The sequence below is a fragment of the Myodes glareolus genome, chromosome 26 (genome assembly GCF_982192425.1).
Source record: "Myodes glareolus chromosome 26, mMyoGla1.1, whole genome shotgun sequence".
NCBI classification, from domain to species: domain Eukaryota; kingdom Metazoa; phylum Chordata; class Mammalia; order Rodentia; family Cricetidae; genus Myodes; species Myodes glareolus.
The window spans coordinates 20918288-21062466 of NC_142051.1; the positions used below are offsets into that span (position 1 = coordinate 20918288).

The 144179-nt window shown below is 42.8% G+C and overlaps 1 protein-coding gene and 1 pseudogene across 1 annotated transcript; both read right to left on the reverse strand.

Moving 5' to 3' along the window:
• Positions 1-18678: 18678 nt before the first annotated feature.
• Positions 18679-61151, reverse strand: E2f7 (E2F transcription factor 7). The gene is made up of 13 exons (XM_048418413.3): positions 60899-61151; positions 60163-60255; positions 50779-51057; positions 44538-44706; positions 40411-40701; positions 38816-38974; positions 37324-37458; positions 29686-29871; positions 29124-29193; positions 27780-28254; positions 26331-26598; positions 23164-23588; positions 18679-21330 (listed from the first exon to the last, which is right to left on the reverse strand). Exons 2-13 carry the CDS (start codon positions 60253-60255, stop codon positions 21160-21162), a joined length of 2721 nt encoding a protein of 906 aa, XP_048274370.3. The 5' UTR covers positions 60899-61151; the 3' UTR covers positions 18679-21159.
• A 17105-nt stretch (positions 61152-78256) lies between these two features.
• LOC148117769 (BTB/POZ domain-containing protein KCTD6 pseudogene) lies at positions 78257-79015 on the reverse strand (annotated as a pseudogene).
• Between the last annotated feature and the right edge of the window lie 65164 nt (positions 79016-144179).

Below are 144179 nucleotides of genomic sequence, written 5' to 3' on the forward strand. Positions count from 1 at the left end.
AGCGCGGGGCAGGGGTGTTCCGACGGTTGCTGACCCCCGGGGCCCCTTCTTGTCCCTGCATCACCGCACTTACCCTTCCTCTTTGCAGAAAGGTTCTTCATTTACTACAGCAGCAGCATGCCCAGGGCACAGCATCCTTCCACAATGCATCTGAACTTGATTAGCCTTCCAGACCCCACCATTCTTCTTGACCTAGGACAGACACTTCTGGGTTTTAAATATTTTTTTTCTGTGTTTTCAATATTATGTTAACTTTACTGACTCAATCCTATAAAAGCAGCAGTCATTGGTTCCCCTTCCCATGTTTTAACACGCACTCCCAACTTCTGAAAAATCAAGTAGTGGAAATTCAACTCAAGATTTGAGCTACCCACTGATCAGGGGGAGGGCGCCCAGAGAAAGAATATTTCCGTCTTCTTGGGTATTGCATAGAGGGGGAGTAATTCTCAGATCCCGACACTAGATAATAGCCCCCATTTGAAGTTTTTCAATCATCTCCAGCAATGACAGCACTTCTATGGCTCTGGACTACTTCATAGCAGAAAATACGTGAAGCCGCAATCCACCATAATTATCTGAGGGACAGCAGAATCAGTCACAATCAGGAATAACCTCAAAGGGGCCTTTTTCCCCCTACCTAAGCTGCTGCCACCACGAGACTACCAAGTCCTAAATTCTGCTCTTTGTCCATTTCTTGGGCTTTTGCTTTTGTGTTGCAGGCCACAGCAGGCAGGGTGAGTTAAATACTTTATCTCCTTCCATTTTCCTGTGTGTCTCCCACCTGGGACAGCTGTGTGTCACCTTCCAAAGGTAAGAGCCCCCACTCTGTGAGGCCACACTCACGGCTAATGCTGTCCAAGCATCTCTACTGGGTTTTGTTTTAGTATCTTTTGTAATGGGCTTCATAGGGCAATTAATAGGAGTGTTGGTTCCTCGCTCAGGCAAACTTGCTCTTATTCCATATTTTTAAGTATCACGTGAAATCCCTTTGGCTCCTCTTGGGTCTAGTCAATCAAGTCAATATGGTTGTAATCTCACTTCCAAGTTCATGAAAATCTTCCATAACATTAAATGACACTCCAGTGCCCTGTTTTTTATTTGGCTAATTTGGCCCTGCTTGGATAGAACATGGAGCCTGTTGCGGTATTTCCTGCAGTAACCCCGCCATTCATTTTATTGTAAAATGCTATTGATCACATGGTATTCATGGTGACACTCAGCTAGGGTTTTATCTCCAATATGCCGGGCACACCTCAACTTTGTTCTCCCATTTTGACGTCTTCCAGTATCTGGTGTAGAAGAACGTATGGGAGTTATTCAAATCATGCTCATAATCCTGGGAAACGGTAGCGACTTAAATTTTCTTCTGAATTGCAAATAAACCCAAGTTTTACTGCGATTCTCTATCTAAGTTCAAAGAAATTTAGGTAGCAACCTCTTAAAAAGTCATCAGTATTTAGCAGTTTCTCAGTGTTGTAGCTTACTTAGGCTTCTGCAGAGTGTATCTAGAAGGTGGATGCAACCTGCAGTCTGTTTTTGGAAACAAAGACCATGGCATGATCTACCACGCCTGCTGTGTGTGTGTGTGTATGTGTGTGTGTGTGTGTGTGTGTGTGTGTGTGTGTGTGTTCTGGGGCTTTTTCACGCTATAGCAATGAAGCTAATACATAGGGAAGGAATTTATAAATTAATGTGGGTACACAGATCACGAAGGAAGTGTATTCATTCATAGCGTGCACACATCTGTTGGTACCAATTCAAAAAAGATTTTTACTACTGCTGACTCTAGAAGATAGGGAGCAATTCCTCCCTCTGCTGTGGGTGCCCCGTCCTGATACAGCACCATCACTCCTGCATGGACGCTTTCTCTTGTCACCTCATCACACACACAAACACACACCCCTTTGTTGGGTCCTGCCTTAGACTGTTGTGTTTTCTTCCTGAAAGGTTCATTTGCATTTTTCTACCTCCCTCCACAAAATACCGGTGCTTCACACCCAAGGTCATCTGCTTTCTCTACTTAGTTCTTTCCTGCACATCTGTGCTTGTAAAACAGAAGCATGGAGAGATGGTGGGATTGCCTTAGAGTCCCACTCTGAAACTAGGTGTGTGATCTTTGGTAAAGTTTGGTCTCCCTGAGCCCCAATAGTCTTACTTCTAAAGGAGAAAGCAACCCATGATAACATAGAACTGATACACCGTGGCATCAAATATAATTTTGCTGTAAATGTCAAGATATGAGGCATGTGATATGCCTGTAGATCTCTGTGAGTTCGAGGCCTGCTTGGTCTATGGAGCGAGTTCCAGGACAGGCTCCAAAGCTACAGAGAAACCCTGTCTCATAAAACAGACAAACAGGAGATACGAGCCTGTAAGACATAGTAACCCCAGCTGTCACTCTACAGCTTCCAGCGTGTATGAATGTCATCACGTAGTCGTGGCTTTACTATTATTAGGACATATGGAGCTGACCTCCAAAAATTGTTTCATATCCAGAAATATGCAGTGCGATTGAGCTGTCTCCATTAACACTCTTAAGAGTCTAGAGATGACTCACTTTGCTGTCTTTAAGAAGAAGATAAAGATCAAAGGACCCTGGGTGGTTTAGGAGAAAGGAGCTGTTTACCAATCAAATGCAAATGTGTTATCCTAGGTAAGGCAGTGTAGCCAGGGCTCTAAAGGGCCACATGAGAGCGAGAACAGTAAAGGCCCTCTCTCCGCTCTCTCTGCTTTTTCTCACTCTGTCCTCCTTTTTGCCTCCGCTGCTTCCTGCCCCATTTCCTCCCAGTTTAAGACTCACTTTTCTTGGCTTCTGCAAAAACTCACTGGTTGCTGGAAGATGACAGATTGTACGTGATCATTCAGATTAATCATTACGTAAGAAGCTAGCACCGTGTCTCAAAATGGGATCTGCCCAGTCTCTCCAGGAAGTACTTGTTGAAAATGGACAGAATCCCAACATGTGGAACCAGACTCTCCAACTACAAAAAATTATTTCATGATCCTTAACCTTGTAAAATTTAACAGATCACATAATACATAGCTAAAATTTATACTATAATCTAATGATGGGAAAGAGAAAGTGTGTGTGTGTGTGTGTGTGTTGTGTGTGTGTATGTATGTGTGTGTATGTGTGTGTGTGTGTGTAAGTGTGCATGTGTGTTTGTGTGTGTGTGTCAGGCCTTGGGGGAGAGGATGGAGACTCTGTCCTAGCTAAACATATGCTGTTCACCAAGGCCAAGAGAAGACAGTCGCAGAGTATACAGCACCACAGGGACCATGTCTAGAATAGAACACCATCCTTAGGAAGAGGAATAATAACCTTTGCCAAAGTTGTGACTGCTCTGACATATCTTGGATATTGCTACGAGGAAGGGTCACTTTTCCAGAACCTTGTAGCCAGCAGTGGCATCCTAGAGACACAGGAATATGAATCCTACTGCCTCCATCTTCCGCTTCTCTCTCGTCCATTAGTTGGCAGAACTGAAGTCACGGGGTATCTAGGAGATATGGTTACAGCATTTTAACCCTCTCCAGCTGGTGAGAAGGGGAAATGGAAGAGTCTGATTGATTTTATAGTATCTTCTACACAGTATTTTTAAAATGCAATATTTTATTAATTCTTTGAGAATTTCATATATGCATGCAGCGTATTTTGATTATATTTTCCCCAGTCCTCCCAGGTTCACCTGAAAAGTTTATGTGCCCCAATAATCCCCTCTGCTGATACAATAATTCAAATCAGACCAAATCAAACCAAATTAGAAAAGGCCCAGGTTTAGTGGATACAAATGCTCTCGGATGACTTTCCAGCCCCTTAAGAAGCAGCCGGGAAAGGAAGTCCAGAAAACCACGTGTTGTTCTCTGGGGGGCAGTTTAAGTACCCTGTGGGAGCGGTCTCGAGCATCTCTGGGGAGGGGTCATCATTTGGTGGGCTTTTTTGGGTGGAGTCTGGACTGAGGCAGCTCCCAGGGGAGGGCACTTGGGGTGGAACTTCCACCCAGACACCACCCTTCACCATTGTCCCCCAACTTCATTCTCTCTCTTTCTCCTCCAGTTCCCTTTTCCCTCTCTCCTTCCTTCCCTCCTTCCTCTTCTCCCTTTTCCTATTCCTCCCCCTCCCATCTCTTTTAGTAACCCACTTAGTCTAGTGTGTGCTGTCCATCTTTGGTGTGGAGCCGTCCATTTATGACCAACCTAACAAAGGTTGCATCCTTAAAGGAAATAGATTCATGCTCCCTTTCCATGCACAGCTCCTTAGTTGCAGGAGGGGCTCCTGAGCCCCACTTCATGTTGGAATGCTGATTGCCTCAGTCTTGGGCAGGTAGGTAATACACAGCCAGCCACAGTTGCAGCGAATTCAAGAGTTTATCAGTTCCATCACCTCCAGAAGAATCCCTGGTTCTCCCTGATCTCTGGCTCTTACGGTCTTTCCACCATCTCTTCCCTGAGCCTTTCAGGGAGGGGTACACACAGAACCCTTTATTAGTTCTCTACTTATGTAGCACAAGTGAAAAGAACCAACTTACTATTTAGTGTTAGGTTTCCCTCTCTTTAGGAAAGGGGAAAGAAGTCATCCTTAAAAGCACCCTGCTAGCTTAGTAGAAAGATACACCATTACAACTCTTTAGTTTGGCCAGTGTGCTACAGCATTGTTGGATTTAGGACACAATCTAAATATTATCCATAATCCTTACAACCCCAAATACCCAAGCATAATTGACTCAAATCTAGCCCTAGATTATGCAACCTAAGCAAGCCTTACTCCTGTCCCCAGCTTCTTATGAATTCTATGTGGATTTGCTGCCCTGTGGTCATGAAGTTTTGGTGGACTTATGTTCCTACAGTCATGAAGTCTATGTGGATTTACGTTCCTATGGTCATGAAGTCTATGTGGACTTATGTTTTTATGGTCATGAAGTCTATGTGGACTTGTGTTCCTATGATCATGAAGTCTATGGGGACTTGTGTTCCTATGGTCATGAAGTCTATGTGGACTTATGTTTTTATGGTCATGTAGTCTATGTGGACTTGTGTTCCTATGATCATGAAGTCTATGGGGACTTGTGTTCCTATGGTCATGAAGTCTGTGTGGACTTATGTTTTTATGGTCATGAAGTCTATGTGGACTTGTGTTCCTATGATCATGAAGTCTATGTGGACTTGTGTTCCTATGGTCATGAAGTCTATGGGGACTTATGTTCCTATGATTGGCTTGATGCTGGTCTTTCACTTCCCCACCTACTGCTAGACCTCTAACCTAGTTTCCACGCATCCCATTCATAAAACTCGGAGAGGCTGACAGACAGAAGGATAACAATCCTCCACTGTAAACAGCATCTAACCATAGACATACCATTCTCAAAAGATCCCCTGGTCATGCCACACCTATGAATTCTAATTTCCTGTTTTCTATTTTCCACCACCCTCTGTCCTGGAACAGGATGGGAGTCCTCTCTTATCTTACTTGGGATGGTTTTCATTTTCCTTAATTGATATGAATGTATTTGTCTATAAGCAGTAGAGATCAAGCTATGGCTGGAGGGGCAAATAAGGGATTGTTTTTCTGACATAGCAAGATGTAAGAAGGCAGCCCAGAGCTAATATAAATCTTCCATCAAGATTTTGGTCCTAGTGTCTTTCTGCCCCGCTCCTCCCTGACAAGCCCTTCCCTGTGATATTCTACATCTATTTTCATGGCCATGAGACACCAGGCCTACTTACGAGTGTAAGTCACATCCTAAGTGGGCCTACGGCCGAAAGTCAGCTAAGTGCTAACCGTAGCAGGCATCAAATATCTTTGAAGTACCTAACCCCAAATTACATGCAAAATTTCAGAAACAAAAAACAGACATTGTTTTCAAATATCAGGTAACTCCCTAAGCATATGCGAATTGGTATTCTACTGGTGGAAAACACACATCTAAGAAGGTGAAATGAATGTTGCTATGCCTCAAATCCAGGTTATGTGCCAGGACCTGGGGTTCATCGTGTGCAATAAAAACTGAGGCTCAGGAATGCTAACCCATGGGCAAAGGGCCACAGGGATCCTAACCCTGTGAATCTAATTCCCGATTTCATGTAGAGCCTTCAGGTTCAGAGCGTTCTTTTTTTTTTTTTTTTTTTTTTTTTTTTCTTCTTCAAAAATCTACATTCCTGACCTGGTGCACCTCTAGGGCATGTGTTGTGCTTTGAATCTCAGTGTTTTCTGAGGAAGGAGGTACCCTTCATGAATTTTCTCATCTTGCCTAGTGCAAAGGTTGTCACGTCAGCCTGGAACTATACTCACAATGTTTTGTTATGAGATAGGCTGTGTCTCTATCTTTAGATTTGCTTTTTATAGTTGAGACATCATACCACAGTATAACCATTGTGTCCATTACAAACCGAATGTAAGAAAAAAAATTAACTCAAGGAAAGCTCATTAGTAAGAAAAGAGCTGCCATGTTTGATTTGACAAAGTAGCTTTCTATAGAGCATCCGGGAGCAGCACCCCACACTACACATGGGGTAGTGTTTCCACTGGGCATGGGCAGTCGTTCCTCTGGGCACGGGTAGTGTTCCTTCATATATTCTTGCTGAAATATTTCATTGTTGGTGCTTTTCCTTCTCACCCTTGTAGACGTCCCTGTGTCAGCTGCTGTGAGATCTCCAGCTCCCTTGCTACTTCGCCTTATCAAAGCAAGAAAAGGCTCATGACATACACCCATGCGTTTGCAAAATGGCGGACGACACTTCGCTGAGACACACTCAAACTAAATATTGCCTCATCTAGTTATTCAGATTTGGGGTCTCTCATTGAACTATAAAGTTGAGAGATTTTCCGCAGTAAAGGAAATGACATCAGTGAGTAAGGAAATAGGCGGAAAGACCCAGCAGAGAGGCCCTTAAGACGGGAATCAGGCCTCTTCTGTTAAACTCTGACCGTGGAAAACCTGTTTGGTTTTTATAGGGATTTGCGGAGGAGAACGGTAGGAAATGTCGCTCCCCACTGTCTCCTCTTCCACAGGGCACAGTTTCCCAACAGCCCCAGGACACTGATCAGCTCTCTCCTTTGTTTCTGCAGACTGTGTTCCTTTATCTGCAGGATCAAGAGAGCCCTGAAATCCCCTCCTCTGACCCGGTGTGTATCAGCAACACTGAGAGAAACAAGAGGGGATGCCTAGACCTGGCAGTCCTGTGTCAAGGTGCACACCCAGGGTCACACGGGCGTGGAACACAGTTCAGTTTGCCAAAGGACAGATCCCGTCAGAGTGACTTGTGGTGCCGATTATCTGGGTTTGACAGTTCCAGCCTATAGGAATTTATGCACCCCCCATCTTTTCCAAGTACCTAATGTAACTGTCATCTCAAATTTACCAATGAAGTTATAATATTAAGACAGCTCTCCACAGTCTTCTGTGAGCTATGCAGCAAGGGCTGGCTCACAGCCTTTTCCTAAGCCTCTAGCCAGTCCTGTACTGCTTTACTGAGGGCCCCTACTGCTGTCGGTTCCTTGGGTGTGTATTCTTCTTCCCCACTTTGAAGGTCAAATCATACAGTGTGTATATATGAACATTTCTATCAGCCTGTGTTCAAACCTAGGTCCTGCTGCTTGAAGCTGGGCGGCCCTGGTTCTCCTGTCTACACTTGGAGATAATGGTAGGACCTTTATAGGGTCATTGTGAGGTTGGAATGAATTACTATGTGGAATTGCTTAGAGCAGATGCCTGGCTTATCTCAAGAAAACAGTGTACGCAGTGTTTAACCTGAGTCTAGCCAAACTTCCAAGGGCTTGAATCTTGAAGTCTTTTGCGCGTGGCTGTATTTATTAGCCTGAGCTTCTGGCTGATGAGCTGTAAATGAGAGCAAAGTGTCCTACGTCTAGGACTCCCTTTAACCAGCTCCCCGCTTCTCCTTCCCTTTCCTGCTTCTAGCTCACGTGGGTGAGGGTGAAGCCTCGGGTAACCCTGAAGGTAGCGTGTTGAAGATGATGACACCGCCACCAGCTTGTCACTCTGAAAGGGGTGCGCTGTCAGTAAGAAGAAAACCTAAGTTTTGAGCGATTATCCATGTGGGGCTCATTCAGCATAGGAAGAAAGCAAATTCTAATTGCCATACGATGCTATACTTCAAATCATGCCTACGAGGAAGACAGCGCTCCTTTTCACTCGGACAGAGGGAGAACCAAAGTCTGAATAAGGGGGGGGGGTCTACCTTCCCAGGTTGTACTACCTCAAACCCCAGCCGCTCAGTCCCTTCTTGCAGGGGCTGCAGATTTTCACACGGCTCCTCAGGGTGACCTGCCAGTTTCAGTGCAGAAATTCTCATCCCATTGTCCCATGCTGCACAATGGTCTAGAGCAATAGTAGCTCCTGAGACATTCCAAATCCAACATGAGCAAGAAGTCATGCGCTGTTTTATTCTGACTGCGGCAGGATACACCTTTGCCACTTTCTGGTTCTCTGAAGGACACATATTTTAACTTCCGTGGGTGCTGCATCTCCAGTCTCAAATATTAAAACAAAATAAGACAAAAAAACCTGACAAAAATAGGCCAGGCATGGTGGTGCCTTTAATCCCAGCGCATGGGAGGCAGAGTCAGGCAGATCTGTGAGTTTGGGGTTAATCTGGTCTACAGGGCAAGTTCCGAGACAGTCAGTGAAACACTGTTTTGAAAAACCGAAGATCCAAAAATAAAGTTTAAAAAATAAATAATAAATTTGCAGGCTGGAGACATGGCTTGGTAATTAAGAGTGCTGTCTGCAAATCAAAATAGTTCTGAGATTCCACCTTACACCTGTAAGATCGGCCAAGATCAAAAACACTGATGACAACCTATGCTAGAGAGGATGTGGGGTAAAGGGAACACTCCTGCATTGCTGGTGGGAATGCAAACTGGCACCATTTGGCAATATCAGTGTGGCAATTTCTCAGAAAATTAAGAAACAACCTTCCTCGAGACCCAGCAATATCTCTTTTGGTTATATACCCAAAGAATGCTCAACCGTGCCACAAGGACATGTGCTCAACTATGTTCATAACAGCATTGTTTGTCATAACCAGAAACTGGAAACAACCTAAATGCCCCTCAGTCGAAGAATGGATAAGGAAGATGTGGTACATTTACATCATGGAGTACTACACAAAGGAAAAAAAACAATGACATCTTGAAATTTGTGGGCAAATGGATGGATCTAGAAAACATCATATTGAGTGAGGTAACCAGATCCAGAAAGACAAATATCACATGTACTCACTCATAAGGTGCGTTTAGACATAAAGCAATAAAACAAACAAAACAAAACAAAACAAAAAAACCAGCTTACAATTTACAATCCCAGAGATCCTAGACAACAATAAGAACCCTAAGAGAGACATACATGACTCTATGTAAACTACATGGGATGTAGGAAAAAGACAAGAAAATTGTGAACATGGGGACCATGGGAGAAGGTAGAAGGAGTGGGGGGAGGAAGTGGGGAGCAGAGAAAAATATATAGCTCAGTAAATCAAGAAAAAATAAAACTGTAAAAAATAATTTAAAAAAGAAAGAAAGAAAGAAAGAAAGAAAGAAAGAAAGAAAGAAAGAAAGAAAAGAAAGGAGCTCTGGCTGCTCTTTGAGAGGACCAGAGTTCGATTCTGGCTTCCACATGGTGGCTCACAACCACCTGTAACTCCAGTCTTAGGGGATCTTTGCCTCATTCCGGTCTGCTTGAGCATCACACACATGATCCACAGGCAAACATGCAAACAAAACCCCACAGACATAAAGCAAAGATGAAAGCTACTTTAAAAACAATAAATTTACCTTCAGGCATTGCTACATGCACCTGTAACGTCAACACTTGGGAAGTAGAGGCAGGAGGACCAGAAACTCAATGCCAGCATGGGCTGCATAGTGAGACCCTGTTGTGAATAAATACGTGCATATGTTCCCAGTATGCCTAAGATGGCTGTATGGATGGTTATTTGAGTAGTGTTTTCATTTCCTGCTCTCAAAATGCAATGCCTTTCATACAGGGGTATAAAAACTTCCAGAAAGCAGAGTGGGGTGTTTTTTTTTTCCATTTACTATTAAAAGAAATATACATGTTGCAGAGTATCTTGTAATAAATGCTCAATGAAATTGTGATCTTGTTCAGTCAGAATGAGCCCGCAGTGAGTCCTGTGTGCGGAACGGAGCGGAGCATATGTTCTGAGTTTCCTCCTCCTGCCTTTACCCTTTGTGATGCGCTTTACCATGCTATTAACGTAAGTCATTAAGCATCCTGCCCTGGGACTTTAGAACGAGGCGGGAATCTGGTCTGCAGCCATGTTCTGGTTTAGAGAAAATGAGGGCAGTTCATGGCTAGTGTTTAAGAAAAACAAAGCCCTGTTAGTTGCTTAGCAACTGGAACGGGAGGAGTGAGTCGAGTGTGGAAGCACTGCGGAAGACAAAGACAGCAGCGAGGTATATATAAAAAACGAATTTAACATCCTGGTCTGTCCCAGGTGGAGCAGAAAAATCCCTGGTATAGTTTGTCACATGACAGGAAGATTTAATGAAATACTTTGAGATTCAGCCGTTATTCACCCTGGATATGTCATAGTTCAAGGGCGATGTAAAGTTTATTTAATTAATGTATTGGTAGCAAGGGAAATGGTTTGGAAACATCTGGTTATGGACCTGCCACGCTGTGCGGACACTACCGCCACCTCGTGGACAGTGCTGGGAACCCGCGGGGAGCGGGAGGCGGTGGCAGGGCTGTGCAGTTTGAAAGATCGCATGAAAGTTTCCTGGGGCTTGTGAATATTAATATTCACAAATATTAAGACAAAACTCATCACTCTGTTCGTATATACAGTACAGTGCAATACCAATAGAATGGCGACTTGTTGTACACCAGCTGTTTTAAAAGTGTTTTTAGATGAGTAATTTTCACATATTTCTCCTTCTTCCTTGAACTGATTGATCTGCAAATCTCAGTCCCCCAACAGACTTACCATTCTCGCGTTTTATACGGCAATGTTTCGAACGCCTTGTGTTGTACACATAATAGTGTGTTTGTAAAAATCCATGCATGCATTTCTCAAGCAAAATAAACGAACTAAATTTAAGTGTTACTTTTTTTGCTTGAATATGAGGCTTTAGCTATGTTCATTTTCGTTACTCATAAAAATGCAAACGTATTTAAAATGTTGATCGATAATTAAACATTCAAAACAAATGTTGCGTTTTGAGATTTGCCCATAATGCATACTTGTTATTGCCACATGACAGGGACCAGCTTCAATGATCATTCATATTTATTATATTTTCTACATATAAAGCCTCAAGAAGTATGAACCCCAGAAATATAGTGGGAATGGAAGAAATTTTATGAGGCAATGTTAATCCAGGTTGGAAAAATGATTTATAGTTCCTTAGCTTACTTTTTGTGTTTTCAAAAATTTTCTCTTTTCCATCAGTGGACAGCAGGCTGGGTCCTATTTCAGACACTGACGGCAAAATAATTGGAGACCCTGGGACCTGGAAATATATTTGATTCTCATTTGTTGATTGACAGACAGGTTCTCAGCACAGTGGCCCTGCTATCACCTCTATGACAGGGTCCCCACACTCAGGCAATATACACGTCACCTTCCAGTGCACTCGAGATGGTCTGTATTTTTATGGTGGGAGAAAGGACCAGAGACTACCTAGGCAAACAGATCTTAGAACGAAATACAAACGGAGTTTGAGGGCACAAAGAGAATGGTTGGTATATTACCAGTCCTTCCCAAAGTTGTGCTCACACCTGGCAAAGCCACTGGTTTGCCTGTAAAGGCTGTCTGCGCTGAAGCTCTCCAGAAGCAGTAGGGGCATAATGACAGTCCCAGTGCCAGGGCTGAGATAATGGTGCTGTAGTGCAAGTGTGAAGTCGCGAGTTCAAATCCCCAGCACTCGTGCTGTAGCCACTCATCCTGTAACTTCAGTGCTGTGGGAGATGGCGGCCAAGGGTTCCCTGGAGCTTGTTTCCCTAGCTTTGGCTCAGCGGGAAATCCCATCTCAAAGGAACGAGTTGGCGAGTGATACAGCAGGACCCAGACATCCTACTCCAACCTCGCGCATACACAGGCCTATGCAGGCAGAGATGTCTAACTACACCATGTATACCACGTTTTCGATATTGAATTTATTGAGTTCTTTAATGTCTTATGAATTAAAGAAAAAAAGATGTTGGGAGATTCATAGTCATTCTGAAAACTTTGACTCTTTCAAAGCAATTGTGCCCTATTGGATCCTGTGTTTCCTATGATACTCTGAAATTGTATCAGCCATAAATTAGACAGAGGTAGCAGGCAGCCCCAAACCTCCGAAGCTTGAAAACTGTTTTTTGTCTGCTCACGGGCATGCTCCCTATAGGGCTGGCTTGGCCATGCATCCGTTTCTTGTTTCAGGCCCTGTGTGGCCAAATGACCCTGGTCCGGGACAGCAGGTTTCCTGGCTAAGGGTAAAAAACAGACATAGAAAGCCACGAGCGCTATCTCAGAACTTCTGGCCCAAAGGCACACACATCGCTTCCTCCCATATTTCTGGGGAACAAGTAAATCGTGGCCTCTCAGAGCTCTGCGTGAGAGGATGTGCAAACTTCCCGCCGGAAGCTGCAGGAGATATTGGGGTTAACCCGATAACCCGTGGCTCCACACAAAGTCCAAGTATAGGAGCCCCACAGGCAAAAATGGACATAATTTTAATTAAATACTTAGTTCACCACACAGAGAAGTACAGACACAGATATTTGCTTATCCCGGGATGACGGCTGCCATTTGCCAAGGTGACCTCAGTTCCCTTTGCTTTAATGGAAACAGGATATTTCAGTTGAAGACCTCTCAGAAGCCCCTCCCTCTCCATGCTCTTCCAGTCTAGAACAACCTACTGTTGTCAGGGTTTGTGTGTGTGTGTGTGTGTGTGTGTGTGTGTGCATACGTGCACTTGTGTGTATGTGTGTGCACTTGTGCATTTTATCCTTGTATATATTTGCTGCAAACGTGCTTTAAATTTAAAATGTTGTAAAATCCAATCTTTGTATCATTTCCATTCCCACTCAACCATAGATGTTTTCAGATGTGTCCATATTGCTGTGTACAGCTCTAGATATTCCATTTATTCGGCAGTAGTGCATTGTGTGGTTAGATACAATTTATCTATGCCATTGAGGCCTTCAGTTTTTGTTTTCATGACTTTACAATAAGCATTACATTAGCTTGTATATGCTTCTCTGAGATGCATGCCCTTGAAATGAATGAATCACTTGACCAACAGGCTTCTGGGTTGAAAAAGCCCATAGCTTTGGCATGCCAAGTTGAAGTTTTATTGATGGCAGCCCCAAAGGGCAGACTTGGCAGAATGTGGGGTTGTGGATCTTCTCACCTAAAATAATTATTTCTTTTTTGTGGTTGAAAAACCCAGAGACAGATTTGCAAGTCGTGGATCCCTGGGCTGTGTGTAAAGCTGCAGTTTCTTCGTGGATGCCAGTGTTGGCAAACATGACGGGAAGGCAGAAAGCCTGGTTGAAGCTCTGGATCTGGATGAAGAAGGCCCAGCAGCATTTTATAGAGTTGGTCATGGTTGCCAAGGAACTCACAGTGATGTGAAAGGGATAACGGGGACCCAGGAGCAGAAGGGAGCACATATTTCGGTTGACGGAAGTTTATAAGGCAAGTTTATCAGACTGGCAATCTGATCATCACATCTTGCGGTTTGATGTTCTGCCACCTCAGGGAAGGGAGTACAGACAGAGTGAAATCACTGCTGTCAGCCAGCATCAAGTTGCTTCATCTTCCATTTTAACTGGGCTGAATTTTGTTCAGGGATCAATCTCCCTTTATAGAGCCCATACGCTTTTGTCCCATGAACAGTTTCATTCAATAAGAAAGATAATCTTGTCTGGACCTAACTGGTCCAAAGTGAGTGTTGTTTCAGCCAGCCATTCATTACTGTGATAAAGCACAGGTGTTAGCTAACTTATACATGCAAACCATTTATTGAGTTCACAGTTTTATAGATCCAAAGGCACGACACCTACATTGGCTCACTTTTGAGGGCAGTAGGTGATGACGGTAGGAATATGTGTCAGAGAAAAAGGTCACAGTGCAAGTGGTGGAGCGGAGGGAGAGAAGCGGTGACCAGGGGCTTATTCGTGTGTCAAGGACATGTGGTATATTCCTTTATAACATGTGAATATATGCTGTTGTGATTGGTTTAATAAAGAAACTGACTGGTCAATAGCTGGGCAGGATAAGGTTAGTTGGGGGAACCAGACTAAGAACACTGGGAAGAGGAGTCTCAAGCTAGACACAGAGGAAGCAGGATGTGCAGAAAATGAGGTAAAAAGCCATGAGCCACATGATAGATAAAAATATGGATTAATTTAAGATGTAAGAGCTAGGCAGTAATAAGCCTGAGCTATTGGCTAAACATAAATAATATTAAGTCTCTGAGTGATTATTTGGGAGTGGTTGCCAAGACACAGAGAAACCCTGCCTACAAGGATATATCTTCCAATGATGCAAGGATCTCCCACTAGGCCAGACCTTCCAAAGATGGCACCATGCACCCATGGTGCTGCCCTTGGCATCAAGGGGCTAACACATGGACCTTGGGGGAAAACTATGTATATCTTTAATGTCATTTTACTTTTGATTAGAATGTAACTGTACCATTGCCCCCTTCTTCCTCTAACTCCCCTCAAGCCCCCTCAACACTCTCCTCAAATTTATGAACTTTTAAAATTATTGTTATATAACAATATAATATATGTCTCAACACAACCATTTAACGTTGATCATGTGTATGGTATGTTTTAGGGCTGACTACTTGGTATTGGGTATATAATTAGGGGGCACCTGGGAGGACTCATTCTCTCTCTCTCTGCAGCTGTTGCTAGCTGCCTGTAGCTCTTCATCTAAGAGAGGGGCCCTGTGAAAATGCAACCTATATTTAAACTATAGAAGATGCCTATGCCAGTCAGGATTTCCGAGAACGGAGGAGAGACTTTCTGAGGAATCCTGAGGGGAAGAATTTCCAAACAGTTGCCTGCTCTCTACACTTGAACTCGGCTTGTGTGGGGCTGTACCTGCTGCAGCCTGGGAGAAAAAAAAATGGATGCAGGGAGCAAGGCAAGTCGGAAGGAGTCGTTGGAACAAGCTGGGAGGAACTGTTGGAGATTATCTGGCTTCTCCTATCTCAGGCCCTCACTGGGACTGCCATTGTCCAAGTCCTTTTAAGTTACGGTTAGGAACACTTGCAATGGGTGTACAGAGTAAGTAGCACACTGATTGAGATTCTCCACTAATCTCGAAATCTCCACTAAAGACTCTTGGAATAAAATGCGGGTTTAAAATGCAAAATTAATTCCAGTCACAGAATTTGTGATATACAGGTATACGGCAGTTAGACACCATCAACTTTTTGGGAATCTGGTTCAAATTTCAGTTACCATGATAAGGTATATTAAACTCTGATGAGGCCCGATTTTGCTGGCTTTGCCCACAGATTGCTACATCAAAGAAAATGTCCATGGTGATCATCAACCAATCACTTTGCTCCTTTTCAAAGTTTTTTGTTCACATGCGTCCCTGCAGCTTAGGCTGCTTCTACTGTGAGAACAGCCTCGGTGTCCCTCTGTCTCCCAGTCTTGTGTGATGAGTAGATATGTCAAGAACATTTCAGAGGTCTGGCAGCAGTGGTGTCTCGAAATCAGTCCCTGGGGTGAGAAACAGACAGGGAGTTGGGATGAGCGGTGGCCGTCAGTGGCGGGTGACTCGCACGGCAAGTTGGAAGCAGCGTGGGACTGGAAACCATGTGACAGCGAGTTCCAGAATGCTGTCCAGGATGTGTGAAAGTTAAAGGGAAGACCATCAGGACCAAATTCATCTTATAAGCATTGGTTATACTGTGGAGCCTGTTCTTCTGAATTAAAATGAAAACGCCTCGTGATAGTTTTAGGTAACTGTTGCTACTGAAGCTGTGTAATGAAATAGTCCTCTGAAGTTTTACTTTTTTTTTTTTTAGTATAACTTTTATGGCAACACCATTACTCCAGTGTTTTGGAGATATGCCTTTGAGGCGATCATAAGGCATAAAGATAAAAGTCATATATGACCTCTATCATATATTAAGGAATTAAGGATTAAGTTAGCTTTAGAGGGCTTGGGGAACCGATTCATTGCTTTTCTGAATAGCGTCTTATAAAACGCAAGGAGAACGTTTTCATATTCAAGCCGGATTTTAAGTCACTCACTAACTTAAGTCTGTAATCTTGCAGTGAACTGTGAAGCTAGGGAGGTGGCTCAGTGGGTAAAGTGCTTGGTGTACAAGCATGAGGACTGGAGTTCAAATCCACGGCACCCACATAGTGTACATCTGTAACTCCAGAGCCAGAGGCGGGATGGCAGAGACAGGTAGACTGATGTGGAATTTTCCTCTGGATGCTGTGAATGTGTTTTATTGCCATTGGTTAATAAAAAAAGCCGCTCTGGCCCGTGACAGGGCAAAATCGAGCTCAGCAGAGAAAGTAAACTAAATGCTAGAAGAAAGAAGACAGAGTCAGGAAGACATCATGTAGCCGCTGAAGGAGAGAGACGTCGGATAGAACCTTACCATAGGCCAAAGCCACGTGGCGATACATAGATGAATAGAAATGGGTTAATTAAGATGTGAGAGTTAAATAAAAAGCCTAAGGTATTGGACAAGTGGTGTTGTAATTAATACAGTTTCTGTGATTATTTTGGGTCTGGGTGGCCAGGAAACGAACAAGCGTCTCCGCCTACAGCGTATTGTGGAGGCTGAGAAGCACCTCCTCAAAAACACAGAAGTGATAAAGGACAGCAGATGTTGACACCTGTCCCCTCCCCCTATTTCTATGGGCACACATGAGGAGTGCACCCCCTCCCCCAGACACTGATTGATCGATGTTTTCCACTTTCTATTCGTAATACCCATTGACACTGAGCACTGGGTTCCAAGAGCCACTGAAATGAGGGGTTGCTAGTGAGCTGCATGGAGCCACGGACTTTGATGTGGGAGAATGGAAACCATTTTAGTTTTTGGTACGATTTGCTAAATTTGGAAGCGTTCAGGCCAGAAAAGACACAGAATCAATCTGACCTCAACGCCAACCAAATTACCTGCCAGAACCACTTTGTTAAGTATGAAATATTAAACCTCAGTGGCCATCGACCGACATGGACCTCCTGAACGACGGGAGGACATTGTGATAGACTATTAAATTGTAAATTGTAGCTAGAGCACCAACTACAGCAAATACTCTTTCAGCAGGTGCTGGGCTCCGCAGAACTGATGGAGGTTTTGCAAAAACAATAAATCTCACATCTATTGAATCCCCTCACCCTCAAGGTTGTGAAAAGCTTGAGGAAGCAGAATTGGAAATAGATTCGGTGAGGGCACCAGAGTCGCACAGGTCTGCTTGCCTACAGGGAATGAAGGGAGGTGTTCCCTGTTGTTGGCCTCCAGCCCTTCCTGAAGCAGGACTCAGATCCTGGTGACTCACTTGTCTGGGGAGATGGGTGGACCACGGTAGAGTTTGGTTGGGCCTTCTTCGTCAGGAGAAAGGACACTGGTGAAGGGGCTATGGTCAGCCCGGGGCTTGTTTATGTGGAAACCAGGGGCTGTGGGAGAAACAGTGGCTGGAGGAAAATGCATTGCCCGTGTTATAGATGTTTGGACACAAGCCCCCTCTGTGTAAACCAGCTGTCTTAGTTAGGATTTCTATTGCTTAGTTAGGACACACCATGACCATGGCAACTCTTATAAAGGAAAACATTTTGTTGGTGGCTTACAGTGTCAGAAGTTTAGCCCATTATCATCAGGGTGGGACATGGCGGCGAGCAGGCAGGCATGGTGCTGGAGAGGGAGCTGAGAGTCCTACATCTCAGCTTGCAGGCAACAGGAAGTAGAATGAGGCGCTGGTGGTATTTTGAGCATATGTGAGACCTCAAAACCCGCCTCCACAGTGACACTTTCTCCAAGAAGACCACACCGGACTCCAACAAGGCCTCACCTCCTAATAGCGCCACTCCTTTCGTGAGCCATTTTCTTCCAAACCATCACACCAGCTCCAGTATCTGCCTGCCCCACCTAACTACATGGCAGCAGAGGTGACACCCAGGCACCATGGACCACACCCTGTGAGTCTAGAGAGCCAAGCAGCATCCATGCGAATAACGGACATTGGGACAAATGAAAACAAGCATGAGTTAGACTGACAAGTCATTAACGTCATGGACATGAGGAGCTGGGAAGGTGGTCTCGTTTGTGGCTGCTGAGTCGAATGTCAGTCCAGTCTGGAAGCTCTAAACTTCCAGCTGGACACAGTGGACGCAAGGCCAGCAGCATGGTCCTAACCCTCCCAAGCTCTCAGGTCAGCCCGAGACAGCTATCTCTGGTGTGTGAGAGCCATAGGAAGCATCCATGTGGCTGTTATGGCCACTGTTAGCAATTTTACAATAAGCAGTAGCCGAGAAAACCCACCAGGAAATACACAGGGCCCATGGGGTGGCTCAGCAGGCAAAGGTGCTTGCCAGTGAGCCCAACCAGGACCCACAATTGAGGGGTTAATGGACTCCTACATCGCTCGACCGCCACCCACGTGCCATGGCATACTACCACCAACACACACACACAATAAATGAAAACGATTAAAAAATATAACATTTCTTACTAAATGCCTTTATTATCATTGCTACTTTATAAAGCTTAGTATTTTTTCTAAAAGGAAAGACTGGCTTACATGTCGGAAAGTTACAAGCACATGGCTACAGATAACATAGCCACTAGGAAGAGCAGAGCCAAAAATCATGAAAACCAGAGCGGCCAGCAGCAATAATATTAGCACCTACAAAAGCCTAGCAGTGCAAAGAGGTAAGCAGGAAGCAGCCTTATATTAACGTTATTTAAATACAGAAATAGCACCTTAGATTGAGCAATGTAAACTTGGTAGGTAGGTTCAAGTATAAAAGTTATACCCCCAACTCTTGTACCAGAATGCTAAGGGTTTCCGCACACCCTGGACAGCATCATTTGAGGCCGCGCACCCCCTCCGTGCCGACTCAGAGCTCACATCCTCTGCAGGATCGCTAACAGTTATTTCTTCTTGCCCTAAATGAGACTGCTTCTCTGCCCCAGGGACTCAAGGTCAGCCGGGCAGCCGCCAAGGGTACCAGTCCTTCTGGAAGAGTCAAAAGTCAGAGCATGCGGAACCCTACCACAGAAGTAACTTAGCCTTTCGCTGATGAAACTGCTTCTCAACGCCCTCTCAAGAATCACAAATTCTCTGAGGTTCATGTGGTCAATTCACAAACAGTAAAAGCTCAAATAGAAAAGAACAGCACACAGTTAAAATTAATGAACATTGTCCGGGAACAAGGGAAGAGGTTTGTGTTTCGACGGAAATGTGGACGTCTCGAAGAAAATGCTTTGTGGCAGTTCATAAGCACGACGGGTTTTACACGCCCGAGGCTTCAGCGGACCCTCTGGTTGCGTGTTCGATTATCTGCGAAAGGGTGATTTCCCCGTTCCGGAAAGGAACCAGCGGTGTGGGTTTGGAGTCATTGTCGCCATGCAATTTTCACCTAACTCAAGGAAAAACCAACTTTTGAAAAGGGGAGTAATGCCATTTTGCAACTTTAGAAGCTTAGTGTTGACCACAGATGTCCTGTACTTAATATAAAACTATGTTGTTCAGCCTCTCTTAAATTAATATTTTTTATACTTTTATATGGTATTTCACAGGGCACAAAAAAATACAGAGAAAAGGTAGCCTTACAGTAAGACTCTAAATCTAAGTTTAAAGAGAAGACCATAGGAAGAAAAGAGGGAAAAGGGAGTGGAAAAGAACAGGAGGTTTACTCCGAAGAGAGAAGACTGAGGTAAAAACACCAATCAATGTGGAACCCTAAAGCAACGTGGCTCACAAAGGGAGGCGCGCAACAGCTTCCAAGACTGTACCTGTTGGCACAGCCAACCCCTGTGCCCGCCATTCCTTTTCTGGGCCACAGAACTTACGGACACTCTTGGAAAGGGGCAGAATGTGCCCATTTTCCCTCTTCTCTTTCCAAATCCGAGGAAAATCGGTAAATGAAAAATACAAGACTTAGCTATTGCTCTGTATGTTTCTGTTATCAATATGCTTCATAATTCAACCAACACTCTCACCTGGTTCCAGTATCCTCCGTTCCTTCCTGATTCAGCTGACTACAAATGGCAACCGTGAGAAGGCACACACCTGACACTGGACAGTGAACGTTCAACTTAAAAACCACAGGGCATGGAATGGAGCAAAGGAAGCTGAGCACAGTAGGTTTGGTTTTGTTTTAAACAAACAGTAAAACCTCACTGTTCATGGTTACCGGGGAAACAGCCACAAGGCACCTAGACTTAAGTTTCTGCTCCTGTGTCCCCAGTCGGGTTGAGCACAGTTCACCCATCAATAGCTAGGTGGAGGAGCATTCACAGTTAATTTGGTCTTGACATCTGTCACGTATATACATTTATCCACATTATTAATAAGTTGTAGAATAAGTGCAGGGCAAATTATACAAAAAAAAAAGTCTTAAACATTCAAGTCGTGATACCCTGAAAAAAAAATACGTGTTAGACTGATGCTGTAAACTTTGTTCAGGAAGTCCCACTTCAGGAACAAAATAAATAACACCATAGGATTCGTCACTGAAGGTGGCTCTCCGGAGCCTGAGGATGCAGTAGTGTGTTTTAGGCTGCAGAGAAAGTTCTCACTACAGACTCACTCAGGGCAGTGAGACGCACATCGCCAACGCTTGCCCCGCTTAAGTGCTAGACAGCCCCCCCGACTTCAGAAACACTGCAAGGCTCCAGCAGCCTGTCAGGACTGACTTCCGGCACTCGGACGATTCTCGAAGCCGACCACACCAGTCGGTCGGTACTGCCGTGGTGACAGGTGGAGCCCGAACTCTAGCTGGTGTTAGATGCATAATTAGTAATAATTACTTTCAGGCAAATAGGTGAGTCATGATAACTGGGAAGTTCGCAGAACCAGTGGATGCCAGAGAGCAAGGACACAGAGGACCAGGACAGCCTGTGTGTGTTCCACTTAGGACATTGTCTGGCACGTGGGAAACTTCAGGGGCTGAGGCCTCCCCACCCACTGACGCAGCAGGTTAGTCAGGCCCGCTGCTTGAGATTTCGAGTCGTCTCTGGGCCGAGCTAGTGTTTCGGGATTGGTTCCTTTCTCTTCTCCTAAAAACAGGGTCGCCAAGGCTGCCGGGAGTCTTGAAAAATGTCTCCCGGTGTCTTCGGTGGATGCTCTTGGGAGTCGCTGGTGCAGGAGACTGGACAGAAAGAGCAAAAGCAGAAGTGAAATGATGTTTCAGGCTCCAAGACGGGAATCTCTTCCTGCGAGGAGTCACCAGGTTGCCTGTCCATTCTGCTCTGCTTTCCCATTAAGGGCTTCCCACCATCCAACCCTGAGCACAATGCATGAGTATCTCAGATACAGAAAAGCACAGCCTATCAAAAATGGTACTGATGTGGCCAAGGTCTAGAGCCAGGCCCTGGGCTCTGCCATCACTTAGCTGTGTGATACTGGACAAATTAAATTATTTCACCTCTGTGTCCCTCAGTGTCTGCATCCCCATCAGGGGTGAATAACAACTTCATAGGGCTAGAAGAATTAAGTGAGAAAATCTTGGTAGAGTACCTTAGAAGATGCAAAGCAAGCACGCTGTGTGTCTGTGGTCCCTTTTGCTAATAGTCATCCTCTCTATGTGCCCTACAATGGAAGGGAGGACGATCCTGCTGATTCTCTACCAACACTGCCCGGATCAGTGCCTGGTCCACAATTAGCTCTCAAAAGGTAGACAGGTGGATGACAGGTAGATGACAGCACACAAAAGAGCCATATGTAAACTCAAGTCGAACCAAAGTTTGTCTCAGAGGGCCACAACACGAGACACTGAACGATAGGTAACTACGGAGGCGGGGAGTGGGAAAAATCGTGTTTTTCAGGGAAGAGCACCCAAATTGGCTATCCAGTACCAAGTGGTCAGTCCTGAAATTATACACACAAGTACCATCACAGGACTGAGCAAATTTCACATACATATTTAGGAATACGTAACATATGTGTAACAACAGTTAAGGAGATAGAGGCCCTGAATTTAAGAAAGTGGGGTATGTGGAGGAGGTGGGCACATTATCCCAACACTAGCTGGGGAGCTCCTGGCATCGGCCAGCTGCTGTGAGAGGGAGGGGCAATGCTCTTTGACGCTGTGACACCAGCCGCACTGACCACACTCCGGGGCAGGCCCCATGCCCAGGAAGGACTGGCCAACACAGAGTGGACTCAGGGAGCTTAGAAAGACGGAGGGGGCGAAAACCAAGCTGGACGTGGACGGGAGGGGATGAAAACCATCCCAATACACTGCAGGGAAATCCTCAAAGATTTAATAAAAATATTATTTTTTGAAAAAGCCTATGTTGGGCAAGGAGTGTGGATCAGTGGCAGAACATTTGTCTAGTTGACGTGTGGCCCAAGGTTTGACTTCCAGCGCTGCAAAAAACTGAACCAAAATAAAATCGTGTCTGAAAACTAATGTGATTATTTAAACATACAGCAGACTTCTGAACCTCTGAAGAACCTACCTCCCGCTACTTTTAGTCACACATAATAACGTTCCTTGAGAGGAAATGGTGACTGTGAACACGGTGTCACAAGAATGGAAGAGGCTCGACGACAAAAGAATCTGAGAGACAAACACAGCACTGACTACGGGGACAGTGATTGTCTGTGTGTGTTTTCAGGAGTGTGTGTGCAACCCAACCTCCCAGGCTGTCCTACAGCCGCAACATTAAAGTTAAGATAGTCTCCTCAAACAGTCTGAGGAGATGAATGCCAGGTCAGGAAACTGTCCAAGTGCAGAGATCAATTATAACCATGCCTAAGAACGCTCCTTCTACCCTCAGCAAACTGAAAACATTTGTCTTAAAGCATGACATCTCTTGCCTTGGAGCCCAGTGCTCTGTAGAAGAAGCAGGTAACACAGTTCACACTGAAAACCAGGCAGGACCCGAGGTAATACCACTGCATCGGTCAAGTGACTGAGAAGAAAGCTAATTCTATGCAGGCACACCCCATCAGGGAGTGACCAAGCCTCGGGTCTTACCTGTTCTACTTTTACCATTGACACCGGATGTCTCCTGTAACTGGGGGACTCGGGATGGATGCCGCCATGTGAGCCTGGCATTCCTGGGCTAAGGTTGAGTGAGGGCTGACACTGAAGCTGAGAATCTGAGGAAGGGATGGTGGGCGTCGTCGGGTTGACCATGGCTGCGGGGCTGAGGAGAAGGTGCGCTGTGGATCCCAGGGTGGACAAGCCGAAATTCATGGGTCCGGTGTTTGGGAGAGTGGCAGGGGCTGAAGAAATGGGCGCGGGTAGCGCCGGAGAATAGAGAACTGGGAAGGGGGCCAAGCCTGGAGACGGCAAGAACATGCAGGGAACACCGAAGGACGGCAGCTGACCCACCGGTGACGGCCCCACAGCATGGGAGGTCTGATTGCCTGGTAAGAGCATGTTGAAGCCATTTAACCCTGAAACAGAAGGAGAACCAGGTGAAAAACCACAGGACAAGATCCCCTTCATGTGCATATCCCTCATGGCTCCTCCAGCGGAGTCCAGACTAGATCTACGCATGATGGAGCCTTCTCTCTGGCCAGGGTGAGCATCCTGGCTGTGCACTTCCAGCAGGCACGGTACATCACATCGGCGACAAGATTGCATGTCAGCCTTTACATGCAGGGTCTTGTGGTCAGTGCCCATGGAGAACTCTTTCATTTCTTTCTCCGGGGATGCGTGCATTCACATGTGAATGTGGGTGGGTGTGGTCATAAGAGGAAAACTTTGGGTGCTGGGTCCACCTTCTACTCTGAAGCGGGGTGTCTTGTTTACTACCACACAGACCAGGCTAGCTGTCCCGAGAGCTTCTGGGGATTCTCCTGCCTCAGTTTCCCATTTCTCACAGGAGTGCGGGGAATGTGGAGATATGCACCCCCATGCCCAGTTTTGTGTGGGCTCTGGGGATTTGAACCGGGTCTTCATGCGGACTCAATAAACACCTTAACCACCTCTTCATCCTCCTGTTGAGCGGTTTTAGTAGGGACTGCACCGAATCCAAAATGAAGGGGAAAATAAAATTTCGGTGCGAAAACCTCTACTTTTATTGCTATGAACTTCTAGCTGAAAATTTCTATTTCCCTCAGGGATCACAAGCAAGAATTCCTAAGTGTATGAATGATACTTTGGCTTTACTGAAAAGTACAGACGTGGGGCCTGGAGAGATCGTTCTCTTGAGAAAGTGCTGCACTCAAGGAAGAGGACCTAGATCTGAGCCCTGTAAGCAAATAAACAAGAAGCCCTCCCCCGAAGTCAGGCATGCTGGTGCCTACTTGCAATCTCAGCACCAGGGAGGTGGTAGTGGGGGGAGGAGTGGTCTGGATGGGAATGGGGAGGACGAGCATGACATGACCCCTAGGGCTCAGTGGACAAATAGGCAGCATAGCCTATTGGGTGAGTTCCAATCCAAAAAGAGATTGGTTAAAACAAAACAAAACGCAACGAAAAGGGGGTGGTGGTGCCTGAGGACCTCTGCCCGTAACCCACACACACAGCCAGGTTCCGGGACTCTAGACTGAAGGTCTTATTATCATGTTTAACAATCACAGCTCTGGAAGTGTGAGGCATTCTGGACTTGCCGCTGGGTATCTTATTTCTCTGTGTAGTCCTGACTGTCCTGGAACTCACTCTGTAGACCAGGCTGGCCTCGAACTCAGAGATCTGTCTGCCTCTGCCACCCTAGTGCTAGGATTACAGGCGTGTGGCACTGCTGCCCAGTTGCTACTGGGTCTTCTTATTAGGGTGAACAACTAAAAACTGGACTTTTTACTTTAATCTTACTGGAATTGTTTCTTTATACACCTATTTACTAAGTTGTCCGCTTTGAAACATTCTGAGGAGTCCACGTTTTTCCCTCAATCGCCTAATAACGGTTTATGGTTGAGAAATAGAATTAAAAAAAAAGCCAAAGAGACCAACCAAACAAAAATCCCATATTGCGCTATGATTTCAGTTCTGCAGCGGACGAGTCTGGGCTTCCATATTAAAGTGTCCTCAACACTGAGCCGTCCCAGAGGCAACAACGCAAGCTGAGGACATGGCAGATGAAGAAACACCTTTCTCCTCTGCCTGGCAGACCAGACTGAAGCCAGCACGGGACTGGACCGAAGGCATTTCAGAAACCTGGTGGCCAATCATTGTTATCAACCTGACGGAATTGGGAAGCGTCTAAGAGACACGCCTGACCGGCTGTCAGGCTGTTGCACTGGAGGATCACCGAGGAGGGAAGATGCCCCCTAAACGTGGGCAGAGACAGCCCCTTGGCTGAGGTCCTGGCCTGAATGAAATCTAGAAAGCTGGTAGGAAGCAGCATCCCACCCTCCCGGGTCTTCTTTTATTTTTAATATGGAATGCTTCACAGATTGCATCCTTCTAATTGCAGTACACAATTCTATACTGCCAAAGCGATGACCTCTGCAGACACAATGTAAGCAGCTGTGCTCCTTTGGCCACGCCCTCCCAGCCCACACGCCAAAATAAACCTTCCCTTCTTTAAACTGTTCCCAAGTATTCCCTTCTAACCCAGAAAAGCAGCTAATACAGTATCTCTGTATCAAGAACAACTTGACGTACATAGGACAAACCTGACCAGCTTTTCGCTCTAATTCGGTTTAGTCGAAATAACAACATGACCTACTGAGTCTTAGTAAGTGCTAGTACTGTCACGGTCTAGGTGCTTTAGATTTATTAGCTCCAGTTCAGTTTCGCAGCACTCCAGAGAAGCCGGTGCGATTACTATTCTTCTACTAACGAGAATATCTGAGTGCTTATTTTAGGTAATGAGTGGTTTTAAATGTCAAGTCCTCTTATTGTAGATCACGGTGACGTACTCGGGACTGCTCGACCCTGAAAATCGGAATGCCGGCTGTGCACAATCGCCGACACATGCATACTGTGAGTCTGAACCCGTGCCAGATTTGCTTGAATCAAAAAATAAACTTGTCTTTTAAACGGGCGGTTTCTCGGTCAGATAAAGTGTAACGCATTTAAAATGTATCCCATTACCCCCGTAGCTGTTGAACAGAGGACAGGAGCCTCGTCCTTTGTTTGTGGAGACTGGGAGTGAGATGGGCGCAGCCCGACAATTTACTGCTCTCCCTGGTCAGGCGACACGGGCAGAGATGGGCGCGCATGGTGTCACCCGCACGGGCATCCCTTACCTGCTGGAGACTGCACGTACAGATACTGCAGCAGGGCGGGGTCTTTGGTGACGTCATTTCCGGTTCCGTTTGCAGGCTTTTCCGCGTCTGGATTTCTCGACGGGTTTCCACACGCAGAAGCAAGGAAGCAGCAGTTGGCCACGGCCTTTCCTGAAACTTCTTCATCTGCCGGGAGCTGACCCTTTTCACAGGCGGCGGCTTCCAGGGGCGTAGATCTCCTGTCTCCCGCAGTCCCAGGAGAGACGAGGGCTGTGGAGTTTGAGGGTCTCTAAGCATGACCAAACCAGAAAGCAGAGAAGCCACGTCAGGATTCCAGGAGTCAGTTTTAGAAGAGTTCTCTTAAAATTGATAGCATATAGACGAGAAAACAGCCAGGTGTCGCTTGGATTAATGGCTCAGGTTTTTGAGACAGAGTTTCTCTGTGTAAGAGCCCTAGCTGTCCTAAAACTAGTTCTGTAGACCAGGCTGGCCTCGAACTCACAGAGATCCGCCTGCCTCTGCATCCTGAGCATTGGGATTAAAAGTGTGCGCCACCACTGTCGGCCTCAAATTAAAATTTGATTTACTTTTTGTTAAAGTTACTTCTTTGACAATTTCACGCAAGTACATGATGCATTCTGGTTACTCTCTCCTCTACCTGCTGGTATCTCCCTCCCATTCTTATCAACTCCATCTCCTCCTCACACTTCTAATCTGCAATGCTGAACTATATATAAAACTAGAAGAAAAAAACACTTTGGCAGGAGAAAGGTAGAAGGGAAAGGCTCTTACTAGAGTAATCTCCATGCAGCGCGCCGAGTCAACCCACAGCACGCTGCTGAGAGGAACGCGCTCTGGTTTTCCCAGCCTCACTGGTTGGTTCTACCTCATTAACTTCTGCGTGGCTACTGTGGGGAGGGGGGATGGGCGTGGCTACTGTGGGGAGGGGGATGCAGACATCTCATCTTTTTGTCCTTTTCATTCCGTAGCTACGGAACCAGGATCGCTGGGCAGCGCAGAGCACTGACCCAGCCCAGAGCCAGCTTTCCAGGGCCATTCACATCCCTGATCCAGGTACCCCACTGTTTCCAGGGCCCAAATGATTCCAAACTCTCATGATTCCAAACTTGTTTATTTAAGTTCATAAAACAATGCTGGGATGGAATACATGAACACACTAACATTGACTACTACCCCGTACTAAAACGGGTAAGCTTTTTTCTTCTCTACACTTTTTCGGCTTTTCGTAAGAATTGTGACTTTTTTATTTTGTTAAAATAAAAGTCATTTTTCTTATAGTATTATCTTACGGTAAGATGTTTTGGGAAAGCCAGTCTAGAGCTTCCTTAAATATATGAGGAAGGCATGAAATACGCTTCTAGACCAGAGTCTACTGCTTCAGAGCATCTGTCTCCATTAAGCTTGGAGCCAACGAGATGACACCAGACACATTTACCCACAGTCCCTTACCTTAGGCATGACTAGGGATAAGGGGCTGTCTTCAAATTCCTGACTTTGCCTTTTCACGGCAGGCTCATCCTCCTTGTGGGGATTCCTCTCCTCACAGAGGCGCTTCTGAGCCGAGGGTGCCAAGGACAGGTCAGCCGGGACTTCTGAGCCACCATCGTCCTCTGCTCTCGGCTCTGGGGACAGTCCCTCCTGCAGGCTCCCACACAGCATGAACAGCGAGGAGGGCACATAGACCAGGGGCTGGCCAGTGAGCAGAGCAGGCTTCAAGCTCTCTGCCTCTGAGGTGGCGGTAGGAACGTGGCCACCTGCTTGTCCGTGGAGGCCATTCTGCGTGGAGGAAGCCTGCAAATCTGTCTGAGCAACAGAAAATACTGGGTGGGCTAAAGGCTTGACACAGTATTCCGAGTCAGCGGGGAGGGCAGGGTCCAAGCTGCTTGCTGGAGGTACCACTCTCTTGCTGGCAAAGGCTTCCCCCCTGTAATAAAGAGGAAAGATGAGTACCATCAAGTCACCGAGCTCTACCACAGCCCCATTCACTGCTGCCCATGTCAGAAGTGAGGCAGGACTGCTTGGACGATGTTCAAATGTCCTCCCTGGACACACAGAGGCAGACCAAGGAGTTTTTGATGGGTGGCTAGGGACGACATGAAGCGTCTATGTGGGAAGAGCTGTTGGGGCTTTCAGACGACCGACCACTGGCTGACACTGGTTCTCCCATAGCTAATGGTTATTGAGTATCAAGCACTTGGCCCCTGACGGGCATTTGGTACCATACTGTAGTCATAGCTACTCCTATTCCCACTTACTGATGAGGAGAACCCAAGCCAAGCTCAGAGTTCTAAAGAGGTGAAGCTGGACATCACTGCAGGTCTGTTTGATTATCTAGAAAGTGGGCAGTGAGGAAGTGCACGCATCTACCAGGCTGGTACTTTGTTATTCTCCTCTCCGTTTGCTCAGTACTAATAAAGAATGCTTAGGCAGCCCTCAGCCCTCATTCAAAACTAAGCCCCGTCATGAGATTTTAATGTTTGGGCCGTCTATATATATGTCGTATTATTCAATATGCGAATGTGTTTCGTTCATGTTTTGGACTAGATTAACCTCTCGAAAGTAGAGGATGTGGGTTTCTGCTGGCTACGCACATGACTGAGACCCGCTTCACCCAAGGCCAGTTTTGCAGGTTGAGTACTTCTCTCCAACCACGACCTCCCTAAGAGAAACTGAGCTCTGAAAGTCAGAGTGAATCTATTGACCGTCGGTGTGTCCGCTGGCCATGGCTGTCAACCTCTCCATCTCCACCAGGAACAGCAACATGACCTGACCGTGTTCTTAAAGGCGACTTACTGTGATTTGTCTTCTACTTTCTGTCTGTAGATGGCTGCCAGACTTCCAATTTCTAGGGAATAGGCTGATCCTGAAAGGGAAGGTGAAGGGTTAACAGATGCAGCGGGAGCCTTGCCGCACAGACACAAACAACACAGACCATTCCTCGGGGCTGAGGGGTTGTGAAGACCACTCCAAATCCGCTCTGGCTTTGTTTCAAAAAGGGCAATTTCCAGACGTTAGCTATTAACGATGATTTCAGGTCTCATTAAGAGTAAGTAGGAGAGCAAAACAAATGTTGTTTCCCAAGTTATAAACTTCTGTGATATATCAAAGGGGCCAGGCATAGCAAGCCAATTGATCAAGGCCGACTGGATCAATTTCAGGCGTGGGGCTACGCTCACACACTGTGAAGTCAGCGTCTCTTTTGCAGCCAATAATTGTTTGACTTCAGGCAAGCCAAGAGTTGGCTGTTGAGAAAAACGGCATGGTCCAGAGAGATCATTTGAAAACGCCTGCGTATCACCAAGGTTACTTTTCCATGGCAACTGACGGACTCCAGAGGTGGGGCGAGGGCCGGTACCTTGTTTTCCTCCCTGTGGGCTGCTGGGCTCCGAGCTCACTTTCCTCTCTATCTTCTCAGTCGTCTGAACCGTGTTAAAGGAACCGTACCGAGCCAGCCTCTGTTTTGCACACATGCGAATCTGGCCATACGTTTCTTTCTTCCATTCCGGTAAGACAGAGGCAGAGACATCCAGAAGTTCTTCGTCTAGGGAGAGAAAAGCAGAGAAGAAAGGCAGAGCTGTTACACATTTACACTCTTGGGTAATTTTCACCTTTTAAAGAGATGGTTTTGAGCGGATGGAGAGATGGCTGCTCTTCTGGCAAACTCAGGTTCGATTCCCAACACCCACAGCTCACAAACGTCTGGAACTCCAGTTCCAAGGGATTCGACACCCCACACAGACATGCAGGCAGGCAAAAGTCCAAAGCACGTGAAATAAAAATAAAAAATAAAGAGATGGCTTTGAACTTACAATTGAAATGGAGTTATCCTATAAATAAAAAAAAAAAACTAAGAGAATTAAAGGAATTTTATGACCTATCTCAAACCCCAATTCCTTTCCATATACTGGAAAAAAGAAAAATGGCTAACTACAATGTGAGAACGAACCCATATGTATCCTAAAATTATCCCAACTGCACCCGAAGTGGAGCAAGATGTTCTGCAACTTGAATTAGAACAGGCCCGACATTTTCATGCTGGGTGAGGGTCCGGCAGCAAAGGGAACCCGGCCATGTTCAGCTCCGCGTGTGTACTTTGAGATAACACTTTCAGGATGAATCGAGATCAGCTTCTCACTCCAAAGCTTCAGGGCAATGCAGAGGAGAGTCTCAGTTTCCTACTTGGCTTTATTATTTTCTTCTTGCACAGGTAGAGGCTTGGTGACCAAGTGACCACAGGAATAAAGTCAGCAGATGTCGGGGTTGAAATGCTGATGAACAACGAGAATAGGGATGGAAGGTTGGGCCCCGAAGACCATTTTATGCTTCAAGGTAGCAGTGTAGAAAGACGGACATTTCTGTAGCCCAGGCAGCCGTCCCCACGGTCTGGACCGTCGTTCCTGCCTTGTTTGTGCTTGTTTCTTATAAGCTCAGAGCATACAGATTTTAATTATAAATAATTATGAATAACTAAATTATAAATTTAACTATAAATATAAATTTTAATTATAAATGGGCACGCTGAAAAAGTCCAGCTAGACTTTTAGAAAATGCACTTTGACCTAATGCGACTTTGAAACTGAACCAAAAATAAATCTTTATGGCTTTCACTGTTGTATAACAAAAGCCCAATATATGGTCCCTTTATAAAATCAGAAGTACAAGACAAAAAGAAGAAGAAATAGGTTAAGTCAGTCCCAGGGATCACAGTTACCCGCTCTCCTGGATCAAATAAAACACCGACCAGGAATGCATACACCGTGGCTCTTAGGATACTAGGCAAGGGATGTGGAAGACGGCGACCCCTTAGTGCAGACGTGAAATTAAGCAAGCTTAGACTGTCCTAAATTACTGCCGGCAGGATGTTTCTATGTGGGGGTGCAGGAACCCGACAGTCTCCCCAAGCTGAGGGTGCAGCTGGAGGACCAAGGCACGGTGGCGGGCAGCTAGAGTTCGCAGGGCAGGACAGACAGAAACTGCCATCAGCAAGCATCTAACATTTACTCTAATGGTACACTTTCACAAGGATGTTCCCTCGTTGATATTTAAAATCTGGATGACACACCCATTGCTAAGAGCAGCGAAGCCTCCACTATGCAGTCATTCATTCATTCATTCATTCATTCATTCATTCATTCATTCAGAGACCGTCTCTCAATGTAGCTAGCACTGGCTGGCCTGAAACCCACCTTGTAGACCAGGGTAGCTTCGAACTATGGAGATCACCTGTCTCTACCTCTCGAGTGCTGAATGGAAAGCCAGCCAGCACTGTGACATTACAGCCCATCTCTCCTTTGACACCTAGAAGCGTTGGCTTTATATACTTGGGTGCTTCAGCGCTAAGTGCACACATAAACACAATTTAAATTCCTGGCTGAATGGATCCTTTTATGACTCAATGCCTATTGTTTCTTGTTACCATTTGCGACATTGACCCTATTTTATCTGACATAAATATAGCTACTCCTTATTTCAGTTTCTAACTGCAGGGTATATATATATATATATTTTTTGCCTACTCCTTTACTTTCTGTTGTCAGGTCTCTTAGATTGTGTGTGTGTGTGTGTGTGTGTGTATGTCTGAGTGCTCCTTGAGATTGGATTTCTGTATCTTTCACAAGACTCGCGAACTCTACAGCAGTTTCTACATCAGTGTTGGTTTCTCAGGCTCTTTCTTGTCCTTCCCCTTCTGGAATACAATCATGTGAATGCCTGCTTACTTATGTCTGAGGAAATCTGATCATTGGGAGGGTAATCTGTGCACATTCTCCGTCATCACAAATAATTCATACTGATTATTTTGTTCACTCTTTTCTGGCCGTCTTCCCTTTTGTCTTTGAGGTTTGGTTTGCTACATCAATTAAGTTTGATTCTTTTCTTCTACTCCGCTAGTATGTTTTATATCCGCAAGATATACTTATCCTTTGCTTCTAATGTTAAGACTACTTTAGGCATTTAAATGTTATTGCATTTATTTTAGAGTTTTGCGTGCGTGCACAGAGTGCACTGGAGATCAGAGAGCTTGGGGGAGTTGTCCGGTCTCTTAGGTTGTGTGCCTGGGTGCTTCCTGAGACTGGATTTCTGTATCGTCCCCAAAACTCAAGGACTTGACAGCAATTTCTACCCCGGTGTTGGTTTCTCAGGCTCTTCCCTGTCCCTCCCCTTCTGGAATACAATCACATGAACGCTTGCTTACTTATGGCTGAGGAAGTTACAAAGGCATTAAGTTTCTCTTTTTTTTCCCTTTGTTCCTTTTAACCTGTCCTGTTCAAAGAACGCCAAGTTCAGAATCCGTTCAGTGTAATCTATTCTGCGGCTGAACCGCTTGACTTTTTCAAATTGCTATTTGGTTCCAAGGTTTCTTTTCGGTTTTCACTTCATCTCCAGCTCCTTGCTAAGTTTCTTATTCACACAATAATCTAGTTTCCTAATCCCACCGAATCATCTATAAACTTTCAAAGCTCATTAGATTTCTTCGAATATACTTTTGAATTCCGTCAGGCAATTAACTTCCTTTTTTTCGGAGTCCATTGCAGGAGTTAGTATGTTTGGGTCCCATTACATTTTTTAAAAAAATGCTCTGTGTGCTGACCTGGACACTTGTCCAGCTGGCATTACTGACGACTGCCAGTTTTGCAGGGTGGCTTCGACAGCCGACTCTCTCCAGGCTATATGTCCAGGGGTGGCACACGGACAGGCTGCTTGGCTTAGGTTCCATGTAGATGTTTTAGGGCGGTGGTCCCGCAACTTCTCCAGCTGCAGTCAACATCTGCAACACAGGTGGGTGTCTCAGAGGCTAAGGCCACAGAGCCCGTGACAACCCACTGCCAGCTGGGAGGCACGTTTGCCGGTCGCCCCGCAGCGTCTCTCTAGATGTGGGGGGCTCATCTGTTCTGCTGTGTAGGTGATGCTGCCCCTGTAGAGTCCAGGAGAGTGTAGGAGAGCGTGTTAAGGAGGAAGGTGCCTGCTGGTATTTGAGCGCCGCCGCGAACGGGTGGAGCGACCTGTGACAGTCTGAAGGCTGCACGGGTGACTTCATGGGCCCTCTGGAAGTCGGTCTGCTCAGGGCCAGCTGTCTAGTTGTTTCCTGGCCTGAACAAGGGCAGGTGGGGGTCCTGTCTGCTTCTTAGGGCTTCTTTAGGAGGAAGCTTAGAACAGGGCTTGTTTAGTTTCTACTTGGGGCCAGAGGAGGGTCACGGAACTGTTTTCCAGAGGTCTCAATGGACTGAGCCAACTTAGGGAAGGTTGGGTGGCTGCTTTTAAAGTCCTGGAGGAGTGGCCCACTCTTTCCGTGGGATGGCGGGGTTGAGGGGGTGTCTCTGTAGGTAGGTCAAGCTTCCCTGGGCTTACTAGGACTGTGACAATGAGGGCTTCAGCCACTAGCTGGTTGCTGAATTGCTTCCTGTAGGTTGACATGGATGTTTAGTGATGCTGGGTCAACAAGATGGTAGGAAGAGCCGCCTATTTCGCAGAGACCTCTAAACTGAGCTACTTAGGGTGGGTACTTCCTGGGATGAGGAGGGTTACCAGGCTGGGTCACAAGGCTGAGCTGGCTAAAGCACTTGGTTAGTTTCCTGGCCAGGTGAACTGAATTTTAAAGCTGGGTGGGCTCTCTGCTGGTACCTGTGAGGGCTGCCGGCTTTTCTACTTAACACGCTGCAGGGTGCAGGTGCCTGGGGGCAGGAGCAGAGTCTGCTCATTCTCCCTTGATGCAGGATTGACTGGAGGCTGGCTGCAGACTGTGCACTTCAACTATTTACAAGTCTATTGTGATCTCCCTCTGCGTCCTGCTATACTTTCGGCTGCACCGCACTCCAGGGAGGTCACTGCCTCTGCCTTCCCTTGTTTGGATCTTTTGTTGATGGAGGAAGCTCGGCAGGTGTAGATCCATAGTCAGCCATCTTGCAGATGACACTCTAGGGAGCCATTTTAAGCAGCGAAATCACCACGAAAAGTAGAGACATAAGCACATGACACTACAGAGGGTGAAATCGAAATGAGAAGCTCTGTCCAGCCACATCCAGGAGCGTGCCCACCGGGAAAGTCGATTTTTTCCCCTCTCTTTGTTGTTGTTGCTGTTTTGCATGCATGCAAATGACCAAAAATGCCAGGAGTACTCTCAATTTTAGTGGGTGTGCAGTCACAAATGTGGGATCCATAAATAATGAAGGTCAACCTTTATAATTCTCTTCTTCTTCTTCTTCTTCCTTCTTCTTCTTCTTCTTCTTCTTCTTCTTCTTCTTCTTCTTCTTCTTCTTCTTCTTCTTCTTCTTCTTCTTCCTCTTCTTCTTCTCTTCCTCCTCCTCCTCCTTCTTTCTTGTGTTTTTTTTGAGATAGGGCTTCTCTGTAGCTTCGGAGCCTATCCTGGAACTACCTCTGCAGACCAGGCTGGCCTCGAACTCACAGAGATCCACTTGTCTCTGCCTCCCAAGTGCTGGGATTAAAGGTGTGGACTACCACTACCCAGCTATAATTCGCTTCTAATTCTAGAATTATACACACAGATCTAGGGCGGCAGAAGCAAAGCGAGAATCACCTAGGGATAAGCCAGTAGGGAGGAGATGAAGGATGAGACACACACACACACACACACACACACACACACACACCATTTGTGAGGAAGTTATTACAGTGATTATTTAACCCAAGTTACATATACAAAACTCATCAAATTGCATCTGTGCTACTTACTCCATCCCAGCGATACTGCAATAAAATTACAAAGAAAATGTCCATATATGCTAAACTGCTGTGTCAGTGAGAAAGATGAAGACAGTTAAGAAGCTGAACTGTGAGACCCTTGAGGGGCGAAGAGGAAATCGAGGATTTTTTAATATGGCCGCTGGATTGCTGATAGCCTTGGTAACAGAGCTGGGGACCACAGAGGAAATAAGTTTGCAGTTTCTGACCTGATTCCACGTCATTCTTCCTGTATTGGAACAGAGTTCTAGCAGCCACGGTCTCACAGGCTGCGCACAGATCTGAACCCTTAGCTTTTCTCAGAAGTCCGCGTCTCTACCGATGGCATCGCTACTTTTGAGTCTTCTCCTGTAATCTGTGTTTAGAGGCTCCTGGCTGACTCTGTTAGAGCTAGTAGGAATTTCTAGGCTCAACTTTAGGGGCAGTCCGAAAGTGTGTTTGTTCCCAGCTCATTACATTTTACCTCATTTTCTACCCTACGCTCTCCACTTAAACCGGGATGGCTAATGGGTCGGATTTATTCCTAAATGTGTTATTCTTCAAGTATTCCAAAATTGATCAGGTGTTAACTTGAATTATCCGAATTTCCATACAGCCAGGACCACCCCGTCTAGAACCTCATTGCTAACTTCCAAACCAATGCTAATTCTACACCGCTGATAGGTTATTAGCCAATGACAGTGAGTGACATAAAAGACTGATCTGCCCTTCGGTGTGCAGGGCAAGGGTTATCCATGATGTCTTCCAAACTGCAGATGCCCAGCATAGGCACCCTCTACTCTAAGAGACCTGGGAAAACATCACAGGGTTGGTATTTGGACCAGATAGCTCAACGGCCAAGATGACAGATTCGTATGTCACAGAAGGATGCCTGGTTCAGGGATATAGATTATGGAACACTGCTCCCGTGAGTCTTATCGTCTAGGGACCTCCGATTGACTTTGTGTAGGTAGACTCTGTCATAGTCACCTAACCATGAACTCTATCTTAATGGCGTGTATCTCAGAATGCAAGCCCATCACTAAGCAAGGCATGACTATTTTGAATGCTGATAAGGAGAGGGTATCACAGGTGAAGAGAAGCCAAAGGCACAGAAACAACAAAAACCATTAAGTCTTTTTTATCACGTAGGCAGGGACCACTCCACACAAAGGTTAAATCTCTCGTGGTATTAAGTATAGTGAACGGCCTGCAGTCTACACTCAGTAAATTCTTGCTGGTTTGAAGTGGTTATACTTGATTTTAAGGGGATTTTTATCTAGATCCTAATATGATGTGGGATTTCCCTCTGTGTGCTGTGATTACCATTAATGAATAAAGAACTGCTTTGAGCCTATAGCAGAACAGGGTGGGGTGGAGCAGAGCAAGGCGGGGAGGACTGGACTGAATGCTGGGAGAAAGAAGGGCGGAATCTGAGAGAAGCCATGTAGTCTCCACCAGAGACAGACGCTGGAAACTTTAGCCGGTAAGCCAGCCACGTGGCGATACACAGATTAACGGAGATGGGTTAAATTAAGGTATAAGAGTTAGCCAATAAGAAGCTAGAGCTAATGGGCCAAGCAGTGTTTTAAATAACAGTTTCTGTGTGATTATTTTGGTTCTGGGTGGCCAGGATGAACAAGTGGCCTTCCTCCAACACTAATATGTTACCAAGGAGGCAGAGAGCTGTATCTTTTATAAGCCCTGGTTATAAAACACCAACATGGAAAGGGAAATTCAAACCTTATCTGAACGGCTGGTGCTCAGGCAGCATTATGTAAAGTTCATTGCACAGAGGATCCAGTCCCTGACTGCACGTATGTTAAACCTTCGATATGGTTTGGCAAAATCGTGGCACGTTTAACCTTTTAACTAAATGACATAAAAGGCATCCGATACGTCCCTACCAGATTTAGAAGGTACCTTATCTCGTGCTGGCTTTGTGAGTAACTGATTGCAGTTTTTAAACGCTATGTGTGAGTTCCCTGAAAAACAGTGGCTTCTTTTGTGGATGTCGAAATCGCCCAAGTTCAGAAGTGTCTCCTTAAATTTGGAGTCCCAAACTTTTTGGGGAAAAGTTCCAGAACAAAATAAAAGTTCACAAATGAGTATACTTTAGCAGTTACGTAAACCCATGGTCTCCTAGTGTTTTCCTTCCTGATGTGTATGAGGTAACCAGCACCTACGTTTATGGGAGAGTACTCATCAGTCTAAGAGTGACGTCATTAGTGTAACGTTCAGTGTGACCTGCAGACCGGGAAGAGGCCGATTTTGCTGGCATTCCGCAGCAGGTCCCCAGCAGAACCCATCTCCTTACCGATGGAGCTGAAGTCCACGGGCCCGATCCACTTGAAGGCTGGTTTACGGCCACGCTCTTCCGTGACGTGCACTTTCTTGATGAGCGCCAAGCTGGTCAGGACATTGGCTATGTCATAGAGGCGGCGTACCTTTGCTTGAAGATAGAAAACACGCTATGGTCACGCCGTGTGCAATACCATTGCATTTCAGTATACATAACAGGGAACATTCCTGGGTTACCACGTGAACCTCCGGAGGACAGGTGACGTGAGATTGATGGCTCTGTCATGGTGTCACCGCCGGAGAGCTATGCACACCGCACACGAAGCAGACGCAGACGCACAAAATCAGGGGAGGACAATGTACCCTTCCCTTCCCACAGCGTCACATCTTGTGTAAGAACCCTTTGCGGATAGGCAGGGATTAAATAAAGGCTTAGTGAATACCACTCTGGTATGTGGCCAACAAAAGCTTGTCCCGCATGTCCCCCAGCCAAGAGGTGGTGGCGCCGGCCTGAGGCGCTGACCTGTGACAATGACAGGGATTCCCTAGGGTCTCTGTGAAGCCACACTCCTGGTACACAGGATACGGAAGATTCAAGGTCATGGGGTATAGTTTTGAAAGAGAGCAGGTGCTCACCTGAAGCCCCGGCCAGGCCGGAGAGGCGTGATGGGTGAGATCTGCATGGAAAAGCATGTTGGAGAAACTTTGGAAAATGCATGTATGAAGTGTATGTGTGTGTGTGTGTGTGTGTGTGTGTGTGTGTGTGTAACAACACACGACTCAGATGGTGTGTCTGTCCAAAAACAGGACAAGATGGCCTGTCTGCTTTTCTAGTCAAGAGTTGAAGGAAGGGTCACATGTCTACTTGACGTCAGGGTTACTGACAGGATTGGGCTTTCACCCGCAGGATGGCTATTATTCCAGCCAAAACCAAAGCACAACTGGAGAATGATAAGCTCCTGGCTCCTTACCAGGGCACGGACCCTGCAGCTAAGCACAAAGGGAAAGGAGGGTGCAAGCGTGGGTGCGACACCCAGAGACTCTCTCCTTCCTTTCGAGCAGCCCTGTCCCCGCCTCCCACCCCCGCCCTGGCCATTCCTTGGGTGCTTACCTGCAGAAAACTTTCACCTCCAGCCTTCAGAGAAGTAGGCGGGGGATGGGGAGAGAAGGGGAGAGAAGACTCAGGCATTCTGTCTCGGATGTAGTAGCATCACCAAAGAGAAAAATAAATCGATCACACCCTCCCGGGCTCTCGGAGGAGCATTCTGATTGGCCCTGTCCACTATAACCGTGGAGGGAAAGGAACCTAACGTGGATTTGGTGGGGGTTCTATTAGCTGATTGACCGTTTACTGCACGTAGGGCTTTTATGAGCACAAGGACCATATTTCTCCAAAACCACCACCGTCAATAAAAACCCTCTCTGGATATATTTATTTCAGAGGCAGGAAGCAGCGTCAGCAATCCGGCCCTTTTGTGCTGATACATGCATTAGGTGAAAGCTCTTACTTTTGAATTTACTGTGGTCCGGGGTATCTTGGCTCTCTTCTATGAGGATTTTGGCAGCCACGTCCAGGGTAACAATCTTGGTTTTGGAGACAAGGAACAGCATGACAAACTTCTGGCTCATAATTCTGAGAGATTTATCTTTCCGACTGTTTGCAGATGCTAAAACGGGAAAGAGAATAGAAATCATCATCAAAACGCGGATTTGCCCCAAGAAAGACTTTGCTACCAATTCCCCAGAGCTCCGCCATTTCTCAGGCGGCCAGCGGAGGGATCAGCCGGTAACAGGCAGAAGCCACTGGAAGCACATCACAAAAATAAGCCTGTAAAGAAATCGGAAGGATCTCCCCGCCTTGCATAAAAGAGCTGTGATTTTCCACTGTTCCTAATAGTTCATGCTCACGTCACGTAACAGAAGCCCCATGGCAGGTTTCCTTAAGCAGCTCTGAAAAGATGAATGCAGACAGATAAAAGGACGGGGTAGGGACCAGGAGCAGCTTTTAGAACACCGACTCTCCTCTCACAAGCGAGAACTCCATTTATGTGTTGTGTACGTGTTCGTGTGGATGGGTGTACATGCTCACGTGGAGCGGATATTAGCGCATGCGCGCGGAGCCCAGAGGTCGACTTCTCCAACTGCTTTGCAATTTTATTTGTTGAGACAGGGTCTCCCACAGAACATGGAGCTCACTGTTTAGGGAGCCCCAGGGATCCTATTACCTCTGCCTCCCTAGCGTTAGGATCATAGGCACACACCACTGAGGTGCCTAACTTTATCCCCAGGTACTGGGGATCTGAAATCAGGTCCTCAGCTATCTTCCCAACCCAAGAACTCCATTTTTCTGTCATCACTATGTCTAGACAGCACCCTAACAGTAGGGCCTGCCTTTACGCAAACAGGACACCGATTATCTGTGTACTGCTGTGGATGGCAGAACCCCCGATAAGATGACTGTCTCCTCTGATTATAGGGTAAGTACCTCCTTATGGGGCGGAGCTAAATGGCATGAAGTTGTGGAGCTAAAGAAAACCATTCTACCCTTCGCCAGCATCCAATAGTGCAAGGTAGTGATGCCTGTATGTGCCATCCTCATAATAGGGGGATGTGGGACTGATGGGTATCAATGCTTACAGTGAGAAGAGGAGACAGAGAAGTTGGGGAAAAGGAAGAACAGTGAAGACATGAAATTAAAAAACAAATAAACACACTTAAATGGTACCAAAGGGAAGCAGGGGTTGTCTATCTTTCTTAACAGACTCAACTATGGGGGTTGTTCTTCTTAGCAATCTACTCAAACAAGATCACTGAATAAAATGCTTTGAGAAGAAAATGTCTTCAGTGTGAAGTCTCAAAGGCAAACAGTATGTGGTTATCAGTCTCTATGGCTCCTACATTCTGACCAGGAGGACTGTCACAAGTGAGGTGGAGTGGGCAGCTAAGCTGGCAGCCAGTGCGAGAGTGTACCCCACCCCGCTGTCAAAAGACTCTGTCCCCAGTTTCCCAGGGCTGTCTCACTGACATGTCACATCTTAGCGGTCAGTTTGCAAAGAGACCATCCCTCCCTTTGCCATTATTCAAGAACTCATAGTGGACTCACAGGAAGGGTAGTCGGACTCAGAAAAATCAATTAGGTGTTGATCTTGCGGATCCGGGGAGCCATCTTTCCTGCGCTCCCCGAACCGATAATCCACCAGGTCCAGCTCCTTCTGCTGGAGGCAGGCCATCTGCTCTTCGTACTTCTGCTCCTCTCCCAGCCTTTGCAGCGTCCTCAGGGTTCGGGGCAGGCTGTGTCGGCCGTGCCAACCATACTGATTCTTCGCCACCCGGCTGACCAGATGCAGGGACTCCAGCACATTGACGATGTCATAGATGCGCCTCCTCTCCACACCTGTTTGCAAAAGGAGAAGGCAGAGGACATCACACAAGTGGACATTTCTGTGTATCCACTCCTGAAGGGTCTGGAATGGTGCCGTGAACTATCTGACTGAGGTTAAGGTCTAAGCAACAGCATCCCTACTGGACATGGTGGCTGGCTACTAGTCACCTGCATTCCTAACTGGTTGGTGGACTTGGCATAAGTTCTTTGTCTCATTGCTATGACAGAATATTTGACAAAGGCAATGGAAGGAAGGGCTTATTCTGACTCATTGTTCAGTCCAGCATGGTGAAGAGGTCACAGTGCCGGGGACGGGAAGCAGCGGCTGCATCTATAGTCAGGAAACGGAAAGAGACGAAGCTGGCATTCAGCTTGTCCTGCCTTCTCATTTTTGTCAGCTGGGGACCCTACCCCAAGGGACTGTGCTGCCACATCCTGGGTGGGCCTTGCCTGCGCAGACCTTTCTGGAGATGCCCTGGTAGGTTCACCCAGAGGTGTGTTCCTGTGACGAGCCCAAATCCTGTCACCACACTGACAGCAAAGATTAACAATCACAGGACTATATATAGACTCTCACCTCATCACCGGGCAGTACTGTCCTGTCTTGGGGGTTTGAATGGTGTAACATAACATACTCCCCTCTGCCCAGTCTGGTCAGGAAAGCATATGGCAAATATTGCCTTCGGTTTTTAACGGGCAACTCCGGATTCAAGGGTTTGGTCCCCTTCTCATGTCGCCGGAAGAACACAAGTCCTTTATTTGCCACGGCTTGTAGTAACCCTCCTTGTGCTCTTGTTCACCAATCGCTAACAAGCTGGTCATCAGGGAAGCACGAAGCACAGTACAGGCCAAGCACGGAAAGGAATTCACCGCCCTCTTTGCTGCACGCCCCCAGCGGGACTTCTCTTCTAATGACTGAAAACATGTGTGCTGATTAAGCATGGAAGGCTCTAGACTCAGACTGCCTGGGCATGAATCCTCAATCTATCCCTTATAAGTTAGAAAGTTACCTAACCTCTTCATAGCATAGGACTTCCCTTATAAAGTAATTAAGTTTGAGCAGAGACGGAAAGGGTCCGCAACAATTGTTAACTCTGTCTAAATACGTGCAGCATTTGGAGCCACCAAACCCCCGCCAACACAGAGTCGCAGTCGAGGCAGATTTTAAACATCTCTGGTCCACGACTCCCTCTCCTGAGTGACAGGCCCCGGGACTGCTGTTCCCTTTGCTCTCCTCTAAGGATCACACTAAAGCCTCCAGGCCCTTCGAAGAAAACCCAAACTGACTATAAAGAGGCTCCATTTCTTGCATCTGCCAGAAACAGACGCAGTGAGGGCGGTTTCGGGTTTTTGAGAGATAGAACAAAGACACCAAATAACAAAGACAACGCCGGACTGAGGAAGAGTCCGGACTCCTCTGCACCACACACATGAAGAGGCATTTCACGGTCAATCAGAACGTTTCCACTCATGACCCCAACTGGCCTGTCTTCCACCCCAGGCTTGGCGTCAGCTGCCTGTTGGAAGGTCCTGGCAGGAGTCTCTTGTCCAGAGTGGTCTGGTTCTTTAGTCTGTTTCCACATAGTAACACATCTTGTTTAGCCTGTACCATCCCATAAACCTTCCCATCAGAAATGTCATGTGAAGGCAACCGAGACACCCTAGGGCTCGCCATATGCCTGCCTGTTGTGTTATTTTGTGCTTGATCCTAAGCTGTTTAGTCTCCACCTAGTGGCCAGGCATCACCAGCAGGGAAAAGGAAAGATAATTCAGACTGCTTTGAGAGTAAGACAGAAAGAATGTGCAGCTGGGCACTTGGTAGGTTGTTTTGGCAAATGCCAAATGTGGCAGCCCCTTGCCAGCTTAATCACTCATTATTTCAATCATGCCCAAGTTTTGCTGTTTAGGGGGTTTAGGGGGCTGTACTAAATTTCTGTTCACAGGTCTCAAGCCTGTAGGCTCCTTGGCGGCTTGCTGGGATGACGGTTTTCCCTGGCATTCTGCCTTCTTTTGCTTTGTACTGAGGTGGTCTTATTAACTCTACTCGTGGTCCTATTTGTACATACAAGGACTTAATGACGACTTCTGTCTTTTCCTAAGTCTATTTTCCTCGGAACTGAGTGACAATGTTACTCGGCTCAGAGTAAGAATCAAATGCGGTCCTGTTTTCTACTTACTAAAGTCATTCCCAGGTCTTTAAATGCTTACTTATTAACACCGGAGTCAAATCTATATCGCGTGACTCTGGGAACAACACTGTGAAACTGCACATCTTTGGGTAAATGGCGGCCTTTTAAATTAGGGAGCAAGGGATTCGGACTCAAGGCCAGGAGATGATCGCTGAGGAAAAGAGCTTCTTGGGAGAGACACAAGCTTTCAACCCTGCATGAGAAGAGACGGCAACACATTTTACTTAGTGGGTCTGTGTCGTCACGGGCCATTGGGAGGCTGCTGTGAAAATCTCTGGAGTTCGGCTCCACGAAGCTATGACATGACGCGATTTGCAGGTTGTATGAATAATAATCCCCTCCTTCATCCTCCCTGTGACTGTAAGGCCCCCCCAAACAGCTCTAACATCAGTGCAGAACCTCTACATGGAAGCTGAACTCATGGCAGTGGGTTGGTGTCAGGGGAAGACGTCCTGAGTCCTAGTGAGGGCACAGGATGATCTGGTTGTTACCCCTCATTTTCTGCGAGACCGTTTTCCAAGACCGAGGTAAGCAAGTTACTCGCATTGGCTCAACTCTGGGACATCTTGGCAGTTGATGTTACAGACAAGAAAGAGTTAATAACTTCTCAACGCTCTTACGAGGTGGGTAAAGTTCAGGGCTGGGCCCTGCTGACCCCGGATCCTAGCCCGTGCCTATCCATCCTCTCGGTTTCCAACAGTCTGAAGGACTATCAGCTCGGGTAACGCAGACTGACAGCCCACTACTCCGGCATGATTGTTAACTGTTCATTTAGCTTATCCCCCATATGGAAAGCTCCCTGGTTTATTAAGTGGATACCCCTGTATACCGCCAGACTAGCGTGATTTCTACTTACTGACTGTCAACAATCCAATCAGCCTGAAATACAGTCCCTGTCCACTAGGGGTCTCTCATCCAAAGCGACGGTATATGTATTTGCAGCTGCGGGCAGGCGTCCCACGGTACACACGCCCCTGCCACGTGAACATACGCCTTCTTCTTTGTTAGGAAGCCTAGTTGTTTGAGTTATGTCCAGCTGTGCACTTTCTGTTCTGACCGGCTGGCCGTGAAGACCATGCACAGGGTTTCAAGCATCATGGCCTTGTTCTCGATTTTTTGCTTTATAGAGGCAATGACACTAGTTCCAAACTCTTGGAAGCATTACCAAAAAATAAAATCTAATTTTCCCTAGAGATAGGGTCTCACTGGCCCCAAGTGTACAGTCCTCTTGCTTGTATCTCACAAGTACCGGGATTATAAACAGACCCAGCTTATACTGTTAGATTCCAAATACAAATATAAAATGAGATTAATCTGTAATGTAAGCATAAACATATTCCCTTTTACAGTTAAACACAGTTTTTTTTCCTGTATGGTGTTATGTATTGTATTTGTGGGTAAGCCCATTTTGGACATGACCAGCGAATTCTTTACCATTCAGCTATAGCCCTACCCCCGACATTTTTAAGATTGAAAGTTCCAGAGTTTCTGTTTGGCCCTGTGGGTTCCTTGAACTCTGTGCACACTGAAGGGAGATCTGGTGGGGGTGGAGGCAGCTTGGTCCACTCCCTACCTGAAGCCTCTGCTCCCCCCCATCCCAGGTAACCTGCTTCCTGCTGTCACAGAGGGCAGGGCTCCTGTTAATCAGGCGATACATACCCAGACTGACGGCGACTTCGTCTAGGGAGATGGTGGTTTTCTCAGTGGACAAGGGGTAACTTGGATAGCGAGCGAGAAACTTCTGGCACAGTAGTCCTAAGCTTTTCTGCTTTCTGCTCGGCCTTTGCTTCTCATAGTCATCCACGGCGCCATCGCCAACGACGTCGAGCTACGGAGGGCGGACAGGAAGGGCGGGGAGAGATGCCGTGGTTACCACCGTAACTGCTGATGTTAGAGAGCCCATTGGCAACGTGGTCCCACATCCACACCAGTCAAGATTCCGGCGAAAACAATATCTAGTCTAGTACTCTCAATGTTTTCCCTCTTATCGTCTCTGGACTAAGCTGTTTCTCATTTACAACAGGAGGCCGAGAGCTCACGGTTACAAGTCTAAAACAGGACCGGCCTGTGAGGTTGCTGCACCCTGGCCTCTCAGATGTGGGTAGACCTGGCAGCGGTAGCAACAGCAGGCGCTCGCTGGAGATGGAGAGGCATCTCTGGCCTCATCTTGGACCCGGTGCATCGGCACCTGCTTTTTCCCATTCTGTGACCGTTTCGGACAAAGCAGGAGATGCAGTGACCTGTGAAACTGTCATATATTTCAAGGTGGGCCAAATCTTGGTGAAATTCCAAAAGGGCGAATAAGTTAAATTCTCTTTTGTTCTAAGTGTACTCAAGTAGCATTCTTGTCTCTGTCCACATTTCAGGTATCCACGGGAAAGAAAAGGCTTTTCAATAAACAGACCCAAGGAGGAATGTGCTAAGATTGTCTCAATAGATTCAGAAAAAGCTGTTGATAAATTTATATCGCACCTTCCTGAAAATACAAAAGCTGGTATCTGGCTAGTTGAGAAACCTTGGAAAACCCACAGACGCCCACCGTCACTGGTCCTCCTCTGTGTTAGGTAGGAAATCATAGTCGTACGTTAGGACAAGAAAGAAGAAACTGAAGCAACGACTGAAAAGCACAAACCAAACCTTTTCATTCTGAACAGGTTATGACGGTTCACTCAGAAAAATCCACGAAAACAAGAGGAATTATAGCAAGACAGCTGAATACAGGAAAAGATGTTTGAAACCCCATGCTGCGTTCCTATATAGCAAGAGAAAGTCAGTGGAAAAGACATTTATAAAACAATGAGAATGATAAGGTTTTTAGGAGTAAATCTAGTAAATACGCAAGATCTTAGAGCAGCGGTTTTCAACCTGTGGGTCACAACCCCTTTTTGGGGGTTGCATATCAGATATCCCGCATGTCAGATATTTATATGATTCATAACAGTAGCAAATTACAGTTTTGAAGTAGCAATGAAATAATTTTATGGTGGGGGGCGGTGTCACCACAACATGAAGACCTGTATTAAAGGTCACAGCATTTAGGAAGGTTGAAAATGACTGTCTTAGAGACTTATAATTGGGGGTGTGTATCAGTTTCATGGATAGGAGGCTCAGCACCATAAAGAGGCTAACACTTCTCCAATCAATACAGCCAAATGATTCCTATTAAAACCCAAATCTAGAGCCAGGAGCAGTGGCATACATCTTTAACCCTAGCACTCAGGAGGCAGAGTCAGGAAGATCTCTGTGAGTTTGAGGCCAGCCTGGTCTACAGACGGGTTCAGGTCAGTCAGGTCTACACAGTGACACTTTGTCTGAAAAGGTAAGAAAACAGTTAGTTCGAATCATATATGAAAGAAAACATCAGGAACACTTCACGCGTTTTAAGAATATGGTGAAGTTGTGCTTTGCCTGCTGGGAGAGCTTACTGCAAAATTGTGCTGGCCTCAAACAGGTAACTGGACAAAGTCACATACATATAATAAGCAGAAGCACACATAAAGGGACAGGACAGATATGAGCAGGACAGTACCACACCGCCAACTGAAAGAGGGAGAGCTCGTGAAAAATGTACAGACAACAAAGCATTCAGAAACCAAAAGCCGTGTCCTTGACTCACAAGACATTTAAAAAACAATCCCAAATGGACTCAAGACTTATCAAAAGTGAATTATCATAAAGAAAAAGTAGACGAATAAGTTTCTAAGCCTACACTAGTGAAAGATCAAAGAGATACAAAAGGATCACATTTATTGACGTATTTTCTTATAAGTATGTGTGCATTGCCCAGAGGACAGAATTGGGCATTGGAACCTTCTGGAACTAAGGGTTGTGAGCCACCATGCGGATGCTGGGGACTGAACTCCTATCGTCCGCAAGAGCAAGTGTTCTTAGCACTGAACCATCGCTCTAGCCCCAGAAGATCCCCTTAGGGGCTAAAGACATGGGCTCCGCAGTTAAGAGCAAAGGACCAAGATCTGATTCCCAGAATCCATGTGGCGACTTAGAATCATTTGTAACTTCACTTCCAGTGGATGTGAGGCCCCGTTCTTGTCTCCATGGGCATCTGAACACACATGGCACATGAACAGAGAAGCACACACAGACGTATGTAAATTAAAAGAATAAAAATTAGAATGAAAAAAATCTTTAAAAAAAGAATCTATACACAAAGCCATCTTAAACATAAGCTTTGTGAGCTGAGACCCATCAGAAAGGGGAAAACCAAATACCAACTGAACCAGGATATACAGGATATATGAAACACAGTAAGTGATGAGTTTAGTGTCGAGAATATACAACCATCTCCTAGAAATCACTATGAGAGGGGGCTGGAGAGATGGCTCAGAGGTTAAGAGCATTGCCTGCTCTTCCAAAGGTCCTGAGTTCAATTCCCAGCAACCACATGGTGGCTCACAAACATCTGTAATGAGATCTGGTGCTCTCTTCTGGCCTTCAGGCATACACACAGACAGAATATTATATACGTAAGAAAGAAAGAAAGAAAGAAAGAAAGAAAGAAAGAAAGAAAGAAAGAAAGAAAGAAAGAAAGAAATCACTATGAGAGAGAAAAACAACCCAGTACAAACCAACACACACAAACAGGCATCACAGAGATGAGGAACAACCATGGCAGCCAGTGGTCACATAGAAAGAAGTTCAATCTTATGAGCCACGGAAAGACACAGACCACCCAGTAACTTGACAGCGTGACACGTGACAGTCTCAGGGTCACGGATCAGTCAATGTTTCACATACCTTGTGGAAACGGACAGCCACTTGGGAATCAATGTGGCACCCATCACCCTGTGAATGTGTGCACAGCCAATGATGGTACTTCCACTAATGGTGTAAACAATCATTCTCAAACTTTGTGGGATCAATATATGTTCCTGAAAGTTTCTCTGCATAACCCTGGCTTTCCTGGAACTCGCTCTGTGGACCAGGCTGGCCTTGAACTCACAGAGATTGATTGGCCTCTACTTCCCGAGTGGCCGGTGTGAGTGTTATCTTGTTTTCTATTGTCTATATTTAATATAGCAGAAAATAAATTAAGATAGCTACACCAGTGAGAAAAGGTTAGGGTTTATCTGTTTCAAATCTCTTGAGTGTTAGAGTCACAGAAAACTGGATTTTGTGCTCCTTTTTGTATTAATGTGTTACAGTGTACACACTCATAATCACTCAAATTTCAGTGTACAAGAGAATGGGAATTTAACTGGCAAAAATCTTAGTATTGTCCAGGGGAATCTGATGCCCTCTTCTGGCCCCTGTGGGTACTGCACGAATGTGATACACACACTTAGACAAGCAGATACACACACATAAGAAGCTCTCTGAAAGATCCCTTGGGAACAAAGAGGTTTCCCAACAGTATTTTGAGAACTATGATGTAGGAAATGCTGGCCATGCACACTAAGAGATGTGAACAAGCTGTATATTTGTATCAGGCCCAAACTGCAAACCACCTCCACGGCTATGGCCAAGAGCAATAAGCAGGCATGGTGATGGCTCACGCAGTGGATCGCTACAAAGGCAGAGCTGTCACTGTGAAGAGATGTGCTAGTTGAACTGCAAACCCAGCCAGGCTTAGTGGCACACACCTTTAATCCAACACGCAGGAGGCAGAGGCAGGTGGATCTCTGTGAGTTCGAGGCCAGCCTGGTCTACAAAGTGAGTTCCAGGACAGCCAGGCTGCATAGTGAGACCCTGTCTTCAAAAACAAAATAAAGAACAAAAAAGGAAAAGCAAATCCAAAATGAGAGACTACTATAATAGTCTCAACTTTACAAAGCTTGAAATCCCAACAGAGCAGCCCGAGCCGCAGTCTTTAAGAGTACACACATATACACATATACACATATACACAGAAAGCTGGCAAGGGAACGGTTACCTCAGCAATCATTATTTGATGTCAATTAACACTTCTGTGTGCTTGGGGCAGGGAGGAAGCCTCCGAGTCTTAAAGGCATCAAATACTAAAGGTACGTCATCTGATAAAACAGTCTATCAATGACATGAAAAAGCACGTATTTATGGCCGCTCACATTTTGGGCACTTAAGGTCATGAACCTTTATAGTGAGCGTTCAATTAAAATCTTCTGACGTCTGGACAGGAAACCGGGAATGGAATTGTCTTAGTGACATCTGAAATAAGAAGTAGTTCCAGCAAGGGAAGATTTCAGTACTTTGTTACAGAGATTATTGGCATCTCCTTTTGGGTGACTGTCACTTTCTGTATTTTATCAATTAAAAAAAAAAAAAAGCTGGGCTGTGGTGGCTCACACCTTTAATCCCAGCACTTGGGAGGCAGAGGCAGGTGGATCTCAGTGAGTTTGAGACCAGCCTGGTCTACAAAGGGAATTCCAGGACAGCTAGGACTGTTACACAGAGAAACCCTGTCTTGAAAAACAAAAACCAAAAGAAACCAAAGGTATAATGAATACTTGGGTCCGCCTGAAACAAAGAGCAGATCCCAGGAAAACCGGAGCAGGGAACACCACACACCTCACCTCCTGGCACTCAGCCACACTCACTCGTGACCCCCTGAAGCTGGGACTCTTGTGGTTTTCAAACCAAATAAAACACAGAAAGGAGGCCAAGGAAAAGAGCAGACGTTCAAGAGGAACGATGAACAGTTTCTGGCTCTGAGCACACAGGAGTTGCTCTCCAAACTGCACGGTCTGCGTCCAGCCACACAGAGGAACCTCTGCCGCGGCAGGGCCATGTGTGGTAGATTAAACGCCCTTGGCTCTGTTAGCTTCGAGCTGTAAGTTGAGACATCGCCTTTTCTTTTCCCGATTTCTATCTTTTGGCAATCTTTACAACGCTACAAAAATAATACACCAAAGAAGGGGGAAAATAGCTGAGAAGACTCTAAGCTCCCATTTTTCTTGGGAGGTCTCGGAAAAAAAGGTGGGTGGGAGGGAAAATTACTGACTGTTAGGTCTTTTAAAAACAGTATGAAGATGTCGTCCCGAGCAGCTCTACGTCTGTGTGTGGTATGTAATTTAAAGATGGCCGGAGAGCCTTCTACATTAAGAGTTGGGCATGTGGTTTGGTGGCAGAGGGTTTGCCCACTATGTATAAAGCCTTGGGCTGAATCATTAGCAGCTGTGGCGGTTTGAGTTACAAATGGCCCCCAGATTCTCATATATTTGAAGGCTTAGGCATCAGGGAGGGGCACTATTTGGAAAGGATTAGGAGGTGTGGCCTTGTTGGAGGAAGTGTGTCTCTGGGGGTAGGCTCTGAGGGTTCAAACCCACACCAGGTCCAGTGTCTTCCTCTTGGCCAGCAGATTGGCAGGCCAACAGTTCTCAGTTACTTCTCCAGAGCCATATCTGCTGCCATGTTCCCCACCCTGATAATAATGGAGTAAACCTCTGAAACTGTAAGCAAGCCCCAACTAAATGCTTTCTGTTATAAGAGTCGCCTCGGTCAAGGTGTCTCTTCACAGCAACACAACAGTGTCTAAAACAGCAGAAACACCTCCCGGAGCCAAACCCACCAACCAACACAAAATAAAAGAATTCTCCCAACAAAAAAACCTAAGCAAATAAATTTAAGTACATTAAACTAGCTTAACTTGAATAAAGCCCTCACCTAGCAAACAGAATAATAGAACTTTATTGAAATTAAAAATTCTCAACAGTGCTTAGGGAAAAAAAAAAGAACCCAAGCTTCCTTATTGAATCAAATTACTAATATTTTATTTTTAAAATGCTGTCTGAAAAGGAAGAAAAAATTAATCGTGAAAAATAAGAATCTAAGAGAAAATTCAGCTGGTAACCAAACGATTCCATGTTTAACACTGTATGCGACTGGACGGGCAACCTATTTCTTTTTAATCATCTCGTAAATCTTTGAAGTCTCACAAAGCCTACAAGCGCAGCTAGTTAATTACCTGCAGCGAGTTCACAAACGCATCCTCTTTATTCTCAATGGGTCTGAACAGCTCCTTTTTCTTCTCCCGGTCTCTTATGTCGGGGCTGGCAGCGCTGATTAGCATCTTGAGGTTGGCTGTGGGCGTCCACGGCTCCACCTGCTGCTGCCTGTCGACCAGCTTTACTGGCGTGATGGGGTTTCTTTCTGGAGTAAAGATTCTTTGCTTTGACAGATCAATTGGCTCATTTTTCATCGGCGTCTTTGGGGTCATCCTTGATCGATCAACAAATATATTTTCCTATTGAAAGAAAACAGAACTTTCAGCGCGGTTAAGGAAGGGCAGGAGTCGGCTCAGAGTGTGGAGTTTGTTCCACTTCGACCTGGAAATTCACACACATGATCAGGGCTGGAAAGAATCGGGACTGAGCTCCATGGGCACCAATGGGTGGCTCCAAGGAGACACCCATTATAGCTGCTACTCCCTTTACACATATTTTCCATGAAGTGCTGGTAAGAGAAATCACAAATGTATCTAACACCAACAGATGCTCATAATAGCTGTGAACGAAGGCCAGTTGAGTCTTTTTTTTTTTTTTTTTTTTTTTTTGCTCCTCAGGGCCATATTTTTTATATTTTCAGACCCTACGTACAAGTTTGAATTTACCAGTAAAGAACAGCTATGCCTTTGTAGTTAGGTGTTCAAAAGCCCCAGTAACGGGACAAGTCAAAGGGACAGAAGCCAACAAAATACCAGCGTACGCTCACCTGAGAGCTGACTGCTGCTTTCTGAGCAGCGTTTCTCCAACCATTCATTGAACCAGTTTTTCGCTTGTTTTGTTTTGTTTTCTATTTCCTGAGTCCCACATACTGCTAAGCCACTTTTCCCTCATAGGACTAATGTGGAATTCCCACCACATATGACTGACCATTTGAGTTTCTCACTTAAATCAACCTCTGGCCTCTGCAACAAGTGAGACCCTCAGCAAGTCATGAGCTGAGATGCCCCAAAGGTAGCATCGAATCGCCAGCATGGTTCCTAAGTGCCCAAGGCCAAGCTATGCCTTTCCAACTTTTGCAGTCTTGGGACAGATGGTAAAGCGGCACCTGCTCCCACACCATACTGCATGTATGCTGCCTTAGACAATGATAAGAAAGGGGTCAAGGCACTGGCACAGGTAAACACTTCCTAAATATAACCCCAGTAGCACAGACACTGAGAGAAACAATTAATAAATGGGACCTCCTGAAACTGAAAAGCTTCTGTAAAGCAAAGAACATGGTCAACAAGACAAAATGGCGGCCTACAGAATGGGAAAAGAGCTTCACTAACCCCACATCAGACAGAGGTCTGATCTCCAAAATATACAAAGAATTCAAGAAGTTGGTCATCAAAAGAACACATAATCCAATAAAATAATGGAGTACAGACCTAGACAGAGAACTCTCAAAAGAGAAATCTAAAATGGCTGAAAGACACTCAAGGAAATGTTCACCATCCTTAGTCATCAGAGAAATGCAAATCAAAACAACTCTGAGATTCCATCTTACACCTGTCAGAATGGCCAAGATCAAAAACACTGGTGACAACTTATGCTGGAGAGGCTGTGGGGTAAAGGGAACAATTCTGCATTACTGGTGGGAATGCAAGCTGGTACAGCCCATTTGGATATCAATATGGTGATTTCTCAGAAAATTAGGAAACAACCTTCCTTAAGACCCAGCAATACCACTTTTGGGTATATACCTAAAGGATGCTCAATCATACCACAAGGACATGTGCTCAACTATGTTCATAGCAGCATTGTTTGTCGTAGCCAAAACCTGGAAATAACCTAGATGCCCCTCAACTAAAGAATGGATAAAGAAAATGTGGTATGTCTACACAATGGAATACTATACAGCAGAAAAAAAACCGACATCTTGAAATTTGCAGGAAAATGGATGGAGCTAGAAAACATCATTTTGAGTGAGGTAATCCAGACCCAGAAAGACAATTATCATATGTTCTCACTCATAAGTGGTTTTTAGACATAAAGCAAAGAAAACCAGCCTACAAATCACAATCCCAGAGAACCTAGACAACAATGAGGACCCTAAGAGAGACATACATGGATCTTACCTACATGGGAAGTAAAAAGAGGCAAGATCTCTTGAGTAAATTGGGAGCATGGGGTCCATGGAAGAGGGTTGAAGGGGAGGAGAGAGGCAGGGAGGGGAGCAGAGAAAAATGTAGAGCTCAACAAAAATCAAAAATGGCAAGAATAACAACAACCAAAAAAAAGGGTTCAAATTGAGAACATGATAAAAAAAATAAAAAAGCATAAAGAGCCTGCATTTGGCTCCAACAAGTAACAGAAGCAAACATCTTTCTGATATTTTTTTTTCTACTATTTGAAACCAGAAAGACTTTTCCTCAAGTGGAATTCTCTTCCCGCCAACAGAGACTCACACAAGGAAAAAGATGAAAGGGTTCAATATGTCACACTTTTCCTGGACACGTATCTCCCATCCTACCGCTACTGTACGCTCAGGTTCTGGTGGATCAATAGCTACAATAGTCCTGTTCTACAAAGAAGTAGACGACTGGGAGAAATTGGTGTTCGTGTTCCCAGGCCACCCGACGTTTGTTCCCTGGGTCAGCAGAAGCTGCCAGCTGGCTGTGGTGACACTCTGTTGTGCTGGAATGTGGCGGAAAGGTGAGGCGGAGGTGACGAGGCCTCACAGCTCAGCGGCAGCACACAAGTAACAATCCTGGTAGCAAGTCCCTGCTGGTGAGCCATTCTGATGGTGTCTACAAATGAACCCTCAAGGGAAATGATGGAGCATTTACTACATGTCACACCCTGTTTCCTGGGCTTGTATCAACCTCTAATCTAATCCCTTGGTGAAGGTACTATTGTTTGTGCCAGTTAACATAACCGCAGGTATAGAGGTTTAGCAAGTTGCTTCAAGTCATGTACAGCAAGCAGCCCCTGGGAAAAGCACAGCTTGCAAAAAACAGCAGAGAATAGTTTCTGAAATGGTGCATCTACAGATGAGCTTGTTCTGGGTGCAAATTAGAAGGAAACTACCTTCTCCTAAGTTCCGGGAAAGGTGCCCAGTAGAACCTGGAGAGACAGCACAAGAGAGTGGTTATATATGTAGGGTCTCAGGCTACTGGGCCAGTTCCTCCTCCACGCCTCACTTATTCTCATTTATTCAACTGAAAGACAAAGCTCATAAAAATACCAGCCTCAAGGGTTCAGACTCATTCACGAGTGCATATTAAACACCCAATATAACTCAGCTATTATCTTTCTCCTGTTCCCCATTCTCTCCTATTGGCCCTCGCACTTAGCTCTAATAGAACATAGCACACTGCATTGCTCTTTAGCTTCCTGGATGGCTGGGGGACAATGGTCTTGTACCCTGTAAAGATTTGTCACTTACAGCGTTTTAATAAAACGCTGATTGGGCCAGTAGCCAGGCAGGAAGTATAGGTGGGGCAACGAGAACAGGAGAATTCTGGGAAGAGGAAAAAGTCAGACTGCAGTCATCACCCAGACACAGAGGAAGCAAGATGAGAATGCCTCACTGATAAAAGATACCAAGCCATGTGGCTAACACAGATAAGAATTATGGGTTAATGTAAGATATAGCAGTTAATAAGAAGCCTGAGCTAATAGGCCAAACAGTTTATAATTAATGTAGGCCTCTGTGTATTTCTTTGGGACTGAATGACTGCAGGATCGGGCAGAACAGAAACCTTGGTCAACACTGGATGTTTGTCTTTGTCTCAATAATGAGTCTGCACTTGTGGAGGCCAGTCCCACACATCATATTCGCTAGATGCCTTGCCCATTCCAGGTGCTGAATGAACAGTCTTGCCAAAAGGTACCCTCAAGACACAAGGTGTGTCCTAGGCTGATGAGTAGACAGATTTACTCTCTTTCCCTTCTGTTTCCAGGGTACATGTCCATACAGGAATGAGTTCTTAAGTTTCTCGTAGTGAGGGAGCAATTCAGGATGAGTAATTTCTTCATACATGGGTGCATTTTTAAAAATGCACAGTTTATGTGAGAGAGTCATGGCTAAGTTAGGTAATGTGGTTTGGGTTAGGGCTGTAATCCACCTGTGCTGGCAAGTCTCACGTCAACCTCACACACACACACACACACACACACACACACGCGCGCGCGTCATCTGAAAGGAGGGAGCCTCAACTGAGAAAATGCCTCCACAAGATCCAGCTGTAAGGCGTTTTCTTAATTAGTGATTGACAAGGGAGGGCCCAGACTATTGTGGGTGGTGCCATCCCTGGGCTGGTGGTCCTGGGTTCGATAAGAAAGCAACCTGAGCAAGCCATGGAGAACAAGCATGGCCTCTGTCTGCATCAGCTCCTGCCTCCAGGTTCCTGCCCTGCTTGATTTCCAGCCCTGACCTCTTTCAATGATGAACAGCAATGCGGAAGTGTAAGCCAACTAACCCTTTCTTCCCCAACTTGCTTTTTGGTCATGGTTCTGTCACAGCAATAGAAGCCCCAACTAACCTCTACATCAAAATTTAAAAATGGCACACCAATTGTGAAGTCCCAGAGAGGCAAGGAATAGATCAGGTGTGATCTATTTACACCGGTGCCACCTGTCCGTACTGCCTTCCGGACACTGTGTGGGGCAGAGCGAGGGATTAGAATAGTTCCAGATCTGGGTGCCCATTCTTCTTGATTCCTTGTTTCCACATATACACAAAACACAGGGCTCAGACTAACCGTCAAGACTTTCTAGGAATGTGCCTAGCTATATGGTAGACACTAGATGTACCCAGCTCTCTTCAGGAATGAATGAGTCATCTCCCAGCTGCTGGAAGCCATGCCAACAGTACACGCCCTTGGCTGGATTGCTTTGGCTAAGGAGAGCCCACGAACCCGGGACCACACCCATTGCTGGGAGGCCACCACCGAACTCAGTGACTGGTAAAACTCCTAACAGTATGCGAAGATCGGGTCTCTTTGCCAGCTCAGGACTACTCAAAGGGGTTGCCTTGAATTCGATGTAGTGTTATATCAGAATTCCATCACGACTCAACTGCGGCTCAGTCTCTTGCCCTGTCCAATTATGCTCCTTTCTGCTCTCTTCCTTCCTCTGCTACAATCCAGGGTACCCACAAGTTTTCTGTACATCACACTCACGTGAGAGCTGCTCACTAGGAAGTGTAGGACATTGCTTAGGTCAGAGGATCCAGAGAAATGCAAGCCGTGAAATGGTCTCACAGCCCTCAGGTATAAAGGAAGGAATGAACCTAGGTTTATCTGCTACTACGCTGCTGTGATACTCCAAGGTAAAACACAGCTACCCGGGAAATGCTTTGCAAATGTTCACCACTGGTGTGGGGTGTCCTTCTGTCTATGCATTGCTTTTACTGGTTAATGAATAAAGGAACTGCTTTGCGCTTATAGCAGAGCTATAGGGGAACAGAGCTAGGCAGGGAAAACTAAACGGAATGCTGGGAGGAAGAAGGCAGAGTTGGAGAGATGCCATGGAGCTGCCAGAGTCAGACATGCCAAAACTTTACCAGGAAGCCCCTGCCACGTGGCGATACACAGATTAATGGAGATGGGTTAAGTTAGTATATAAGAGTTAGCCAATAAGAAGCTAGAGCTAATGGGCCAAGCAGTGTTTTAATTAATACATTTTTGTGTGATTACTTTGGGTCTAAGCTAGCCCAGCAGCCGAAAACCAACAAGCAGCCCTCCATACCACACACCATTATTATTAATAAGTACCAGGACTATGGTTATGGGGAAACATGCTGTATACTGCCACAGAAAAAGCTTGGAAGCTAAAAGACCTTAATTCTCAACTTGGTTATGTCTCTATATAGCCTTGATTATGCAATCTCGGTCACGTATATGACGACCAGCTTCACAAGACTCTGGATGGTATCTGACTAACGTCTTCTCCAGTCCCCTCTTCATACACAGCTCACACATGGTTCCACTGGCTTGCTTCAAACCTGTCCTCCACCACACTCAAACCCTTCCCTGAACATTGCAGAGCTCTGCCTGTGGAAACCCTGCCTGCTGCTCAGGGTTCACTGCAGACTCCATGTCAGGAAGTGTCCCCTGGTGACGGGCCATCAATACTCCTTCCCGCCAGAGCACACTTTTAGAAAGAACAGTCCACAGTGAGACCTTCTTCCTGACACCTTCCAAGAGGTTCCCTATCCATTCGTCTGTTCTAATCCATGCTCTTCACTCAGATCACCTCTTGGCTGACCATCAAACCGGTGCTGAAGCCATCTTGCTTCCCCGCCTCACCAAAGCAGCAAGGGGGACAGTCAGTCTTGGCTCTATAAAATCTAGACTTCAGCTCCTAAGACACTGCGCATGCGATCTTCACGCTCTGTACTTCTGACAACAGCTTCTCAATCTCCTTCACTGGGTTTCCTTTCGTACTCTTGCAAACTACATGAGTCCACATCCAGACCTCTATCTGTCCTTACTCTAAGGTTCACCCAGCCTCATACACACAACTTTAAAGGCAAACTATGTGCTCACAATTCGAAATTTGGTTCCACGGCTACAACCTTTCAAGAATTCTGAAATCAGCCCATCAGCTGCCTCCTGCTACCTGTCTGCCTGTCGCACAGGTGCAAGCATATTCCAAGCTGAGTCTGTCATCCTCCTTAGCCACTCCCCAAAGTCGTTCAAGGCCTTGAAAAAACACACAGAAGCTCGTGGAGGTATGAGCTTGTTACTCTGGTCTCAGTTCTCCGGCCTCAGCCTCTAGGGTGCTGGATTAGAGGCATGCACAATCAAGTCCAGCATGCTTCTACCTCTTTGCCGGTCGCCCTCTTCTCACACTCCAGGGCCTTAGCACGCGTGCCCTCCGAGCCCAATGCATGCATCAGCAATTTCACCAAGTCCTCTTAAGAGCTCCATCCTCTCTGCTCCAAACTCTCCATCAATCAGGACACTGGTCAGCCTGTTTATTATACCATAACCAAAAAGAGTAAGGTCGGGCGATCATGCTACGAAAGTTCTTGTTTTCAAAACAAGTTTCTCTGCACGTGATCGGGAGATGTGAGCATGCAGATCTGGACCAGGGTGTATGTCAAGAAAGAGGTCCTCAAAGGGACAAGTGATCCAGTGATGCCCTCACTGGTAACCCCCGAGGGACCTTCAGAAGGAATAGCTTTGCCTCCCTGGCTTCTGTCTACTCTGGATTCCTCAAACCTTTCTCAAAGGCTCAAACCTTGTTTCTATTGTCTGATATGTTCTTCTCACTACCTCTGTTAGTATAGGTTGACTTTTCTTACCCAGTAAGGCTCAACCCAAATCCTGGGGAAAAAAGAAAAAAAAACCCAAAAACCCAAAACACCAAAACCAAAAACTCCCCCTGAAGCTTTCCAAGGTCTATGCATGTATTTCTTCCTCCTCTATTTGGAGTTTAATCTACTTGGCTACTTTCCCATCTGGGTCTCTGAAAGCCTCTCACGTAACCAAAGGGCAAGTTATGATTGGACTGTTATGATGCTGGATGTCCTTCTGTATGTGAGTTTCTTTTATTCGCTAATGAATAAAGCTGTTTCAGCCAATGGTTTAGCAGAGTAAAGCCAGGTGAGAAAACCGAGCAGAGATACAGAGAAAAACAAGGCAGAGTCAGGCCAGATGCTAGCCAGTTGCTGAGGAAACAAAACATGCAGCAAACGAGGTAACACCTGGCCTCGTGGCAGTACATAGACTAATAGAAATGGGTTAATTTAAGATGTAAGAAGAGCTAGCTAGAAATACTCCTGAGCCAGTGTGGTAATTAATATAGTTTCTGTGTGATTATTTTGGTCTGGAGGGCTGGAAGAGGAAACTATAGTTCCTGTTTATATTCAGGAACTATAATTAATTATATTAATTCAGAACAACATGAAGAATGTATAAGCTAGGTACTCAACAAAAACCCAATGGGCAAGGTGTTTTTCACAGGCTCCAATTTATAGTGGTAACCAACAGACTACGAAAGGTTAGGTGATATTAACCTTCCCTATCTCTAGCCTTCGGAACACAAATATTTGCTAAAAAACAAAACAAAAAAACCCTTAAAAATATGTTATTTGGGGTCATGTAGCTAGTTAATGGCAGGGCAGGAAATCAAACTCGGGTATCTGTGACTATATAACCCATGTTCCTATCATACTTAGGAAACTTCATTATGTAGCAATGGGGAGAGGACAAAGGGTCCCCAATGTCCCCACAAAACCACTCTGTTCTCATCTCTTGCCTCCTCTCTGAGCTGAACCCCAGCTTATTCATTCCAGTTCAAATACTATAACCATTTTCTCAAGCTGTTGAGTCATTTAGGTCTCTCTGCACCCCCATGAGAGCTCAACAGTACTGACTGAGGCAAACCTAGCAGCCCGTGGGGAAGGTATCTGGCAAGTCATTGACCAAAAAGAGAATGGAGTACTGACTGCACAGATTTTATACATCACACACACACACACACACACACACACACACACACACACACACACACACATTCATTCTCTCTCTCTCCAAAACCATCCAAATTACAAAGGAAAACAGAAAACCTCCCAAATCAAAATTTGGACCATATTCTTAAGGTCATACTCTTAGGTAATGTTTAAATCAATAATGTTTTGGTATGTATCTCCTCCTCTAACAAAAATACAGTATCGTATGAAAGGATGTTCTTTGCCACCAAGCAGGTTCACCGTTGACACTAACCTAAAACTAACGCCTGGAATCCAGAGAGGGTCAATGCCCGAGGAAGTTGCTACGATAGATGTACATTCAAGGTTCCTGCAACTGGCTTGTTGTACCTCTTTGCCTTTGCTTAAACGAACGCTCAGACTTCACTGCTCTAGCTTTTCCACAGGGCATCCACTGAGGGGCACACCTGTGCCATTCCAGGCCAAGGTGACGGTGTAGACATTGCTACGGCCAGTTTAGCTGGTAATGTGTTCAAGATGCAGAGACGCGCAAAAAGGAAGAGTGCAGCTCAGTATAAAAGAAGCAGAAGGGCTGCTAACCGCGCAGAATAGCTAGTGAGTGGCCCTGTATGCTAGGCAGACTAGACTCTTGGTAGAAGCTCTGTATCAGATTCACTAGGATGAAGTCAGTATTTCTCAGCCTTTTAACATTAAATCTGGTACTAATATTTCTAATTTCTGCAAAGCATTAGCTAAACTATCCTTGACAACTCTAAGCATTACACACTTGATTGCTGCACCCGGCGTATCTTTGACTTTAGGAGCTGGTTCCAACACTAGTGACTAGGTGTAGAACTGAAACAATGGTTCTTTAAAACTTCTTTTTTCAATGGTCATCAAAACTGTGCTGTGCCTAAGATGAAAGCCAGGCACCACCATCCAAAAGACGTTAGAGATTCAAGCGTTTATATGTGTTTACCTTTTGTGCACTTTCGGCATCTTCGACGGCAAAATCCAGTCTGGCCTGTCTGGGGCTGATCAAGTCTTTTAGTGTTAAACAATTTACCTCCATCTGGAACACACAATTATATCAGAAAACGGTTTCACATTTATTTCCCACTCCAACAACAAAAATGCCACTTGTGAACATCCACTTGCTCTTCCCTAGAGCATTCCTGGGAATTTCCCGGAATGCAGACACCCTCCGACCCTCATTAAAACTCACAAGAACAAACGCTTAAAATATACTTAGAAGTCACAGAAAACCAGGGAAGAAGAAAAACTGATCAAACCAGTAATTCTTTATAAAAATCAACAGGCAAAAGAGTTACCAAATTAAGGAGGGTGTTGGGCAAATGTCAGAACGTTAGAGGGTCTCCCAGGTCAGTTAATTTTGGCGCAAAGAACTGGGAGGAATTCAACTTTGAGTGGGTTGAACTAGGGGGTAGACTGAAACCCGATCTCGAGTCCAACCCGTCTGGGATGCACGCAAGCCCCTCCCCAGGCAGGCATCTAAGCACACCCCAAGTTGAACTCTTCCCATGGAACCCCCTAAATCTAAATCGTGGGGAACGACCAGTCTCCTTAACCCAGGGCTGCAGTCAGCACCACCACCGGGCCACTCGGATTCCGGGCCAGTGGGATGGCAAGCCCCGTCGGGTAGCCCTTCTCCCCATTCCCGCCTCCCCATCCGCAGGGGCCCCACGCTTCCTTACTGCCGCTGTGCGATGGAGGCTTTCCGTCTCCGGGGACACCCGCAGCCACACGCGTGCGCGGGCAGGGCGTGCGTGGAGATCTCAGAGGCCGGCTGGCGACATGGACAGAGCCGGGCCAGGCTCGCAGATCCCCGACTCCAGCCAGCCAGCCCAGCCAGCCAGCTAGCGGCGTCCGTCCGTCCGTCCGGCAGCAGCGTTATCCTACCCGCCTTAGCCAAGCTCCAGCCCGGGACCGCGGTCCCCGCTAAAACACCTCCTCTGGCGCCTTGAGACTGAATTTGAGCGTTCACCAATGAGCGGCGGCCGCAGGGGCGGGGCCGACCAATGGCGCGGCGGCACGGCCCGGGGCCCCGCCCCTCGCTGTCTTGGCGCTCGGCGCCGCGCCTTTCCCCTCCGCCCGCCCGCCCGCCCGCCCGCCGGATTGTTGTCGCCTCGCCCCCTCCCCCTTCCGGGTACCTGGAGGCGGTGACGCGGGAGCGATTCCCGCGGGGACGCGGGCGCGGACGCGGGAAGCCGGGGCGGGGCGGGGCGGGCCGGCGCGCTCTCCGCCGGGTGCCTTTTTGTTGTGCGACCCCCGGACCCGCGCCGGTCCCCGAGGAGCAGATGGAGCCGGGGAAACGAGCCGCGGGCGCTGGATGCTGATCCTGCCGCCCTGCCCCCCAGCGACCTGCGGGCAGCGGAGTTGCCTGGACCTGCCAGGGCGGCTCCCTAGCACCCGGTGCCGGGTGACACGTGAACCCTGGTTACCACCTGGGCTGGGAGCAGATGGCACGCCCGTTAGCCCTGGGAACAAGACTGGAAGCCACACCAAAAGGCTTTTTTTAAAAATTTTTTTTGGAAGGATTTCATGATGTTCCTTTTTAGAGCATTATGAATGGTCGAGGAGGTGTTCTTAATTAGTTTTTCTTAAGCTTTCGGGCAAGCAGTCAAGGATACCCCCGGACTACTGCCGATTTGTATGAGATATTCCCTTCCTTGATTTCTTATTTTAAGTATGAGCATAAGGTAAGATGGCTGTTTCAGGCCCCCTTGAGAAACTCATGTTTACAGCCGTTTTGGATTTGCAGAAAAATGGAAACGATACTTTAAAGAGTTCACAGTCTAGTACCCAGTTTCTACCATTTGCATAAATACAGGGCGTTTCTTAGAGTCACAATTTATTCAGGTTTTCATTTTACCTAATGCTTGTTTTCCTGTTCGAGGACATCGTTTTTGTTCATGTGTCCTAAGCATGACAGTTTCTTGTAATAATCTCCGCGTTTTCCACCAGTACTGGTATTTTGTAGGGTACCCTCAACTGGGAGTTAGAATGGCCTTCTTTAACGCATGCCTACCAACCCCTCACCCCCAGTAATTTTACTGTGAAGATATCATTCTCATTATCCTTTCTTAGCCTTTGCTCTCCAATATGTACAGTGAACCATCAGCAGAATTCAAAACGTTCAGTCAAGTCCTGCATATTTTTGCTCCAGGCTGCTGGTCAATACAGCCTAAAACTGGCCACCGGGCCATATCTTCGACAAGACCAGAAAGCATGCAAAACAATCAGCACGGACAAATAAACAGTAGCAAAAAATATTTCTCTGGCAAATAACACTTTGAAGACTAGAGGGACGGTCCAGGCAATAAATGCTTGCCATGCAGAAAGAGTCTGCCTTTGATTCCTGGTACAGATATTACCAAGCTGGGTGTGGTGGCGCCCGTTTGTAAAATCCCAGCATCAGGCAGATAGGAACTGATCCCTGGGGCTTGTGGGCTAGCCAGTCTAGTCTAATCAGTGAGCTTCAGATAAAGGAAAGACCCTGTGTCCAAAACAAGGTGGGGGTTGGGAAAAAGGCTTAATCCCCTCGTGCTTGCTGAACAAGCAGGCGTACAGAGTCAGGATTCCTGGTGCCCATTTAAAAAGCTGGGGGTGGAGTGTTCTGTAACCTAGGCTGCGGAGACCCGCTGAGTCCACATGCTCATTGCCCAGTCAAGCTACCTAGTTGATGAACTTCAGTCTCTGTATGAAAAGAATAGATTAATGAGTAAGTAAATAAAATGAAGAGAGATATTGAAAAAAGACATCCAATGTCTATGTCAGGTTTTCACACTGGCGTTTATACGTCCATCTCCCTCTCCCAATCACACACACACACACACACGCACGCACGCACGCACACATGCATGCATGCACGCACACATGCATGCACAAACATGAGAGAGACAGAGAGAGATCATGAGCGCTAACAAATGGCACATCTCCCCCAACAAGGCCACACCTACTTATTTTTTCGAAACAGTAATATGAACTTGGGGCCAAGCATTCAACCATATGAGTCTATGGTTGCCATTCTCATTGAAACCATCACAACTTGTATTGGGGTTACACGATGAAAGAATTGCAAGTGAAGATGCCTTTACTATCTCGTGTAAAATCTTAGCTTATGCTAACTTACCTTTAACATGCTCAGAACACTTACTTGAGCTTAAAGTTTGGCAAACACATCTAATACAAACCTACAGGGGAAAAACACCTTCGCTATCTGATATAATGTATTAAAGGCCTGGACTCAAAAATGACTGGCCAGAGTACATTGGAAAGTATCATTTATTTACTGACTGGGAGCTGTGATGATGCAGTGAGCCACTCTACATGGCAAGGTAGACTCAGACTACACAGCACCAGCCCAGGGAATATAAAGGTTCAAAATATCAATCCCATTGAATATGTATCGCTTTTATACCATTGTAAAGTCTCAAATTGCAAGCCAAGCCATCAAAAGTCAAGAAGTGCCTACAACGTTATTTCTAAACTTATTTCATGACAGCTTTTCTTCTGAAAGAAATCTTCAAACTTTTTGTACAGGTATTTATTTATTGTGTGGGTATATGTGTGTGCATGTGTGTACCACGTAGCACATGTAGAGATTAGAGACAATTTGTAAGAATTGGATCTCGCCTTCCACAGTGTGACTTCTAGGGACTGGATTCAGGTCATCAGGCTTGGTGGCAGGTGCCTTAGATCACTGAATTTTGCTGACCCTCTCTGAGTGAATTTTGTTAGTCTCCTGTCACACATATTCCTAAGAAGCCTTTTAACTGCTCAGGACACCTAAATCTTCCCAGGCCAAGTGTTGGTTTCTTTCTGCCCTCACTGGTGATGCAAGAAACCAGGAGCCTCCTTATAATACAGCTCTCTCTTGCCGAAATCCTCAAATTGAAGGTGAGAGATGCTCTTCGATGCCACTGTTCTCTGCATCAAGTGAAACCGGATTTGGATCTTGTCTGTTTTGAGGATGTACCCTGTTACTAGTTCTGCAAGGTGCCGAAGTCCAGAGATTGGAGCTTGTGCGGGATCTCTTCCTCTCCTCGTATGTCCAGTAAAGACAAGACACATCAGGCCAATGTCTCGTATTAGTCAGGGTTCTGGAGAGTCGCAGGACTGGTAGGATAACCACGTACGTACTCTGGTCTAACGAGCCCAGCAGTGGTGGGCTATGAACGGAAAGTCCAAGCTGATGTTTCCTTTGCCCAGTCCACAGGGCTGATGTTTCATTTGGTCTCCAGTAGACATTGGAATCCCACAGCAGTAGTCTCTGTGGATTTGCTAGCAAGGCGAGAACAAGCAGGCCAAGAACAAAAGCTTCCTTATTCCACGTCCTTATATGGGCTTCCAGGAGGCGTGGCCCAGATTAAAGGGATATCTTCCTACCTCAGATCCCGACCAAAGGCTGGTGTCTTCTAGAAGTGGATCCTCCTACTCCAAACCAAGCAACAATAATCTCTCACAGGTGAGCCCTCCATTTCTGGATTGTAGTTCATTCCAGATGTAGTCAGGCTGATGGCCATTACACATCTCTTAGCATTTAGTAGTTTTTGTCTTGATTTAGACCTAGGTCTATTTACTCAACTTTTTCTTAGTTGGTGCAGTTAAATTCCGTCTACTCTTTTGATCCAAGTAGGATTTTCTTCTGATTCTCAATATCAGGATTTCTCGCTGGCGAGCATTCCCATGAGATCACCTCACTATTTTCTTAGGCATCCTGACATTTACTCTAGGAATTTGTTTTTCCAGTTTACTGGTTACTTTCCTTGTAGCTATTAAATATTTTATTGATATTTGCAATTACAATGACATAATACAGGCATGTCCCTGAGGGTAAACTGCTTTTGTTCTTTTCTCAAACTTGCTGTAATTGTTTGATCTTTTTAAATAATTAAATATTTTGGGGATTAGACCGTAGTCAGAACCAATATAAATCAACGAAAATGACTAGCTTAAGAACAACAGAGTTACATGAACATCTTGTCATTTTTCCAGTGCCTCTTTTAAAGGAGAGAAGCATTGTAGTGCACCAGCTACACAACTGAGAATAAAGAAAAAGAGACAGTGTGAGGTATCACAACAGCCATGGGACTAAACCTTACAAAACAAGAGCAAGAGATGAATTAAATATTTTACAATAGTAAAAACTATTGGGCTCTGGAGCACAATTAATAAAATCCCAGAGACAGAAATTGGGGATCAACCTGAAGTTCAGAAAAGCATAACAGCCAGCCACTGACTCTTATTTACCTCTACCTCAGTCTGAAATACTAAACCTTACAAAACAAGAGCAAGAGATGAATTAAATATTTTACAATAGTAAAAACTATTGGGCTCTGGAGCACAATTAATAAAATCCCAGAGACAGAAATTGGGGATCAACCTGAAGGTCAGAAAAGCATAACAGCCAGCCACTGACTCTTACCTCTACCTCAGTCTGAAATGGCCATCCTGCCTCCAGGAATCTCAGAATGAGACCGTGTCTGTGAGCTGTCTCCTCCTATCTTATATTCCTCTCTAATGCTGGGATTAAAGACGTGCACCATCCTGTTTCTATGGCAAACTAGTGTGGTTACTGGGATTAAAGGTGCCTGGTCTGTAAGGCTGACCAGTGGGGCTGTTTTACTCTCTGATCTTCAGGCAAGCTTTATTTATTAAAATACAAAAGAAATGTCACTACAGGGTTTTTATTGTCCAATGGCTTTAAAAATATTATTGTACATGTATGCTTGTGTGTGTGTGTGTGTGCGTGCGCGCGCGCGCACACACACACACACACACACACACACACACACACACTTTGTGGAGTCAGTTTTCTCCTTTCACCATTACCTGAGTTCTAGAATGAGATTCCAGTCACCAAGCTTGGGATGCAAAGCCATCGAGCTGTCCCCAATGATTTTGTTGTTGCTGTTGATTCTTAATATTCAACTAGACTTTAAGAGAAGAAAAACGTCATGTGGTTGCTGAGAGGCAGAGTTCACCGAATGGCTGCAGATAGGGCACTGTGGTGTTCTACCTCAAAGTGGCAGTCTGAGAGCTAATTGTTTATCACCTTGGCTGCACCTCAATGCCCAGATAGTTAATTAAACTTTATAATGGTGGTTTCTGTGGAAGGTGCTTCTTTCTCATGGAAATTGGCTAGAAAGTAAAGCAGAGTGGCTTCCATAATGCAGATGGGCCTCATTTAAGGAGTTGAAGACTCAGACGGAACTAAAGGGCGACATCTTCCCATGAGGAAGGTGTGGTTCTGTCCGCATACAGGCTTCAGACACACGCCACATCTGCTCTTCTTGGTTTAAGGTATACTGCCTGTGGACTTAAACTGCGGCTGTTTCTGGAATTTTCCACCTACCAGCTGCTCCCATTCTGAATTGTTGGCCAGTTCCTTCAGACTAGAGTATTTCAATACACATATCCTATTCTTTCTTTGTATGGGAGACCCCTAACTAATACAGGCAGCCCAATTCTTGTTTTTCCAGAAAGTGGGCAAGGGTAATCATAGGTGTCATTTTGACACCCCCACCCTAAGTCCTGTCTTCCAAGCCACTGGCAATCTTGCTGTCTAAAAAGAACATTAAATCTCAATGAAACATATTTATAGGCTGGGCAATTCAATGCACATTCGTAAGAGCTTCCGCTGGTCTCATTTACTCTCTACACATTAATTATTAACACTCATAATGAAATAATAATAGTACTATCATGTATTTTCACCACAGAGGACACCCTGCACTTTACGAGCTGCTGGGAGCCAATTTCTGCTTGTAATGTACACAGTTGTCTGCTTTAAGCCAGCCAGGCGTATAAAAATAAGTACCGCTGGTGTTTGGGTTTTAGACAAGAAGCCTTTGGCACTACCACGGAGTCATGCCCAGGATCCAAATACAGTTTATGCCCTCCACCGTCCCACCTGATTCTTAGTCCCTGGCACCACACTCCCTGGATTGCTTTATAGTCTCAGAGGAGACCTTCCTACTTGGAGTCTCTCTGTGACTCGTTCCTGAATAACAGGTAGAGTGAGCCAATGAAAATGTTACACCACGTCTCCTGCTCCAGACATTCCAGAAACTGTCCACCTCACCTGATGCAAGGTCAGGGAGAATGTTCTTATGGCGCGTTATAAGAGCTCAGAGGTCTGGCTTCTAGTCTCCTGCTTTGATCATCTCTCCTTCAGTTCCTCTCCATGTTGATTGCATTTCAGTCACGCTTGATCCTTGCTCATCTGTGCGACTCTTCTTATTCTGCCCACGGGACACACAACAGTTGCTCCCTCTGATAGGAGGCTTTTTGTACAGAGAGTTGTGTAGCTGTCTCCGTCACAGCTTTCAGGAATACATTAATATCGATACCAAATGAACCTCTGAACTTCAGTGGCTTAGCAAGGGTCATTCATTTCTCACTCCTGTTTGCTAACTGTTCCTGGACGGCAGGTGCCTTAGCGACTCTCATACCCAGCTCCTTCCACGGTAGTGTCCTTAGGTGCAGCTTCAAGCCTTCTATGTCAGCTTATAGGACATAGACAAGACAGTAGGGGAATCGTCTCTTGCTCATCTCGCACTCTTGAGAGAGGAAACAACTTCATGCCACAATGGACTCAAGGTGAACAGTAATTGCTGCCACGGTATTATGGAAAAGAGCAGGAACTCTTGGGGGCAGCTAGATACTTCTGTCACAGACTGCACTCTGTCCAACAGGCTCCTTGTTTAAAGAAGGCTACACGGATATCTATCCAGGTACCATATCCAGGACCAACTCCAAGACCTGGTCCTTTGGTTTTGGATTGCTGTTAGGACCTCAAGGTGCATCCTTGGGTCATTTATTTGATTTTTTTTTATGTCAACATAATATAAAAATTCCTGTAATACTGTATCTTGAAGGTCCTGGAAATTCATTCTTTAATTTTCATTTGTCTCTAGAAAAATTTTAATTTTCTCCTTGATTTCTTCAATGATCGACTGATGGTTCAAGAACATATTGTTCACCCTCCATGTGTATTTTCCTGTAGGTTGTTTATTTTTCTATTGACTTTTGGTTTTATTGCATTCTGCTCTGATATGATTGATATAAGAGGTAATTAATTTATGTTCATCTGGATTTGTTAAGACTGACTCTAGAATGCGGTTTGTTTTAGAAAGGGACCCATGGGCTGCTGAGAAGAATGTGTGTTCTCCGGTGGGGCGGACTGTTCCGCAGACACCTGCTTAGCCCATTTGGCAATGGTGTAGTTTAGCTCTGAGCTTCCTCTGCTGGATATTAGCATCCTTGACCTCTCTAGAGATGAGAATGAGACACTGAAATCCCCCATTATCATTGTATCAAGTCCTATTGAACCTTTTACACATGCCAGTGTTTGTTTCACAAGGAAGCCCAACATTTGACACATATCTACAGCTCTCATACCTTCTTGGTGAACTGCTTTCATTAATATATCCTTATGGGATACGCCTTATATCTTTTGACTATTTTTGGTTTGAAATCATCTTTATCAGACATCATAATAGTGTCCACCACTTTGTTTTCAGTTTCTGGTTTTTTTTTTTTATTAAAATGTTTTCTTTCTCTTGACTCAGTCTGTGGGAGTCTTTACCACTGAGGTATGTGTCTGACAATCGAAGGTTGGGTTTAGTTTTTTTTTTTTTTTAAATCTGGTCAGACAGTTTGTGTCTCTTTATTGGCGAGTTAAGACTTTTTACATGTAAGTTAATTTTAAGAGGCACTTACTAATTCCTATAGCTTCATTATTTTTCTGTTGGTTGAATTGTGTGTTGTCTGTTTTCTTCCCTACTAGTATGAAGACTCTGTAGACAGACTATGCTGGACAAAATGGATTCCTTCCTACTTCCTCTTTGTTCAGGCATTCCTCTAGCAAAAGGGAAACTTTCTTGTGCCCTCATGATTGAGGATCCCTTTGTTCCTCTTCTATGTATAATATTCCCTTAAGCATCTTTTGCCCTGCTGGGGTGGTGGGGCAGGACTCATAAACTGTCTTTGTTTATGTTCATCTTGAAAGGTCCTGTTTCTTGGTCAGTTTTAAAAGATAGCTTTGCTGGGAATGGAACTCTCAGCTGGCTGTTACTTATTTTCAGGGCTTGAATATGCATCATAATTTATGCTTCCTGGATTGGAGGGTGCTGATGAGAGATTTGATAGTATTTTGATGCTCCTCGCCTTTTAAAGTAACTTAGGTTTTTTTCCTCCACTTGTAGCTTTTAAAACTTCCTTACTTTGTATTTTTGACATCTTTATAGTATTATGCCACCGAGTGGTTCTTTGCTCATGTGGGTTTGGGTTCTGAATGTCTCTCATGTCTGACTTTCTCTTTCTTTCTGTAGAGTTGCCTCTTTTTCTGCAAAAATGTCAATCACCCACTATGTCCCCTATGGGTCTAGTATTTCTTCCACTGATTCTTCCTTTCTGTAGAGTCTTAGGTTCACTTTCTTGATCGGGTCACAGAGCTCCTTGGCACTTGATTGCATTTGCTTTTCTTTTGTCTTCCTGTTGATACTCTGATGCAACTTTCTCAACTTTCCCTCAGCCTTGTCCTCCATATCTGACTGTCTTTCTTCTGATCACCTTTCTTCTGGTCGTCTTATTTCTGATTGTCAAATCTATTGATGATAATTTCCACTGTGCTATTTATCTGTGTTTTAAAAAATTTTGTTTCCACTCCTCATCTCAATTTCCTTGCTGAATTTCTCTCCATGTTTTTTTCTTTTTCATCTGTATTGCTGATTTTCTCATACATTGTGTTGGCTTTGACCGCTATGTTGTTGCCATTTTTCTCTAGGCCCTGGGCTGAATTCACCTGATTATTTGCATTTTCTTTCAGATTACTGGTTGTTTTGACCAGAAGACTTAGGAGATTGTCACCTGACATCCACTTGCTTCGGCATGTTCCAATCTTATGAGAGTTTCACTTTCCATATTAATTTTTTTGCATTTCTGTTTTGTGTCTTGTGTATATGTCAGTTTCAATAGCTCTTTAGGGTTTTAGGAAGATCTCCTTTTGAACAGCCACTTGTGAAGGTGCAAGCCTACATCTCATTCTGCAATAGCAAAACTCATGCTAGAGCAGTGACAAGATTCTGTCTCTTGTAGGCAAGAGATAGAAATACATTAAAAGTAGTTACAACTCTCTAATATGCCAGCAATGACCTTAAAAAGTTAAATTGACCAACTTACTCTGGAATATGCTTTTGTCTTAACAATTGATTCTGTCAAGTGTGGGAACAGGAAATGAATGTGGTAAGGGAAGTAGATAAGGAAAGAGGAGGAAGAGGAGAAAGTGTTAAAATGGAAGGATCAAAGGGAAGAGGAACAGGGACTCTTGAGAGAAAGAAAAGAGGGCAAGAGGGCAAGGAAAACAAAAAGAAAACATAAAATTTCCAATAATGAAAAAGCTCAAAGCCAAAGATAAGATGGCTAGAAGGGGGGAATACAGAATAAAACTCCCTTTAAAAATCAAGGAAGCGTGTGAAGGTCGCGCAGCAGACACAGTGCTTGCTGCACAAGTGTCAGGACTGGAGTTTGGATCCTCAGTGTAGTAAAAAGGGAGCGGGCTGCTTTTCATCTCGCCCGACTGCCTGGCTAGTTTTCCCAAAATAATTACACGGAAACTGTATTCATTTAAACACTGCCTGGCCCATTATCTCTAGCCTCTTATTGGCTAACTCTTACGTATTCGTTTAACCCATCTCCATTAATGTGTATCGCCACTTGACTGTGGCTTACCGGCATGAGTCTAACCAGAGTCCGTCTCAAAGAGGAGAGTCATGGCGTCTGCCTGACTCTGCTTTCTTTCTCCCAGCATTCTGTTCAGTCTACTCCACCTATCTAAATCCTGCCTTATTAAAAAGCCAAGGCAGTTTCTTTATTTAACCACTCAGAACCTACATAAATGCCAGGTGGGCATGGCAGCCAGTTTTCAATCCAGCACTCCGGAGGCAGAGGCAGTGGATCTCAGAGCAAGCTGAGTGGCTAGAATATTTGAATCAGTGAACTGCTACTCCAAGTGAGGGGAACTGCCTCCCTATAGAAGGTGAACAGTGATCAGAGGGGACACATGACTTCATTCTCTGGATGTTTTTACATGTATGCATAAATGTACCTACCTTCCACCTGTGTGTGTGTGTGTGCCTCTCTCTCCACATACACACACAGACAACACGCACATATGCATGCATGCACACACGCACACACACAGTAAATTCGAAATGCTACCAGAAGTAGAGTGTGAGGGGAATAAAGTGCATGGGGAAAGAAAGGAAATAAGAAATCAAAGAAGAGAAAGATGTTGCTTCAGTGTGGTAAAATGTGCAAAGGAAAAGTAGACGAATGTATGAAAAGGAATTACAAATGAAAACAAAATATTTAAAAATGCAATAAAGTCAAAATCCTTCTAGATATATAGTTAGAAAGCAATAACAACAAAAGGGAAAAACGATGACAAGGGAAAAAAAAGGAAAAAATGAATAAAAAGAGTATGTAAGATCGCAGAAACGCTGGTTAAGGCTGTGTTGAATCAATGGGACAATTCGGAGAACTTAAAGTTTTCAGGAGCTCCAGGTGAGCTGGCCGACTCGAGGAGGCATGCTTCCTGGTGAGCCCACGAAGGAGGAAGCCAAGGAGGAAGCCAGAGCCAGAAAAGATAAACTTTCTCTCTCGAGAGAACTGGAGGAAGCGCTTCAGAAGTGCAGTAAGAACGCGATGAAGAAAAGATGACGGAAAAAAAAAGTAGGTATCGGAGCAGAGTCTTTCTGGGCCTTTGACAGTTAGATCCTGCGGTCACTTGACCCCGTGGACTCTAGTCTTTCCTGTGGTTTATGCCGTTCCTGGCTCTGTATGCCTAAGAAGCAGATGCCCGGCGGAGAGGCCCTCTCCTCATCTGCACACCAGTGGCCTCTGCTGGCCACACTCGGCTTTGCATTCTTTAGCCGGTGGGAGGCAATTGTCGCATTGAGATTGGTATAAAGGACCTGGTTTTCTTTGGACTTGTGAGATCACCTGGAGGCTGGAGAGATGACTAAGCAGTGAAAAGGGTAGGGCAATCTCCACTCAGCTGCTCAAAATCCTCTTTTTATTTTATGTGCATTTGTGACTGCATTTGTATGTCTGTGTGATGGTGTCAGATCCCTTCTGACAGAGCTGACAGAGGTACAGGCAGTTGAGAGCTATCGTGTGGGTGCTGGAAGAACAGCCAGTGCTCTTAACCGCTGAGCCATCTCTCCATCCCTCACTGTCCTCCTTTATGTAGCACACGGATCCTCCCGCTCTTTGCTCTCCACAACTGACTCTTGAGTTTTCCTCTCCCAGTCGCTGTGTCAGGGCAAGCTGAGTCCCCTGGGTCGGTGAATGCCCGATTTCAGGCCCCAAGGGTGACTTCCATTTCAACACCTGATTCTTTCTGGAAATGGCACCTGAGGGCTTCCCTCTGAGTCATAGGTGGTGACAAAACAGCATTTCCACCCCTTCCCAACATCGGCCAGGTAGCACTGTCTCACTATCACCGGCACTGAATTTGAGCTCCGGGGAGGGCTGTGGGTTTGCCTTGAGGTTAGAACGGCTGACCTTTTACTCTCGTACCTTTTGGCTCCCTTCCCGCAGCCAGAAGATGCTCGGCTGGCCCAGGTTTGGCTTAGTGTACTTCATCGGTGTGTAATGAATCTAAACGCCTTCTCCTTCGAGTCTCCCTTGGCTTCCTTCGTGCACGCCTGAAGCGCTTCCTCTAGTTCTCTCTTGGGAGAAAGTTTATATTTTTCTGGCTCCGGCTTCCTCCTTCGTGGGCTCACCAGGAAGCATGCCTCCTCATATCCGCCGCCTCACCTGGAAGTCCCGAAAACTTTAAGTTCTCTGAACTGTTCTATGATTCAACACAGCCTTAACCAGCGTTTCCGCGATCTTACATTTGTAGCTGTTGGAACTGTATTGTGCAATTTATAGGGAACTGCATAGGTCCAAGAATAGCAAATATTATTTTGCAACCGAGTTAGAGAACACAAACTATGTAGTTTCAAGATGTTACGATGCTTCTGAAGTTAAGGTAATGAGTTTCTAAAATGAACACACACACACACACACACACTTCTATTTCTACACACTTAAGTCACTTTATTTTTGGTAAATGGATTGATCACAGGGTACTAGTCTCAACAGATACCACTAGAATGGCTGAACATGGTGTATGGTGTAATATAAGTACTACTCTTTCATTTTATTACTAAGCACACACACTTAAAAACAATATTAGAGCATATGCAAAATAATATTTTCAAATGCATCATAGATCAAGATACGAAAACATGAAAATTCTGGAACGAAGAAGACCAAACCAGAAAAAAATCGTAATGGCGTAGCCCATCAAAATTGCAGCATTTGTTCAAAGGACATTTTACATCATGGAGGATGCTACTCTCAACACACATATAAAGAAAATGCGCTTTCCAGAATACACGATGAGCCCTTTCCATTCAGAAGCAGAAGCCAAACAAATCAATAATACATGAGCAAAGGACTCAAACAAGACAATTTCCAAAGAGATGTGCAAATGGTTAATAAACACATAAAGAGGAGCTCAATATCTTTGTCGCTAGTCATCATTAGCTCAAGATTATTAACTGTCAGGGAAATGTGAAGCGAAGCTACAGTGTCGAGCCATTAGCCAATCACCAGAACATCTTACGAAACGAAAACAGAACAATCAAACCTTGACAAAGACAGGCAGGTCTTGCCTGCATATGGCCACATAGCTCACACACGGCCAGAGGGAGAGCAAAACAGCACACACACACTTAGAAAACAAACCCAAACACAGTTCTGCCATTTTTAAAGTTAAGCATGTGATTTTGTTACTTAGGAATTCCACACCGAAGTATTTGCCTGAGATAATGAAGGACACGTCCATACACATTTATGCAATTCATAGCAATATTATTTATGATGGTGCCGGGTTGGAAGTCACCCAGATGTCTGTCAACATGTGGATAGAAGAGGAAATGGTAGCATAGGAATACAGTTAGCTACTCCTCAGGCGGAAAGAGATCCGGGACACAGCAAGGTGGCTAGAATGTCAAAAATACTTAGTGCAACAAAGCAGCCCCACCCAAAAAAGTGTGTTTTGTGCTATTTCATTGACTCGAATTCCAGAAAGTGTAAGATGAACCAGTGGGAAGGAGCAGACCGTGGATAGGTTCCCAGCTCTTTTCTCTCGGGTGTGGCTCTTTGGTGGATGTGTTTCTGTCTCAGTGACTGCAGCGGGTTCTAAACTGTCAGGATGATTTCACTGGCATTTTTTTTAAAAAGTTGCCTTTTCTCCATTTCTTTTGTGGCCACATGGATAAGTGTAAATCCTTGGTGAGTCAGCTCTTATCTATTTTATTGTCTTCCTCTTTAATGTCTTCCTCTAAGACTAGTGATGAAGATGGACTCTCCATGTGGTTTTAGGTTATACACCAACAACTGTATTTAGAGTCAACTTATAAACCATAATTCATGTTTTGGAAAGAAGAGAAAACAGTACAAGCTAATAACAATTTTTTGGGGGGAGGGAATGGTAACAATCTAGTAACCATTTTTTTGAGACAGGGTTTCTCTGGGACGTCCTGACTGTACTGGGACTTACTCCATAGACCACACTGACCTTGAACTTGGAGATCCTCCTGCCTCTGCCTCCAGGAACACTGGCATTAAAAGCATGCATGGCCACACCCAGCCTTTAGTTAGTATCTATGATTGTACCGTTAATTATTTTCTAGTTATTTTTCATATATATCAGTTTTCATAGATTCTTACCATTTTTGAGCTGTAATGCTTATTTTTTATTTTGTTTCCTACCATTGCCTTTGTAATTAATTTATAATTAGTTATAAATTATAACTAGTTATATTTCTTTCTTAAGGGACCTTGCCAACATTAATCACGAGATACTTTCTTCCATTTAGATTTGTTTACGTTTTGTCAATCAGGTAACATTTTTAGTTTTCAGACGTATTTTCGAGTCTGCACGAGGTTTTCAGAAATTGGTGTCTGCTGTGCACTAACACTGGGCTTTGAGGAGAAAGAGAACTAAGAATGAAGTATATGCCTCTATTTGAGCGCATGCTCCCTGCAGGGAGATAGACACATAAATACTGTTCTGAAATGTAGCCCCCCAACGTAGCCGTTCACATAATAGACTGTGAGAACCAACTGAAGCAACAGTAAGTTCAGTTTTTGGAAGGAAAATTAGTGCTTGTTAAAGCTCAAATTATTGAACTGTGAAAGAAAAGACCACTCATCCAGAAAGAAATGGAAGAAACACAGCATTCTGGGTATGTGTGTTCCTGCCGTCCATGGAAATTGAATCAAGAGGCAAGCTAGTCCAACAAGACTCCTGGGATACATCTGAATTGCATTCTATACACTTGCAGATCTTTTGCAAAATCAGCTTTTCATCTGGGTATCACTGGGAAACAGAAGCAGGGGGATTTTATGGTGCGTGTTCTGGACTTTAGAACCCCCGAAGAAACCAGCCTGTCGCTCATGTGAATGTTCATCTTCCTGAGCATCTCAATAGGAGACACATAGAGTTGTAGGCTTAGACAATCTAGACAGACAAAGCATTGCAGCAGTCATGATAAACGGCAATATTTTATGAAATGAAATTGAAGGGAGGCACACACAAGGCAAATGCTACTAGGCATGATGCAATTAACACTGTTGCGGACTCACATTTTCTTCAAGACTCATGTTTTTATGGGCTTGCTTCCTGGAGAAGAGAAAGGCCATGGTTCTTTTACAAAAGATGGTCAGATTCAGAATACAGACTGCCACATCACTCATGCTAGGTGAAGTGTAGCACGAGGTTTGGCAAGCTGGTCCAGATTTGAGCAGATATCCAAGATGGCCAACCACACCCAAGCTTTATAGCTTCAACCCTCAGTTGTCTATTTTTCTCCATGTGGTTTGAATTTGAGCTGGGTGAAGCTACAATCTCTCTCTACCTCATTTGGCTTTATCTGGGGTCATCTTGAGGATGAATTCAACTGGGATTCTGGCTCGAGCTGCAACGTGTAAAGCCCTTTGCTTCTCAGAACTATGTTCTACATCGTTCTGGATTTAGCTCGAACTTCCTCATATCTGGTGTCTGGGTGAGAGTTTGGGTCATCTTTCCACCCAAGCTCTCTGGTTTGTCCCTTAACTCTAGTCCTTTCTTTAAAGAATACCAATTTTGTGCAAGACACACTCATGAAATTTTCTCCTATCCCTGTTTATCAAAACCATTCCCATCTGTCAATGCTCATTGAAATGATTGTTTTCCGGGTGAAACTGCATACTGTCTTTCTTTCCATTCCCTGGATCCATACACTCTTCTGGCTATGCATCAGATCTTTCTACCCCATTATTCTGCCTCTTGTTGCTTTGTGTTTGTTCTGGAAAAGGCTGGCTCTTCCCTCAGTGGTTATTTTAAAAAGTACCTTGGTGTGGTCCTGAGATGGTCTTCTCTTCAGATACACATTTATTTATGTGTTTAAACTTGCATGAAAAATATTAATGGCATGCAGACTAATTAAACATGACATTGACTGTAGTAAAGTTCCTGTATTCTAGTTTCTTATCAGGCTACAGAAACCTAAAAGTTGTAACCTAGAAATCCATGCTACCTAGAACCTATGGAAAGGTCAGGTATGAAAAGTACCACAGGCGAGAATTGTCTGGAGGGTGGTTAGCAGGCCATCCTTTCTTTGGACTCATTGAGTTTTATCTTGGGCTAAGCTAAACTGGAAGTGAGTTACAGGCCGAGATATTTTTTGTGATAGTTTCTCGGGGAGTGGCCTTAATAGAATTCCCTTTGGTTTTATCATTAGCTCTCATTTGATGCATATTATGAAGAAAAACTTATTCATTTTTGCCAATACATTTCGAAATCTATATGAAATGCAGCACGAGCTAAGACATGACAAATAATTTATACAGACTCAAGTGACATTTGGAAAACCCCACTAGGTTTTCAGGTTCCAAAGATTTATGACCTTCTCAGTGATTTGTTATACCACTTATGTGTTTGCCTACTGCTTATTTATCTAGTAATTGTGTGTCTCTCCCTAGCTCTGTCTCTGTCCCTGCCCCTTCTCTCTCTTTCCATTGCCACTCCTGACCCCAATGCTACGGCACCAGGACAACAAAGCCTACAGTATACTATGCCAACTGCTGGCTTCAGGAGTTAGGCTCCTGTTGACAACATTTGCATATGGTCCTGTTCATGTCAGCCTCGCAGACTGACTTTATCTGGCCCTGCAATGTTCAGTGCAGAACTCACTCCCTTACTTGGTTGATACAGAAAATCCAATCACATTGCATCTTCAGAGCAGACATGGATTCATTGTGGTGAAATCCTGCATTTTATTTAAAATGGTGAAAACATTTCTTTCTTTTTTTTATGTTCATACTCCATTTTTTATTAGATTTTTCTTTCCTGGTAGACAGTACACTTGGGAATGAAACTGTACCAGGCATAAGGTTTCTACCACAGGGACATTTTGTATTGAGAATCCAATATAAATATTTCTAGTCAGACATTTCAATGGCTACAGATATTTGGTTGCTTGATTTATATGCATAGAAAGAAACAGTCCTTACAAGGATCAGCAGATGATTGGCCAGTCTTCCTTTAATACACTACTGCCTATTGGTCTGGAATCGAGGTCACCCTACATGATATTCTGATTTTCCTCAAAGACATGAATACTCTGCTTAATCTTTCATTACTGTATTTTTAGCCTTCCAGTTGAGTTAGGGACCACGTTACCAGAAATCATTTTAGCACTGTTAAGGGTGGATTATATATCATAATGATTTTCAGCTCTCTTTTTATAAAAAAGGTTTCTGGAGACTCTGAACAGGCACATGCATATTTGGAACAAAACAAGAAGACTGCTCACACACGGAACTTCCTTCTGGTCCTCGAGGCCTTCAAATAAATACAAATATTAAAAAGGGGGTACACTATGATTTAGAAAACAAGAACAGTCTCTTCCATGTCCCCAAACAAACATGAGCTTACAGGAAGTCCTCCCCAGCACTGGCAATCAGTCATCTGTTTTCCGGGCCAGTCTACAGAAAGTCCGGTTGTGCTCTACCGTGTTCTCCTTGGCCCGCTCGCTCATGTGATGCACCCGAGTATTGCGGATTGTGAAACCTTGCTTTGTAATGTATTCCATCAGGTGGACCCGGAGAGAAACTTCCTGGTGATAATTGCATGGTCCAAAGGTGAAGGAAATCTGGCAGTCTCTGGTGTCCATCATGTACTTATTCCACTTGGTGAAATAATTTGAGATGCCTTCTAGTAAGGAATGGACCTTGGTGGTGATGGTTAACTGGGTTATGATGACGGCCACAGGATTGGAATATTTAGAAAGCTTCCGAGTACTAGACAGCTCTACAACTTCTTCAAAAGTATCCATAGGATACAAAGGCTTAGGGTCATTGAGACACTGAATCAAGGGTTCAATCTGGTAAAAGCCAGCTTCTTTCCGAAGAAGATCAAATTCCTTAAAATCCAGGGAGAGGGTCAATTCCAAAGTTCGTAAGAAGTTGAGGACATAGCGGAAAAGAGGTCCATCTCGATCAATGAAGTAATTGCCTTGAGGGTCTCGGGCTGTGGGGAAGTCCCCCCCCCAAACATAGCTCCAAGCATGGAATCCGGGTAACGTGTCAATGTGGTAAGGGACGTTGTGTACAAGTGTCCGCCTACATTCAACGTGACTGGGTCAGTCATCATATAGCCCCAGTCTCCATTATCCATCTGCTCCAGCACCAGTCCGTCAGGAGCCCAGGAAGAAAACATTTCTTGGATACACTACTGAACACTGGCTGGTGACTTCTTACACGAGATTTCAAAATACCAGCCATAGTGATTGCTACAAAAATAAGAAAATATGGGAGCTCATAGTCTGACGCTTTTTGGTTTGTTTGGAGGTGGAGGCATCCACGCCGTTCAAGTAAGCCTCAAGTTTATAGTCCTCCCACCTCCACCTATAAAGGGGCTGGAATTACAATTATATTCTCATATTCGATCTTAAGGCTGTGCTGCAGAGTTGATTCACCAATTTCTACTTATGGGAAAGGCAAGTCACATGACTGCATTGTACTTTTGAAGGTTGACTAAGAGATAGATGTGGAATAGTTACTAATAGTCCTAATGGTTATCAGGAACATATTTTTTGGTGCCTAATTATTTTGTTCACTCTTAGTTTTACATTGGAGATACAGGTATTCTTCCCAACCTCAAGTACAGTGAGATAATATATTTCTATCATTTATATTGCTCAATTAATGGTATTCTGTTATGGCCAGAAAAAAAAGATTTTCTTTTATTGTGATCCACCAATGTTCCTTTCACCATTCATTTCCACTTTTTAATCTAAAGCTAATTTTTTTTTTTTAGACAGGTTTCGAGCCCTGGCTGTTCTGGAACTTGATTTGTAGACCAGGCTGGCCCCAAACTCACAGAGATCCACCTGTCTCTGCCTCCTGAGTGCAGGGATTAAAGGCGTGCGCCACCACTGCCCAGCAATATTTACGTTTTTAAGACACCGCAGTGCTCCTTTATGAGTCACTGATTTTCAGACCAGTTAGCAGAAGCTGGTTGTGCTGTGCGAACAATTTACAGTTTCTGCTGCCTTACTGTGGCAAAGAACCTTTCCTCGCTGTCAATAGGTGTATCATATCACGGGTCAGCACAGGCTGTTTGCTATGTCGTCCTCACACAGGTTCATTGGTCGTTGGAAACCCTGTCATTTTGAGAGGGAGAGGGGATGTAGAAAAGCAGGCCCTTGCGCCTTGTTCGTCTGTCTAGAAATGCGCATGTCACTCCTCTTTTGGGTTTGGAAGGGCAGGGAGGTGGAGTATCTGTTAAGACAAACACCCACACAATGGATACCAACATTAATAATCTTGGCAGGTGTTATTGAAAACATGGCGGGATCAAGAGAAGAACTGTGCTACAGGATGTGCAGAATTTTGTTAGAAGAAAGTCCTCTTCCAAACTCTCTCTGCCCGGATTTCTCTTCCTACTCTTCTCATCCTTCTCTCCCTAACCCCCCTCCCCCTCCACATTTTCCTTCTCTGGGTTTCCCTTTGATACTTAAAATTCAGTGCTTCTGCATCATGGAGAACAAATTTCATTATGTTTATTATTTTCACACTCCCTCAAAGTCATTCATACCGCCCCGAGAACTAAATGTACCCTACCTTCTGAACTATGTAGTGATTTCTCTAATAAGAATTCTGGTGAATGCAGATTTCCCCGTCTTATTCCATTGCTAATATATTAGCAAGTCAAATCCAGCCTTTCAAGGAGACTTTGTTCTAGGACTAGACAATGTTTTAACATAATATATTATAATACCATATATGAATAGATTGAAAAAGGATGAATCTTCTCTGTCTAACATAAAAGACACTAACCACATGTAGTTATTTTAATTGAAATTTGAATAGTTTAAATTATATTATTAAAACCTTGAGTTTTCTTTACTTATTGGCCACATTTCGAGAGTTTAACAGCCATATACAGTGGGTGGCTAAAATGCTAATAGAGATAAAGAACATTTCCACCAGTGAGGGAAATTCTACCAGACAGATTTGGTATCGATAAATACTGATGATGTTTTGGTAAAAGTAATAGCTATTCTTGAGTAAAAATTTTTAGTCAATTAGAGTTAGTTCAAGTTTTTTCTTAGCTGGATAAACATCATAGATAAGGAACAAAGTACAAATATAGTACATAATGAAAGCCAAGTGGTATTTTCACTATATTCAGGAAAAATAAGTGACTTCCTTTGTCATTATTTTTTCCATTTTATATAGGTTTGGTTTTAATTTAAAGTTCCCCCCACATTCCATTTCAGGGTGGCAATGTGGGTCTAACCCAATGGCTCAGAGATCTAGGATATTTCTAGACTTAGACCTAGGTCCAAAGGCATTCTCTCTCTCTCTCTCTCTCTCTCTCTCTCTCTCTCTCTCTCTCTCTCTCTCTCTCTCATGCATGCACACACACTTCACTTTAGGGTGGCAATGGAGATCTAACCCAATGGCTTTAGTGACCTAGGATTTTTTTATAGACCTAACATTCCCTTCATCACTAGATTTCAAGATGACACACAAATTCCAGGTGTCATATTCACATGGAAGACACACAGTAGAGACTGAGGCTATACCTCTCTAGACAGAGTGCTTTCCTGGCATGAATAAAAGCCCAGGCTTGTCTTCAGAGCCACACAATAAGGTCAGATATGCTAGCACACATCTATAACCCAAACACTCTGAAAATGAGAGCAGAAAGCAGGATTAGAAGTTCAGGATCATCCTCAATTACATAGTGACTTTGACAGCTGCCTGGAATTTATGAGACCCTCTCTCCAAAACAAACAAAAACCAGAAACCAACACTGCCACCACCCCAGAAAGACTCAAGATATAGAAAAAAAACAAGGTCAAAGAAAGGAAGACAATGTGTTGTCTGATGTTTTTTGAAGAGTCTCCTAAAGCTGCCACATAATTCTTCTGTAAGAGTGGACAGTACTTTATCACAATGTCACATTTCATTGCAAAGCATGCTGGAGTTTTATCTATTATTTTGAATAGTAATATGCTCAGCTATAAATGAAGATTTTCTGTGAGGGAAGAAGAGGTTAGATAGTAGAGGAGAATGATTATTTTCTTCCCTATCATTGATCATATTAAATATTTAATACTGTTCAGGATATTTTAAAGGTTTATTTTAGTTTATGAGTGCTTTGCTTGTATGTGTGTGTAGTACACTGTGTGGAGGACTGGTGTATGGGATCCTCTGGAGCTGGAGTTACAGATGGTTGTGAGTTGCCATATAGGTGTTGGGAACTGAACCTGGATCCTCTGAATAGCAGCCAGTGCTTGTAACCACTGAGCAGTCTCTCCAGCCCCTGTTCAGGAAATTTTAATCAGAGAAGTAAAAAAAAAATAAGTACAACTATTGGACTGTAATTAATGTGTCATGTTTTTATTTTCAAAAGATATCACTTAGTGCCCCAAGTAGAGTTGAATTGACTTAAAACTTAGAAATAAACAAGAGAATTCGATACAATGTGGAAAATGAGACACAAGAATCAAGAGCTTTTCAACAGATATTTTCATTAAAGAGTGAGCAATGTAATGACAACATGTGGACATAAGATATCATGCATGTGGATGAATGAAGAGGAGATGTTTGTAATTTACATGATGAAAACCATAACATTTTATTTTAGGCACAAAAAGGAGATATATAATGCTGTGGGATAATGCTCTTATACTCTGTAAAGATTTGTCACTTGTATTGGTTTAATAAAGTGCTGATTGGTCAGTAGCCAGGCAGGAAGTATAGGCGGGGCGACCAGGCTAGGGGAATTCTGGGAAAAGGAAAGGCTCAGTCTGCAGTTGCCACCCAGACACAGAGGAAGCAAGATGAAAATGTTGCACCAAGAAAAGGTACCAAACCACATGACTAAACATAGGTAAGAATTATGGGTCAATTTAAGTTGTAAGAGTGAGTTAATAATAAACCTGAGCTAATAGGTCAAATAGTTTATGATTAATATAAGCCTCTGTGTGTTTCTTTGAAACTGAATGCCTGCGGGGGCCAGTGGGATAGATGTTAGCATTTGCAATGTAGGTAGTAGTATGTGGGCTTGACCAAGAATGGGATAATATGGTGCTAAAGAGCGTCCTTTCTCTTCAATTGCAATCCATTAGAGCTGATTTTTAGTTCAATAAGTTAATGATGAAATGTATGCTAATGACTAGCTGATAGAAGGGCAAGATAAGTGAAAGAGAAAATGAGGGAAAATTTGTTAGTAAAGGTCAAAACGTAGCACAAATCCTTAGTAATTAGGAAGGTGAGGCCAGCTGAGAAACTGCTAGTGAGGTGGGTGCGTGCAGAACAAGGGCCACGCAGCTGATGAGAATCAAGTCACATGTGGTGAAGTGCATGGATCCTGGAGCCACACCGCCGATGTGCAAATTACAGCGTTGCCACTTAACAGCTGTGGCTTCGGGTAGACCATTAAACCCTCTGAGTTTCAAATTTCCTACCCCTTAAATGGGGATAAAGTGGCCAATAGTGCATAGAATTGCTATAAAGACAAAACATGTGCAGCATTTAGAACAATGCATGTCCTTTAGAAAGTACTGTGAAAATCCTACCTGCTATCAATACCAGGATTTAATGTATGATAAAGGTCCCCTTCAAGAAGGTAAGGAAAGCAGGAGCAATTTAATATCTTATAATGGAGCAAATGACTGGCCATATGGAAAGAAAGAACAGGAAAAGGTAGAATAAAATAAATTAAGGAAGGCAGGAAGGAAGAAAGGAAGAAAGGAGGAGGGGAAGGAAGAAGAAAAAGAAGAAACCACAACCTTTATCACTTCTAAGTGATATGATATATTAAATATTTAACCATCAACTTCCCCATAAAGTACAACAAAAATGAAGAATGTAAAATGTTTTCTTGGTGTGTGGGAGAAAACATTGTTTTTCGCACAATGCTAATACAAACAGAAAAGAAAACACTGTCAAGTTTAGCTCCCAATTAAAAAAAAAAGCAGAGATAGGATGACAGACAGGATGGAGGTCATGTAAGGCTGATTGGTAAATGTTTATATAAATATTAAATCATTGTATGTCTAGATTTTTTTGTATAGCATACCACAATAGGGTTTGAAATGCGGTCCTTAAGTAGCAGCAAATGTTAAATAAATGTAATAGTTTATGCATTTTAATTTCCAGGAATATTTATTTGAAGCAAATCTGTTATACAAAGGTTGCTTCTGTTTTGAACCATGTTATCAAGAAATGCTTACAGATTTAAAAATGAGATAGCAATGGAGGAAGAAAACTAATATTAGTCAAATGTATAAATAGCCATGTTGCAGAAGTTTGATTTTCAGGTTCCAAATTTGAGGTAGATTGTTTCGGTGAAAAGAAAGAAACAATTTTTTCAAATCATAATTATTTTGTAATAAACATTTAATTTGATAGAAATGACCATCCTAGTCTCCCTTTTTAGTTGTGTAAAAATTAAGTGCAAAGGAAATTACCCAAATATAAAAAGTATAGCACAAAGGCAGAGTTTGGTCTTGCATTGATTCTATCCTATTTATGATGAGAGATAAAACATATAGAGAATGTGGTTTCGATGAAGCGTTTGATGCAGCAGATTGGAAATTTATTTGGCAAATAGTTACTAGCATTTTAAATTTAGAGACATTAACATGTGTTATCAATCTGTCTTCTTGCCAGGTTGCACAATATTCAAAGCTCAGAGGTAAAACTTTGTAAGATATAAAGCAGATGACAGACAATGTACAAAGATTCTCCCAGAAAAATCAGATTATGTGAATGTTCCTTTGTTTCCAAGTGCCATGGAATTTACATTCTATGTGAAATATTAATGGACTTCTATATTTTGCTTATCAACATCTGAAAATTATTAGAACATCAAGGTGATGCAGCTTCGATAGGGATTTTCTCTAGCAGCATAACATGACAAAAGTTCATTTAAAAAGTCTTAAACTGGGGAGTTTTGTCTGTTGTTTTATGAAAGGATAAACCAAATTCAATGCTGCTGTCCTTACCTGATGAGTTCTTACAGGATTTTTAATGGATTTGCTTCCTGTGGGAATACTGCCTCTCCAAACAAGACAAGTTACTCTGTCTTAGTTACTGTCCCGTTGCTGTGATGAGACACCATGACCAAGGCAACTTACAGAAGGGAGTTTGTTGAGTTTATAGTATCAGAAGGTGAGCCAATGGCTATTATGGTGATGAGCATGGCAGCGGGCAAGCAGGCAGTCAGGCAGGTAGACATGGTCTGCAGTAGCTGAAAGATTACATCTGATCTACAACTACGAGAGGGGGGAGAGAGACCGACACACAAAGGAAAGAGATAGATAAATACAGAGAGAGGAGAGAAGACAGACAGACAGACATACAGAGAGAGGAGAGACACACAGAGAGAAGACAGACATAGAGAGGAGAGAGACAGACACATACAGAGATAAGAGAGACAAATAGACACACACACACAGAAGAGGGAGACAGAGAGAGAGAGAGAGAGAGAGAGAGAGAGAGAGAGAGAGAGAGAGAGAGAGAGAGGAGAAATGCAGAGATACACACAGAGGAGAGAGACAGACAGACAGAGAAACATACATAGAGGGGAGAGAGAAAGAGGGAGAGAGAGAGATACACACAAAGAAAGAGAGACACAGAGAGAGGCAGAGAGAGAGAGAGAGAGAGACAGAGAGAGAAAGAGAGATGACTGGAAATGGTATGGACTTTCAAAACCTCAAAACTGCCTCCAGTGACACACCTTTTCCAACAATGCCACATCTCCCAGTTTGTCCCAAACAGTTCAACCAACTGGGAACCAAGTACTCAACTATATGGCCCTATGGAGGCCACTCTCTTCCCAACCGCCACCAGACTCCCTCGTAATATGGCCATCTCCTGTTAATCCATGGGCATTTCACAGCCCAAGACACACCATAGTAACCCCTATGGCAGCTGTTAACTGTTCCGTCTCGCGGAACCACCCCTTTTAAGTTTTATCTCCACTTCCTAAGGTTCAGTACCTTTAAAGTGGCATCTGTCTGTTTATTTGGAGACGCTGTGTGCTTTGTGGCTACCTCCACTTTTTCAAGAAGATGAGGATGGATACCTGGATTCTCCGTTAGTATACATCCTCAGCCTTTCTCAAACAATAAACACTGGAGTGGGAATTAGCCTCTCGGCTTCTTGCCTGAACTGGTTTAGATTTCCTCAGAACTAATCCTCACGGTGATTCTTCTCTCCTGGAAAGATCTCACATTGTCCATGTGACCCACAGGTTGAGAACCGCTGCCATAGAAGCTGTACTTAGGAGTCCCCAGGATCAGTGTCCTATAAACTCTCCTGTTTATGTGTTTGATGAGGATACCGTTTACTTCAGTCAAGTACTTTGTGACGGGTTAATAAAATGATGTATGTTTCTAGGACAAGATCTCTGATATCTGGGAGTGAAGACAGTCTGACTTGTATGCAACTGTGCAGATATATTCTCTTAAAACGTCTTTTGATACCAGCTGGTGACACCGAAACCAAAATCTGAAACTCCAGGCTAGACATTAATCCCTTCTGCCGAACAGCTTTGAAGCCAGAGCTCTAGATTTTCATGGTAAAATGGGATCTATGTATTCCACCAAATCCAGCCCCTCCCCTAAATTAGTGTAAGGTTATCTCTTTGGAGGGAGAAGTGCTACACTGAAGAATAGTATCTTCCTCTCGATGGAGACGTGACACTGGCTCTTTCTTTTAAGAGTGAATCCATTTGGATTGGTCAGTCACCTGGCCAGGGGACTGCACTTCAGAAAGGTGGGTTTGTCTTGAGCCTTGCTGAAGAGATGGGAGGAACAAGGAGAGAATGTATTTCCTGTTTCTTCATCTTCAATGAATGTAGTTGCTGCAGAACTGCCATGTGGTTCTGTTAGGTCTGCCATAGAAAGGTGTCATGTTTCTTCTTTCTAAGTCTTCTCTAAGCATGCTTTATTAATGCTTTGGCCTTCACTCTTCAAGGCTTCTTTGACAGCCACCTGGCTACTCGTCTGTCACGTAGGTGACCTCCATTGTGTAACACAAATGCTATGATCTTTTCTTCTTCTCCTCTCTGTCTTTCTACTCTAGGTAGCTGCCAAGATTTACAGTTTGCTTGCTCTGGGTTTTTCTTTGAAATGCTAATAAATGGTTCTCAAGTTAAACAAAAAATGTTACTCTAGCAAGTACTCAATCTCTCATACACTTGCACTGTAGCTTTGTTATAAACCTTTGATCGTCATCTATACTTTGACATTCCACAGACTCCGTGACAGAGCAGACATCATCACGTGTTTAGTCTCATCAACCATTTGTGCCATCCTAGAGTCCATCAAGCTGTTCCTTCACTTCTGACAAAGGGTAAAAATCCAGATGGTGTGGGAAGTCCATCTATAGTAGTCAAGCTTGTAGTTATGCTAGTTAGGTTTTCTAGATGTACAGAGATGTATTTCAGATGGATAGGGATTCTTCAAATCTTTCAAAGACCTTCAGAATATGGCATTTAAATGTTTAAGAACTTAGGACTTTTCATGACAACAAGACACATCTGCTCCTGGTAGCACCAATTACTTCAAGAGGATGATGGGCATCAAAGAGTCTCCTTATGGAGTTTGCTAGCCATTTGGACAAGAAACTGCTCTTGCCTGGACTGCTTGATGTTATGCTGTATGAACTGGACATGCAGGACTCACAGAAATAAGGACTGCTGAAGTTGCCTGAAGAAGGTGAGACAGTCCTTGGGGGTTCCTGCTTCTGTGAAAGAGTCTGCCAGACATTCTGCAGGACACAGAAGAAAGTAACTGGCAAATAGCCATTACATGGCAGAACAGATCTTCAAATTTCCTGCTTCATGAAAAGTCTGCCAGATACTATAGGCCTGTGGGCTGAAGATTGGATACCCCAATGATACAGCAGAACTTTGGGTGACTCTCAAGGCAGTGAGATGTCTTTGTCAATTCTAGAGTTTTGGAAGTTGTTTACAATGCACTTCCTGTTTACTTAGGTAATACTACATCCTTCTTAAGTCTTTGATGGAGTTGAAGAATAGTTATAATTATCATTTTCCTTAGTTATGATAAAAGATAAAGTAGATATAAATATTATAACTGTAATTCTTGCTTGATAACTGTTTTGTTATATGTAATTTTACTATGTTAATGTTAAAACCTTCATTTTTATTTAAACAGAAAAGGGGAAATGATATGGGAAGTCTGTCTGTATATGTGTTACTTTTATTGGTTAATGAATAAATCTATTTTGGCCAGTGGCTTAGCAGAAATAGAGATAGGTGGGAAAACTAAACTGAATGCTGGGAGAAAGAAGGCAGAGTCAACAAAAGGCCATGGAGCCACCAGAGGAGAAAGACACAAGCTGCCAGCCAGAACCTTGCTGGTAGGTTACTAGCCTTATGGTAAAATATAAAATAATAGAAATGGGTTAACCAAAGCTAAAAGAGCTAGCTAGCAATATGCTTAAGTGATTGGCCAAGCAGTGACTTAAATAATATAGCTAGTGTGTGATTGTTTTGGCCAAGAAATGAACAAGTGGCCTCCTACAACAATCCAGATCCTTCTATTCTGACATTTGTCCATCCTCCCTAGCTCCTTTGCTATAGATCGACTTAATTGAGGACTGTACCATTTCCTGCCTGACCCACTGTTGTAGTGTCTTAATCACGTTCCATTGGTCCTCATCTGTTCTTTCTTCCTCTGATCTAGTTCATCTATCTCACCTTTGTTTTTCCTATATTTATTATAGAGATTAGTCTATAGAAGACAAGAGAAGTGTTCCACGTGTGGACGATGAGTGCATATACATTTGGGGCTTTGGGAAGCAAGATCTTGCAATCCCTGAGTTGCACCTAGAAGTTTCTGTGAAGTAATCTTTAGAATAATGGTAAAGAACAGCACGTAAGATTTAGAGTCTTCTTTTTATTTTATGGAGTCTGATGACAGAGAAAGAGGCCGAGCACCTCCCTTCTCACAGTATTATTAAAAGGAACCCCAAGAGAGGTACTGAAAATGAGAACAAGAGGGTGGAGAGATGACTTTCTGCAAGCATGAGGATTTACATTTGAATCCTGGGCACCTGTGTTCAAAGCCTAGTATGACTGTTTGTGCCTATACCATCAACACTGGGGTACAGAGACAGATGGGTCCTAAGAGTTTGCTGGCCTGCCATTTTAGCAGAAAAGGCAAGATTTTAGTTCAGTGAGAGATCCTGTCTCAAGGCAATAGTATAGATAGCAACAGAGGAAGACATCTAAAAGTGTTGCTTTGGCCTCTGAATGTGTGCGCATGGATGTAAGCATTCACACATATACCTATACGCAACACACACACACACACACACACACACACACACACACACAGAGAGAGAGAGAGAGAGAGAGAGAGAGAGAGATACATAGAGAGATAAAGAAGAAGGAGAAGAAGGAGTCTTCGAGCATCTATGTGGCAACCAATATCTCCAAGAGTTAGAAATAAGAAATAGCATCAGAAAATCAGATTTTTGACCTACACATGGAGATGCCCCAGTGTTGAGAAGACGAGGTGAAAAATCACCTGTAAGTTGGTAACATTTGATAGGAGAGAACGAAGAAGAGGAATTTAATAAATCTTAATATCAAGTGGGAACAAGGGAAGGAAGCTATCAGAAGATTTTAAGGTAAATTCAGGAAATGATAACCAGTGGAGGGTGTGAGACATTATGAGTATCTCTTGGTGGGACTAATCTTTGCAAAGCAGTTCATAGCTAGAATCCGCCATCAACTAGAAACACCCTTGCTCCATGTTCGCAGAGTAGAACAGTGCCATGAATAGTCCAACAGAGGATTAAAATTCCACGTGGTATTTCCTTGGGGTACGGGAGGAGGACGGGAAGAGGCAGGGGGCACTCTTCAAGAAGCAGGCCTTACTGGTTATAGCATCCCCGACAACCCACAGATAGCACAGCCTTTGCTACTCCCTTGCTGAAGGACTGAGCTAGTTAAAATAATCGGGCCAGGCTGGGTATCAATTCCTGTTAAACATCCAGGCTGGACATTAACAGAGCAGGCCCAGTCTTGCAGGCGTTGTGCACCAATTAGCAGACAAGATCTGGAACAAGAGCATTTGCTGGAACAATGCCCTTAAATCAGGGCCCTTTTTACTTCAAGGCATAGTGCATCTCTCTTCCCTTTGGCCAATGGAGAGGAGCAATACAAACAGAAGAATGGAAACATTACTCTATCATTGATATATAATGAAAGGGATGATCACATTAAGAGCTAACAAGTATTAAACATTCTGAATTCAGGGTGCTGGTCTCAGAATTTGAGCTGCATTATCATATTTTATTTGCTTAATCTTTGTAAAAGCATTCTGAGGTAGGTATAATTTACCATTACCAGGGTACACCTCCTTTCATATTGACTGTAGGAAGACAGGATTCAACCAGGTCACACAGTTGTGTGGCTTTTTGGGCAATCCTGAGAAGACTACGTTATTCAGAGCTTGATGTATCCACTTACAAACGGCAAAGAAACAGTTATCTTGAGGCTTTACCTTGAAGGTTAGCGATAATATTATATAAAGTGTCCAACATAGTGGCCGGCACAGAGAAACTGCGTAATAAAAGAAAATTAATGTCAGACACTCTCTAATTAAACTCTCTTCTGCTCTCATATATTAAGGTTAAAGTCATAATGAAATTAATTATCACCATTTCTATCCTCCTCCACACTTGCTGGTTTTGCATAAATTGACAGAAAAGGCAGCTGTGAAGCAAAAGATCAACAGACCAAGTCGCAACAAAGAGGAAGATGTTCTTTGCTCTGGATAATGACTCTAGCTACTTTGGTTAAACAATAGTAAAAATTTGAGCCTGAAACACGCAACTTAGAAAGATTGTCAGTTGTGACAAGTTCCGTTCCCGACTGTTTAGTAGCGATTGAATCAGAAAGTCAAATTCCAGGAATCCAGGACCGAACCAGGCCAGTTGATTTGAAGTTAATATTTGACCTTCCAAAGGTCAGGGAAAGGCACAGACAGAAGAAAGACTGAGTCACAAGAAGCCCTGATCCCACTGTTCCTATACTCGAGTCGGGGTTCTTAACTGAAGTTAAGGGTGATCGGTTTTTTTTTTTTTTTCTGAGTTCAGATCCTCAGGAGGTATTTGAAGACAAAGAGCAGAAGTGTGGCGGGGACACGGGTGATGAAACAGATAAACCATCAATTTATACCATTAGTATCCCTGGGAATCTGCAGAATTCTTCAGGGGCTTGGTCTTAATTATCATCTAATGAAGATTTGATTTGATTTGTTGTTCTCTCTCATTCTTATTTTCCTCATATGCCTGCCTTGGTTTTAATTTTATAGCGTTCTGATTCCAAGCTTCATGTTCATGGCTTTGCAGCTGAGCCCTCCAATGGGAAGACGATGTCAACCACACAAGTTACAGTAACTCATTACACGGGATCTGCTCTCATTGTTGCTTGTATTTCCTACCTCTACTTATGGGGCAAAATGACAGAAATACAGCAGTGGTTCTCAACCTCTGGATCATGACTGCTCTAAGGGTTGAATGATCCGGTCACAGGGGTTACCCAACATCATCAGAAAACAGAGACATTTACATTACAATTCATAACAATAGCAAAAATCACAGTTATGAAGTAACGACAAAAGTAATATGGCTGGGGGTCGCTACAACATGAGGAACTGTCTTAAAGGGTTTCAGCATTAGGAACATTGAAAATGATTGAGAAAAAGTCATGTCCTTCAGGTTAAGCATGAACTAGAAATAGACGGCGTATTAATAGAGAGAAAGAAGTTTCAGGAATGGAAGGGGGCTAAGAACTGCAGAGAGACCCACAGCCGAGTCTATAATTCTATAATAATAATTCTATAAGCCTCTCATGGTTCCTCCAGTGAAACATCCTCACCTCCACAATCCCCACTGCCAAGTGATAAGCAATTGAAGCTCATTAAGGCGTTGGTGTTGGCATTTTACATCTGGAGATTTCTGAGTAACTTGCATGCATTTATGGAGTTTGCAGTTTTAGCCACTATCGACCATTCTCCTGCTGTGGACGACGAAGGCTCACTACTTTTACAGCCTCCCCTTTTCTCCCAGCCTCTCTCACATGCTTTTATCCTCTCAATGTACTTACAGTGTTTAGATATGGGGATGAACTCATATTCAGAAATTTAATAGCTGACACCACACAAATGATGTTTACTTTTTTAATTAAGTATTTTCTTTTAAATTGTGTGTGTGCGTGCGTGCGTGCGTGTGTGTGTGTGTGTGTGTGTGTGTGTGTGTGTGTATTTGTGCACATATATCCCACAGAGGCCACAAGAGGGCGGTAGATCCACTGGAGCTGGAACTGCAGGGGTTGTGAGCAGTATGGTGGCTGTTGGAACCTTGTTCTCTGCAAGAACAACTCATGCTCTTCATCACCGAGCCATTGCTCTAGGTCCCTGGTACTATAAGTATAGTACTTAGTACTATAGGTACTCTAGTCCTTTATAGTACTATAGTACTCTAGGTCCCTGGACCTCTTAAGTACTCTAGTCCTATATAGTACTATAGTACTCTAGGTCCCTGGACCTCTTAAGTATAGTACTGTGTGACTGTTTTCCTTTTTTAGGTTCAATAATTTAATTTTTTTGGAAATCTTTTTCTTTTTTTTCCTCCTTTTAATTTTCTTTCCTTCCTACTTGTAAATTTTTTTTTTTTAGATAAGGGTCTTTTATGTTGCTCAGGCTGCCCTGAATTTGTGATCCTCCATCCTGAGCCTTAGGAGTTGCCAGGATTACAAGCATACACTCCCTCACCCTGCTGGTTAGAGAACTGAATGCACTTACCACAAATTTAACCCTGTGCTCTCCAGTTGTCAAAATCTCCAAAGAACAAATAGAAGAGATATTCTATCATCTCTGGAAGATAATTTTCTCAGGAACACCTCCCTATTCAAATTTAGACAGTGTTTCCTGGATTTGCCACAGAGTTTTCTTCAGAATGTCATCACAAAAACTCCTTCTCTATCTGGATTGAAACTCTCCTTTCAATCACAAATCTTTCCCTACATTCATTTTTTTCATTTTAGTGGATCCATCCTTCAGTTTCTGGAAAATAATAGGTTGGGAGGTGAAGCTCTTGAGATATGCTGATCCTAAGCTGCTTTTATCCCATATTTACACTGGATAGTTGAGTTGGGTACAGAATTCTACACAGTAAATCATCCTCCTTCTCAGCTTAGAGGTCATTGCCTTGCTTCATTGCTTCTACTACTCTTAGTGATGTATCATTATTTTTGATAATGTTTAAAATCTATTCTCTCTGAATGATTTGTGTGTGTGTGTGTGTGTGTGTGTGCTAGCTAGTTTTATGTCATCTTGACACAAGTTGAAGTCATCTGAGAGGAGAGAACTTCAATAAAAAAATGCCTCTGTAAGACTGAATTGTAGTCAAGGCTATAGTGTATTTTCTTAATTAGAGATTGGTGGAGGAGAGCCTAGCCCTTTGCTAGTGGTCCTGGATTCTATCAGAAAGCAGGCTGGAAAACCAGAGGGAGCACACAGTAAGCAGAACTTCTCCATGGTCTCTGCATCAGCTTCGGCCTCCAGGTTCCTGCTCTACCTGAGTTCTTGCCCTGAATTCCTTCAATGATTGACTATGATGTGGAAGCATAAGCCAAATAAAATGGGTGTGGATCTCTTCCTTCAATCACTAACTTAAAAATTGCCCTATAGATTTATTTATAACCCAATACAATATATAAAATAGATATAATCCCAACATAGTAAACAATAGCATTGTATTTATTGAATGTATGTGCAGCAAATACTTATTTATATTTATTGCATATACATATATATATCCTGCTGAGTCCATTTTTATTGTTTGTGTGTATATATGGTTTTAGGACTGACCATTCTACATCCGACATCCAACAAGAAGTCTCATACCTGGGAGAGGCCTCTTCCTACCAGCATCAATAGTTAGTTGCCTGTAGTTTTTTAGGTGACATTACAAGACATAGTTCCAAGATCGGAGCAGAGAAACATCCAGAGTCAAGTCCAACAAGCTTTCAACATGTACATTATCGTACTTCTTTGGCTTTTTGTGTTATTTTAGAAATATGATGGTTAATATATCTTTCCCAAGTTGGGCATCGTATATCTTCAATCTGGGCTGTAACAAACTGAACAAATGAGCCTGTCTCTTTCTAATTTTGGTCATGCAAGTTTTTGAACACTGAAGAAGCTGCTGTCATAAATAGCAGGCAGCGGTGAATGTATGACATGACATTCCTGTGCTTATCTGATTATACAGGTTGATCTCATTTAAGATGAGAAAATATTTTGATACATGCCTCTCACAAAAACATAAGAAATTAGCTTCATAAATTCGAGAAGCTCCATGGGTTCTTTATGACTGAGTTGTCAATTGCAGCCTGCAGGCAATGAGCCGGTGTTGATTAAATAGCTGCAATGGGCAAAACATTTTGAGGCTTTACAGGGAGTTCCAAGGGACTAGCTGTCGATGTGATTTCCATCCCAAGTGTTTTATGGGCTAATGAAAGGAGGGCGAGATAGATGAAAGCGAGCCTGCGGGTGGATGAGCGCACACATACGACAGCACCGACCTGAGACAATGGTGATTCTAACAGTGGCAGCTCCATGTCGAGGGAGTCTGAGACCATTCCTAAGTCAGTAGGGATGTTTTTCTTTACCAGACATGGTAAAATTGTTAAATTTTGGAAAGATTTTGAGGAATTTTTTTCCTCAAAAAAGAAAATCAAAGAGGCTATAGAGTTCAAGTGTTTAACTAACCCTGTAATGATTTCTTCCAAGCACCGTGACTGCTTTTTTTCCCAAGTTGCACAATATTTGATAAATGAATGGCATTAATCAGAAAAATAATAATTTAAATTAATTTGCCATGAAATCTTTGATATTTTTAGTAGAGTTTATAAATTTTGTTCTTTTCTAGCTATTCAAGTTTAAATAGAAAGATATGACCTGGGGACTGGCAGGGACATCTGAAAAGTTAAAAGATTCATAAGGACAAAGAGTTATGAGATTATGATGGAAGTTGCTCATATTACCAGGGCATTCTGTATTTTGAGTTTAATAATAAAGTCAAGAATTGTATTGATGTTGTGTTTCAGTGAAAAATGCATGGAAGCAGCTCTTCATTGGGTCTTTTATTATTTTGAATATAGCTATCAATAATTGCTGATTAATAATTAATAGCTATGTTCAAAATAGTCAGTGATGATACATGGTTTACATTAGTCATGGAATGCACAAACTTTGATATATGGATGTTGATTTCTTTTTATTTTACTGATTTTTGCCATACAACGTGTTTTGATCATGATTCCCTACCCCTGTTCCTCCCAGATCACTCCAACCTTTGACTTCCCAACTTCAAAGGTTTGGAACACATGGAAATGAAAGATTATAGCAGGATTTTTCTTTGGGCCACCAGCTCACAAACAGCAATACAGAGACTTAATATTAGTTGTGAAAACTTGGTCTTTAGTGTAGGCATTTTTCTACCTAGCTATTATAACTTAATTAACCTGTTTCTATTAATCTACATTCTATCACATGTCTCAGTTACCGTCCTCTGTCTTACATGTTTCTATTAATCACATTCTATCATCACATGGCTCAGTTACTGTTCCTCTGTCTTGTATGTCCCACTTGTTCTGTAACCTGCTGCTGTCTCCATGCTTCCCATCTTGTTTCCTCTGTGTCTGGTTGAGGACTCCACCTTTTCTCTCCCCAGAGTCCTCTCTGTCCCCGGAAATCCTGCCTAGCCTCTCCCCGTCTAACTATTGGCCATTCATCTCTTTATTAAACCAGTCAAAAGATGTCTTGTCAAAGACACATCTTCACAGTGTAGACAAATATTCCACAACAGAAAGATGCAAAGTTCTGTCATGTTTTTATGTTTTACTACTTAAAATTTTTTGTCATAGTTATTACTGCACATACAATAGATCTGTGATCTCTACTCTTTCTGAAAATCCTTAACTCCTATGACTCCATGTTCACATTAGAGCATTCTGTAATGTGATACCTCTCTTCCCCATCGAAGAATATTACAGACGGTTTTATTTGTCCTACCCTCACCTCCGAGCTTTGTGAATTCAGTCTGTCTTAGTCAGTACTCTCTTGCTGTGAAAAGACACCATGACCTCAGCAACTCTTATAATGGAAAACTTTTAATTGGGGCTGGCTTACAGTTAAGTGGTTTGGTCCATTATCATGGTAGGAAGCATAGCGGCATGCAGGCAGACATGGTGCTAAAGAGGTAGCCGAAAGTTCTACATCTGGATCAGCAGGCAGCAGGAAGAGACTGAGACACACTTGGCCTGGCTTGAGCATCTGAGACTTCAAGACCCACCCCACTGACACATTTCCTTCAACAAGGCTACACCTCTTAACTGTACCACTTTCTATAAGCCTATAGGGACCATTTTCTTTCAAACCACCACACAGTCTGTTTTTTATCATCTCAGCATGTTCCAAAATTACAGATAAAAGTAGATATCTATTTTTTTTCTGGAAGATATATAAAGTGACCTGAGTCTTGGTAAAAGACACAACAAAGTCAAGCAAAGAAAGAAGCAGTACCACTCAATTGTGTAATTATGAGAAAAAGGATATAGCTTAGAAGCAGAATATAAAATTTCATTTTTATAAATTGTAGCAAATGTTAAGAAAACGAAGATTTGTCTGTGTTATGGGGGAAATTTCACAAGGCCTACCCCCACATAAAGAGTTGTAGGTAGTAAATTGCTACCAAGAGGAGAATCAGTTTTCTTCAGGGACAAGCCTCCTGATAAATATATGTAACAATGTTAATTAAAGAATAGGCTATGAATTTGAGCAGGAATGTGGGTCACAGAAGTCATAGGTGGAGAGAGAATTGGAAATGGTACAAATAACTGTGTCTACTAGTCTATGAAATTCTTAAAAATTAAAAAAAATCAGTAGGATACTGACATACCATGTTTAGAGTGTTGATAGGAGCAAGCTTGTTCTGTTCTGGGCATGCAACCACACACAGTCACATTAGGGTCATTTCTGGGCATTATGACTTTCACAATGGAATGTTTTCAGTATTTTGGAAAAGACAAAGCTTGGATGATACAATAATTAGCTTCAGATATCTAGTAATATCACACAGAAAAGAGAATAAAGTCCTAATGGATCATAGATTTGCATCATTTGCGACATAATACAGGGAGGTAGATGTTGTCTCCCAAAGTGGTTATTTAAGTTTGACCATCATAGCTTGGCTATGGTACCATTCTCCTTGACCACACTGTCTACAATAGCCCAGCATCCCAGTCGTTTGGGTGGACAAAGAAAACATAGTGACCAAGTCAGTGTTAAGTATTTTACAAGGTGGGAGTAGGCAACAAAGCGGAGTGGTTTTAAAAGAGATTTTGGAGGTGGTTGTTGCCTTATAGTCTTAAAAAACATCACTAACCTGAGAGCAAAGGGCAGGCCTGCTGTATATTGACCATGAGACTTTGGGCAGTTTCTTAATCTCCTTGTACTTATTATTTCATTTGTGAATAGGAGCTGAAGTACCTGCCACCAGGGTATCTGTAAAGGTCATACAATATTTTCTTTGCTGAAATACCTATTATGGTGTGTTCTCAGGGCTCAGGCGGCTGTGAGTGAATATTTATTGAATCATGATGGCAATATTGCTGCTTTCAAACAGCAGACACTGTAAATCTAAGCAGAATGAAAGGATATCACTCAGATTTCTCTCTTTTTGAAAAATTTAATTTTTGCCAATTTATACATGTATATAGTGAAATTTAGACTTTATTCTTTCTCACAGCATGTCTTCTTCTACTGTGGGAAGACTTTTCTTTTTCTTTTTTTATGGTGCATCATTTTATTGTTTTTTTAAATTTATTTATTTATTTGTTAAACATTTCCACCTCCTCCCCACCTCCTTTTTTCCCTTCCCCTCTCCACTTCCCCCTCTCTTTCTAGTCCTAAGAGCAATCAGGGTTGGCCCCGTGGGAAGTTCAAGATCCTCCCCCCTTCATCCAGGTCTATAAAGGTGAGCATCCAAACAAACCAGGCTCCCACAAAGTCAGTCCATGCAGTAGAATCAAAACCCAGTGCCATTGTCCTTGGCTTCTCAGTCAGCCTTCATTGACAGCCACATTCAAAATGTCCAGTTTGATCACATGCTCCATCACTCCCAGTCCAGCTGGCCTTGGTGAGCTCCCATTAGTTCAGTCCCAGTGTCTCAGTGGGTGGACGCACCCCTCGTGGTCCTGACTTTCTTGCTCATGTTCTCCCTTCTTCTGCTCCTCTTTGGACCTTGGGAGCTAAGTCAAGTGCTCCCATGTGGGTCTCTGTCTCTATCTCCATCCATCACCAAATGAAGGTTCTATGGTGATATGCAAGATATTCATCAGTGTGGCTATGGAACAAGGCCAGTTCAGGCACCCTGTCCTCTGCTGCCCAAGGAACAATCTGGGGACCTCTCCTTGGACCTGGAAACCTCTCTAGAATCAAGTCTCTTGCAAACCCTAAAATGGTTCCCTTAATTAAGATATTTACTTCCCTGTTCCCATATCCACCCTTCCTCCATCCCACCCATCCTTTTCCCTCAAGCTTTCCCGAATCTTCCCCTTCTTCCTTCTCTCTATCTGTGGAAAGACTTTTCAATAGTTCCTCCTCCAGTGTTGTGTGTGTGTGCGTACGTGTGTGTGTGTGTGTGTGTGTGTGTGTGTGTGTGTGCATCCCTTTGAATTTAATAATAGTTGCTTACATGAGCATAAATCGAGGTGATTTACTCGGGCACGGGTTATTTCTCACTGGGTCTATTACAAATTAAAATGACCATTAGCTACCAACATTTCCTTGATAGATGTGCTTCATGAATTTCTTTCTCATTCATGCTAAAAAGTTAATGGATCCCATCGTGTGCAAGTAGCCACAACTGCAGTGAGTTCATGAGTTCAGCAGCCCATGTCCAGGAGACATACACTTATGTCACACTGCCTTGCCCTCTGGTTCTTACATTCCTTCCACCCCCTCTTTCACAATGTTCCCTGAGCCTTGGAGGGGGTGATCTATCTGTCCTGCTTACGACTGAGCACTCTGCCATGCCTTATTGTTGGCACTTTGGTTACGACCCTCTACATTAACTGATGTCCATAGTTATAAGATACTTCTCTGAATCTGGGAGCATTGCTAATCTGTGGGCATAAATATGAACATTCTCAAAGTAGTTAAAAAATATTTAACAAACATTAGGAGTAGGTTCCCCTCTAGGGCATTCTCTTCTCTGGCCAAAGACTCTTGACTAGGTTGTCAGTACCACACATGGGTCTGCCCAATGGAACAGGGCCCAGATACAGTCAGAGAGCTGTTGGTTACACCTGTAATATCATGCCACGTTTTTATTTCTGAGTATTATGTCAGGATATGAAAATATCCAGGGTGATAATACCCAGTGTGATAATAAATACCATAGTTTGTTGACTTCTTTACTCACTGATTGGCAACATGGGTTGCTTCTCATTTTTTGTGCTTAGGAACAAATCAGTTATGAATTTCAAAGTATATATTATTGGGCATCTAAATTTTCAGTGAAGTCTATTTTTTCCTTTCTTTAATTCACTTTTACTACTAAATAAGGAAAACATACAAGTGAGCAATATATTGTCTATCTTTGTTGATATATCTCTTAGTCAAAATAAAGACAATTTTGACATTTATCTTGGTACAATAATATTAAATTATGTAGCTTGACACTCAGAAGTTTATATATTGCCTAGAAAAATATATTTAATGTATCAGTATATATCCATGCCACATGCTAGTAAAGATGCATGATTATATTTACTTCGAAAAGATACTTTTATGCCTGTAATACACATTTGCTTGAAAATTTCTACCAAACAAGATATCTTCCAGTGGTATGTGATAGAATTTTATGTTTTATCATGAATAGTAACAAACATTTGTACAATCTTAAGTATGTCTATCAGTTCAGTGGCATAGAAGAGTTAAATAAATAAATAAGAGTTAAATGAACTACATTTTGAAATAAACCAAATATCTAGATCACAGCAGTTTTTTTTTATAGTCACTAAGTGAGAATCTTTTTCTAGGAGTGGATAATTGGTAATAGTTACTCAGCAACTGTTTAGTAGTATTAGCAAATTTATATGAAATTGTTAGTATTTGCTGTATCTCCATATATATATATATATGCATACACACATACCTATGTCACTTATTAATGTAAACTAGCCTTTGCCCTGGGGTATTGTTCATCATTAATAATCTCAGAGCTAAGAGTGTTGAGGCACAAGCACAGGGGTGAATCAGCGCTTGGAGGGTCTTCTCATAGCTAAGGATGGATGGAACTGTGCTGGGCTCAATTACCTCACCTGCAAGATTAGAATCAGCAGATTCAAGTCAGTCAGCATACTGAATTAAGATCTCTTAAATAAACTGAGGTTATGAATTCTTCAGTTACAAAAAGGGAATATGAAATCATAAGTTTCTTTGGGTTAAACTAGTTGCTAATGGAATATGGTTCAGGTGGATCCCGAGTCAGTATTTGCATCTTTCTTAGCATTGGGACAGGTTCATTAAGAATCTGCTTGGAAGAAAGTCTGACAGCATTGAGAATTAGCCTGTTGCTAATTAATAATTAATTAATTAGAGAAGAAAATTAATAGGCAAACTTGATAATTAGAATTGTGTACCATGATTTAATACAATATGCTGCTTGCTATTTACTCTCCAGGTCGATGATTAAGTATTAATTTATAGGAGACTGAATGGTAAAAATTAAAACAATATGTTGTAAAAATTGCCAACACACTAAGAGCAACATTTTCTTGGTGCCTATTGGATAAGCACTCTATACAATAATGGAGGATTTTGCAAGGTGGCTGAAGAGAATATCAAACTTTGGTACATGTAGAGCCCTGACCTATCAATCGCACTTGTATTTTCAATTAAAACGTGTTTCCACTACCATGGGAATACTCAAAGCCCTTTGTGCCAAAATCTTACGTCCAAGTCTCAGACTCCAGTGTTTGGAGCAGTTTTTGACATGAGATGGAATTTTGTGCCATAAAGATGAGGGAGTCCTTGGTCTAAAAATCAGCACCACGGACAGCGGACTGGACTGCACAGTTAAAGGCAGGCTCAACACTGGATCTTCCTGAAGAAGCACCGAAGAAACAGGATGGAGGTGGTGGTGAGAGAGGGGTGAGGGAGGACGAGATTAGATGGAGACAGAAAATAGTTCTTTTTTCCCCCTCATCCTTGAAAAACCCCAATGGGAGATAAAAATGGGAATAGAGAGGGGGCGATTACAGAGAAAAGAGACTCTAAGAAAGGTAGGGACAGCACCCTAAGGGCTGATGTTATTTCTGCTAATGTGGTATCATTATTTCTGTGCCTGAACACAAATGGTAGCAAGGAAAGCCTAGGGTTGCCAATGTTGTTGTTTCCAGTGAGACTAGGTTATGACTTTTTTGTCTTGCATGTTTTAATATACATTTCACTACAGGGAGAAAGGGATCTTAATTATAGAGGCCCCATGATACAGTGGCTGTGTGTTTGGATTAAGGAACAGTATCCTACTTTGCTTTTAATCTTGTCTAAAGTTGTCAGGTGTGCAAGGAATAGACAACTAGTATTTTTCAGCATTTTAGTGAATGCTTTGGAAGGTGGAAAGTAGAAGAAAATGTTATGATATATGTTGCTACATAAAATGTCAGTATGATATGAACCAATAAATATTTAGTCATATTATAAAGAGTATACTGTGGGTTGTGAGTTCAGAAAGACACACATATAAACTCACATTTAACACACTCTCTCTCTCTCTCTCTCTCTCTCACACACACACACACACACACACACACACACACACACTCTCTCTCTCTCTCTCTCTCTCTCTCTCTCTCTCACACACACACACACACACTCTCTCTCTCTCTCACACACACACACAAACTTATTACAGTGATTTACATAACATGACTGGAAGATGACTATGTCAATCTGATATGGTTGTATGTCTGCCCAACAAGAAGGTTACTATTGGATAGTTGCTGGCACTATGCTCCATAGGTGGGATTCCTTCTTCCGCAGGGAAGGCAAAGCCTTTGTTTCAGGAGGCAATTAGAAAAAGGTCCTCATTTTCTAATTGACTGGCCAGGCACATCAACAGGAAACACACTCATTTGATATTACAGGTGGCCAAGCAAATAAGACTCCAGAAAGGCAGGCTAACACACAAGCTGCTGATTTCATACCATAGTCTGGTGACACTTCATAGTGATTTAGGGTCAGATTTTGGTTCTTGGGAGGGCACCAACAAAAGAAAACCAGAGGGAAAAATACCATTTTATCAAAATTATGTGTCTCAGTAGTTTTATGAAGTTTCTACTGATGTTGTTGGGGGAAGCGAGGGACTTGTAGAGTATGAGTTTGTGTGTAGGTTGGGGATTCTAGCTGCTGCACCATATCCAGCAGGTAGAGGCAAGAAGCTAGAAGGTGTGTACCAACTGCAACATCTCAGTAGGTATCCCCTTTGCTATTACTGGACTACAAGCTGAAGGTGAGTTGTATAAAAACTTTAGTTACTATCTTTCCACCTTTAAAATTGACTGATCTAAACTGATGATCTAATTATTATTGTGTCTGAGGTGATGGAGGTAGTATGTGTATGTTCTTGTGTGGGAGTCTGAGTACCTGCATGTGGAGGTTAGTTGCTGACATCAGCGTCTTCCTCACTTTTCACAGTTTTGTGTGTGTGTGAGAGAGAGAGACACACAGAGAGAGATAGAGGTAGAGATAGGTAGGTAGGTAGGTAGGTAGATAGATAGATAGATAGATAGATAGATAGATAGATAGATAGAGTGTCTAGTGCCTTCAAAGCCCAGAGACATTGGATAACCTTGGATATGAAGCTGTAGGTGGTTGTGTGTTTCCCAACATAGGTGCTGGGAGCTGTACTCTGGTCCTCTAAAAGAGCAGCAAGTACTCTTGACCACCAATCCAGCTCCCATCTTATTTGAGGTGGAATCTCTCATCGAACTCAGAGATCAGGATTTGGCTAGAGTCAATGGCTAGTGAGCTCTAGGAATCCTGCCATCTCTACCTCCCCATGCTGGGTTTATAGATGGGTGCCCTTGTACTTAGCTCTTCAAGGTTGAACAATAGATACTTCATTAACTGAGATGTCTCCTCAGCTTTCTAGTCGCCATTTTAACGTACATCTTTAAGCATAAGCTTTCCCCTGATTTTGAAAACTGGAGAAACATTTGGAAACTGTCAGAATCTCTTCTGCACTTTTAAAAGGCAATCCCTATCTGTGTGGTCCTACCTGCATTGGAACACACACACACACACACATACACACACACACACACACACACACAGAGAGAGAGAGAAAGATAGAGATAGAGAGAGAGAGAGAGAGAGAGTCTTGCAGATCTTGCCAGGCAAAGACAAATTATATAAAGAACTTGCTGCTTGTAGCAAAGAACAAGGCCCCAGTTCAAAAGCTTGGACCAAGGCCTAAAACAAATAAAATCGACAAGTGGCTCACAGGTGATGTCAGCTGGAAAGACCCAACAAAATTGATTTCTGCTTTCTTTTGTGAAAACACAGAACGCTTACTGATTGTACACAAGTACAATTGCTACATGAATTTTTGTTTGCAGTAGGAATATATATATGTATATATGTATATATGTATATATATATGTATATATCATACCCATTTGTGGTTGTAATTTCTTAGTAAGTTAGCAAAAACCAGATTTTTAGGACGCTGAGATATCCAGTTTAAAATGAGTTGTTTTCCTAAAATACAGCTTTATACTTAGATTCTTTTATCAATTCTACACAGTAATATTTTCTATTTAGATAAAAATGTACTCTTTTCTTTTGAAAAAGAAATTCTTATTGGAGTGTAACGTACATGTCAAAACTTGCACAATCATAGACAGCTGGAAAAACGATCTTCAAATTGATGCCTCTAAGGGAAATACAATTTGAATGAATGTTATCAGGATACAATTATTGTGTTCATTTTTTTCTACAAAGAAAACCATTATCTGGACTTCGAACAAGCATTTTGTTTTGCCTGCTTTTGTAATTGGTATAAATGAGGTGTTACAGTATGTACACTTTTAAGAATGACATTTTTTCTTATAATTATGTATATAAGTTCACCATTTCTATTGTGAGTAGCAGTCATTTTTTATTGTTGTAGGGCATTCTAATGTACAACTATAATACAAGTTATTCATAATTCTGTTATTTAATGAAAATACTAGTTGCTCCCAATTTGGGGTATTAGGAATATTACTACTGCGAATATTTTTCTACGTGGTTTTTAATGTACATTTCTGTGTATTGTATAAGGGCAGAATTGCTTGGTTGTAAGGCATGGGTAGGTTGGCTTTAGTAGTTATTGCCAAACAACCTTCTAAAGTGATTGTGCTAATTTATATTCACATCAGAAAAAGCCTGAGGGTGCAAATTGAGCTTTTTGCACTTTTTTCTTTCTTGGATATTTTCCCCTTCAATTTTTTTCTGCCTTGGTAGTTGTCTTATGCCTCAAAAATATTTTGCCTAGCTCCTTGAGTTCTTCTTTCAGAATGTTTATCTACATCACTCTAACCTATCATCACCGAGAACATCTAGTATGGATGCCCTTTAAACCTCAAAGATAGTAAAACACTTTTATTTTATTTTCCTTAATGTTATAATTATATAAGAATCAGGCAGACAAATGAATTTGAATAGAGATAAAGATACGGGAAATATCACAAATAAAGAAAGGCAATACACTGTAATAGTGTTGAAATCACAAACTGTGAGATGGATCGCAAAGTTAGAGAAGCCATGCTTCTCCCCTTTTCCTTAGTGACAACTTTGAATTTGATTAAAAAGCTATGAGAAATCGTTGAGCACCTTAATACAAGAGGAAGGATCAGATTTAAATTCTCCCAAATAAATGTTAGAAACACTAAGGAAGATATGCACGAGAGACTGAAGCTGGGCTCCAGAAAATGACTCATTTAAGAAGTCACAAGAAAAAACAATGTCAAAGGTAGAAGACAAAAAGAGTCAAGAAAGAAAAGACAGTAAGTTAAAAGTTGATTTCTCACCGGCCACCTAAAAGCCAAGAAAGCAGGAAACAAGACATTTTAGTTCCTGAGAGCAAATTAATTGCCAGCAAAGATGGTTATACCCAGCAAAATATCCAGCAAAGTTATATCTTTAATGAGATGTTAAGAGAAATAAGAACTCAAGATAACTAAAAATTAAGGGAGTTCACGACAACCACACACCGCTGCAGAAAATGCTTCCAGAAATAGTATGCATGGAGGAAGAGGAAAGCCAACCTCATTCACAAGAGCACCAGCAAAAGTATATTTCACGAGAGAAATCAATGAGCCAAAGAGTACTCAGAAGGAATCCATCATGTGCTGTAGCAAACCTCTAAGGCTAGCAGGGGAGGGAGGAGAAAAGAGGTAACGGTGCTCCAGTCAGCCACAGCCAACAGAGCCAGAAGAACCAGTGAGCCTTCTCAATGCAAGTGGCCTTACATGCAGATGGTCTCCACTCACCGTTTAAACGGCATAGGCTAGTTGGCTAGATTAAAAAGCAAGATGTTGCTTGTTTTCTCCAAGAACCATACCCCAGTTTCAAAGATATCTACAAACTGGGAGTCAAAAAAATCTGTATTGTATTGTAATGTGTGTGTGTGTGTGTGTGTGTGTGTGTGTGTGTGTGTGTGTGTGAAGTCCATGAAACTACAAAGGGAACCGTCAAAGGATAGGAAGAAATCTTAGGGCCATAGAATACATATGACATGGAGATACAAATAGGTCTATTGGGGGTGGGTGCGAGGAAGAGGAACTTTAATGAACAAAAGGGACGGACAGAGAGTTTGTTTGAAATGTTACAGTGCAATGCACTATTCTGTATGCCAACATTAGTAAAAACAATCAGCCAGAGAAGGGAGGTGGTATTCTAGTGTATTGTACGGAGAAGGAATAAGGCGGGCTCGTATTAAAGTGGGAGATTTTGGGTTTAAAGACTGGAAACACGGTGAGCTGGAGGCAGAGGTTTTAGAAGAGCGGCACTTGTGGGTAACCGGCCAGGGTCTGGCACTTTCCTGAAGCCTTTGAAGTTTATACGGGGTGTATTGGCATAAGAAAAGGCAATAAGGACTAAAATAAAGGCTTGATGAGTCAAAGCCGTGGATTTTCCACGTTGATTCAAGCTAATCAGAGTGAGAAACGGCCTCAAAACATACGATCAGATCACTGAATGCTGTTCTTGCTCATTTATTATTTAAACAAAATGCTTCTTTGAAAAGCCAAGCACTTGCACAGTTGTTTGGGGAACCATTTTGACAGCTTTAGGGCTCATTAAAGAGCATCCATTGGAAGGGAAAATAGTTTCCTAAACATTTTCACCATGTGATCCACTGGAAAACACTGCCCAAGAAGAGGACACTGAAGCATTGAAGCAACTGTTATGTTCTTTCCTCTGAGAAGAACTGGTAAAATCATTTGCAGCATCATCTGATTAATTCAACGCTACACTATGCTTAATAATTCCCAGAATGACTGTGTTCTTCGCAACACATTGACAAGGGAAAGGATTTGGTAGAAAGAAATGTTACAGTTCAGTTGGTCCCTTTTGCCACGTGATCATTCCCCCCCACTATAAAGCTTGTTCTTTGGTCCAACTAAGAAGTCAGAAAGCAAAAATGAAAAAAAAAGATTAAATTACCCACTATAAGCCAAACAATGATAAAAAACAAAATGCTTACACCTAGTTATAGAATACGATAACCTCAAAGCTCCGAGGACCTCTTCCCTCCCTCTGTCCTCTCTTGAGTGGAATTGAGGCAGGTCCATATCCAAGTAAAATTACTCTACTGAGTCAGCAGTACTCAGGCATGATTGAGTTCTTTCTGTTCTGAGATGTGTAGTAGGAGGCTGCTTGTTTGTTCCTGGCCGCTCAGACCCAAAATAATCACATAAAACTCTATTATTTGTAATACTGTTTGTCCAACAGCTTAAACATATTGCTAGCTAGCTCTTACACCTAGAATTAACCCATTTCCATTATTTTATATTTTACCGCGAGGCTCGTGGTCTACCAGCAAGGTTCCAGCTGGTAGCTTGCATCTTTCCCCTCTGGCGGCTACATGGCATCTCCCGACTCTGTCTTCTCTCTTCCATTTGTTTAGTTTTCTCTGCCTACGTCTATTCTGCCCTGCTAGGCCCAAGAATGGTATTCACAGCATACAGAGGGGAAACCCACATCTGAGATGGACACCAGGGTGCCTGGTTCCCATGCCCATGATGGCAAATGGACTTTCTTTAGGTTGCAAATCTGACAGGCTGGTGCTGGCTGCTTGGTCGCGGTAAAGAGCAGACTCAAGGCAGGAAGAATGCTGTAATTAGGATGAGGTCTGCTGTGGGTAGATGTAGTCACAGTGAGCCGGAAACTGAAAGGCAGAAATGACAGAACCCCTGTCTGTGCGCAAGTCGCTGGAAATATCCTCCTTTATGCATCAGCCACCACTTGGAAGTGTGACGCCTGGACATCAGGGAGAGAGAGAGAGAGAGAGAGAGAGAGAGAGAGAGAGAGAGAGAGAGAGAGAGAGAGAGAGAGCAAGATGAACCTAGTGAGCAGGAAGGGACCGTGGTGAAAAATCCTGTGGATGCAACTCACATCCGGGTACTGCCACGTTCCAGTCATGTGATCCTGGATGATTCGTTTACTCTTTCATTGACAGTAAAGAATAAGAATAATGATACCTTTCCCGTCTTTATGTTAAAAAATTGATAACGTTTTGTTCTTCAGCCCCCAGATCGCAGGCTGACAAGGCCCTATAAAGCTGTTCCTTTCCTCCCATATATATATATATATGTATATATATTTAGGAGAAGCAATCATTAAAATGCTAAATTATAAATTCCCAGGGAGAGAGATTGTGCTGACATTGCATTCTGCAGAGTATGCGTTTTACTCACAGGCAACCACAATCGCTTGTTGAGCTAAAGGACGGTGAGCGTCCACACCAGTAAAGTGTTGGCAATCAGTTACTTTCTTCAGTGTCTTTGAGGTTTATCATACAAGTCTTGCACTTGCATGGTTAGAGTCACCTCAAGATATTTATATTAGTTGAGGCTGGTGTGAAAGGTACTATTTCCCCCATTTCCTTCTCAGTCCATTTGTCATTTATAGACAGAAGGGCTACTGAGTTTTGTACATTAATTTTATATCCTGCTACTTTGTGAAAAGTTTTTTTTTTATCAGTTGTAGGAGTTCCATGGTGGAATTTTGAACATGTTTTGAGATAGAGCTTATCAATTTTTTAATTTCTTCTATTGAGAATTTTCTGTTTAGCTCCATAGTCGTTTATTTTTGAGGTAATTGCTTAAGCTATCTTATTTTTTTAAAATCTTAACCGTTCGCTTTCGTTTACTTTTGAGGTTTTAATATAATCACATCATCTCCCTCTTCCCTTTCTTCTCTCCAAACCCTCACAGATATCCCTCTTTGCTCTCTTTCAAATTCACGGCCTCCTTTTTCATTAATTGTTGTTAGATGCATATATACATTTATATGATCTATGTCTAACTATAACCTGCTCCGTCTGTAAATGTTATTCATATATATTCTTTCCAGCTGCCCGTTCGGTAGTAGATAACCAGTTGCGGCAGTTTTCCCTGGGGAAGCCTCTTTCTCCCACCCTCAGGACTCCTTAGTTGCCTGTAGTTCTTTAGTAGGGTTGAGGCTTCACGCCTTGCCTGCTTTTTAACTCCATCATTTATTTCCATGACTCTTTGGCCTTTGAATTCTTTGTATATTTGGGTGGGAACCCTCTGTCAGTTGTGTAGCCGACTCTTTGCCATTCTGTAGGCTTCTTCTCCACTCACTTGATTGCATCCTTAATTGAGCAGAAGCTTTTTAGTTCCATGACATCCGAATTGTCAGTTGTTGGCGTGGATTCAGTGGCAAGTGGAGTCCTGCTCAGAAAGCCAGTTCTTTTGCCTGCCTCCCTTTTCTTCAGCAGTTTTAGCATCTAAGCTTTCAAACTGAGATCTTTAATCCATTTGGATCCAGTTTTAGTGCAGAGTGATAGGTATGGCTCTAATTTATCTATTTTTTTTTCATGTGAAAATCCATTTCCCCCAGCACCATTTGTTGCAGGCGTTGTCTTTTCTCCATAAAAATTAGGACTACTGTTTGATCCAGCAACCCCATTGCTAGGTATTTGTCCAGAAGACTTGGACTAAGAACCTCAAAGAGATTAGCACTCTCATGTCCATTACGGTGTGTTTACAAGACAATACATACAAATCACCAAAATATTCGTTGTCATATGAACAATAATCCTAAGTATACACATGCAGTGGAGTATTATTCATTCCTATGTCTTGCAATACTGACTACATGGTTGCCATGGGAGAATGTCAGAGTAACTGGAAGGAGGCATCCATGACAAATACTGCATAATTTGCCTATATGGGCTGGCTCCAACAATGAAACCCATGTAAGCCGAGACAGAACCGTGGTTGCCAGGCTCTGCAAAAGGAGAAATGGGATGCTACCAATCAGGAGATTAATGTTTTCATAGTACAAGATGAAATGCTCTAGAATCTTAGAGAATGAAACACATGTTGATTATTCTTACCATAATAAAATAAAAGCAAGAAAGAGCAAATATGGAAGTCACTGAGGTTATGTGTAAGATGTGGGTTCTAATCTTAAGGTATTTTTATTGTAGTTATACCATTTATTTATTGTTTATATTACATTGATGCATATAGTTTAAGATGGTAGTTATTGCAAGTAGTTCCATGAATAAGCAACCAGTAGCGTAGATAATCATTTGGGGAGAGAGGGTGGAATCCTTTCAGACAAGGTTGGCAAACCAGACTTCTTAATAGTTTTTGTGCTGGCAAGGGGGCTCATTGGGTACAGGTGCTGTTGTAAAGCCTGAAGACTTGAGTTTGACCCCTAGAACCCGCGTGGTAGAAGGAGAGAAACAGTTCCTGCACACTGTCCTCTGACTTCCACATGTGCACTACGGCACACACATACACATGCACAGACAGACAGACAGACAGACAGACACACACACACACAATGAATGAATGAATAAATGAATGAAAAAATAAATGAAATTGAAAGGTAATGTAGCTTTTTATTTCATTTGAAAATATACTTATATTTTTATTAATCTTTGAGAAGTTTGTGCAAACAGGAAATCTATTTTTCCCTTATTCACCTCCCATCCTGACCCCTAACTTTTCCCAGATCCACACCCACCTTCTCCCAACTTCTTGTCCTTTTTTTCTTTTTCTTCTTCCCTTGGTTTTTGTAATCCACAAGTTGAACGTGAGCAGCTCATATTCTCATGCATCTGGGGCCATCCTCTGGATCACAATGGATTCACAGGGGCCACAATATTAAAGAAAACTAATTCTTCCTTCCCCAGAATCCAAGAATGTAGTTTGAAAACAATTTATTTTATTAGAATCATATTTTGTCTTTTTGGTTTTGAAATGGGGGTCTCATGTGGGTCTGGCTGATCTGGAACTTACTATGTAGACCATAATAGCTTCTGCTCTGTGGCAATCCTTTAGTCTCTGTCTCCCAAGTTCTGGGGTTGCATCACCATGCCCAGATAAAAATTTTATTTTTTAATTTTTACTTCTTAAATCTTATGAAAATTTTGCAAAAATAAAAAAACTCACACACCAAAATCAACCAGACTTCATGTCTATACAACTTGAATGTATATATAGTTAGAACTGGCATTAGAATTGGAAGCTGTGTTGCTTCATATGAAATTTGTCACGTTTGGTATCAGATATATTTTTCGCAGATATCTACCACCCAAACCAAAAAATCCATAACATAATTGGAACTAGAAAAACAATTGGCTTTATTTCCTCACTCATAAGTCCTGTCCATCACCTGCATTCAGTCCTTCCACGTCCCCATACACTTAGCCTTCCTTGTTCTCTTTTCTTCATACTACATTGTATTCACATGTGTGTTTGTTTACATATTTGCATATATTATTGCCTAGACTCGGCATATGAAACAATTTATTTTTGACCAAGGTTAAAAAAAATCTCAACTTACCATCTTAAACATCTGCACCTGTACTGCTCAATAGCACCAGGTGTGTTCATAGCTGAGTGGAAGATTGCCAGAACTTTCTCTCTCGCCAGCTGAAGCGTCTCATCCATGAAACATCTTTACAGTCAGTTTCTCCTTCAAATCTTGACAATCACCAACCCATTTTCTGTGTCTCTTGATTCGGCTGCTTTAGGTATTCCTAAAAGTAGAATCTTATAAAACATATCCCTTTAAGAATATAGATTTTGAGTTTGGTCCATAACGATGGATAGGGATAAATCATAGCAAGTCATGAATAGGGGCCAAGTAGATGAAAGGGTTATACGGAGTCAAAGGATGTGTTTTTCTAATGTCTGCAGAGATAGCATGGTGATCAGAGTCAAGGATGTGTTTTTCTAATGTCTGCAGAGATAGCATGGTGATCAGAAGCTCAGGTATCGGGATAATTTTCTTGGGGCAGTTTCCTTTTAGGTTATGTGTGCATTGGCTGTTGATTATTTGTATGTCTTTATCTGTCTCTACCTGGCAGTTTCTAATTCAGAGCAGATCTTGGAACATCAGTTGCCCACGATGCTTTTAAAGGTGCTATCCAGATTACAAAAAACCCCTGCCTAGGATCAAAAACACAGACTCTGGATTGCTTTGTTTGTGTTTTAACTCTGGGGAGTAGGGTGCTTTGAACTGACTTCTAAAAAGGTGTGTTTATTTGTTTGAGGTTCAGTGCAGTGCTATGAACAATCTCAATGTGGGTCTACTTAATAAAGAGCACAGGCACGCGTGTAACAAACTTCCAAACGTGTTTTCCAGCTGACTTGTTCATTAATCAGCAGTTCTGTGTCATCGACAATCAGTAAATATTCATCTACAGTTTTTGGGAGAAGACTGACAGCTTTGGCTCTCCAAGGACAGCGTCTTCTGCTGGAGCTCTAGGATTAATTTTCCTGAATGGGTCATGTGACTTCTCCTGACTACTAGGTGGGAACAGACCTCTCTGTGAGACCACCTGGTGTCTGTGTAGCACCTGAATGTGGGTGAGGAAAAGGACCTTGATCTCACGATGTGTCACTTCTAGCTGAGAGAATGTGATTTTGTCAGAGCGGAGGGAACCGGGAAGTCAAAGTCTGGCTTTCATATTCTGAGATGTGAAGAAAATGAGAACTAAGTATAATACCATACTGAATCTCAAACAAATAAACACGTACCTATGTATGAATGGGCAGGGATGTTGGTATTTGAAGCAGCTTCTTATAGGATTATATTTGTTTGTGTAGGCATGCATTCTTAATTGAAAGGAGTCAGATTGGGTCAGATATAAGTTGCATTAACAATCATAATAATGCATTTACACACTGTTTTAGAGTTTAGAAGATATTTCCAACACCCAGAAGCTGACTTACTTTAGTTTTATAAATAAGACTTGAAAAGTTTTCACAACTTATTCAAGATCATTGGGCAGATTTTTAAACCAAGTTCCTCCAAATCCACGAGGCCTTAAAATATATCATGATTTTTTTTTCCTGAAAGTTCCATCAAAGTATGAAGTTACACTATTTTGTAGACTCGCTCTCTACAAGGCAACAGATTAACTTCCCTTTATTTCTGGGCATAGAATACAGATTCCATTTCCAGTCTAATTACTCAATAGGAAAAAAAGAATGTTGGCATATCCAGGCCTGGCTCACAATGCCAGGCTCTTCTTCCTTCTCCTTCCTGTCTTGAACCCATGTGTTAGAGATGGCAAAGCTTATATCCACCCGAGTCTTTGTATAACTTACATAAAAAGAGCCCTTCCTCTTTGAAGAGATAAACCTTCATTGAATTTATTGAGCACGAGGCAAACTTCTATTACATTAAGCTACTGGACCTTGGAACTTTACAGTTTTAGAGCAGCTGATGTTTGTTGCCTTGGTAACACACTCTTGTTTACATTTAGGCTCTACTGCATGGATGACAGTTTCTTCTGAAGTTAATTAGGGCAGGTGATCATCCTCCTACAGGCTGTTCCTGTATCCTTGTTTCCACTGACTTCGAGCTCGCGCGTCTTTTAAAGCACACGAGACTTAGGCTGGGAGATCACCTTTGGCTCTGTTATTACTAATATTAAATATTAAAAATTATTAATATAGTAACCAATGTCTCTGTCCACCCATGGAGAGCTTCAGACACTAATTTACTGAACGTATCACTGTGCGTCGCTTTCTGTCTTCTTCAATACCTACTCTGATTTCTCCAGTTCACTTCCTCCTGTGATGATGGCTTGGGTACCAGGAGCTCTGCAATGCATTGACCTTTCTACCACATCACCGGCCAGCATCCATCTTTTTCTTGTTAAGCCCTTTACTACCGAATCAATTCCCTGAGTTCCTTTGTCTCATTTTCCTGTTTGTTCCTGGCCAGATTCCAACTCTCAATGAACCTAGCTTTAGTCTCATTCTCCCCCTACCCCAGAGTATGTGAATACAGATGGAAAATAACATACAAGTTTTGACCAGTTTTGACTTCCTTAACTTTACATTCATAACCACAGAGTGAAATTGGAAACACATCACAGCCAAGCAATGCTATTGTGTTTCTCTTATCAACTCTGCCTGCCTCTTTTTTTCAAACTTAAAGACCCTCTAATTAGGTTTTCACTCTTCACATTGCCCCCTGCTCTACTCATATTTATGTGGTCCTCCTCTTTACTCCTCTTGGTATTTTACCATAAAAAAAATCAGAAAAAGCTGTATCCTTTTCCGTAGCCTCACTTGGCATTTCTCCTTGTACTTTTGCACTCTGCTTTCTCTCTTGATGAAACGGATAAACTAACTTTCTCTTGTCCGAGGCTAGCTTTCCCACTTCACCCCGGATTCTCTCCTGACTTGCTGCCAGCTACACCAGTTTCTACTTTCCTCTTCTCTGAGGCATCGGCTGCACCCGCATCCTCCGCTGGCACCACTTCCCATGTGACATTTCCCTCCTCTGACCCACATCTTCATTCAGTCCCATCCCTCTGTGCTACTTTTACAGCAGCTTTCTCTACCTTTACCTGTGCACACAACGTCCAGCTTTGGAGAGCACACCGGCCAGCAAAACCACTCTTGCCAAATCACCAGTGACTGGTGTGTTGTCAAATCCTATGACTATTTTCTAGTCTGCATGTCCCATGAGTCTGTATGAACCATTAATTGTGTATGAGCACAGTCAACTTTATTTTCAAGAAGGATAAAGCAAACTTTGCCTTCTTTACTGCTGTACTTCCCTAATTTTCTCCCACTTTGTTGGCCTCTCACCCTCAACCACTTTTCCCGATGACCCCAACTCTTTCAAACTTTCAGACTTAGGACACGCTAAGATTTGGTTCCTGGCCTGGTTCTCTTGACCACATGTAATTTCCCCAGGGATCCCATTTGAGTTTCTCTCTAATTAATTCACCTACACTTTGCTTTAAATACATATGTAATTGACTCCCAAGAGTGTATGTATACCAAGTCCTACTTTTTTCCCTCTACAATCTATACTGCTTGTGTGACTACGTAACAGGCATCTTAAACAGTACAGCAGTCATGAGTGCTGGACAAATAACCCACCACAGTCCTTTCCCCAGCCCTCCAAACACTTCTGTAACATTGGTGAATTAATGAATAGGACCAACTAACATTCAGTGTTTAATTTGTGCTTGGCAGTCCATACCTAAAAGTATTTAATTCTCAAGGTCAATCAGTTAGGTAAAAGATTAACTTTTATCTTTGGTTTATAAATGAGAAGATAAACAGAGAGATTCAAGTCCAGTCTCAGAGCCAGTACTTGAACTGACTAAGCAGAGGCCACCAGTTTCTATAAATGGTCGAGCGACAGATGTTTTCAGCTCTGTGACACAGACTGTGCCTGTTCTCACAGTTCATTTCTGCCCTGTGTGAAAGCAGCCATAGATACCCACAACAAACACACAAAGCTGCATCCCAACACGCTATTTACAAAAGCAGCTGCTAAGTCACATTTGGTCCACACATACTAAGTAGATTGTAAGCTCCTGCTTGAAGCTATTATCCTTGTATTGTCTGTGCTAAGTATAGGATTGACCAAGTGTGTGCATTTGTGAATGACTTCACTATCCCTCTTGGATTCCTCTATTCTCTTGTGAATGATCATGGATGGTTAGGAATCCCATCGCGACAGAGTAGGGAAACACCCTAGTAAGGCTGAGTGAGAAGTCTGGAGAGGCAAACAACACAAGAACGGCGGTCCAGCTCCTGATGTGGTCATGTGCAATGATCTAGCTTCCAGAGACTCTACCTGCATGACTAAGAGTTGCCTCTAGGCTGAAGTCCTAACCTTTGTCAATAGAATCTTTGCTCCTGTTCTCCTCCAGCACTGTGGAAATATCCAGAGCTTTGAGTACTTGGAGTGCTTGCAAGTCCTCTGTGCTAAGTTTTTGTACGTTCTTTTGCTTTTTATTCTTCTGCTCGGAAGATTGCTAGGTCATCACAACCCTACTGTGCTCTGTGCCCCTCTGCTCTAAAGCTTGGAGAAAGGGTGCCCACAGGACTTCCTCCTTGCTGTGTCCTGTTACCTCCCACTTGTTCCCCCTGTCGTTCTCGCCGAATAGAAATCCCCGCTTTGCTAGTAGTCTGACTTCCTAATATTGTGAACTCTATGATGGCAGACACTCTCTTTCACTCACTATTTTAATTTTGTCATGTAGCAGCATTCAACATAGAGGGTTCTTAGTAAATAATAATTAAATGAATGAATAATGTGTATCAAATATTTCTTTGGGGTAATTGTGGTCTACATATCTTTATCTCAGGTGAGAAAGAGACTGTCCCTGGTCCTAGTCTAGCAGTCTAGTGCAGTAGATTAATTATTGTGCTTTCAAGCTGAGATGTGTACTAATACTATAAACGTATTAAAATCAGTGGCTGTGTACGTACTGGGAAGAACTTGGCCTTGGAGACCAACTGAAAGTTAATGTATATTCTTCCCATACCTTTTAGCTTCTCTATGATCCAGCTACTGGTCTGTAAAATAGGGATAAGGATTTGTGTCCTCCAAGATGCTCATCATACCAAGGAGGTGAAGTTTGGTAAACCAGCTTCATCTCCATTTCTGACAGGTCCATAAAAACTAGCTAGGTTGTAGGTATTGAGTTCTGTCATGACTCTTTGTAATCATACTAAGAGACACCAATGTCCAGAAGTCTTCACAAAAAAAAACAGACTACCTTCAATTCCTTTCATAAATTCAAACTTGCATCATTCTAGTGGTCAAGTTCAGATGGACACTGTTTGCAATGTTACATTTCTGAGCTCTAGCAAGCTGAGGCAACTATCTCAGGAACGACATACCCACAAGCACACTTTTCCACGTGGGTCTTGGCCCTGTGAGAGCTGAGAGATTACTATACTATATATATCAAGTTATCACTGAAATAAGAGTTATTGTTGGTCCCAGTGTCTCCTTCTTAATATTGAAATTAATTCAGAAAGATTGGCTGGCGGATAAGCGAACCACTTGAGAAGATAGGGTTGGCCCAAGGACATGCGTCTTCTGGCGGCTAGCTGGGAGGCTGGGGAGGAGTACACTACAGGTGTTTTTAGTGACTGCCAATTTCCTTAATGTCTTGGGTGCCACAAACCGACTTCCCTCTGCCAGCACATTTGGTTTACAAGATGAATCTCCCATAAAACACTGCTGGTTACATTTACGAGAGCATATGCGAAATTAAACCACTGACCCGGTAGTCAAATAAAACTTCCCATAAATTGTAGAGCTTGTTCTTTGCCTTTCTTAAAGCAAATGAACCTTTTGTTCATTAATTTTTCAAATAAATGCTCTTACAACAAACATAAACGTAATGGTGCCAGGACCCGGGGTAAAGTCAGAGAGCAGAGAATCCTGCTTCCTGGGCACATGCAGGGCTCCTTGGCTTGGTTCTTCTAGCAGAAGACCAGCTTTGATGGGGCCACCATGGGACAATACTTGGTAAGTCAGGTCCAAGAACAAATTGGACATAAGGTCTCACGACGACTTGGACTTCGCCCAGGCATGCCTCAGGTAGAACTGGCTCCACATGGTGACTCAGAGTAAGAGACCACGATGCCTTCTTTGGCATCAAAAGAAACTTCCGTGTTCTGGGTCCAGGCAGCACAAATAAGCAAAACACATCCCAGTCAGCAACCTTCTAGGAAACTGTGAGGAAGAGAACGAGAGTACACAGTGCTGTTCACCAAAAGATTCACGTGTCCATCCTGTCCTGTTCCGCTCCCCCCCTCCAGGCAGAACTTCCAACACATGGTAACTTCTTGGGATTTTATTATCCTGGTTATCTTGGGAATCTGCTTGATTATTTTTGTCATTATCTAAGGAGCTCCGTGGGACTCCGGGGTGTTCCAGTAAAGAAGTGTGAATGAGGAGCCTTGCTGGCGATGGCATGTTAATGTGTTCTTGTGCTCATTGCCCTCACTAGCTGCGTGTGGCAGTAATGTAGCAGTGGGAAAGGGGAGTTCCTGCCCCCTCGACCCCCAATTTAATATTTGGGACAAGCTTCCAAAATTCCTATTTGCACAGCGCACATGAATTTCTTTGCAGAACTGCTGGGAGAGGGAGGGCTTTGGCCTTGGTAAGTCAAGGGTTCAAGCTGTTAAATCTTTATGACTGCATATGAAAATCAATTTACAATGTAAAGCAATACACATTGGGCACACTTGTGTACCCATGTGTGGCTTCCAGTCAGAAGGGGGTTCTGGCATTTTCTATCTGGCATTTGAGCACACACACCTGGTGACTAAGGTCTAGCCTATTGCAAGAAATGCTTTGGCTATAAGAATGAGCCTCTAATTATTCTGTGATTTTTTTTTGCCTGCATACCAATTTCCTTGAACACTTCCTGCATCTCCCCAGGAAGATGTAGACATTCAGGTACCTTTTATCTTAAGCTTTTAAGTTAAAGGCGTTGAGGAAAAACAATTTCTAAATTCTCCCTTAGCTCTGATTTTCAACAGACAAGTTTATCATCTGTGTATTTACTCTTTCTGTCTCAGGACTTCGTTGTGAGTTTCTCAAGGAAGGGGATTGTCTCTTGCCTTGTACTTGCCTAGTATGCCCCCCCCCCCCGCCGCCCCTATTCGATCTCTGTGAGTAGAAATGTGGGAGACTGGGCTAGAGAAATGGCTCAGAGGTTGAAACGGGCTCTTCCAGGGTTCTGAGTTTGCTTCCTAGTTCCCACCAGGAAGCTCCCAACTGCTTGCAACTCCACCTCCAGGGGAGCCAATGCCTCTAATTCCGTGGGCACTCACACAGACACACACGTGCATACATTATTAAACAACAGAAATCCCAAAAATCAAAAAAGAACTTGGGAGGTTTTCCCAGGACATGTAAAGGGAGTTACGCGAGCCCCACTGGGTGTTTTTCTTGCTAAATGTCTCTGTCTGCATTCATATGGTTAGGTGTCAGCACAGGCTGATGGGACAGCAATGTGACAACTCTGAGATCCTTGCTGTGTATTCTCAGAGTATTTAGGGATGGCGCTGCTTCACATATGACTTTCATAGGAAGCTCAATTAATAGTAATAACATCTTTCTCCAGAATGCAATTCAATTAACGGGAGAAGAAGCTCTCAGGTGTGTTGGACATGGGACAAACTGGATCCTTGTTAACATTTAATTTGAAGAGCTTACACATGGCTGAAAATTGGTATACTACATAGATCTTGATTTAAAAAAAGCATGCTTATCATGTTATTGGCTGCCTACTATGTGCCAAGCACTCCCTTGGCAGGACATCTCCTGGTGAGCTCATCTGTTACTGAGGGATTTGACTATGGATTTAATTTAACTTGATGGGATAGAAAAAAAAATGACTCCATCAGTCAAATCGATGTATTTTAAATTAAAATGTATGAATTACAATTTATGCTCCTATAGTCCACATATAAACAAATATTAGGAGTCTACATCTGAACTACACCAAATTAATACATATTTTAATACAGGGAAGGTCACTTCAAGTTCACTTGTGCCAATAGTTGGAGAGCATAGACCGTGGACTGCGATTTGTTTGAAATGATGGTTGCACCAAACGATTACCTTCTAATTGAAAGCACAGACGCTCCGTATGTGTGAAGAATGTGAACATTTGGACACGTTTCTGCCGAGGAGGCTGACAGAGAGTCTTTTGTTTGCTCTTCTTGTATTCACAATGCAGAACCCTCTTCTAGAAAAGAAGTGGGCTGTACTTCAGCTGGAAAATAAAGAGCTTTCAGTGGAAATGGAATGTTCCTTTCTGTGTCAGTGGCCAGAAGGAGGCTCTCTTCCACCTTCATGTATAAAGTCAGGACAAAAGGTTCCCGACTTATGTTTCTAGGCAGCTGTAATATTCCTGATGCTGTCTCCACCCTGGGTAGAACTTTGAGTTTTCCCCTGGGGGAACAGAATTAAAATTCTCATCACTAGCAAGGTTTTGTCAGTTCATTTATATCACATTTCTGTTCTCCTTGAATAACAGTTAACAAGAAATTTGGCATCAAATTCTCACAAATTTTGAATATTCCCTTGTTCCTTTCCTTAATTCTTAACTTTGTTTTCTCAATAATGTCCAGTGAAACAGGCTAAAACTTAATAACTTGGAATAAATCAGTGAGGTCTTAGAATTTTTCTTTTAAGAATAGTTACATTCTCTCTCCCAACCTTCTTTATCCCAGTGTCTCTCACTACTCTGTCTCTCACATGGCATAATCACAATGCACTCACAATATTGCAAGCAAATATGCCAACAAAGTCACCACTAAGTTGATTCAGAATATTGATCAAAACACTTGCAGTATTTGCAGATTCAAGAAAGATGTGGACGATGAGCGTTCATAGCCGCCAGCGTGATGTCATGAAATCATTTTGACTCAGTTAATCTCGGTACATTGGTGCTCCTCATTGTCAAGCAAGGGAGTTTACGAGGTTATTGTACAAACACATTGTTGTTCAACTGAAAACCCGTCCTTTGACGCGGAGGCAGAACTGAGTATGAAATACCCAACTGCAGCTCAGATAAATTCTCTCCTAGCGAAGCTGTTGGAGCCAGTGAATGACAGATTGATGATGAATTCATCTGTGCTGTCCCTGCCTCCAAGGTTTTACTGCTAGACGGGGCGTGGAGCAGACTGGTGTGCATTCTAAACTCTGCTTGGCATGAAGATTCTAGGGTCAGAGAATTGTACCTAGGACAGCCGCCTCCCAAAGATGCCCTCCAAATGCCTTTGCCCAGATCACTGCAACCTGAGACTGTGTTTTGTTGCATGGCATAAGAACTTTGCAGAGGTCATTAAGGTTAAGGGTATTAACAAAGAGAGATTATAGCTGAATGTGGTGGCCCATGCTTGTAATCGCAGAATTGAGGAGGTAGAGGCAGAAGGATTTTAAGTTGAAGGCCAGCCCAGGGCACACAGTGAGACATTGTCTCACAAAACCAAATAAATAGGAAAGGGATATTATGGGAATATTATATAGCCTTATTAGAAGGGAACGTTCTCCATTTGAAAGGAAACTCCGGGTATTCAGAATGAGTTGAATTTGGTTCATTTGGAAGTCATGGGCATGAACATATTTTAAATTAATTTTTTTAAAAAAACCAATCTTTTCTCATTTCATATACCAATCCCAGTCCCACTCCCTCTCCTCCTCCCATCCCCTCTACCTAGCCCTCCCACCTCATCTCCTATCCACTTCTCAGAGAAGGTAAAACACATGGCTTTGGGGAAAATCCAAGGCCCTCCCTACTATATCTAGGTGGAGCAAGGTATCTATCCAAAGAGAATAGGTTCCAAAAAAGCCAGTACAAGCAATAGGGATAAATCCTGGTGCCACTGCCAGTGGCCCCGCAGTCTGCCCCAGCCATACAACTGTCAAACACATTCAGAGGGACTAATTTTATTGGGCCTATGTTGTTTCCTTTCCTGTCCTTCTGGGGTTGGTGAACTCCCATTAGCTCAGGTAAACTGTTTCAGTGGGTGAACCCATCATGGTCTTGACCTCTTTGTTCATATTCTCACTCCTTCCACTCTTGAACTGCACTTTGGGAACTCAGTCCAGTGCTCTGCTGTGGATCTCTGCCTCTTTTTCCATCAGTTGCTGGAAGAAGGTTCTATGGTGATATTTAAGATAGTCATAAGTCTGACTACAGGGCAAGGCCAATCCTGGATCCCTCTTCTCCATTGCTTAGGTTCTTAGCTGGGGTCATCCTTATGGATTCCTGGGAATTTCTCTAGTGCTAAGTTTCTTGCTAGCCCCATAATGGCTCCCTCAATGAAGATATTTCCTTGCTCTCATTCATCTCTGTCCTTCCTTTATCTCAACTATCCCATTCTCTCAAGTTCTCCTACCCCCTCATCTTCCTCTTCTGCCCTCCCTACTCCTCCCCATCCCCATCATCCCCAGGAGATCTTGTCTGTTTCCCCTTTTCAGGTGAATCTATTCATGTTTTTCTTAGAGCTCATCTTGTTCCTTAGCTTCTCTAAAATCATGAACTATAGGCTCAATATCCTTTGCTTTACAGCTAGTATCCATTTATGAGTGAGTACATGCCATATTCATCTTTCTGGGTCTGGGTTACTTCACTCAAGATGTTTTTTTTCTAGTTTCATCCATTTGCATGCAAATTTCAAGATGTCATTGTTTTTTACTGATGCATAGTATCATGTGTAAATGTGCCATTTTTTTTTTAATCCATTCTTCAGTTGAGGGACATCTAGGCTGTTTCCAGGTTCTGGCTATTACAAATAATGCTGCTATGAACATAGTTGAACAAATGTCCTTGTAGTATGATTGAGCATCCTTTGGGTATATGCCCAAACTGGCATTGCTGGGTCCTGAGGTAGGTTTATTCCCAATTTTCTGAGAAACTGCCATACTCATTTCCAAAGTGGTTGTACAAGTTTGCATTCCCACCAGCAATGGAGGAGTGTTCCCCTAACTCTGAATGCTCTCCAATATAAGCTGTCATTGGTGTTTTTGATCTTTGTCGTTCTGACTGGTGTAAGATGGAATCTCAGAGTTGTTTTGATTTGCTTTTCCATGATGGCTAAGGATGTTGAGATTCTTCTGTTGAGAGTTTTTTGTTTAGCTACGTACCCCATGTTTTAATTGGGTTATTTGGAATTTTGATTTCTAATTCTTGAGTTCTTTATATATTTTGGAGAACAGTCCACTGTCTGATGTGGGGTTGCTGAAGATCTTTTCCCATTCAGTAGGCTGTTGTTTTGTCTTATGCCTGTGTCCTTTGCTACTCAGTTTCAGGAGATCCCATTTATTTATTGTTGCTCTCAGTGTGTGTGCTACTGGTGTTGTATTTAGGAAATGATCTCCTGTGCCCATGCATTGAAGGCTACTTCCCACTTTCTCTTCTATCAGGTTCAGTGTGGGTGGATTTATATTGAGGTCTTTAATCCATTTGAACTTATATTTTGTGCATGGGGATAGATATGGATCTATTTTCATTCTTCTACATGTTGACATCCAGTTATGCTAGCACCATTTGTTGAGGATACTTTCTTTTTTCCATTGTATACTTTTAGCTTTTTTTGTCAAAAATCAGGTGTTCATAGGTGTGTGAATTAATTCCAGGTCTTCAGTTTGATTCTATTGTTCAACCTGTCTGTTCTTATGCCAACAGCAAACTGTTTTCACTACTGTAGCTCTATAATAGAGCTTGATGTCAGGGATGATGATGCCTCTGGAAGTTTCTTTATTGTATAGGATTGTTTTGGCTATCTTGAGTTTTTTGTTTTTCCATATGAAGTTGAGTATTGTTCTTTCAAGGTCTGTGAAGAGCTGTGCGTGATTTTGATGGGGATGGCATTGAATCTATAGATTGCTTTTGGTAGATTTGCCATTTTTACTATGTTGATCCTACCTATCTAAGAGCATGGGAGATCTTCCCATTTTCTGGTATCTTCTTCAACTTCTTTCTTCAAAGACTCAAAGTTTCTGTCAAACAGGTCTTTCACTTCTTTGGTTAGTGTTACCCCAAGATATATTATGTTATTTGGCTATTATGAAAGGTGATGTTTCTCTGATTTCTTTCTCAGCTTCTTTATCTTTTGTGTAGAGGAGGACTACTAATTTTTTTTTGAGTTGATCTTGTATCCTGCCACATTACTGCAGGTATTTATCAGCTGTAGAAGTTCCCTAGTAGAGTTTTTGGGGATCACTTATGTATACTATCATATCATCTGCAAATAGTGAAAGTTTGACTTATTCCTTTCCAATTTGAACCCCCTTGATCTTCTTTTGTTGTCCCATTGCTCTAGTCAGAGCTTCAAGAATTATATTGAATAGATATGGAGAGAGTAAACAGCCTTGTCTTGTTCCTCATTTTAGTGGGATCACTTTGAGTTTCTCTCCATTTAATTTGATGTTGACTGTTGGCTTTGCTGTATATTGCTTTTATTATGTTTAGATTTGTTTATTATGTTCCTTGTATCTCTGATCTCTCTAAGACCTTTATCATAAAGGGGTGTTGGATTTTGTCAAAATGCTTTTTCAGTGTCTGATGAGATGATCACATGGTTTTGTCTTTCAGTTTATTTATATTATGGTGGATTATATTGATAGAGTTTCATATGTTGAACCATCCCTGCATCTCTGGGATGAAGCCTACTCGACCATGGTGAATGATTTTTTTTATGTGTTTTTGGATTCGGTTTGCCAGTATTTTGTTGAGTATTTTCACATCTATGTTCATGAGTGAGATTGGTCTGTAAGTCTCTTTCTTGGTTGAGTCTTTGGGTGGCTTTAGTATCAGGTAACTGTAGCCTCATGGGAAGAGTTTGGCAATTTTCCTTCTGTTTCTATTATGTGGAACACTTTGAGGACTATAAGAGGTATTAGCTCTTCTTTGAAGTTCTGGGAGAATTATGTACTGAAACAATCCAGCCTTGACTTTTTTTTTTGGTTGGGAGTCTTTTGATAACAGTGTCTATTTCCTTTCAGGTTATAGATCTATTTAAATTGTCCACTTGGTCTTGATTTAATTTTGGTATGTAGTACCTATCCAGAAAATTGTCCATTTCTTTTAAATTTTCCAATTTTGTGGAATACAGGTTTTTGTAGTATGACCTAATGATTCTCTGGCTTTCCTCAGTGTCTGTTGTTATGTCCCCCTTTGCATTTCTGAGTTTGTTAATTTGGATATTCTCTCTCTGTCTTTAGATTAGTTTGGGAAAGGATTTGTGTATCTTGTCAATTTTCTCAAAGAACCAGCTCTTTGTTTCATTGATTCTTTGTATTGTTTTCTATGTTTCTACTTTGTTGATTTCAGCCCTCAATTGGATTATTTCCTGTCTTCTACTCCTCCTGGGTGAGTCTGCTTCTTTTTGTTCTAGTACTTTCAGGTGTGCTGTTAAGTCACTAGTATGAGCTTTCTCCCTTTCTCTATGTAGGTACTTTGTGCTATGAACTTTCCTCTTAGCACTGCTTTTATAGTGTCCCATAGGTTTCGGTATATTTTGCCTTCATTTTTATTGGATTCTAGGAAGTCTCTAATTTCTTTCTTTATTTCTTCCTTTACCCAGGGGTGGTTCAATAGAGCACTGTTTAATTTCCATATGCTTGTGGACTTTCTGAAATTAGTGTTGGTGTTGAATTCTAATTTTAAACTGTCGTGACCCAACATGATACAGGGTGTTGCTCCAATTTTTATTTTGTATCTGTTGAGGTTTGCTTTGTTACCGAGTATGTGGTCAACTATAGAGAAGGCTCTATGGGGTGCTGAGAAGAAGATATTTTTTTTGTGTGTGTGTTTGGGTGGAATGTTCTGTAGATGTTTGTTAATTCCATTTGAGTCATGATATCTGTTAGTTCTCTTATTTCTCTGTTAAGTTTCTGTCTGGTTGACCTGTCCAGTGGTGAGAGTGAAGTGTTGAAGTCTCCTACTATTAGTGTGTGAGGTTTGATGTGCAATTTAAGCTTTAGTAATGTTTCTTTTACATATGTGGGTGCTCTTGTATTTGTATTACAGATGTTCAGATTGAGTCTTCCTTTTGATGTGTCTTTCTTCTGATGAGAATAAGCATCTCTTCTGACTGATTTTAGTTTGAAGTCTATTTTGTTAGACATTAGGATAGCTACATCCACTTGCTTCTTAGGTCCATTTGGTTGGAAAATCTTTACCCAACCCTTTACTGTTCTCATGCCCAAATCTACGAAGTCCTCTCAAAGCATACAAGGAAATCAAGTCCCATATATAAAAACATAGAGTCTTTATTTTAATCAAGTTTGCAAACTCGGTCTCTCCGCACATCCAACGTATTGGAATAACCAGAGAGCGCAATTAGAATTGGGTTTTTATAGTAGTAAAGGTGGGGGTAAAGGGGTCTCTGAGGTTCAGGACCCCTGATTAGTTGGCATTTGTCTAGGGTGTCCTGGTGAATGTGTGCTGGCAGGTGTTTCTATCTACAGCACTTGGAATGCCAGGCATTTTCTTTGAATGGTCTGCTTTTGGGTAGGGGTTGGGTTAGCTCAGCTTGTGGTTCTTTCCTGCTACCAGGTATTGTTTCAGGGTAAACTGAGACTCAGGCCTCTTATTAAATTTATTGAGGGCCGAGTTATACTCTGGCAGGTGATAATGGTTGGAAGTAAAGAACTTCCTTTGGGTGACCTGCCCGGACTTAGCTTATCATGGCTGGTCCCCACAACTGTGAGATAATGTCTGTCTTTGAGGTTGAGATGTGCTTCTTGTGTACAGCAGAAGGCTTGGTCCTGCTTTTGTATCTATTCTCTTAGCCTGTGTCTTTTTATAGGTGAATTGAGTCCATTGATGTTAAGAGATATTAATGATCAGTGATTGTTAATTCCTGTTATTTTTCAGTGGTAATGTGTGTGCTTCCTTTCTTAGGGTTTTGTTGATGTGAGGCAAAAAAACATTGCCTGTGTTTTTGTGGGTACAGCTAACTTCCTTCAGTTGGGGTTTTCCTTCTAGTATTTTCTGTAGGGCTGGATTTGTGGATAGGTATTGTTTAGATCTGGTTTTGTCATGGAATATCTTGTTTTTTCCATCAATAGTGACAGATAGCCTTGCTTGGTATAGTAGTCTTGCATCTGTGGTCTCTTAGTGTCTTCTCAGGACCTTCTGGTTTTCATGGTTTCCATTGAAAAGTTGGGTCTAATTCTGATAGGTCTACCTTTATTTATTACTTGACCATTTTCCTTTGCAGCTCTTAATATTCTTTTTTTATTTTGTATGTTTTGGATTTTGGTTATTATATGGCAAGGGGACATTTTTTTTGATGCAGTCTAATTGGTGTTCTATAAGCTTCTTGTACCTTCATAGGGATATCCTTCTTTAGTATGGTAAAGTTTTCTTCTATTATTTTGTTGAATATATTTTCTGTGCCTTTGAGCTGGAGTTCTTCTCCTTTTTCTACCCTATTATTCTTAGATTTGATCTTTTCATGGTGTTACATATTTCCTGAGTGTTTTGTGTTAATAATTTGTTGCATTTAATGTTTTCTTTGACCAATGAATCTATTTCTTTTATAGTATCTCTAACCCCTGAGATTCTCTCTTCCATCTATTTTATTCTCTTGCTTATGCTTGCCTCTGTAATTCCTGTTCATTTACCATGATTTTCCATATCCAGAATTGCCTCTATTTTAGACTTCAAGTCTTGAACTATTTGCTTCACCTGTTTGATTGTTTTTTCTTGTTTTTTTTTTTTGGGGGGGGGGAGAGATTTATTAATTTCTTCCAATTTTTTGTTTGTCTTTTTCTCCATTTCTCAAAGGGATTTTTTCATTTCCTCTTTAAAAGTCTTCATCATCTTTATAAAGTTATGTTTAAAATCATTTTCTTCTGCTTCTTCTGGGTTAGAATAATCGATCAAGTTTTTCTGATGTATGACCACTGAGTTCTGTTGTTACCATGTTGCTTTTTAGTTGTTGGATGAGTTCTTGCATTGGCGCCTACCCAGCTCTTCCTTCCATTGATACTGGCAGTGTCTTTGAGTCTTGGTTTAATCCATACAGTGGCTGTCTGTAGCTTGAAAACTGTTCTTGATCTGCTCTGTGCTGTCACTGTTTGTGTCACAGGCGTTTTGGAGTAGCCTACCTCTTGGTCCTCTCTCTTTGTCCTCTCTGTGCAGTAGTTTGCTATGTTTCAGAGTTCTACCAAGGTTTCCGGGGCAGGGGTCGGGAGGAGATAGGCAAGTTTGGGGGCAAGGCAGGATTTGTCACTTATAGGGTCTGATGGTTGGAATGAGGGTAATGGAGCAGCCTACCTGCAGGAAATTCTCTTGCTGGCTGGCTAGAAAATTCGAGGCAGGTGGGGGAGTGGCCCAGAGTTTTGCCAGGGATATAGAGGGCCTAGAGAGTGGCTTGTCCTGCTGGGTGGCTGGTCACTCACTTTTTGGTCCTGTCTGTGTAGTAGCAGGCTGTGTTTCAGAGTTCCACTGGGTTGTAGGATTATATAAGGGTTTGGGGTTGGGTGGGACTTGTAACTTTCATGGTCTGATGGTTGGGATAGGGGTAATGGGGCAGCCTAACTGCAGGAAACTCTCCTGTTGGCTCAGCTGACAAGATTCTTACCCGACATTGAGTTGAAAGAAAGAGGGTTCCTCTCTATTAGCAATGTATTTAATGGCATACAGCATATATACATTTATTTTATTTGGTGGTCCAAAATCGAATATTATAAAGCTTTTATGCAAACAATGTCTGCATTTGTTTCAAAAATATCGTTTCTGCTGAAACGTAACATCATAACTAAATTTCAGAATATGTAATAATCTTGCAGTTCATATTGCTTAATTGTAATGTCACACAAGTCATTTAGAATTCTCTTGGTTGTTCAATTGCTGTAAATGACTTCTAAAAGTAATATAATTATAACATGTAATGGTGAGTGCGTTCATAGAATCCATTGAGCAAGCTGAATATGTTAATTGTTCATTTGGAGCCAAACTGATTAACATTTGAAAACAGCTAATGGAAGTAGCTGATTGGAATGCGTGGCAAAGATTCATGATTTAATTTTGCATCACCTTGAAAAATTTGATGTCATGCGCGTCCATGGCAGTTTGGAGGGACCTCAAGATTGACATGTTTTCCAGAGCTAAGCAATAAGCCTGTGCTAAGTCAATGAGAACCCGATGTTTCAAAATATGTGAAGTAATATACAAGGCAACCTTGTGAGACTGAATTCACCACCTGAGCATTAGAAATTGTGAATGCAGTTTACACGTGGGGTTTAGTTCATCTAAAGCGAAGCAAAAGTTCAGCTCAAGGGCTTTCAAGTTTTCACAGAAAATTATTTGGATGGCTTATCTTCTCTCTGTGTTCAGCCTTCATTGTGTCTTCCGGTCCATGGACTCTCCACACGGAAGCTCTCGAAATTTCTTCAAAACCCACAGATCTGTCTTGTCATTTCCTTGCTACGCTGGCTTCCCACTGCATCCACATAAAGTCAAATTCCTTAGCATACAGTGTCCACGAGATTTGCTGCTAAAGATCCCACGCTATTATCTGCTCACTGTTTTCCGCATCACCTCTAGATTCAGCCACAAAGACCTGTCATTCCCCAAGACTCTTTCTTCTCTAGGCCACTGTGGGACATGTGGCCTGGCTAGTACCTGCAGATTTGAAAAGCATCATTGAAGGGTTAATTTCTGAGTTCTTCCTTCAAGGAACCATTCTGCATGCACCTATAGTACCTGAGTTGTACTCATTTGATAATTCTGGTCAAATTGGATTACAATGGCTTAATTGTCTTTTTCCCTTAATTGAGTGTAAGTGTCTACTGGGGTACTGAATCAGGTTTATAACTGAATCTAATGCCAAGTATGGTGCTTTGCTCTGAGAGCATCTGAAAACAAACTCATGGAGGGGACTATGGATGTATTTTCTCAGAGTGAGTTTCTAAAAGAACAAACAGTTGCTGGTGCTCTGACATTGGATAGGTACCGCTTATCTGCTCATAGACTAGTGGCTACCACCAAAAAATCAACATCAGAGGATCTGCTGTCAGTCATGCGCCATTTGGGGTTGGAGAGATGGCTCAGCATTTAAGAACACTGTCTGAGGGGCTGGAGAGATGGTTCAGTGATTAAGAGCACTGGCTGCTCTTCCAAAGGACCCAGGTTCAATTCCCAGCACCCACATGGCAGCTCACAACTGTCTGTAGTTCCCGTTCTAGGGGATCTGACATCCTCATACAGAGTATATATAGACAAAACACAAGTGCTCATTAAATAAATAAATAAACCTTTTTTAAAAAAAGAGCATGGCCTGCTCTTCCAAAGGTCCTGGGCTCAATTCCCAGCAACCACATGGTGGCTCACAACCATCTGTAATGAGGTCTGGTGCCCTCCTGAGGAAGAGACCTGGTCAGTCGTCCTCATCAACTTAGACCATGAAACCCAATGTGGACAAGTTCAACAGAACTGCCATATACGGGCTGCCCACTCATGCTTCAGCATTGCTAGGGCATACATTTCATTCATTCATTCAAAATTTTCATGTACCATTTCCCAGCAGTGTATCATGTATTTCCGAAGAAGTGGGCCACTTGCCAGAATCAGAACATTTAATAGTGCAATGTTTCTGGAATAAAATTGGCTAGTTCACGTATAGATGGCAACTACCATTTTCCAACTATAGAATCTTGCTATCTGTCTCAAAACTTTAAAACACACCCCCTATTAGGTCTGCCTAGCACCTTATTCTAATTTTTATCTCACTGTGAGTGGTTTACATTTCAAATGCCTTTCTTGATCACTGAATCCAGTATCCCCTTTCTTTTTGTTCTAGACTAAATAAAAGTGTTTTTTTTGTTGACATGTAAAATGGTGAGTTTCATTCCAAAACATATGTATTATTGTGCCTTGCTCATATCCACCATGACATTACCCCCAAGTCCTGTCAATCTCTCTCCATCCCCTTCTGTATTTATGGTATATCTGTATTTAGAGAAACCTGCACCAAAGACTCCTTTCTACAGCCTTAGTTGGGTAATCTTTAGACAACTATCAAGAGGAATAGTTTGAACATTTTCCCTTCATCCCGACATAAAGTGACCTTGCTTATTATTTTTTACTAATCACTAACAGCAACATTGTATAATGAATGTCTACGAGGCCAGGACCTAGCCCTTTGTTCCTATGTTTTGCGCACTGTTGATATGAACAGGTGAGTATATACAGGAGATAACTTGGTAAGAGGACTTCCTCCAGCATGGGCAGGTATCCCTTGGGATCACCGCAGTTGTCATGAAACAAACACGGGATGTTGGTAGACAAATATCCAAATGCACGTGTGTGTGTGTGTGTGTGTGTGTGTGTGTGTGTGTGAGGGGGGGGAGTTTATGATGAAGTCTGCAAATCTTATGATGACATCGCATTAGGTCAATAGAATAATCAATGGTCGCTTTTATTATCATAATTGCTTACTGGGGAAATGAGAGACTGGCAAATAAGCTTATGTAATTTAATCATTTGCAGAGTGTCCTGGCAAAACAATAGAATTTCTAATGCTTTTCATCATTTTTAGACATATGCTTATTTATTTTCTACATGTGTATGTGCAGGACATAGAGGATGTGTGGAAGTCAAGGGAAAACTAGCAGGAAAGGGTTCTGTCTTTCCACTATGAGGATTTTGGGACTCAGGATGTCAAGCATGGCAGCAAGTACTTTTACTCAATGAGCCATCTTGCTAGTCCAGTTTCTTTCTTATTGATTTGCTTCTATCTATCTATCTATCTATCTATCTATCTATCTATCTATCTATCTATCTATCTATCTATCTATCCATCCATCCATTTATCCAACCATTCATCCATCCATCTATCTATCTATCTATCTATCTATCTATCTATCTATCTATCTATCTATCCATCTAAAAGAATACAAGCCTAAGAAAAAAGTATTTTAGAAACTTCTCACAAAATTAACCCCTCCCAAACAGAGGAGAAAGAAAAATATCTTGATTTTCAGTAAAACTCTAAACCTTTATGGATGGGAGAATGGACTATCTGATTGGTGAGGTAATGTCAAGGAGTCATCCATTGGCTGATGGCTCAGCAGTGGGTGGGGTTACCATGTCTACCTTCCTTGCACTTCTACAGGAAGTTTGATGCCATCCATGTATGTATTGGATGAGAAATCTGTACACATTCGCACTTCCCCAAGATGGGAAAAGTCTAGACATGTGGATGAATGCTCAGGGAACACAAGAAAGCTTGACTCCTTGGCAGCTGCACCCAACACCACAGACTGCTAAATACACTGGACAATTTGTTTCCACCCCATTTAATTTTCTTCATCTGTGTGAAAATTTACTGGAACCCACAGGGGAAAGAACGATGGAGCAGACTTTCCAGAGACAACAATGCTACCACCTCCTTTTACGAATGACAGAGATTCTTTGGTTTCTTTGGAGAAGAAAAATTGAGATAATATGAGAGTCACATGTGGCAGTCACTGAAGAACAATATTAGAATAATAATATAGAAAATAAATGAAAAATCTAGAATTTAAAGATAGTTTTTGATCTGAACCTTACATTGTGATGTTTGAGTGATTCCTGAAGCTGCATCTAATTGTTACTTTGTGAAATCTGGTGTTAGATCAATAATGGGCTTAAAGGGGTAGAGAGCAAACATTTCAGAGTGTCAGATATTAAGCAATATGCTTTCGCTCTTTGTTGTTGTTGTTTTTTCACCAGTTCCATATATTTCTACAATGAAATGGTGAACAATAATTCTGATTGCATTGTAGTGTATGTGCACACACATATGCGTATACAATTAAAAAGATTTCACATTGTATGACCATCAAAGTACCATCTTCAGATATGTGTCCACATGTCTAGAGACTATCATTCTAGTCATTCAATATTCTTTGGATAAAGATAGAAAATTAAATATTTATTTTCACTTTAATTCAGTCTAAACTTTCAAGACTCTTACCATCTTATTTTATTGAAATGCAAATTTAAATAGCTGGTCATTATTTTGTTGTCTAAAAAAATAAAGCCTGAGAGCCACGTGTAAATTGGTAATAAGCTGTTCTTGTCTATAAAGATGTTCAAGGGGCACTTACACATAAATGTGGTGCTCCTGCCGGGAGAGGACCAAGGAACAGGAAATGGCAAATATGCCTTAGCTTGGGAAAAGACCAGGTCCTATTTTCTTCAAATTTGGAACTTTGAGAATGGACTTTATCGAGAGTCATCTAAAATTTTGCAACCGGGCGGCCTTTAACACAAATCATCGTCTTATTTCACTTCTCCCTGTGGCATTCCTCACAGAACATTAATCCTAACCGCCTCTGGGCTGTGACACATGCGAGGACTGATGTTTGACGGCACAGATCTTTGTTTTTCATTTTCTTAGGCTTACGGAATCGAAAGTTAAACCTGCCCATTTTGTGATCTAATCAATTTTCCCTGCTTTAACAGCAAGACCAGTGCACCCTCTCCTTAGGCTCGGCCAGCTTTTCTGAACCTGGAGTTTTAGCCATTCATGTAAAGCCGTTCATGCTGGTTTCATATCGAAAGCGCGTCCCAGCTGCTCTGGCTTTCTTAATCCCCCCTAGAAAAGCATATGCGACAGCGTGTCTCCCAGGAGGGCCCCGGCTGAAGCTTTTCTGTCCTAGGAAAGGAGCACGTGGGCCAGGGCTGTCACCATGCCTCCTCCTCAGCTGGATGATTGGATCAATATGTGTTCCATATTTTGATAAATGTATAGATTGCTATAAGGGTAGTATAATACATGTAATATATATCGTGACTACAAGACATGCTGTTTTTAAAATGTCCATCATGTTCTACTACATACGAAGGGCTCAATAAATGTTCAATGGATGAATGGGTATATGTGGAAAGATGAAAGTGTTGAGTATCAAACAGAGGCAATTTTCTAAATAGTTCCAATAGTTCACCAGATTGATATTTAAAACAAAGTAGGCTGAGCATTTTTGCATCCATTTTAGAAAATCATATTGAATAAGAATGCGCTGTGATTTTGCCCTTACTCTTCGTGTAGTTGTATAACTTCAGATTTCTGTTGTGTATTTCTTAAGACAGAGCTGCACTATGTAGCTAAGGCTGGCCTCGACCTGATAGGCGTCTGCCTTGAACTTGATACCTAAGGAGCTTTAAATCATTCTCTTTTTCATGTAGAAAGTTTTCAGGTGAAAAATGAATAAAATGAAGTTTGCAGTTGCACAAAATTATCCACGTATGTCGCATATCATTCCCCTCCTGAATAATGTTACAACCACGGGCTCCATTCCTCTACTGATATCATTCTATGACCTGTAACAACATATATCAGATACATAACAACACTGTTCACACTTAGAACAAATACAGCCTCATGTACTAATTCTTAGGTTGCATAATGGGGCTCACATTCTATTCTTGGAACTTAAGGGTAACATTAGAGTTGGCCCAAACTAATAAAATGCTTGATTGCGTATGTAATTTATCAGAATGCAGACGCAGGTCAGCATCCGAAGGTCTTAGATCTGCTTCAGATGATGAGCAGACATCCCGTCAGGGCTAGTTTATTTCACGCCATCGATTGCGGTGCTTGTCTCTTCTGAGGAGGACATCAGTGGAATACAGAGCAGTGAAGCCTTATTAGAAACAACGTGGTACTGTGAACTGCACCGCACTGTAGGTACACAACTTACACAGTTCAGAACTGAAAGCGCATTTGGAAAACACTGGAAAAAAATGTCTCTTTCTTTACTCGCATATTTGCATAATAGCTCCCTATTACAACCATCCTCGAAAGCATCTCAGCGTGGTCCCTTCCTTTAAATACATTTGTAGGTAGCTGAGAGACAAATCCAACTCAAAATAATCTGAAACAGCTTTTTCTTTAACACCTTGAGTGATTGAAAACTCATTTCCCTCATTACTATTTATTGTCTGTCTTTAATTGTACATTTTCCTCACTACTATTGTACATGCTCTGATTAAATGCATTACGAAGGATGAAAAAAATATATCTGCTGCAGTAAAGGCATTGAGATGTTTTATGTCCAAGGAAGAGAAAGAAAATTTTGAAGACAAATGGGCTAGCACCCTCATATGTCCTCCTCATCGTGGGCTTGCCATAATAGTCCCAGGATTTCCACGACCATCTGATTTACATTCCTTCTTCACTACATTCCGTGCCTGGGCGAATGACATAAAGGGTATTTGTCCAATTCATTGCTCTCGGGAGACTCCGCTTCTTATTTTCTCTGCGGTTGGAAACACTTAGTCTTGCTTTTTCTATATAAATATCATCTATCCAGTGTCAATACTAAGCCCTTAATATAGTGCTCTGATAAGTATTTTGGATACAATATTTCTAGAATGTAGAAAAGGGTAGCACAGTATACTGCGCACAAGATCCTGTACTTGTATCTGAACACAGTTGTTGATCATAGATCTGCATTTATTTAGACAAAGTGGGATATGAGCAGGAACTAAGCTGCCTTCTTGATGCCCTTACTCTTTGTAGGTTTTTAAAACAGATTACATGAGGAGGTCTGTTGGTTAGCGCAACACCGCGAGCATAGGGCTGGCTCGAGAGTTGAAAAATGTGTCCCAGTGTCACGGACGGCGGGAGAGCTAAGATGTGTTACTGAAAAGGAAAGTAGAGCTTGAGACTTGTCTTATCTGCTCGAGGCATCTGGTACAGCTGCCCAGTGTCTTCTAATAAAAATTAGCAGAATTTCGCTCGCAGTGAAAACTTTGTAAAAAGCTATTTCCCTTTAGTTCATTATTAAGATGAGATGAACGGCTACTCTTCTTTTGCTAGTGCAGTAGTAAACTTGCTTTGGGCTGAACCCAGCTTCTCTCTCTCTCTCTCTCTCTCTCTCTCTCTCTCCTTTCTTTTGCAAAGCAGAAGATGCTTGCTTATCAACACCATAAACTGTAAACCTACTAGGTTGGGGAGACAGCTCAGATGGTAAAGTGCTTGCTGTACAGACATGAACCTCAGCTCAGATCCTCAGTGCCTGTGCTGGTGTGGTAAGACATACCCGTGACCCAACAGGTATGGAGATGAAGACGTGAGGATCCTTGAGGCGGGTCTAGGCAAACTGTTGAGCTCCGGGTTCCACGAGAGACTGTCTCAAACAGTAAGATGGAGACTAGCTAAGAGACCTGGCATCAAACTCTTGCCTTTATACTCATGTAAACACACGTATACATGCACACACACACACACACACACACACACACACACACACACACACACACACAGAAGTAAACTGTAGGCTTTCTTTTGACTAAGCCATAGGACAGCTTTGACTACTCTTTTACTAGACAATATAGTTAGCTCCAAACCAGGGACCACCAGTGTTAGTACTAAATACTGAAGAGTACATGAGATAGAAGGGAAGGGGCATCTAAAACAGTAGTATTTTATTATTTTACAATAAGAGGCAGGCCCTTAGAGAACACAGTCCTTAGAACCAGGTTACAGCATTCAACCCAGCCATTGCAGAGGAGTGGGCTTGATATCAGGGAGATAAAGGCCCCCTATTGGAATGTGAGTGAAGCCAACTACTGAGGGTTAGGGATTGGTGTGGGAAGTCCTTCCTTATATGTGTTGCTTTTTATTGGTTAATGAATAAAGAAGCTATTTGGGCCTGTGATAGGGCAGAATAGAGCTAGGCTGGGGGGAGACTAAACCGAATGCTGGGAGAAAGAAGGCAGACTCAGAGAGATACCATGTAGCCCTGCCAGAGACAGAAGCCAGACAGAACCTTACCTGGTAAGCCACAACCATGTGGCAATACACAGATTAATAAAAATTGGTTAATTTAAGATATGGGCTAGTTAAATAAGATGCTTAAGCTATTGGCCAAACAGTATTGCAAATCATATAGTTTCTGAGTTATTTTGGGAGTCTGGGCAGCCAGAAAAAAACAAACAGTCTACTCCAACAGATTGGCTAGACATGGTCAACTAAATCCCCTTAAGAACCTGAGAGAGCTTGAGAAGGAATTCTAGACACACATAAACACACACAAACACACATGCATGCACACATGCACACATAGAGTTTAATGCAGCTTCTTGCTCTGTTTGCTGGTGGAAAGTAGAAACTCCTTTAAGAGGCTTCCTGACTCAGCTTTAGTGGCAAAAACTGCATAGTTTCTTTAAGGACAGGCTTCCTGGTTTGTGCTGGTTACAGGAACAGCTCTGGCTTTTGGGGCGGGGGGTTGATGCCTGCCACCCACTTCAAGTCCGGATGCTTATGTGCCCAATTGGGGTTGGGAGGAGTAGCTGAGACCATGCCCCCAGCTCAGCACTCCCTGCTTGGGCAGGATCAGGTCTGCTAGGAGTTCACAGGCAGGAGTGCATGGTGGATTCCTGCCACTGTATACAGAGATGCTTCCAGGCCGCGCAGTGTGCTGCATGGCAGATTTAGCTTTTACTCAGATAAATAGAGTTTATATGATGCACGGTGCTTCTTGAAGTTGAGGTGGTAAGGATGGCTCCCACCCAGCAGTCTCAGATACCTCTGCCATGTTGGATTGGGTAGACCCAAAGGCAAAGCAGCCTTAGTGTTAGTCACATTGCTTAGCATTTTAAGAAGCGGTCCTTGTCAGAAGAGGATTACAGATGCACATTAAAGACAAATTCAGATGAAAAAGACATCTAAATGGGTCACAGTGTATTTAAAAAAATGTACGTAGGCTTGGGAGAGTGAAGAAAAACAGTAAAGAGACAGTAAATGTAATATATAAGAGTACAGACAGTCATAGATTAAAGATGTAAAGATAATAAAATAAATATGAAACTTGTAGAAAAAGTAGCAGAGTAAGAAAAATAGCCACGTAAAGATGGAATGTATGCCTAGAGTCTGGATTATGTATTTTATTGTATTCTCTTTGAATTTTTTTTGACTGTGAAGGAGCTAAGCACAGAGAGACATTTCATTTTATGGACTGCTAAGCAAAATCATCATATATAATTTAAAGGTTTCAAGACTTCAGAATTTGGGTCTAAGGGTTTGTTGCTTTGGAAAAGAGGTTCTTCTTTTGTTTCCACAGAGGATGAGAACCTCTGAATTGTTTCTAGACTAATGTGGTTTGATGGTCCAAGATACCCCAAAAGGTCATCATGTACAACAACAAAAAATTACTTCACCCAACAAAAATCAGGAAGCAGTTTTAATAGAACTGTGCACAAATTCCCTAAATGATCATTTATTAATGTTTGTTTGCATTTAAAAGGGGATATGCTGTAGAGATTTGCATTGTTATGGATCTTAGGTCAATTTTGTTAAATGTATATTTCTGCTCTTGATTAAGGTATTGTGTTTGTGCAGCTCGTTTAAGAATGTAATGTATAATTAAGAAATATAGGTTAATAGAGAGTCATCTATAACAGTCAAGCTTGTAGTCATGTTAGCTAGGATTTCTAGATATATAGAGACATATTTCAATTGGATAGGGATTATCTTTCAAAGACCTTCAGAATATGGCATTTAAAATATTTAAGAACTTAGAACTTTTCATGACAATGAGACACATCTGTTCCTGGCAGTACCAATCTACTTCAAGAGGATAATGGGCATGAAAGAAGCTCCTTATGAAATTTGTTAGCCATTTGGGCAAGAAACTGCTCTTACCTGGACTGCTTGATGAACTGGACATGCAGGACCCATAGAGAAATGACTGCTGACCTTGTCTAAAGGTGAGATGGTCCTTCAGGGTTTCTGCTTCATGAAAGAGTCTGCCAGACATTCTACAGGACACAGAAGAAAGTGACTGACAAACTGACTTTGAAATTTCCTGCTTTATGAAAAAATCTGCCAGATACTATGGGCCAGTGGGCTGAAAATGGGTATCCACAACCTCACAGAAGAACTTTGGGTGACTGTCCAGGCAGCGAGATGTCTCTGTCAATTCTAGAGTTTTGGAGGTTTCTTACAATGTTAACTTAGGTAATCTTATATCCTTCTGGAGTCTTTGATGAAGTTTAAGAATAGATAGTAATAATTATAGTTTTCCTTAATTATGATAAAAGATAAAATAGATATAAATATTGTAACTGTAATTCTTGCTTGACAACTGTTTTGTTATATAAAATTTTACTATGTTAAAGTTAAAATCTTCTTTTTTATTTAAACAGCAAAGGGAAAATGGTGGGGGAAGCCCTTTTTTATATGTGTTGCTTTTATTGGTTAATGAATAAAGAAGCTGTTTTGGCCTGTGATAGGACAGAATAGAACTAGGTAGGAAAAACTAAACTGAATGCTGGGAGATAGAAGGTGGAGTCAGAGAGACACCATGTTGCCCTACCAGAGACAGACACCAGACAGAATTTTACCTGGTAAACCACAGCCATGTGACAATACACAGGGTAATAGATATGGGTTAATTTAAGATATGAGTTAGTTAAAAAATGTTTAAGCTATTGGTCAAACAGTATTGCAAATAATATACTTTCTGAGTGATTATTTCAGGAGTCTCGGTGGCTGGGAATGAACAAGTAGTCTCCTCCAACAAGGGATGGAGAGTAAAGTCTTGCTGGCTCCACCCCTTTGTTGACAGGCTGGAAAATGGTAACAGTGCCACCAATCTTCATTTGAAGCCATATACCCAGATATTAATTGGGAAAACTGTTTCCAACATTGGTGTTGACCTAATTAAAATATATTTTTCAGTGTGAGTCCAGAGTCCAGGACCTTGCACTTAATCATGCAAATGTCCTTTATTTAGACAAGCTCCCTGTATCAAGCTGTGCACTACATGCCTGGGGTCTATAATTTATAACCTTTGGGTTTAGATATGTGATAGAGTCTAGTAGAATCATTTTTACCAGTATCAACAGCAGTGAAGATGGGGTTTTTGAGATGTAAGAATTCAAAGAAACTGCCCGAGTTTCATGTATTCTATCTGAAAATTTGCTATGTGTGGAATGAATAACTTCATTTACGCCTTCTAAGAAGTAATAATTTAGACATGGAAACCCCCCAAGCATCTGTGAGACAACAGGAGACACAAGCATGTGCTTTATGACTTTGCGATGACTAATCATCATCTTGCCCGCACTTGAACAAAAGGCCAGAACACTTCATCAAATGCACAGTGATTTTATATGTGCCATCTTTAATGGTATGAACTGTGACAGTGAAGTTCACTGCGCAGTCCAGAAAATGTTTCTATCTGTGTATCCATCTATTTGCTTAACTATGTGTCTATCTATGTAGCTTTGCAGCTATACAGGTCTCTATCACCTATACATCTCTGTATCTGTGTATTTACTTATCTATTTCTATCATCTATCAATCTATCAATCTATCTATCTATCTATCAATCAATCTATCTATCAATCTATCTATCTATCTATCTATCTATCTATCTATCTATCTATCTATCTATCTATCTATCTATCTACCCATCTATCTATCTGTCTGTCTGCCTGTCTATCTAATCTATCATCTACCTATCATCTATTCGTTTCTGTTTATGAATCTTGTATGTATGTATGTAGTCTATTAATCATCTACGTAACTATATCTCCAAGAGACGATCCATTCTTGTTTATATTCCAGTCCTGTATATTGAGAGACTGAGGCACAGACCCAGTTCTTTCAGGAAACAGGATTCAATTTTTGTTTAATAAATTTGTTATTTGTGATTTAGAATGCTTTGTTACCCAAGCAACCTCAACAACATCAACAACCAATACAATAGCAACAACCACAAGCTCAGTTCTAATTAAGTTTTGTGTGCATATGGTGGAGAGTCCAAGGTTGTGCAGTTCAACAGCTCACTAATGCTTCCAAAGCCTCATTTCCTTTCATCCTTCCTTCTTCTGTTGTCTGGGTTTTGGCATCAGATTGGCATAGGATGTCTGTAGAGAGTCCCAGACATCTTATCTAGGGTTCAGAGCAAGAAAGGGACTAGCTCTTTCTGTGGCCTTATTAATGAGGACACTACTCCAGTATCTCTGGCCAAGATGAAGTCAGACCTCTTTCTGGCTGACCACTTGGGAGTGAGGCATTTTGACTTCAGTGGGTCTTGGCCAGTATGTCATAACAGAAACATATTGGTACTCTCATAGGAAAATTCAGTTCTTTGTTTTGTGGGAATATTCCATGAATCCTGTGTCTCAGGATCATTGCCATGCAGGGACTGTGAACGAAAAATTTAGGTAACACCTCTTAGTCATTAGAAGATTTTGAACTGCTCTTTCTCCCACATTTTCTAGAACTCCCAGGAGGGAAGGTACTTGTGCTATTAAGACTATTGGTTTTAATTAGTCGTTTTGGGAGGATGCTTTATAGATATTAATTACAAAGAATATGATATTCTTCCTCTTTCGCTGTCATTTCTTTGTTATTTAAGTCAAAAGCTCAAGTGGCAGTACCCACATACTTCTTGGCACCTGCAACATCGAACAGTGATCAAACTACTTCAGATGTGGTTTGACTTTCACTGCCTCTCCTGACTTCATTTCTCCAGCCCGGGTCGTCAGGTCTCACTGCAAGGACTACCACAGGTCACTGACTGTTCTCCCTACTTATACCTCTGCATGTTTCTCTCTCAAGATCTGCAAGTGTTCTCAGAATGTATCCACTATATAGAACCCGTTAAAGTGATTAACCAAGCTCCATTGAGCTTATTAATTTGCTTATTGCCTGAATCAATCTATCATCACCTCACCCGAGGCTCATGAGTGCAGTTATGTCCTTAAGGTCCTTACTGTTTTCCATTTTATTCCTGTTTCCTAAAAATCACGCAGCCAAGCCTTTAAACATTTGACCTTTTAGCTCTTTCTCCTAAAGTGGGCGGATTTTATCTTCTGATCACTACTATTGGTCTTAGCCAGATTTTCTTTGGGCCAGGGGGACGTGGGTAGAGGTGAGTGTTTACAGAATGGGTCTTGAGAGAGATGTGTGTTTCCACAGGCTCCTTTTTCAGACATCTTTGTGAAGATTGTGTTGTGGGTACTATTTGGTGTGAACCAGAATGGATTATAAACTGGATTGCAGTCCAGCTGAATCTCCAGTTATACGAATACTTGTGAAGAAGAATAAATATTAGTAATTTTATGCCTTCAAATTTTAGCTTTATTCCCTACGCAGAACTATTGAAGCAACAGTTGAATAGTTATAATTGATAATGATTAACAATAATTGGCTATGCAATTCAAGATTGTGGGATAGCACTGTGGTACACAGCATGGATTCAGTAAATATTTATTAAATAACTAAATCTGTGCATGTTAAATCAATTTTATGATAGGTGATCATATTTGAGCCCCCTCCCCTGATTTGATCTCAAAATGGGCCATGTCATATTTCTCTAAATATTTTGTCTTGTAATATTGACCCTTTAGTAAAATACAACTCTAAACTTTCGAAATGCAGTTTATATTTTTAAGCAGCCAATCTCATTCTCCACCAAATAAGGAGTGTAGCTTCCTTAAGGGTGTTGTGGGCAACAGTGAATTGGGCTGCTTTGCATTCAATTCCTCCATCTTGAAGTCCTACCATTCAGCATGCCAGTTTCTTAGTACCAGATCCATTACTGATTTGACAGACAGCTGTATTCTTTGTCTTTGAAGAATAAGTACCAGTTATCCATTTAACTAGTGGGCATATGTTTTAGGATCTGAATACGAACTGTATACCCAAGATGCTCAGTGGGAATGGATATGGCATGTTGGTTCTGTCCACAGAGCTCTCATACATCTCTGGATGGTGAGCACGGTACCAGCAAATAGCCAGACAGCTTTCCTGTGAGACAAAGCAAACTCTTTGTTCCCACTCGGACCCAGTTTTCCAGTCTGTGTAATTTTCACCAGACCCAAACTGATGACGTTGTCTAGCATGGCTCACCGTGCTGATGGCTGCCTTGTAGACAGCATCGGAGGGATTTTCCTACTTAATGTTTACACCGATGCCTGCAGATGGGATTCTTTGCTTCAACGATGCTGCTGGGGTTTTTGTTTGGCTCTGTTCAGGCGTGGTTATCTTCTAGTTGAAAGATCAAGAGAAATTTAGCCTAGAGAACAGACAACTGAGGGGATATGATAACTGCTCTGAGGTACTTTAAAGTCTGGAAGAAGGATTGATTGGGGTGGGGATGGACAACTGAAAGGAAGTTGCCCTCATCACAGGATGTGGCGTCTATAACAGAGCTTGAAGCCCATGGCTGGGGCCAGGGAAGAGTACTGTCCAGTGTCCTCCTGTGAGGGTACAATCTTTGCATTTACTCCTCTCTGTTTTTCATTTGGAAGAGCCTATTCCCGAAGTCATAGGTGTCCTCATACTCTAAGGAGGAGAAACCCTGCTGACGTACAACCATCCTGTATCCTCATCCTCTGATGGGAGGAGAAACCCCGCTGATGTACAACCATCCTGTATCCTCATCCTCAGCTAGGTAGAGAAACCCCTCTGATGTACAACCATCCTGTGACCCTGTCAGGTGTCCAAGATTACTGTTGGAGGAGCATGTCCTCCAGAATGGAGGGATGATGGTGAGACCTGCTGAAGATGTGACAGAGAATTAGTGAGAGAAGGGGAATAGATGATCCCGGGTGAGTCACCATTTTTAAGTAGGGTGTGGTGGTGTATCCACTGGGCTGCTCTCAGCGGAGATCATTAAAGCTTCATCATGCTCATTGTATGGATACCTTTTATGTCCTTGACCTCGATCCTGACCTCAATTGTATGCTGTCTCTTAGACCAAGGATACCATCACCTTTCTTCTCCCTTTCCTGCCTGGACACCACTCTGTCCGTGCTGACACACCCTTATCATGGGTAGCTCTCACCTGATTGTTCTCTGCCATCTGCCCTGCATAGAAGTAATGATATTAGAGACTGTGCAGAAGCTTGTTTACTTGGCTCCCGTTTGAGAGAGATATTGTATAACTTTCTTGCAGCTACAAACCAATTCTGATAGTTTATTACTAACAAGGAAAAACCAAATCAAAAATTGAGTCTTTATTAGGAACACAGCTTCCACTGTACAAGAAGTTCAGGTGCCTTGGGGAAGGATCCATCCCCAGAGAAGATAATTGAGTTATTGACTGTTTTTCAAGGGTAGCAGGATATGACTGGAGAGGATTACATGGGGAGCTTTGCAAGATAACATCTAAGGCTTGTAATTTAAAGAATCATCTCAGACCCTGTCCTATGGATTGCTCTGTGACTCAACCCCTGAACTCTCATGGTCGTGTGAGAGATAAACTTCTCCCACAGAAAACTTAAAGTGACAGTTATTCTGCAATAATTTCTAATCTATGGATAACACAATATGTCTCTAACTTGGTACTGGTCACTTCTATGAGGAGTGACTTCCAGATGCTTTCACGGAGGTACATGGTAGATGGGTGGACCCCAGAGTCTGTACATCAGGTAATGACAATTCACCTATGGCACCTGCAAACACTTACCAAGGTAGCCTTGGCTTTGCTTCTTCCCAGCTGCGAGTGATGTTGGGTGTGGACCCTCAACGTGGCTGCTGTTCTGAGACAATAATAGGAATGTAATTGCATGAATCTATTGACACATTAAATGGAAATGCATGGTACACAGGAGCAAAGACGACTGGTTCATAGAGCAGGTGTGGTATCTGTCTTGACGTTTCCAGGGCCACCAAGGAGGAATGAGGGTTTTCAGTTCCTGTAGGTTGGAATTTGAGTCAGAGAAACACTGACCTAGTGTCAAAGCAGAAACTTAGGAGGCAAGGAACACAAGGCAACACACAGAGTTCTGCACAACAGAGTCAGTGTCTGTGTGGATGAAGTTCTCTAATGTGCAAGATTATGTTGTCAGAAGTGGAGCCCACCCCCCAACAGTCATTCTGCACATTATCATAGTTTGGATTAATGAAGAGGCAAAGAGGGTTAGATAAACTATAATCCTTGGTTCATGAGTACTATATCAACATTCAATACACATTTCTATTTAATCAATTGTATATCAATAATATATGATCTTGTAATCACTCTAGATTCAAAAAGCAGAAGTTGGTTATATTTCTGTGTTGCTGGGTTGACAGCTGATTACTATCACAGATGAAATAGAACAGAGGGTGGGTTCTTGAGTTACGGTAACAAAAACAGTAATCTCAAAAAAGATCCATAAGGCATGACTTTTTTAAAAAAAATTCTGTGTATATGTGTGTATCTGTGTATGTATGCCTCTGTG

Bases quoted from the DNA above. Each gene is read 5' to 3' on its own strand.
- E2f7 (XM_048418413.3), bottom strand. From the start codon at position 60,255: ATGGAGGTAAATTGTTTAACACTAAAAGACTTGATCAGCCCCAGACAG. The intron at 38,975-40,410 runs GTGAGTCCACTA...TTCCCGTTTTAG, and splicing joins TGAGTCCGACTACCCTTCCT to CATCTGCAAACAGTCGGAAA. The intron at 28,255-29,123 runs GTAAGTCGCCTT...TCTTTATTACAG, and splicing joins AAAGTAGAAGACAAATCACA to GGGGGAAGCCTTTGCCAGCA.